The sequence below is a fragment of the Zootoca vivipara genome, chromosome 5, assembly GCF_965207765.1.
Source record: "Zootoca vivipara chromosome 5, rZooViv2.hap1.1, whole genome shotgun sequence".
Taxonomy (NCBI): Eukaryota; Metazoa; Chordata; class Lepidosauria; order Squamata; family Lacertidae; genus Zootoca; species Zootoca vivipara.
The window spans coordinates 95,004,507-95,146,927 of record NC_142588.1 but is presented as its reverse complement, the minus strand read 5'-3'; the positions used below and the strand labels follow the sequence as shown (position 1 = coordinate 95,146,927).

At 48.9% G+C, this 142,421-nt stretch overlaps 2 protein-coding genes across 7 annotated transcripts; both read left to right on the top strand.

Annotated features, from left to right (window-relative positions):
* The first annotated feature begins 68,983 nt into the window (after positions 1–68,983).
* On the top strand, positions 68,984–87,656 carry OSTN (osteocrin). 5 transcript variants are annotated; one of them, XM_035134080.3, is made up of 5 exons: positions 68,984–69,122; positions 79,801–79,899; positions 82,424–82,635; positions 84,418–84,497; positions 86,113–87,656. In XM_035134080.3, the coding sequence occupies exons 2-5, from the start codon at positions 79,801–79,803 to the stop codon at positions 86,223–86,225; spliced, it is 504 nt and encodes a 167-aa protein (XP_034989971.1). In that variant the 5' UTR covers positions 68,984–69,122; the 3' UTR covers positions 86,226–87,656. The 5 variants fall into 5 exon arrangements, with proteins under 5 accessions (XP_034989971.1, XP_088525485.1, XP_088525487.1 ...); XM_088669359.1 differs by having other exon boundaries at positions 82,421–82,635; XM_088669361.1 differs by lacking the exon at positions 68,984–69,122 and adding an exon at positions 73,892–74,095 and having other exon boundaries at positions 82,421–82,635.
* A 9,366-nt stretch (positions 87,657–97,022) lies between these two features.
* On the top strand, positions 97,023–141,970 carry CCDC50 (coiled-coil domain containing 50). Of its 2 annotated transcripts, XM_035133032.3 has the most exons (12): positions 97,023–97,462; positions 112,814–112,876; positions 113,149–113,278; positions 115,008–115,098; positions 116,787–116,904; positions 120,200–120,997; positions 124,453–124,571; positions 127,838–127,882; positions 130,716–130,820; positions 131,873–131,952; positions 132,654–132,754; positions 135,245–141,970. In XM_035133032.3, the coding sequence occupies exons 1-12, from the start codon at positions 97,414–97,416 to the stop codon at positions 135,262–135,264; spliced, it is 1,719 nt and encodes a 572-aa protein (XP_034988923.2). In that variant the 5' UTR covers positions 97,023–97,413; the 3' UTR covers positions 135,265–141,970. The 2 variants fall into 2 exon arrangements, with proteins under 2 accessions (XP_034988923.2, XP_034988924.2); XM_035133033.3 differs by lacking the exon at positions 132,654–132,754.
* The last annotated feature ends 451 nt before the right edge of the window (positions 141,971–142,421 follow it).

The following is a 142,421-nucleotide window of genomic DNA, read 5'->3' as shown; positions in this document are numbered from 1 at the left end:
GAACCTTTTTCTACTCTGAAGGTGATAGAAGGGTCCTTTGAGATTTTCAGAATTGCCATGCTTCTAATGTCAGGGAAATGCTTCTGCGTGGATTCTGTTCACTTCAGCTTGGCTCCTTCGGGAGAATGTCCTGGTGTAGCCGACCCTGTTTCTCGGGAGACCTGCCTGCTTCCCACCTGCTCAAGTACCTAAGAACATAAGAAGAGTCGGTTGGATCAGGCCAATGGGCCATGCAGTCCAGCATCATGCTATCACAGTGGTCAACCAGATGTTTGTGGGATTTGAGCACAAGGGCAACTCTCCAGTCCCGCAATTACCAGCTACTAGTATTCAGAAACATTGCTGCCTCTAACTGTGGAAGCAGAGCAGAGCCATCCTGGCTAGTTGTCATGGATAGCCTTCTGTCAAAGACTGACTGGATGCCAAGAAGTGGTGAGAGGCACCACCAAGGGAACCCCCGGGGAAGGAGGCTCAGAGCCAGGGGGCTGGTGGTGGAACAACAATGTGTGGTCAGAGGGAGAAGAGGGAGCAGACTGGGAGAGGGACATGTTGAAAGCTGAAGGGGCAACAGGGTTTAGTGGGCAGGAAGAGGTTGTGGCAGAGATCAGTCGAGAATCAGAGGCAGAAGCGGAGGCTGGAGAGGACGAAGAGTCAGAGTGAAGGCCTGCTCCTAAAGAAGCCAGGGCGGTCTCCCTCTCCTGCTGTGACCAGCTTCCCTCATCCCAGTCACCCAGAACATGAAGAGGGATGAAAAGGGTGGAGCAAAGAGAGACAAGACGAAGGAGTCTCAAGTTGTTGGGGAAGGACCTGGGGTCTTAGAGCATGGTGGGAAGGCAGAGACCTTCAGTCCTCACAACTGCTTCACTGCATCAAGACCTCACTAGGCCTGAGATATTTGGGTTTTTTTTAATAAAGACTTAACTTCACTGACACCGACTCCTAACAGCCTCTCCTTCATAATAGGTTTATCTTCCATGGCATAAGATCCTGCTGAATCAGGCCAATGGCTTATCCAGTCGAGCATCCTTTCTCACAGGGACCAGCCAGATACCTGTGGGGAATCTGCAAGCAGGATTCAAGCACAATACTTCTCTCCCTTCTTGTGGTTTTCAACGACGAGTATTCGGGTGCCTCACTTTACCCCATGAGTAGAGCCGCCTCATCTGTAGTCCAAGGCCAGCTGGCTTTGTGTAAGGATATTGTGTCATAGGAGGGTGACCAAGATGTCGAGGGGTCTGGAAACCAAGCCTGATGAGGAACGGTTGAAGGATCTGGATATATTTATCCTCCAAAAGAGGAGAGTGAGAGGGGATATGAGAGCCATCTTCAAAAATTTGAAGGGCTGTCACATGGAAGATGGAGCAAGCTTGTTTTCTGTTATTCCAGGCAGAACCGGAACCAGTGGATTAAATTAACAAGAAAGGAGATTCTAACTAAACATTAGGAAGAACTTTCTGGTGGTAAGAGCTGTTCGACAGTGGAATGAACTCTCTCTGAACGTGGCGGACTCTGCATCACTGAAGGATACTATGCAGACGTTGGCTGGCCATCTGCCAGGGATGCTTTAGTTGTGATTCCTGTGTTGCAGGGGGGTGGGATGGATGATCCTTGGGGTTCCTTCCAACCCTACAATTCTATGATTTCAAGCCTCGCCCCCTCTCATTAACTGTTCCCCAAACCCTCAGACCCCCACCCCTTCAGTCTACCACGTTCCTCTCGCCCCCATTGCACAGAGAGCCCGGAGACATCTGTGCCGCAGCTTGCGGGGTGCAATTTCAGGTGGGCCATGTGTTCTTCTTGGAGCCCCCCGTCTCATTTCGGTCCCCGCTGTTGGTGAGGCCAATTAGAGGAAGGGAAGCGGGCTGTGGGCCGCGTGCCGCCCGTAACCGCAAGGACTTAGCGGCCTCAAATCTCTGTTATTACCAAGCTGTTCCTGCCAGCGGCACGCCGCCACCAAACAAAAAGGGGTAGATTAGGATCAATCGGTCCTCCCCGAAAGCCTGCCGCTGGGGCTTTCAGGCACACCCTCCTGACCAAAACTTTCCCCCTCCACCTCCGCCTGAACACCTAGAGCCCACTCCCAGCTAACAAGGTGGCTGCCGAGCCAGCTTCAGCCCCAGAACCATATGCTCTCAATTAAGTTAACTTCCCACTTTTGTCGCCAGAGGCTGCCCCTGCCAGAGCAGCGACAGTCCCCGAGGGTATTTGGGGTGGGGGGGTGGGCTGATCCAATTGACGCCACCAGCCAGCCCTGAGCCCTCCCCTCCACCCAGACAGGGCATATTCCATTCCAGCTGTGGCATTGTCGGGCGAATTACCTTTATCCTCAATTTAAAAAGCCAGCGTGAAATCGAAGGGGGCCAAAGGAGGGGAGAATAAAGGACGTGAACAGGAGGAGGAGGAGGAGGAGGAGGAGGAGGAGGAGGAGAGGCAGCGTGTGGGGAAAGCATTGGTGGGCCAATGCAGAGGGAGACTGGCGTGTGAAACTCAGCTGGGCCTAACTTGGCTCCGGCGAGCTTTCGGAGATTGACAGCCAAGCCCTCGCTCAGCCTTTCAGTGCTGCGGCTCAAGGTCTCCTGTTACTCAGCTAGGTGGGGATGGATGGCATGATTGTTTGGGGGGGGGGGGCTTGTCAAGCCTGTGTTCAGGGAACCTTTCAATTGCCAGGCAATGAGACGTCCTGAGTGCCAGGGGCAACAGAGGGCAGAGGTGGGCTGCAGGGCAACGCTGCAGAGCACTGCTCTGTTCTCCCTTGGTATGTCCCCATTTGGAATATTGTGTCCAGTACTGGGCACCACAAGTCTAAGACGGATGTTGACAAGCTGGAAATTGTGCCACTAGGATTATCAAGGGCCTGGAAACGAAGCCTGATGAGGAACGGTTGAAGGAGCTGGGTATGTTTACCCTGAAGAAGAGGAGCCTGAGAAGGGATATGAGACCCCTCTTCAAATATCTGCAGGGCTGTCCCAGGGAAGAGAGAGCAAGTGGGTCGCCTGCTGGTTCAGAGGGCAGGTCCCAAACCAATGGATTCGAATTTCATCAGGTATTGTTGAGCTGTGATTCCTGGAGGTTGGGCTTGATGGCCTTTGGGATCCCTTCCAACTCTCCCGTTCTGTGATACATTCTAAACACACAATTCCAGAGGGTTCTATATACGCACATCTCTCCATCTAGGCAGGCAAGAGGCCATACCGTCCGCCGAGGACATATTTTGCTCGGGTAAATGCACTCATGGAACAGGGTCGCCAGGTGGCAGCAGGTAGCCTGAAGAAAGTCCTGAGGGCCAAATATAGAGGTCCAGGGGCCACATCCAAGCCTCTGGCCTGAGGTCCCCCACCTCTGATAAAGTACACATGAGAGAAGGGACTTGTTTACTCAGCACAGAGTTAAACTGTGGAACTCCCTTCCACAGGAGGAACTGATACGGCTTTAAAAGAGAAGGAGACAAATTCATAGAGGAGGAGGAGGAAACTATCAGTGGCTACAATCCAGGATGGCTCTGCTCTGCCTCCATCGTTGGAGGCAGCAATGCTTCTGAACATCAGTTGCTGGAAGTCACAAGAGGGAAGAGCGTTCGAATCCTGCTTGTGGGCTTCCCAGAAGAGACATCTGGTTGACCGCTATGATAAGAGGCTCCTACATTTAGTTGGGCTGTTGGCCTGATCCAGCAGGCTCTTATGTTCTTTCATTCTGCCTTAGAGAAGCAGTTCTATTTAATGTGTCCCTATGAATACCACGTCAGGGAAAATATTGAGCCATCAGCAGATTATAGCAATATATTATATGTCGGGTGAGGAGAAGCCAAAAAAAAAAAAGTTTCCTTGTGATGATTAAATCTTTAAGGCAGGATTAGGAAGTTTTAAGGCAGATTTAATTAAATGGCGCAGGATGCCGAGGTTCATTTCATACCCCACTGGTGCGGAAGGGCTCTTTGGGTAATGGGTTTCTAGTGTTAAAAGGGGAATAGATTCTCTTCCATAAGAATAAAGGCAGGCCCTCAGCCGCTCAGCCTGACAGCCTCCATCTGCAAACAAACGATTGGTAACCTGATCAAGGGGCTCTGAGAGCCAGCTCATTCATCCGGCCCCATTCAGTGGTCCGGAGGCCTGTCGGAGAGATTCCCTGCTCAACGAAGCATCAGTTGAGGCAGCCACTGAAGCAGGAGGAGGCAGCCTGAGCAGGTCAGGCTCCTCCTGCTCAACTCTGGCAGAGGATGGTCCTCTTCTGCCTCCTGCTTCTGGCAAACCCCATCCCTGCCACACCGGTCCTGCTCTGGCATCTGTCAGAGGGAAAGGCCTGGTGCCTGGAGTTAGAACAAGCAAACTGTGCCACCTTCCGGCCTCTTGAATTGCTGCAAAGTCTTGTCCATTTTTACAATAAGCTTCAGGGTTGACACAGGGGTGTGGGGAGGAACATCTGATAGGAAGCAGGGCAGCTGCTCCCTTTGGGGTGTGGCACTGACCGCAAGCTTCAGCTGACTGAGGTTTCTGTTTTCCACCAAATTCATAAATGCATAAAGGGGAAACTTCAGGAAATGGCTACGGTATGTTGTGCTGTGGGTTGGTTTTTTTTCCTTACAGCAGAGATCGATCCATGTATGGTGTGAAGAAGATGAATATGCCTCTCTCTCTCTCTCTCTCTCTCTCTCTCTCTCTCTCTCTCTCTCTCTCTCTCTCTCTCTCTCTCTCTCTCTCTCATATAATCCTGGTACCCAGTGAGGGTCATCCAATGGAACTCAACAGTGTGGAATTCAGGACAGACAAAGTATGATGCCCATCTTCAAATATCTCAAGGGCTGTCACGTGGAAGAGGGGACAAGTTCGTTTTCTCCTGCTCCAGAGGGTAGGACTCGAACCCATGACATCAAGTTACAAGAAAGTAAATTACAACTAAACACATGGAAGAACTTTCTGACAATAAGAGCTGTTCAACCTTGGAGTGGTCTCCCTCTGGAGTTGGTGGGCTCTCCCACCTTGGAAGCTTTTCAGCACAGATTGAATGTCCATCTGCCATGGATGTTTTAGCTGAGGTTCCTGCTTTGCAGGGGGTTGGACTAGATGAGTCTTGGGCTCCCTCCTCCAATTCTATACTTCTATGATTCTATTTGTCCATACGGCACATAAACCATGGAATTGGCTCCACCAGGAGCGTTGGCCTGTTGTCTTTGTCCATAGAGTTTTCTTGGCAGGGATACTGGAGTGGCTTGCCAATTCCTTCTCCAGGTGGATCACATTTGGTCAAAACATAACTTCTCTAAGTTATTTAAGCCCCTTCGCCACGACAAGGCAGTGATCCATGAAGGGTGAATTATGGTGCTGGAGGAGACTCTTGAGAGTCCCATGGACTGCAAGAAGATCAAACCTATCCATTCTTAAGGAAATCAGCCCTGAGTGCTCACTGGAAGGACAGATCGTGAAGCTGAGGCTCCAATACTTTGGCCACCTCATGAGAAGAGAAGACTCCCTGGAAAAGACCCTGATGTTGGGGAAGATTGAGGGCACTAGGAGAAGGGGACGACAGAGGACGAGATGGTTGGACAGTGTTCTCGAAGCTACCAACATGAGTCTGACCAAACTGCGGGAGGCAGTGGAAGACAGGAGTGCCTGGCGTGCTCTGGTCCATGGGGTCACGAAGAGTCGGACACGACTAAACGACTAAACAACAACAACAGGAGCGTTGGCAACCAATTCAAAGGGATTTCAAAAAGGAGGTTCGGTCATTTCGTGGAGGATAAGGCGATCAATGGTTGCCAGCCTCCACTGTGACAGGTAACATGCCCCTGAATACCAGTTGCTAGGAATCACCATTGAGGAAAGCACACTTGTGCTCAGATTCTGTTCATAGCTGCCAAGTTTTCCCTTTTCTTGCGAGGAAGCCTATTCAGCATGAGGGAATTTCCCTTTAAAAAAGGGAGAACTTGGCAGCTATGATTCTGTTTGCGGGCATCCCATTCCGGTATCTATTTGGCCAATGCGAGAACAGGAGAAGCTTGTAATATCCAATTTGGAGGCAACAAGGCTGCCATGCTTCTGAACACAATTTACCAGAAACCACAGGAAGGGAGAGGCTCCAGTAGGCAGGTCCTGTTTGCAGGATTCCCAAATTGGGGCTTCTGGTTGGCCACCGTTTGAAGAGGATGCTGGACAGGATAGGCCCTTGGCCTGATCCAGCAGGCTCTTCTTCTGTTCCTATGTACTCTAGGTCCCTGTCCTTAGTTCAAATTTTCCACATCATGGATTCACTCAGATCATCCACAATTCTCCGTCTGAAATCCTTGACGCTTCTCTAGAGAACTACAGTTCCCAGGACCCGCTGGGGGAGAGAGAAGAATAGCTGTGCCTTTGGCGTGGACGGACGCCTCAAGAGGCATTGGCCAAGGAGACTCCCTTCAGAATTAATTGCATCGCAGCGTGTGCAATCTGCAACGGCCTTTACAAGTTTTGGCCAGCTCAGTTTGAGCCAGAATTTTGATCCACGTCCAGTTCTCCAATCTGGGGCTTTCGTTTCACCCTAAGCAGAGACCCTCCAACAGAGGGTAGTGCTTTTGTTTCAGCAGTTTCTGGATGAAGACAAATCAAGATGGAAGGAATGTGCCACTTTTGAAACGACTCTCCTGGGTTCTGGCACTATCGCCGCTTTGCCCCAGAGAGGGCCCTTCTCTGTTCCTCTTTCTCTCCATTTTAAACACAACACTGGGACCCCTATTTGTGGGGTGGCTCCCAGCCCTGGGCCAGATGCACCATGCTCCCTTCCCCAAGTCCTTATCTCCTGCAGCTGAATGGGAGAGCTAAGGTGTTGGCAAACACCAGCTATATCCTACCAATTATCATTAGCAAATTGTCGAAAACAGAGCAGGCCTACCAGGCAGTTAGGGGGGCCCCGAGCCATGGAAACATATTAGAAAGGGCTGTTTGTGTGTGCGTCGGGCAAATTTGTTTGGTTTCAAGAATGCAAACGGCCCCAGCCAGGCTTGGCAATCGCTGCAATGCAGCCTTGGATAAATATGATGGATAAAAGGTTGCTCAGGACCTCTCCCCCCCGCCCCACAGGGAGCTGCGGACTGGAATCTGCCAACCTGGAGGGAGCCCATCCCGTCGCCCAAGACGGAGCCTCAGCCTCTCGTCTCTCTCCAAAACTTGCCATGGGACAACCTCGAGGCCTGGATTCCGCAGGGGCGTGTGTGAGAGAGAATCAGGTCAATTCACACAACCCCTGAGCATTTTTGTCTGCGGTTGCTGAGGTGTATAGAAAGAAAGCATCCTCGTTGGAGGTTTTCAAGGAGAGGTCGGGGGGCCACCTGCCAGGGATTCTTTAGCTGTGGTTCTGGGTTGCAGGGGGTTGAGCTAGATGACCCTAGGACCCCCTTCCAACTCCATGATTCTATGAAAGGAGATGATGATAATGATAATTTATAATAATAATTTATTATTTATAGCCCGCCCATCTGGCTGGGCTTCCCCAGACACTCTGGGCAGCTTCCAACAAAAGATTAAAATTACATTAAAACATAAGACATTAAAAACTTCCCTAAACAGGGCTGCCTTCAGATGACTTCTAAATGTCAGATAGTTGTTTATTTCCTTGACATCTGATGGGAGGGTGTTCCACAGGGCAGGCACCACCACCGAGAAGGCCTCTGCCTGGTTCCCCGTAACCTCACTTCTTGCAGTGAGGGAACCACCAGAAGGTGGACCAAGGCCGTTTAGGGCTTTGAAGGTCAGCACCAACACTTTGAATTGTGCTCGGAAACATACTGGGAGCCAATGTAGATCTTTCAAGACCGGTGTTATGTGGTCTCGGCGGCCGCTCCCAGTCACCAGTCTAGCTGCCGCATTCTGGATTAGTTGTAGTCACCTTCAAAGGTAGCCCCACGTAGAGCGCATTGCAGTAGTCCAAGCGAGAGATAACTAGAGCATGCACCACTCTGACGAGACAGTCTGCAGGCAGGGAGGGTCTCATCCTGTGTACCAGATGGAGCTGGTAGACAGCTGCCCTGGACACAGAATTGACCTGCGCCTCCATGGACAGCTGTGAGTCCAAAATGACTCCCAGGCTGCGCACCTGGTCCTTCAGGGGCACAGTTACCCCATTCAGGACCAGGGAGTCCTCCACTCCTGCCCGCCTCCTGTCCCCCATGAACAGTACTTCTGTCTTGTCAGGATTCAACCCCAATCTGTTAGCCGCCATCCATCCTCCAACGGCCTCCAGGCACTCACACAGGACCTTCACTGGTTCTGATTTAAAAGAGAGGTAGAGCTGGATGGTATCTGCATACTGATGGTGGGTTCTCCATCCCTGGAGGTTTTCAAGCAGAGGTTGGGTGGCCATCTGTCATGGATGCTTTAGCTGAGATTCCTGCATTGCAGGGGGTTGGACTAGATGCTTCCGGGGTCCCTTTAACTTTTCAATTCTATGAGTCTAAGAGTCACAAGAACCCACCCACCCACCCTTCAGCCCAGTTATGCCATTCTAGGAAAACTGAGTTCCTGGAAGTGGGCTCTCAATTTTATTTTAATTACATAACATTTATACACTTCTTGATTGTTTTTTGGTTTTATTTTTGCCCTGACCTCAAAGCTGTTTATAATGCAATAAAACTTTCATTAAAACAACTCTTTTAAACATTCAAAAAATGAAATCAGCAATCAGGTGAAAACAGATTAAAACCTACACCCACATTCTACACGCCTAGAAAGGCTTGCCTAAAGCAAAATGTTTCGGGCAGGTGCTGAAAAGAGAACAACGAAGACTTCTGCCTAGTGTCAATAGGCAGGGAGTTCCAAAGGCAGGTACTGTCACACTAAAAGACTGGATTCTTCCAAATGTAGAACAAGAATTACATGACACCTGTAACAGGGCTAGTTCTGCAGACTGAAGCTGTTAAGTGGCCATTTATGGGTCAAGAGTGTTGCAAAACCTGTTTTTTTGCATTGTGCTTAGAGATCTGTCAATTTCAGTTTCTCTCAGTTTCTCCTTTTTTCTATCTTAAGGCCAGTTCTATGGAATTTTTTTTTGTATGCCCAATAGACACTTTTTCTTTTTGCAAAACAGTTCCCCCAATCGAGTGCATTTTTGTGCAATATTTCCACTAATCTATGCAGTTTTTCCCACATTACTTGGCTGGAAAAGTACACTGCAAAATTCAGAGAAGTGCAAATTTCGAAATTTGTGTTTCAGGTAAAACTTCCTGACGGCAAGAACCATTTGACGGTGGTCCCTTGGAAGATCGTGGACTTCCTCTTCCATGGAAGTTTTTGAGCAGATGTTGCATAGACACCTGTCAGTGATTTAGCTGTGATTCCTGCATTGCAGAGGGTTGGACTAGATGGCCCTTGGGGAACCCTTTCCATTCTACAGTTCTATGATTCTACGATTCCCTGGCCTCATCAGTGTCCCACCCCTGTTACTGGACCCCCAGTGAGGATCCTGGGCCTCCCTTCCCCAACAATGCCCACGTCCTCCAAACACATCATATCACATTTCCGACAGCTGGAAGAGCGAAAATCCTGCCCCACAACCCCAAGGAAACCTCCACCAGACACACGTGAATGCCCCGGGCACCAATCCTGCCTGTTTATTTTTCCAATCAACAGTGAGGTATTTCAGCCAACGATCGAACCAGCGGACGGAGAGCTGAAGGATCTCCACCGGCAGCAGGCTGTTTATTTGGCCAGGCCTGGCAAGGCTTGGCGAATTCTCCCACGAAGGCCTCTCTTTAAAGGCACCACAAGACGGGTTTTGTCCTGCTTCCCTTTCAGGCTGGCTCTTAATTGCTCCGCTAATATACAGTTTGGTATGAATGTGGAAATGCAAGTGATAGTCTGGGCCCGGGATTTGCATGAGCCGGTTCTCCTTCCCTCCGCTGCGGCTTCACACACACACACACACGCACACACACACACTTTCCCTTGGGCTTTGCTGCAAGCCCAGCTGGGCCTCTTTTGGGGGGATTCGTCTCCGAGGCTTCGGGGCTTCAGATGCTACACGTGAGGTGGCTACGGAGAGCCAGGATTTGGCAACAACAGCTTAACTGAACTGCAAAGGTCTGGGAAACAGGCTGCCCTTTCGCCACGGGGTTCTGGCTCCTGCCAGTCAAGGAGGGCACGAAAGGAGGACCCCTGGAGACCCTTTTGCTGCCCCTGGGAAGCTCTTAATGGCATCTGAGATCTAATGCCAGGCAAGCAGACGGGACAGGCTCTGGTGAGCATCCATCATTATCTCTCTCTCCAGGGTTCAAGGGAAGCTGAAATTCTCTCTCTCTATATATATAGTTTTCATTAAGTCTCCCAAGATATTTCAAATATCTGAAATATTTTGAAATATTTTGAAAGCTGAAATTCTCAACACACTGAGGGGGTCACTGCCTGCCTTGCCAAGGTTTGACCCAATGAAGGAGAAAAGGGATTCTTTGCCATTATTAGGATGGACTAGCATGGGTGTACCCAGCATGGGGCAGGGGGGTGCAGCTGCCCCCCCTAGAAGACCAAATCTCAGGCCCGACTAGGGAAGCAAATACCCTGCGCAGGCGCCCCGCTTGTTGACACGGGGGGGGGAGGAAATGCTGCTGGTGCCGCGGCTCCTCGGCGGCAGCTCCTCCTCTCAGCCCGTCCTGCCTACATTTGCACCGATTCCCGCCCACTAAAGCCTTCGCGCCTCCCAATGGAAAGCGCTGCCGGGCGGCAACCTCTCCTGCCTAAGAGTTCTGCTGGGCTGGCAAGCGAAGGAGACGCGGCTCCCTGCATTGCTTGCAGCTGCTGCTGCGCTCTGCCTCCCGGTAGGCTGCACTGCGATCGTCGGCGCCGTGGGCTGGGAATCGCCCCCTTCCCCCCTCCGCACCCCCTACCCCCCCTGAGTTAGGAGTTGCTACTGAGACTCCTCCTGGGCCGGGAGAGGAAGTGCACCGACAGGAGCCAGTTCAGCCTCGGTGGGCAGAAGCCCGCAAAGGAGGAGTGGGGGGCGGCACCCAAAGGCGGTGGTTGTGGCTGCTGCAAGGAAGCTGCATGGGGGCGTTTGCACCGGATTGCCGGCGGCAGGAATAGCCCAGCGGAAGTGACCCTTCCTCGCCGCCCCCACCCCCGGCAATAGGAAAGGAGCTGCCTTGGGGGGCGGCACAGCTCTCCGCTCCCCCTGCGTGCATTGCCCTCTCAGGACATTGGCTGCTGTTTCCTTCTTTGCAATGCGCCCCCCCCCCAGCCGCTCTCTCTTGCTGCCCATGCCGAGAGGAGCGTTGAGGGCGGGGGAGCTGCTGCCGCCGCTGTAAGGTCGCAGCTGGGGGGGGCTCGCCTGCGCTGCGCCACCCCACCTTTCCCATCTTTTGCTCCCTTGCGATGGGGAGGCGGCAGTGGCAGCTTCTTCTTTGAGGGTCTCAGCTTGGCGGGGGGTCCCCAGTATCCTCGCAGGCCACGGGGGGGTGGCCCCCCAGGACTAGCAGACCTCTGAGCTCCTTCCCCATCACAGATATATAGGGTGGGAACTGGCAAGACTTCGGGGGGACCTGGAGGAGAGAAAGCAGGGCCCAAAGGGTTTTTTCCGGGGGGTGGCTAGCCGTAAATGGATGGGAGCGGTGTTTTCAGAGCAGGGCCGTCTTAAGCATACCTGGTGCCGTGGTGTGACGGATCCCTCTGGTGCCCCCACCCGCCCCGTTTCCCGGCGCGGCGAGCCCTGCACAACCCAGCCTGGACATAGGGCCGGCCCAGGGCCAGGGGGTGCTGCCCGCCCCCTGTTGTGACGCCCCTGCGGCGGCGGAGGCAGCCCCAGGCCCGCACGCCTCCGGAAAGCAGCCTGAAGCCGCTGAACAGCTGAGAGGCGGGTCTGGGGCAGCCTCCGCCGCGCCTCTCAGCGGGCGCAGTAGTGCCCCTGGTGGCCTGGAGCCCCGCGCCACCGGACCCGGGCCTAGAGACGGCCCTGCTTCAGAGCAGGGGGATTTCGTGTGAGAGAGTTTAGGGGGTTCATTTAGAGGGGCCCTGTAGCCCCGCCCACATTCCCACTTCGTGGCTCCTTCCCTCCCGTGCCTTGGCTCCGCCCCTGAACGACCATGGCTCCCCCCCCCCCAGTTTTGATCCTGGGTACGCCCCTGTGGACTAGTAGCCACTGACAGCCCTCTCCCTCCCTCTCTCTGAGTTTGCCTCATCTTCCTCTAACGCATACCCTCTGACATTTTCCTGTTGAAAATAGGGACGTCCTATTCTATACTACTGCTAAGAATAATTTTATTATTTATACCCCGCCCATCTGGCTTGGTTTCCCCAGCCACTCTGGGCGGCTTCCATCATATATAAAAACATAAAGGTAAAGGGACCCCTGACCATTAGGTCCAGTCATGACCGACTCTGGGGTTGCGGTGCTCATCGCGCGTTATTGGCCGAGGGAAAAACGCAATAAAACATTAAACTTTTTTTTAAAAAAAAAACAAACTTCCCTACACAGGGCTGCCTTCAGGTGTCTTCTAAAGGTTGTATAGTTACTTATCTCCTTGGCTCGAGAGTCACATAACTACACACCCTTCAACATTTCTCTGATGAAAATTGGGACATGCCAATTTGAGCTATCTGATGGGGCTGGGGGCAAAGTTAGAATCATAGAATCATAGAGTTGGAAGAGACCACAAGGGCCATCCAGTCCAACCCCCTGCCAAGCAGGAAACATCATCAAAGCATTCTTGACATATGCCTGTCAAGCCTCTGCTTGTTGTTGTTTAGTCGTTTAGTCGTGTCCGACTCTTCGTGACCCCATGGACCAGAGCACACCAGGCACTCCTGTCTTGCACTGCCTCCCGCAGTTTGGTCAAACTCATGTTCGTAGCTTCGAGAACACTGTCCAACCATCTCGTCCTCTGTCGTCCCCTTCTCCTTGTGCCCTCAATCTTTCCCAACATCAGGGTCTTTCCCAGGGAGTCTTCTCTTCTCATGAGGTGGCCAAAGTATTGGAGCCTCAGCTTCATGATCTGTCCTTCCAGTGAGCACTCAGGGCTGATTTCCTTCAGAAGGGAAAGCCTCTGCTTAAAGACCTCCAAAGAAGGAGAATCCACCACACTCCTTGGGAGCAAAGTCCACTGCCGAACAGCTCTTACTGTCAGGAGTTGTTGAGCTCTTTCTAGTTTTGCCCAAAGTTGTTGAGCTTTTCTTTTTTTTAATTTACCAAAATCTACACTTCTGACAAGGAAAATCCTGGACATTTAAGCGATTTCTGCCAGGGCACTGTTACTGGTGGCCAGATCTCGGCATATGGAAACCTTATAAGCGAACATTCCCGGATCAAATCAGAAACTGGGATGGGTGGGGGAAATGGGGACACTTGGAGGGTTTGTTAAAGCCACCCAAGTTGGTGGTCATAACTACCAGTACCTCTTGTGGAAGTGAGTTCCACAGTTTAACTCTGCACTACGTGAAAAGGGAACACCATTGGGGCAAAGGAATGTGGGTTCACACACACAGACACACACACACCCGTGCCAGAGGTATATTTTCAACCCTCACGGGCAGGAGTTCAGCATTGTAGCATCTCTCTTCTCTCACCCGCATCCACGCACACATGCACACCCACACATTTTGGTGACTCCCTGGCAGTGCCCCAGACGGGGCCCGAAGTGAGCCCTTGTACTCGATTAGTTTAATCCCCCCTTGGAGGCTCCGATGGGCGGAGGGGGCGGGAGGAGGCAAGGCTGTGCCAAGGTTTATTTTGTCCACAAGTTCGCTCTGAATAGTCAAGAGCAGAAGAAAACGGGGAATGAAGAGCGAGAGGGGGCTGAAAGTGAATCTCGGCCGGGAAATTTCCTTCCCTGAGTTCATCGGGCTGGAGGTGGTCCAAGCCCCGGGGGCAGCTCTCGCCTGAGAAGGGAAGGCGAGAGAGAGGAATGATGATGAGGAATCGCCAGTGAAAGGGCCTCGGAAGGAGGGGGGGGGGAACCACCAGGATATGGATGGATATGGCAAGGGAGAAAAGGACATGGCCGGCTCCATTGTGGAGCCGGCATTCATCCCTGGACAGGCCTCGGACAGGCTGCCAAGACGAAGGGGCAGTCAGGACAAGCCTCCCGTCACCCCTGGAGCCTTGCCTCGGTGCAGGGGGCAAAACCGTCTCCTTGAAAGGCGCGTCCCCCCCTCTGGGGGCCTCTTCTCGGGTGACCCTTTTTCTCCCCAGCCGCTACCGGGGTCCCTCGTGCCATTCATGGCGCCTGGTTCACAGATGCGCTTCTGTTAACTGTGCCATCCCTCACCCTCTCTCCGGTTCTCCTCCGCCTCCCCAAACACCCTCCTTGCGAGGACTTGAGCAGTTGAACATGCCTCTCTCTCCAACCCTTGGGCAGCAGTTTCTACAGCTTCTCCTCGGTCTCCAACAACTGAGGGCGAAGGGGCGCAATGCCCTTCTCCGGTAATGGTCACGGGGTCATGGGGCACCACAAAGGAGCATCAGTCAAGCCACAGCCACCTTCTGGCCAAGATGAGTTTTCATTTCGTTTCGTTTCATCTCACTTATTAGACTTCTTAGCTGCTTGTCACCCAAAGGTCTCCAAGCGACTTGCAGCAAAAAAGAACTATATATAATACATTGATATTTCATATACTGTATAGTAAAATAACATCTTGGGGGGGGGGAGACACACTAGCCATATAAATAGTAGTGAACAACATTAACAATACCCAAGTAATAAACAAAGCAATACTCTAACCCACTAATGAACAAATACAGTAGGTTCTCAAACTTAATCTTTTCCGGAAGTCCGTTCCAAAACGAAGGCATGCTTTCCCATAGAAAGTAATGCAAAATGGATTAATCCATTCCAGACTCTTAAAAACAAGCCCTAAAACAGCAATTTAACATGAATTTTACTATCTAACGAGATCATTGATCCATAAAATGAAAGCAATAATCAATGTGTTGTTGTTGTTGTTGTTTAGTCGTTTAGTCGTGTCCGACTCTTCATGACCCCATGGACCAGAGCACGCCAGGCACTCCTGTCTTCCACTGCCTCCCACAGTACATAATCAATGTACTGTACTATACATAATTCCACAGTACATAATCAATGTACCGTACTGTACTATAAAATAATTAAGACAGTATTGTAGATGATTAAAATTATCATCCACACAGTCACAAAAAGAAATTAACCGAAAAAGCCTCAAAAACAAAAACGCAAAATAAATAGCAAAACCAAAAGAGCCAAACTTAATCCATTCTGGAAGTCCGTTTGACTTACAAAATGTTCAAAAACCAAGGTGCAGCTTCTGACTGGTGCAGGCGCCCCGGAAACAATAGCCGACAGCCGCATTGGACATTCGGCTTCCAAAAAACGTTCGAAAACCAGAACACTTACTTCCGAGTTTTCGGCGTTTGGAAACCAAAGTACCACTGTAAACGAAATCTCAACCTCTCCCTAGTCCAAAAATCTTTCACGTTGGAACCAACACTTTCTTCCCATTTAACCTCCCTGCTCCACCCAGAAGTCTGGTGTCAAGACCAGCCTTTGTAAATCCAGGGGGGGGGGTCGGTCGGTTCCAGTGTCCTCTAGGGATTGCTCCACCATATTCCCTCTATCTCCAGGGGGAAGCAGCTGCAAAGCAAAGCAAGAAGATAACAGCAAAAAAAATTACCTGCTGTGCAGTTGACTGAGCTACTGCTCCTCTCCGGCTGCTGGTGGGGATGCAGAATGGAGGCATGCTTGCCTGGGCATTTATCCTCCCACCTGGTGGGAACTATAGAGTTGGAAGGGGGTCCCCCAGGGGCCATCTAGCTCAACCCCCTGCAACAACCCCCTTAACAACTTGGGATTAGTTTGCCCGTGAGATCGCCTTACACCCCCCCCCATGTGACGACCCAACTGCTTTGATCAGCAGAAGTGGCACTGCTACAGGTGCCATATAAGACCCGCTCTGCATTTGTAAGAACTCACTAGTTTAATGTGGCCGAACCTACACTTTTGACAGCCCTTCAGTTACTTAAAGATGGCTCTCATTTCCCTTCTCTTTTCCTAGCTAAGCTTCCTCAACTCCCTCAGCCGTTCCTCATCAGGCTTGCTTTTGACAGCATAGGCACCTGGACTCAGAATGCTGCAGCACGATTGCTGGCAGGAGTGAGGCCTTGCCAGCATAAAAGACCTGTGCTCTTCCATGGACAATGGAGCCAGCTTGCTTTCTCCTGCTCTGGAGGTTAGTGTGGGATGTAATCCACTGAGAGCAGTCAAGTACAGCATTCCTTGTTTTCCTAGAGTGGACATGCAAGGGGATATTTGGTCCAGCTAGTCGAAACTTCCTGTTCCTCGTGGCTGAAGCATCCTTCCTTTTGCATGTGACTAGAGGTGGGTGAAAACTCCAGACAGGAGTGCCTGGCGTGCTGTGGTCCATGGGGTCGCGAAGAGTCAGACACGACTAAACGACTAAACAACAACAAAAGAGGTGGGTGTGACTTTTCCAGACCTGGTCAAAGGCCAAGGCACGCTGCCACTCTCTCTCTCTCTTTTCCATCTTCCTTTAGTCCTGAGAACTTCCCGGACTGCTAACGGCAGTCATTAGGTCAACCCCCATATGGGGTAAACCTGTATTTACACTTTTGTAACTTTAAGCCTTTGTCACGGTCCGGTCGGCGGGCGAGTGAAGCCCTGACTGAGGACGTCAGGACCAGAGGCAAGATGGTGATGTAGAAGCAGGAACAGGTGCAGGGCTGAGGGTCCAGCAGCAGGCAGTCGCAGGGTCAAGGAGCAAGGCAGAGGTGAAGGTCTGGGAGTCAAGGAGTAAGGCGTCGGCAAGGCAAAGGTCCAAAGGTCGAGGATCAAGGCGTCGGCAAGGCGAGGGTCCAAGGAGCAAGAGGCCAGAGGCAACCAGGCAGGGATAGCGTTGCTGTGGCAAAGAGCTGGAGGGAAATGCTGAGCTTTTATCCGTCCCAGCTCCTGCCACCAGGTGCAGTGAGGTATCAAGTGGCCTCACCTGAGTGACCACTCCTTGCTCTCCAGCACAAGCTGAGGTCTTCACCTGTGTGGCCACTCCTTGCTTCTCCAGCACAAGCTGAGGCAGGCCCCAGTCCTGCAAAGCACTACAGGCCCCAGTGCCGGACTCCTGCCCATACTCCTGACAGCCTTAAGCCTGCCTTCAGGGATCACACTGTCCTCTGCCTGATCATGAGTAAGCTTTCTTTTTGGTACTGTATTTTTCGCTCCATAAGACACACTTTCCCCCTCCTTAAAAGGAAGGAGAAATGTCTGTGTGTCTTATGGAGCAAAGGCCCACTCGCAACAGCAGGCTTGGTAGCCCTCCGGGGGGGGGGGCAGCGGCCCGAAATCTCCACATAGAGATTTCTCAGGAGACAGATAAGGTGGTCACGTATGTGGCAGCAAAATCGGCATCTGGTTTTATTGCAGGTTCTGGTACCAGTGTCCATGTTCAGCCTGCTTGCTGTATTATTGTGGGTGAGGAGTTGTTTAAGATCGGGTGGCTGTCGGTAAGGGATGAAAGGTCTTCCTCCCTTGTTTAAGATCCATTTTTAACCTGAACCCTCCTGAATTGGTGCTGCAGGAGCACCATCTTGTGGAAAAGAAGAAGAAAAGCCTTCTTATTTGAAAAACAAATACGTTTTGGGTTGACTCAGCAGCTGAGGCGCTCAGGAGACGAACACATGCTCCATCGTGGCTTTGAATGTTCTTGGGATGTCTGCTCTTCTGGTGTTCTTGAAAACCCCAATCCGTTGCTTTTGGATTCCATCAAATGAGAGAAACCTTTCCCTCTATGGAAAGCAATTGTTGTGGGAATGTTCAGGGATGCAGGAGAGGATATATTGTTTGATTATATCCTTTTCAACTTGTGTTAACAAGTTCTATAATTTAGCAGAGTAACATCCCCCTTTTTAAACTTGCACAGCGGATGCGTTTGCTCAGGCTTGCTAAAGCCTCTCAAATACGTTTTCCTTTTGGTAATTTCCCATTTAGTCCTTCATAAAAGAAATAGACACGGCACAGTCTTCTAGAAAAGTATAAAAAGAGTTTACTCACACATTCTGTTCACAAATGGATCCCAGAAGGCAGACTTAAATTAGAAAAGTTAGAAAAACCTGGAAAGTGCCCCATAAGGAAACAGTCCCTTTGTCCTCTCTTGGCTGGAAGCCAAGAGAGCATCTTAGGCTAAGCAGATGTTGTTTCTCCGACGAATGTGGTCAGAGAGAGAGAGAGAGAGAGATGACTGGCCAGCCCTGCTCTTTTGTTACCTGGGCAGGTGAGGCCACGCCCACCTCTAGACACATGCAGAGGAAGTCTATACCAGCCTAGGAGAAACAGGAAGTTCCAACTGGACATCCCCTTTTATGTCCACTCTAGGGATGTTGTACAGTGGTACCCCGCAAGATGAATGCCTTGCACAATGAAAAACCGCAAAACGAAAGCGTTTTGCGATTTTTTGGACGATTCGCAAAACAAAGCTGTCTATGGCCATGCTTCACAAGACGAAGCAGCCTCGCGAGGGGAAGGGAAGCCGCCGCCGCCACCACTTACCTTTAGAACTCTGCCGGTGACGTCCACGGCCGCCGCTTCTGCCTCCTGTGGCGGCGCGTTTGCTCATGGCGGCCTCTGGGCTCGCCAGGCGGCCCTTGGCGGGAACAGCGGCAGCGCCTGAAGGAGCGGAGCCTGTGGCGGGAGGAGAACCCTCAGCTCCAGCCTTGCTTTCTCCCATCTCTGTAAATGGCGGGTGAGTCGGCACCTTTTTTTTTTTTGCGCTTCTTTTTCCCCCATAGGAACGCCTGAATTAAATTTCAATGCATTCCTATGGGAAACCGCGCTTCGCAAGACAAAATTATCGCAACACGAAACGACTCGTGGAACGAATTAATTTCGTCTTGCGAGGTACCACTGTAATTGACTTCTCTTGTGTTTCCCATCCTGGTGTCAAATTAGCACTGGAACAAGTAAATGTTCTGATCTAACTTGCAGCAAAGCTGGATCTAGGGGACTGTGCAGCACTTCTGGGGTGCAGCAGGGGGTGCTAGAACTATGGCTCTCAACAGAAGGCAAGAGTAGAGGGGCACTGAAATTTGGGGTGCCAAGGTCCGCTCCTGCTTGCAGGGTTGGTGTTATTTCCTTCCATACTTCACTTTTTGGCACATGGGAATTCAAGGCCGCTAGAAAAATAACAAAATATACTAATAGATAGATAGGGTTGATAGAAATGGTAAATAGATATGGCAGATAAATATACAGATAAATATACTTCTTCAGATACACTAGAAACAGAAGAAGTATCTGAAGAAGTGTGCATGCACACGAAAGCTCATACCAAAATATAAACTTAGTTGGTCTTTAAGGTGCTACTGAAGGAATTTTTTTATTTTGCTTCGACTCAGACCAACACGGCTACCTACCTGTAACTAGAGTTATCAACAGTATCATGCTTATGAAATCCAACAGACCTTGAAACAAATAATAAAGCAATTTTCAAATTAAAAAATCTGCATTTTTCAACCACAATACGGCCGGAAGAAGCCATTTTAAAACCACTAAAAGCCGTTAAAAGCTAATTAAAAATGGCCCGTTCCGTCCTGCCTTTGTTTTTCTCCCCTTTCCATTTTTTGGGATTCAGATGCCTGGCTCCATACACTTTCTATGGAAAGCCACAACACTTTTTCAAGAAGTTAATCCAGCAGTTCCCGCCACCTGCCAGTAGGAGGCGAAGTGTAGCAGGGCGACATCAGCATTGAGAATTGGTCTGTGGTGTCATAAGGGCAGAAGGGCACAAGGGCCTTGGAGCTGGATGAGGCAAAAGGGGCTTGTCTAGCCCAGTGTCTTGTTCTCAGAGGCCAATCAGATGCCTCAATCAGATGCCTGCAAGAAGGGCCAAAGTCCAACAGCAAATTTTCCCACTTGCTACTCTCAACAACTGCCATTCAGGGCATCGTAGGCATGGAATCATAAAATTATAGAAGAGTTGGAAGGGACACCCAAAGGTCCTCTAGTCCAACCCCCTGAGGTGCAGGAATCAGAGTGTCTCTCATACTGTCTGAACTCTGACACTTAATGGACCAGGGGCAGGCAAAAGTCTCCACTGAGGATCACAAATACTGTACTTAACCTGAGGTACCACTGTATCCTAATGTTACCACAGGGTCTGCTGACCTCCAATCCAACGAAAGAAAACTAGGTAACCCCAGGAATCTCTCAGCACTCTGAGATCGGGGTGGCTTGTAACAATGGACTCAGCTGCACGGCTGCAAATAAAACGCTTTAAATGTGTTGTAAAGTGCAGTATGGAAATGCAACACTAGATGGCGAAAGTGAGCTATGCAAAATTCAATGTGTTTTTCAAAAAGTTTTTAAAAAGAGCATTTTCAAAGTGTTTTTTTATAAGTGTGTAGATTCCACCAGTTTATACCTTCAGTTGCAAAATAAAATAAAGGAAGTTTGTTTTTCAATCTGTCATCTTCTATTCCATCCTGCTACTCTTAATCTTCTAAAATATGACACCTTAAACTAAATAATGTGCCTGGCGTGCTCTGGTCCATGGGGTCACGAAGAGTCGGACATGACTAAACGACTAAACAACAAACTAAATAATTCACCTTATTCCATAATGTTGTTAGACATTGCTTAATTGATAACACCTTTGCATATATATTTTTCCTAATAATCAGTTTAAAGACTACTTCCTAATGAATAGATTGGACACCATCCACAGTCAGGGGCAATCTGTTCTCTGCATCCCTTGCTCCCCACAGACATTGGGGGTGCTTGAGATCCTGCAAAATTACCTTCCAGTTTTGGACCGGCCTTCAAGGTAAGAGATAAAACATACAGGCAAGAACTCAGACATCTCCCTGTTCCCCTGGCAACTTGAAAACAACACAGACAACAGAGCTGAACTGTGTTAACATTCTTGAGGATGAGCAGACAGATACGACTGAAGCTGAAACAGAGGGGCTCTCCAGAAATGGCCCCATAAATCTTTTTCCCCATGTAGACATGATTGCCAGAGAGCCAGATGTGCTCCAGGGGCAAGGAAAGTCTGACCAGTCTAGCCTCCCCCAATATTTTGGACTGCAACTCCCATCAGTTGGCCGGGGCTGGTGGAAGTTATAACTGACACCTGGGAGGGGCAAGCTGGGGATTCCTGAGCCAATCCTGCAAAACCTGTTGGAGCCAAGTCAGGAAGCTCATCAATGATGTTGTTATCATAATGCCGCTGTGCAAATCTATGGTGCGGCTGCATCTGGAATCCTGACCGCCTCACCTCAACAAGCAGGGCCGGCTCTAGTTAGAGTCCCGGTGGCGCGGGGGGGCGGGGGCGCCGGAGCGTTCTCCACCCCTCAGCGCCAGGGCGCGCAACCTGCTCGAGACTGCCCTGTCAACAAGGATACAGTATTGCAGAATTGGAAAAGGTTCGGAAAAGGGCCACCGAAATCATAGAATCATAGAGTTGGAAGAGACCACAAGGGCCATCCAGTCCAACCCCCTGCCAAGCAGGAAACACCATCAAAGCATTCTTGACATATGCCTGTCAAGCCTCTACTTAAAGACCTCCAAAGATGGAGACTCCACCACACTCCTTGGTAGCAAATTCCACTGCCGAACAGCTCTTACTGTCAGGAAGTTCTTCCTAATGTTTAGGTGGAATCTTCTTTCTTGTAGCTTGAATCCATTGCTCCGTGTCCGCTTCTCTGGAGCAGCAGAAAACAACCTTTCTCCCTCCTCTATATGACATCCTTTTATATATTTGAACATGGCTATCATATCACCCCTTAACGTTCTCTTCTCCAGGCTAAACATACCCAGCTCCCTAAGCCGTTCCTCATAAGGCATCGTTTCCAGGCCTTTGACCATTTTGGTTGCCCTCTTCTGGACACGTTCCAGCTTGTCAGTATCCTTCTTGAACTGTGGTGCCCAGAAGTGGACACCGTATTCCAGGTGAGGAAATGATCAAGGGGATGGAGCAAATCACCAATGAGGAAAGGCTGAAACATTTGGGATTCTTTTAGTTCAGATGAAACACGATAGAAGCTCATAGAATTGTGCATTGCACGGAGGAAGTAGGCAAAGTTTTTCTCTCTCCTAACACTAGAGCTTGTGGACATCTGAAGATGCTGAGTGTTGGACGATTCAGGGCGGATAAGAGAAAACAGTTTTTCACACAGTTAAACGGTGGGACTCAGTCCCACATGAGGCAGTGACGCCCCTCCCCCTCCCCCCCGGATGGCTTTGAAAGGGAATCGGCCAAATCCATGGAGGGGAGAGCCATTGCTGTCTACTAGCCAGGATGGCTGTTCTCGGCCTGCACGGTCAGAGGCAACAATGGCTCTGAATGTCAGTTGCTGGAGACCCCAGAAGGGGAGAGGCCTCTTGTGCTCGAAACTTGCTTGGGGGTTTCCCATAATGTGGGATGTGATCCATGAGAAGCAGCCGAGTACAACATTCCTTGAAATGCTAGAGAAGACATGCGAGGGAATGTTTGGTCCAGCCAGTCGAAACTTCCTGTTCCTCCTGGCCTGGAGCATCCTTCCCTAGCATGTGGCAGAAGGTGGGCATGACCTTACCTGTCCAGGTAACAAAAGGACAAGTCACGCAGCACACCTCCCTCTTTTTTGACTTCCTTCTTCATTTGACCAACTTTTAGCTAGGACTGCTCTGCTAGCTCTCAGCTAGCAGAAGCACTGGGATTATTCCCCCATATGGGGTAGATCCACATTACATATTTGTAACTAAGACTGCCTTCAGGAATCCAGCTGTGAACTGATGTGAGTAAAATTATTTTATTGACTTTGAATAAGATTGTCACGTCTTTATTTTTTTAAGAGGGATTCAAGGGAACTTACTAGGAACGCACAATTCCATCTGAGACAGGCTGAATTGTATAATAGTGAGAGGCTCACACGAGCCTGCAACCAGCTATCTGCTGTGCATGTAAAAAGGGGGGATGTAACTCTGGTAAGTAAAGGATCTTGCTAGCGCAAGTTAGGAAGGATATTAATAAAGAATATATCCTCTCCTGCCACCCTGAACATTCCCACACATAATTGGCAACTATTCTGCCACTGCGTGAATAGGATGCTGGACTAAAAAGGCAACTGCAATATTCCTCTTATGCCTGTTTGCTTCCCTCTTTGTTGCTGGCTCCCACCGCACAAGTCGGGCTCCAAAAGGCACCCTGCCTTATTTCATGCAGAAAGAGCAGGGGGCGATTCAGACGGCGCTCACAACCATCTGTCTGGCTTCCTGGAATGCCAGCTCTTTTCGCCACTCTTCAGGAACTCGCTGCACCCTCTGCCAGCACGTGAGGCAAGCTTTTCTTGGTGATACGAATATCACCGCTTCTCCATGAGGTTAATTTAATTTCCTTTCTCGTCCTTTCCCTTTCCTCAGCACAGATTTCCCCTTGAAAGCCGAGATGCCAAGACTGGAAGTCTCGCTTCCTTCCTACCCATCCTGCAGGCACACACCTGAAGTTCTCATTACGCTGAAACCAAAAGCAAGTTAAGGCTCACAGCCGGTGTGGATGCAGGGACTGCCAAATGGCTCACAGCCTTCTTGGTAACACACTTGTGGTTATTTAGCATTATTTAATTCACCGTATTCGCCTGCTGTTTCCTTCAAGGAACTCAAAGTGGCCTCCGTGGCTAAAAGGGTGGAATATTTACATCTTGCAAAACTAACAGGGAGAGTAAGAGGAAGCACTGTTCAAAAAAGAGAATAAAGAATGGTTAATCTTAAAGAATATATTTAAAACTGTATGGACAATGCAAATCTCCGAGCAGATTCAGACTAAATCTTGTGAATAGAGGGAAGATACGGTAAAATATGTATGGGAAAACAAAAGGAATGTGGAAGAATTACTGCAACATGCGTATTGAGTTCAGATTGATAACACAGCATTGAGAGGAAAGTAGGGAGTCGAATGTGTGTAATGTGATGTCCAATGTAAGGTACGAGGGCAGGTAGTGTATGAAATGTATGTACTGTGTATTGTGTCATATTTGTTGAGTTTTATGTTATTAATGTGTGATAATAATAAAGATTACGATAAAAAACATAACAAAATAGCCTCCATGGTTCTTCCCCCCTCCTCCCCCTCGAATTAATCCCCACAACAACAACCCTGTGAGGTAGGCTAGGCTGAGAGGCAGGGACTGGCCCCCAAGTTCACTCAGGGAGCTTCATGGTCAAACCCTGGTCTCCCAGATCCTAGACTGACCCTCTAACCCAGGGGTCAGCAAGGTTTACCTTGCCTGGGCCGGTTCACTCCAGCAGAAATCCCTCCATAGGCCGGAGGGATTTATACACCGCGCCAGTTTATACAGCACGTGGGGACTCACCGAGCAAGCAGCTTGGTTCGGGGGTGGCTCATGGGCCGGTTAAACGGGCCGCTTGTGGCCCATGGGCCTTAGGTTGCCTACCCCTGCTCTAACCCCTTGACCACACTGCCTCGCAATAAGAGTCCTGCAGCTGATTGAGGCCAAAAGTCCAGGGTTGCCCAACATCTTTCTCTCACCATGGCCAACCAGATGCCCCCAAGGGAAACCCACCATCAGGATTCGAACACAAGACACCCTCACCACCTGCAATCCCCGGCAAGTGATATCCAGAAGCATTTGCGCCTCTGACAGCAGAGGCGGAGCAGAGCCATCCTGGCTGGTACGCCATCAATAGTCCTCTCCTCCTCCTTGAATATGTCTAGTCCTCTTTTGAAGCCGTCCAAGTTGGCGACCATCACTGCCTCGTGGCAGTGAGTTCCCTAGATTGACTGTGCACTGTGAAGACCCAAACAAGACTCCCTGAATGCGCTGCAAAAAGGATACCAGATATTTACAGGGGAAATGTAATATTATAAACGAACCCACGTGCTCGCCAATTGCATGCGTGCATCCCATCCTGCAGCTCAGTTGTTTTTGGATCTGTTGATAATGTTTGCTTAGTTTGGATATCTGTAACAGAATAATATGGAAAAAAAACATGAAAACTGAATTTTGAAAACCCTAACAATGCACAGTGTGGCAAAGTACAACATTTCTGTTTGAATCTTACTGGCATTTAATTACTCTTTAACAAATTTTATGAGAAGAGCTTGCTGGACTTGTAACACCTTGTTTTTATAAGTGCATATGACAAGCTAAACTGTTTTTAATATTGTGTTTTAATCTTGTAACCCAAACTGGGACCTTAGGGTGAAGGTTGGGTAATAAACCTAGGAAGCCCACAGGCAGAATTTGAAGGCAACGGCCCTCTCCTCCAGCTGTTGCAAACAACTGGTCACCCTCGAACTCCTCCTGCCCCCAGAAGCAGGCTCCGTCTCGATGGAGAATTGTTCCCTGCGCTTCTTCCCGATCTCCAAGCGGCAGGCCCCAGCCTTGGGTTCTTCTGACCGAGGTAAAATACACAGAGGTCTCAAACAAAAGGAACACCGCGAAAGATAAACAGCGGCTAAGTAGCAATCTTGGCCTCTGCGGCGCAGCCCTGGTTATGTAATGGAGCCTCCCGGGTGCCAAAACCAAAATGCACACGGAGGAGAACTCTGCCCCAGGGACAAGTGGGGAAGTGCAGGATGGTCCCGGGCACCGATTCAGCAGCACATGGTCTTCTGGATGGAGCCAACCGGGCGGAGGGGGTGGAGGAGGGGCACTTGCCCAGGCAAGTGGAGCAGAGGAGACGAGGGCAGAATGTGCCCCCGTGATGCAGCCATGTACCTCTTTCAATGAAGCAGCAAATCTCTCAGTGCATAGGACAGAAGCATGCCTTGCTGCACCCCAATTCCCATAGCAGTGCGAGATTCCAGGGGTTTCGGCCGTTTACCCAGCATTCGCCTTTTCTTCTGGAAATGAGGCTCAGTGGAGATTGTGGTGTCTTTAGGATACATGGCTGTTTATGTGGGAATGTTGTGGATAGTAGGAGAGGATAAGGTAAAGGTAAAGGGACCCTTGACCATTAGGTCCAGTCGTGACCGACTCTGGGGTTGCGCGCTCATCTCGCATTATTGGCCGAGGGAGCCGGCGTATAGTTTCCAGGTCATGTGGCCAGCATGACAAAGCCACTTCTGGTGAACCAGAGCAGCACATGGAAATGCCGTTTACCTTCCCGCTGTAGCGGTTCCTATTTATCTACTTGCATTTTGACGTGCTTTCGAACTGCTAGGTTGGCAGGAGCTGGGACCGAGCAACGGGAGCTCATCCCGTCGTGGGGATTCGAACCGCCAACCTTCTGATCGGTAAGCCCTAGGCTCAGTGGTTTAACCCACAGAGCCACCTGGAGGATTGTTGTTGTTGTTGTTTAGTCGTTTAGTCGTGTCCGACTCTTCGTGACCCCATGGACCATAGCACGCCAGGCACTCCTGTCTTCCACTGCCTCCCGCAGTTTGGTCAAACTCATGTTTGTAGCTTCGAGAACACTGTCCAGCCATCTTGTCCTCTGTCGTCCCCTTCTCCTAGTGCCCTCCATCTTTCCCAACAGCAGGGTCTTTTCTAAGGATTCTTCTCTTCTCATGAGGTGGCCAAAGTCTTGGAGCCTCAGCTTCAGGATCTGTCCTTCCAGTGAGCACTCAGGGCTGATTTCCTTAAGAATGGATAGGTTTGATCTTCTTGCAGTCCATGGGACTCTCAAAAGTCTCCTCCAGCACCATAATAAAAAAGCATCAATTCTTCGGCGATCAGCCTTCTTTATGGTCCAGCTCTCACTTTCATACATCACTACACCTGGAGGATATATTGGTTAAATATTACCCTTCCTCACTCACGCTAGTGAGTCAAGGAGCAGAGCACATTCCCCTATATACCGCAGGAAGCTAGTTTGCAGATTCGTTTGAATGTCTTTAGTCAAGCGATCCAGTCTGGCCTGCACAGGTTGGATTACGCCTGGTTAAGTTTACTTACTGTGAGGGACGAGGGATACAGGGAAGTCCCTCCCATCTTAAGTTCCAGCCCATCCCCAAGCGCGGGAGAGAGTAAGGAGAGCTCTGCCTCCAGCGGAGAGTCAGGAAGTGGTGTCCGAGGCTCAGGCAAGGTTGTGGAGCCCAGGCCGCAGGTGGGACAGGAAGTTGGACGCACAGGGGGGAGGCCAATTCCCCCAACTCCCGAATTGCGACGCAAACGTAGGGGGAAGAGGTTGGGTCTGCCAAAGCTGTGGTGCTGGAAGAAAACGCGCCAATCGCCATTCGGGAGTTCAGACACCTCACCTTAAGGATGCATTTTTACTGCTCTGAACACTGTAAATAATCAGCACTTAATAAAAACCTTAAAAGACCATGCTGGAGTCGTTACTCTAGAGTAGCCATACCAGGCCCTCTGACAGCAACTCCCGAATCTTTTTTTTTGGCTACTTTGGAGTGCAGCGATGAGCGCTCAAGAGGCTGAGCATTGGAGGCTGGAGGCCGAAGCAGCGAAGCAGGAGCTGCAGAACCTCACAGCGCACGCACAGCAGCAATTGCATGCCGCTCAGGAGGAAGCGCGAGGGGCGCAGGAGGAGCTGAACAAGCTGGTGGACCAGGTGAGGACAAAAGAGGAGACTGAGAAACAGCTAAGGGTGATGGTTTTGGACCTACAGAAGAAGTTGGAAGAGGAGAAAGCCGCTAGAGGTGGGGGGGTGCCCCAGCCGCAGCTAGTCCAAGTGAGAAGGGGACAGAGCCTAATCACCAAGTTTAGCGGCGACCCTAGGGAGTACCTAGGATTCGAGACAGAAATAAATTATGCGCTGGAATTGCATGCAGCAGAATTCCCAGATGACGCGCACAGAGTCTCCTTTATCATAGAGCATTTGACGGGGGCCGCCCGAGAATGGGTAAGACCGCTCATCGCGCAAAAAAATCCTTGCATGAAGAACGCAAAATTATTTCTAGAAGCTTTAAAAATAATGTACGCTAGTGACAGTGAAATGGAGGCCACTAAAGAGGAGCTTCATAACTTAACACAAGGAAAATCGACAGTTAGGGACTACTGGGCGAGATTCACCATGCTGGTGCACAAACTGGGGTGGGATCTGCAAAGTGAGCCAGTGAAATCAGCCTTCTACATGGGTTTGCACGCAGACGTTAAGGATGAGCTGGCAAGAGGTCCCAAACCGCGAACTATGGATGAGTTAAGCAAAGCGGCGCTAGCGGTGGGGGTGAGACAGGAATCCAGATGGAATGACAAACAAGCGACGCGCGCAGCAAAACCCTGGTTCCCACGCTCCCAGGACAGACCACATCACCAAACCCCACCCCAGGGCCCGCCCCCACACCCGCCCAGGCCAAGCCCAGAGCCGGAACCGATGGAGATTGGAGGAGCGCGCGCGCGGGCTTTTCAAACCCCGGCGGCGCCAAGACGCAAGGAGGGAAGAGGCGGGAATTGCTTTCTCTGCAACTCCCCCCGGCATCGCGTCAGAGACTGCCCTCATCGCAGAGAGTGGCAAGGAAAGGCGGGAACGGTTGTACCTTCCCCAGCTGACGCAGCACCACAGCAGGGAAACGAGACAGCCTGGCTGCAGGAGACAAGGGGGAGCGGCCAGGCACAGTCAGCAGACAACAGCCCCCGCCCGCCCACCCGCACAGAGAGGAGCACAGCCAGCCCACCCCTCCCAGAGCAGGAGTGGTTCTAGAAGTCACGCTCACGCTCCCAAATGGCTATCCCCTGACAGTCCTCGCCTTAATTGACAGTGGTGCCTCAGCCAACTTCTTCTCGAGAAACTTTGCGGAAGAGCACCAGATCCAACTTCTGCAGCTGGATTTTCCCCTGCACGTGGCCACCATTGACGGCAGAGAGCTGCTGGGAGGGGCCATCACGCATCAAACCCCCCCCATGAGAATGACGGTGGGAAGGCACTCAGAGACACTGGCTTTCAACGTCACAACCATCTCAGACCCCCCCATCGTCTTGGGCATGAGCTGGCTGACGCGCCACGACCCCTCCATAAGTTGGCACCAGAGATGCATCACTTTTGGATCGGACTTTTGTCTGGAACATTGCATGCAGCACCAACCAGGGGAGGGGCCTCCGATAGCCACGGTGGCCACCATGCACGTCAAGGGGGGTGAGGCAATACCCAAGCCGTACTGGGACCTGCAGGAGGTCTTCAGCGAAGCGGAGTCCGACCACCTACCCCCACACAGGCCTTTTGACTGCCAGATCAACCTGGTGCCAGGGGCAACTATACCCCCAGCCAAGCTGTACGCCATGTCAGACCAGGAACTGGAGGATCTGCGCGCTTTCATCGACAAGAACCTCAAGCGGGGGTTCATCAGAGAAAGCAAGGCAGCAGGGGGCAGCCCGGTCTTCTGGGTGGACAAGAAAGACACGCAACAGCGCCGTCTGGTGGTGGATTTTAGACGGCTGAATTCGGTGACAGAGCCAGTGGCTTTCCCCATGCCCAGAGTGGATGATCTCCTGACAGCGGCACGCAGGGGCAAGATCTTCACCAAGCTCGACCTAAGAGGGGCGTACAACTTGATTAGGATCCGGGAGGGTGATGAATGGAAAACCACGATGTTCACGCCTCTGGGCTCTTTTGAATATCTGGTGATGCCCTTCGGGTTGCAAGGGGGCTCCGCATGCTTCCAGGCCTTCATGCACCACGTCCTGGGGTCCCTCCTCTTCAAGAACTGCTTGGTCTTTCTGGATGACATCCTTATCTACTCCAATGACCCAGTGCAGCATGTGAAGGATGTCAGGGAGGTGTTGCAGCGCCTGAAGGACAACCACCTGTATGTGAAGCTGGAGAAGTGCAAGTTTCACACCAAAGAAGTGGACTTCCTAGGCTACAAGCTGTCAGACAAGGGGCTGGCGATGGACAAGGACAAGGTGCAGGCCATCCTGGACTGGCACAGCCCCAGGACGCGCAAAGATGCCCAACGCCTACTAGGCTTCGCGAACTTCTACAGGAAGTTCATCAAGAACTTCTCTCGCGTCACGGCTCCTATCACCGACTGCCTGAGAGGCAAGCAGAAGTTCCGGTGGACACCAGAGGCGCAAGCAGCGTTCGAAAGCCTCAAGAGGGTATTCGCTTCAGATCAGCACCTGTTCCACGTGGTGCAGGATGCGCCCCTACGCCTGGAGACAGATGCTTCGGACAAGGCTCTGGGAGCGATTCTGTTGCAACTGGACGCCAACAGAGAGTGGAGACCCTGTGCCTTCTTCTCCAGGAAGCTGACCCAGCCGGAACGCAACTACACAGTGTTTGACAGGGAACTTCTCGCGATCCACGCTGCGTTCCAGCACTGGCGACACTTCCTGGTGGGCGCCAAGCACCCCATCCAGGTGTGCACAGACCACAAGAACCTGGAGTTCTGGAGAACTGCCAGGGTGCTCAACCAGCGGCAGATACGGTGGGCAGAGTTCTTCTCGAACTTCAACTTCTCCATCCACTACATCCCGGGAGAGCAGAATGTCAGGGCGGATGCCCTCTCCCGCAAGCCAGAGTACATGGAGGAGGAGTTGCCACCGGCACCCAGGCATATTTTCCCCCCATCAGCATGGTCCTGCGGAGCAGCAGTGGTGAGCGAGGCAGAACTCACAGCACTGACAGCAGCTGATGAATTTGCCACCCGCATCTTCAGAGAACTGAGAGGGGGGGGGAGCAGGCCAAAGACTTTGAGGAAAGGAGGGGTTTGCTTTTTTACAAGGGAGCCCTGTACCTGCCAACCAAACAGCTGAGAGGTAAGGCCCTCAAGCAGATGCACGACAACCCAACGGCGGGTCATTTTGGAAGGGACAAAACCACTCACCTAGTCATGAGACACTTCTGGTGGCCAGGGGTGCGGGAGGATGTTCGGGATTATGTAAGGGGATGTGACACCTGCCAGCGAGCAAAGGTGGTCAGAGCGCCACCAGCTGGTTTGCTGGAGCCCTTAGCCACACCGCACAGGCCGTGGGAAGTAGTGTCCATGGACTTCATCACAGACCTGCCGTCGTCCAGGGGCAAGACCGCAGTATTGGTGGTGGTGGACCTCATGTCCAAAATGTGCCATTTTATACCGTGTGCCAGGGCGGTCTCGGCAGAAGAGACGGCCAAACTGTTTGTTGACCACGTATTCAGACTGCATGGATTGCCTTTAAGGGTTATTTCGGATCGTGGCCGCCAATTTGTTTCCAGGTTCTGGCGGCGGCTCATGAACCTCCTGCAGGTGGAGGTCAGCTTGTCGACGGCTAGGCACCCGCAAACCAATGGACAGGCGGAGCGGGTCAACGCCATTCTGCAGCAGTACCTGAGATGTTACGTCAGCCAGAGGCAAACGGACTGGGTGGATCGCCTGCCACTGGCAGAATTTGCCTACAACAATGCGGTGCACGTCTCCACAGGGGTGTCGCCCTTTAAGGCCAACTACGGGCGCGACCTCAGATCTTTCCCGGAGAGGGAGGGGGAGGAGGAGGAAGAGGGCCCACAGGCAGAGGATTGGGCAGAGGACCTGGAGACGGTGCACCAGCAGCTCAGAGAACACTTGGAGAGGGCCAAGGAAGCGTACAAGAAGGGGGCAGATCGCCACAGGCGACCGGGAGAGGTCATCAGGGTGGGGGACAAGGTTTGGTTATCCTCGGAAGGTCTTCCCACCAGGGGGCGATGCAAGAAGTTAGCACCCAGGAAGCTGGGCCCCTTCACGGTCACGCAACAGGTCAACCCGGTAGCCTTCAGGCTAGCACTGCCGGAGGACATGAGAGTGCACCCAGTGTTTCATAGATCGCTGCTGTCGCCGTACAGGGAAAGTACCAGGTTCAGGGACAGCGATCAGCCTCCAGAGGGAGGGGGGGAGACGGGAGACGCCCGACAGCTCAATGAGGCAACTGAGATTTTAGACTCAAGGAGAGGGGTGAGAGGACTGGAGTACCTGATAGCATGGGAGGACACTCCGCCGTCCCACAATGAGTGGATACCGGCCACAGAAGTACCTGAGGAATTTTTAGTGGAAGAGTTCCACGCCCTGTTCCCCCACAGGCCCAAGCCCTGGCACATGGAAAGGGAGGGAGAGGGGGAGGGGCAGGAGGAAGGGATAGCAGGCAGCAGCTCTCCATGGAGATGGGAAGCGGAATTTGAGGACACGGAAGAAGAGGTGTGGGTTTCACCGAGGTCAACGACGTCAGAGGCAGGAGAGGACTGGCAGAACATTTTTACTCCCACCAGCTCTGACGCCACTGACTTCTTGGGATTCCCGTCTTCTCAGGGGGAAGGAGAAAGATTGCAGGATTGGGGGGAAATTTTTACACCCACAGGCTCGGATGCCACAGACTTCTTGGGGTTTCACTCGTCCCCAGCAAGCGGAGAGCCACTAGGAAGGGGGGGAGAGGAGCCTGGGAGGGGGATGGATGTGAGGGACGAGGGATACAGGGAAGTCCCTCCCATCTTAAGTTCCAGCCCATCCCCAAGCGCGGGAGAGAGTAAGGAGAGCTCTGCCTCCAGCGGAGAGTCAGGAAGTGGTGTCCGAGGCTCAGGCAAGGTTGTGGAGCCCAGGCCGCAGGTGGGACAGGAAGTTGGACGCACAGGGGGGAGGCCAATTCCCCCAACTCCCGAATTGCGACGCAAACGTAGGGGGAAGAGGTTGGGTCTGCCAAAGCTGTGGTGCTGGAAGAAAACGCGCCAATCGCCATTCGGGAGTTCAGACACCTCACCTTAAGGATGCATTTTTACTGCTCTGAACACTGTAAATAATCAGCACTTAATAAAAACCTTAAAAGACCATGCTGGAGTCGTTACTCTAGAGTAGCCATACCAGGCCCTCTGACACTTACATTCAGTGGCATTGCAAGGGGGCGGGGGGGCGGTGCGCCCCAGGTCCCATGTCGGGGGTGTGTGACAAGGAGGCACCCTGTGGAGTGCTCGTCCCCCACCCCCAGGCACGGCAGTGCGAGCAGCCATTGCACCACCGCAGTTGCAGGTGGCGGATCCTCCGTTTGCAACTGCAGCCGCGAGCAGAGGATCCCACCAACATCTGTATGGCACAAAAGCGGTGCGGGCGGCAAACCGCTATGCGCAACACATGCACAGTGTCTCATGCATGCGCTGTATGTAGCGACGCCACAAATGCACTGTATAAAGCAGTTTGTCACCGGCACCGCTCAAACGCCATACAGACGGCGGTGGGATCCTTCCGCTACCGCTGCAGCCGCAAGCAGAGGATCCTGCCACCATCCGTACGGCGCTTGAGCAGCACTGGTGGAAAACCTCTAGGTACAGTACGGTGCATGCGTCATACGTAGCAACCCCACGCATGCGCAGCCGGTGGTTTGCCCCACCCCGTGTGTCAGTTAGCCTTCATTCGCCCCTGCTTACATTCAGTTCACATTATGATCCCTGAATTACAGAGAAAGGTGTGGATTTATCCCATATGGGGATTGATCTCATGTGCAGTCCAAGAAGGGAAGAAGAAGTAAAGAGAGCAGGGCATCAGGAGTCAAAGGGAGTCAAAGAGAGAAAGATGCCTGTGTGACTAAAACATTTGTGGGGTCTGCCAGGGTCACACCCACCTGGCCACATGCAGGGGGAGGATGCCCCAGAACAGGTGGAACAGGAAGTTATATTGGCTGGAGTAACAGCCCTTTGTCGGTGTCTACTCTGGGGAAACAAGGAATGTTGTATTTGACTGCTCTAAGAATTGCATCTCACTTTCTACATATACAGTGGTACCTCTGGATATGCACACCTCTGGTTGCATATCCTTCGGGTTATGCACGCGGCAAACCTGGAAGTATTTTTCCGGGTTTCGCCACGCGCACGTGCAAAGAAGCGCTCACCGTGCCGTGTGCATGCGCAGAATAGGCACCTCCAGATACGCACACCTTGGGATCTGACTGGAGCTCTGGAACGGATGCTGTGTGCAAATGGAGGGACCACTGTATGTACAACCTGAGCCTGCAATGGACGGCTTCACAGCATAAACACTCCAAAGGTTTGGGCTTCTCCCAGGGCCACCGCAGCCTTGGATTTAAGGAATTGCTCATTACCCCCAGGCTACAGGCTCATCCAGGAAACTAGTCCTGGCTTATAGCTCTTGACACATGTTGATTCCAGAGGGTTAAAAGCGTCTAGCACACAGCTCAAATGCATGCATGGGTCTGGCACAGATTAAACACTCTAAGCCTTCAAGAAATTCTAACACTAACTCAATCCGCCGTCTAGGGTGTCTTGCTCCCACCAACTCATAACACTGTATTAAGCAAATATTTACATCGTTTTCAAAACCATGGTTGACTAATGTAGTGCCGGGAGGCTTGCACAATGTTTTACAGAGCTGGATGAGTTCCAAGATGGCAACCCAAATGATCAAAGGGACAAAGTGAAGTTATTCTTCCTCTCTCATGACTTTAGCACTCGGGGCATTCAATGAAGTTGAATATTGGAAGACTCAGGATAGATAAAAAGAAGGAGTTATTCATGCAGTGTAACTATGGAACTCCCTGCCACAGGAGGAAGGGATAGCCATCAACTTGGATAAAACAAATTCATGGAGGAGAGCATCAAGGGAAGTCATAGCACCACTCTAGTCTGCCTTGGTCAGACCCCACATGGAGTCCTGTGTCCAGTTCTGGGCTCCTCAGCTTCTGAAGAATACTGGAAGATGCACAGGAGGGCAACCGAGATGACAAACGGGTTGGAAACCAAACCTTATGAGGAACAGTTGAAGGAGTTTGGTCTGTTCAGCTTGGAGAAGAAAAGAGAAAAGTGAGAAGTTATATGATTGTTGTTGTTTAGTCGTTTAGTCGTGTCCGACTCTTTGTGACCCCATGGACCAGAGCACGCCAGGCACTCTTGTCTTCCACTGCCTCCCGCAGTTTGGTCAGACTCATGTCGGTAGATTCAAGAACACTGTCCAACCATCTCGTCCTCTGTTGTCCCCTTCTCCTTGTGCCCTCCATCTTTCCCAACACCAGGGTCTTTTCCAGGGAGTCTTCTCTTCTCATGAGGTGGCCAAAGTCTTGGAGCCTCAGCTTCAGGATCTGTCCTTCCAGTGAGCACTCAGGGCTGATTTCCTTCATAATGGATAGGTTTGATCTTCTTGCAGTCCATGGGACTCTCAGGAGTCTCCTCCAGTTATATGATAGCCATCTTCAAATATGTGAAGGGCTGTCACATGGAAGATGCAAAAGTTGAGGTTGCTGAACGGGCTCTTGGCCTGGGGAGTTGCTGTTTTTTATATCATCGTTTTAGTCCTGTTGTGATTTATGTGGAAATTTTTCAGTTTTTTAATATGTTTTTTTAATGTTTTGCTCACTGTTTATGACTACTTTTGTTGTAGTTATGTGGTTCCCCCCCCCCCATTTTGTGAGCCGCCTTGAGCATGGTTTGAATGGTGGAAAGGCAGCCTACAAATAAAATGATGTCTGTGAAAGATGGAGACAGCTTGCTTTCTGCTGCTTCAGAGGGGAGGATTTGAACCAATGCATTCAAATGAAAAGAAAGGAGATTCCAACTAAGCGCCAGGAATAACTTTCTGATGGCAAGGGCTGTTCAACAGTGGAACAGACTCCCTTCAAAAGTGGCAGACTCTCCTTCCTTGGCGGTTTCGAAGCAGAGGTAGCCATCTGTCATGTATTCTTCAGCTGTGATGCCTACATTGCAAGGGGTTGGACTAGATGAGCCTCGGGGGTCCCTTCAAACTCTTCCATGATTCTCTGACAGTTCACCTCCCCTCTCATTGGAATATGGGTGAACTGACCTTGCAGACGTTTGTGCAAGGGGGCCAGTTGTATCAATGTTCCAAGGTTGAGCATGGCATTTTTTTCTCTCTTTTTTTAGAGTGCTGTGCCTTTGCACTGTCCAGAGAGAGCCAGAAGGGGAAAGGGGGGAAGTTACGACAAGAAGCAGTTCTGAACTTCACCCACCCAGCTGGCAAATCACAAAGAACCGAAATTATCTCTGGCCGTCCTCCATCCCTGAATCTCTGATGGTTCTGAGGCCCCACCGCAAAGGATAGTCAGGGCTTTCTCCCTCCCTTTTTAATGAGCTATTTGAAGAAAAAACTGCTATCATCTGGAGCTGGGAAGATGTGAAGGGTGCTCAGGGGAGCAATTCAGCTGACGTGATTCTGCCTGGGCAATTGAAAAATAAAACTCTCCTCCTGCTCTGTGCCCAGAATGGCTGGCGTGGGATCAGGTCAATTGTCTGGTTCGACACAGGAGGTCGGTTGGTCTGGGCCCCTGAGAGCTCTCAGTGGGTCACCAAGGGAAAGGAATTAGGGGCCTCTGCCATGGGGCCCAGCTTAGCTGTGATTCCTGCCTTGCAGGGGGTTGGACTAGATGACCCTTGGTGTCCCTTCCATCTCTCCAGTTCTGTGATTCTAAGGCAGCCTTTTTTCTGACTCTTTGGGGTTGTAGATCAAAATATCTGGATGGTGCCAGGTTGTCAGAGGCTGAAGTAAGGAATCTGAGTAACCCCCAAAGGAGGAGGAGGAGGAGAAAACTCCAGAGTCACTGGCCTGCTCGTGGAAAGAACATGCAAAAGTCATCATCCTGGGCCCAGTATACCTGAAGGAACATCTCCACCCCCATCGTCCAACCTGGACACAGGTCCAGCTCCAAGGGCCCTCTGGTGGTTCCCTCCCTGCAAGAAGTGAAGCCACAGGGAACCAGGCAGAGGGTCTTCTCGGTGGTGGCGCCCGCCCTGTGGAATGCCCTTCCATCAGATGTCAAGGACATAAACAACTATCTGACTTTTAGAAGACATCTGAAGGCAGCCCTGTTTATGCATGTTTTTAATGTTTGATGTTCTATTGTGCTTTTAATATTCTGTTGGGAGCCGCCCAGAGCGGCTGGGGAAACCCAGCCAGATGGGCAGGGTATAAATAATATGTTGTTGTTGTTGTTGTTGTTGTTGTTGTTGTTGTTGTTGTTGTTGTTGTTGTTGTTGTTCCTGGGTCATCTGAAAGGCTCTCTGTCTCTGGACAACATCTGGGGCAGGTCCACTGTACAGCTCCAGCAGCAGCAGAGCTGAGCCAGGCAATCCAATTTTCCTTATTCTTTCGCTTTGTTGTTTCAAGGTCCTGTTGAGGTTTCCTGCCAGACCAAAATGATCTTTTCATTATATATATATATATATATATATATATATATATATATATATTGGCTCCCATCGAAACCGCTCGTCCATCCAGCATCCATAAAACCCCTAATAACTATTATAAAGCTTATGTCCCTGGCGCTTCCCAAACCTATAAATATTGTATTGAAATAGGATCCTTGTCTTCACCACACACACAAACCCCGGCACAGATCCCTCGCCCATTAGCTGCAGTGTGTTTGTGTGTGTGTGTGTGTGTGTGTGTGTGTGTGTGAGAGAGAGAGAGAGAGAGAGAGAGAGAGAGAGAGAGAGAGAGAGAAATCTCTGACTGTACCTGAACACTATTTCATCTGCGATATTTATGAGTAACTTCCTTTGCTTTATTTTAATTGTTAAAGAAAAGAAAGTTGAAGATCTGGATCCTTATTCACCCTTAAAAATATTAGAAGAGACCTGCAGGATCAATGGCTCATCTAGTCCGGACTCCTGTAAAATATATTGTTATAAAAGCTCATCAAGCAGCCAGAAACTTGACAAAGCAAATGTTTTTGTCTGCTCTCTCGAAGCTATAAAGAATTGCTCCGTGACAGATGTCTCTGCGAAGGGGATTCTTTGGCTGTGTTGGGGTTATGGAAACTCGTGGCTGGCATCATGCAAAGCTGCACGAGTTTGGATTATCTTGGATTTTGCTTTAAAAAATTGCGAAACACTTTTGGGTGTCCAGGTCCTCTGGGGAAAAGTCCTGAGGAAGGGCTGTCTTCCCATGTTAAGATGACCTGTATCCTCTTTTATTAAAGCATTAGAAAGAACTTCCTGACAGTAAGAGCTGTTCGGCAGTGGAATTTGCTACCAAGGAGTGTGGAGGAGTCTCCTTCTTTGGGGGTCTTTAAGCAGAGGCTTGACAGGCATATGTCAAGAATGCTTTGATGGTGTTTCCTGCTCGGCAGGGGGTTGGACTGGATGGCCCTTGTGGTCTCTTCCAACTCTACAATTCTATGATTCTATGAAAGCAAAAACAAAGCATTTTATCCTTCGAAGATTCTGCGTCAAAAATTTCAACTTGATATTCTCTTCAGTATCCCCCCTCCCCCCAGGAATAAACTTACTGATACTGGAATGCCCTTATACGAAATGATCATCTGGGTGGAGGGGCTCCCCAGGAGGAAAGGGTGCAGCGCTCGGCACTTTTTAACTTAGAGAAAAGACGAAGAAAAGGGGACAAGAAATGTATAAGGTTATGCATAATGCAGAGAAAGCGAATAAATAGGGGAAAGCATTTCTCCCTCTCTTCTGACACTAGAACTCATGTTGGAAGACCCAAGACAGAGGAAAGAAAGTCCTTCTTTGCACAGTGCAGGTTATGCATAATGCAGAGAAAGCGAATAAACTGCGGAACTCCTTCCCACAGGATGGCCGCCAACCTGGATTGCTTTAAAAGAGGATGAGACGAATTCATAGAGGGGGAGAGGGCTATTGGTGGCTAATAGCTATGATGGCACCGTGGGCAGAGGAAGCAACAGATCCAAATACCAGGAGGGGAGAGTTGCTCTTGCGCTCGGATCCTGCTTGTGGGTTAGACTGCTGTGAGAACAGGATGCTGTGGTAAATGGGCCATTGCCCTGATCCAGCAAGCTCTTCTTACTTTCTTAGGACTAGTTATTGGGCACACATGTTGAAAGAAGTGTTATAAGAAAAAACTGCCCTTATTCCCTTATGGGGTACCCAAGAGCCCGTATAGAATCTTTATGTAGGTTCTCTATCAGTGGGAGAAAATAACAGAGGTCAACCAGAGAATATTGAGAAGCAAAGCGGCTAGTAAGCCTGATCTTTATGGAATTGTTGCAACAGGGTCCTCATCCCCACCCCCACAGGAGGGAGGAGGAACCCAGAACAATGGTGCGGAAGCCCTTATATAGACTTTTTAAATTGCCCACCCTGTAGCTCAAGACCACCCCCTAAGACATCATACCTACATCCCAGAAAGAGGTGGTCCCTAGCAGAAATTTGAGAGTGTTGCTTCTCTCCTGTCTGCCAGGATACCTGATAAGGCCTTATCTGATTGCCTTTTCTGAGTAGCCTGGCCATTCCTTGGAGATGGTAAATCCTTGGTTCCTGAATCTCTTACCCATATTGAGAGTGTGCTCAGCCTAACAGACCCTTGTACATGTTTGCCTTGTACACTCATGAACATTTATATATGACCTTAGAATTCCTGTAACAGAAGCAACACATTGTAGGCCAGCAAGTGTCAAGACAGGGTGAAGGCAATAGTGCAGTCATAGAATCATAGAATTGTAGGGTCGGAAGGGACCCCAAGAGTCATGTAGTCCAGCCCTTCAATGCAAGAATCTCAACTAGGTTGTTTTTTTTTAAAAAAATGTTTTTTATTTATTTCGAACTTTAAAACCATACAGAGAAATCATGAATCCTCATTTACAAGTAGTAGAGAAACAAAGAATAGAGAGAGAAGGGAGAGGGTGTTGAGGCAAAAACACAACATATCCTGCTCTATAGACAAATTATCTCCTCTAAATAAAAATTACAAAGAGGGGAAGAAAACACAAGAAGAAGAAAAAAAAGAAGAAAGAAAAAAGGGAAGGGAAGAGAGAAATACAAAAAAGAAAAAAGAAAAAATCTGTACATATAAAGTAAAACACAAACGATAACAACGGTCTTCCAATCATATCCTATGCAATCTGTATTAGTCCATCTTATTATACACAGAAAGTTCACCTCTAATTTTTCTCCTTTTATTTCCCAACAGGTTCAGAACCCATCTGCCTTCATGATCTTATTACTTTACTCGTTAATATATAATTGTCAAAAATCTTCCATTCCTTTTTCATTTTTTGCTTTGTTTGACCTCTAATTCGCCCAGTGACTCTGGCTAGCTGTGAACATTCCTTCATTAAAATTTGCCAGTCTGTTACGTTGGGTGTATTGCAAGAATCTCAACTAGGTCGTACAGGACAGGTGGTGACTCAAAGCCTAGGTAATTTCAAACTGGGTTTGCAATGTGAAGATTTGTCCAACAACAGGGAAGATGCCAGTGCATGAAGGATGTACTCAAAGAGGAATATAGAAAAGTCTCTTCATTTCAGGCAATTACGGTAATCTCTTTTTCGGGGGGGGGGGGGAATACGTGGAGGAATTAACTGGGCTGTTAGTTACTCCAGCCTTATGAGCAACTCTCCATCCCATGCAATATTATTTATTTGCTTAGAAGACAATTGACCCCTGGATTTGCATATGAATGGATTAAAAGACACCCATATGAGCAACAGCGGAGATTCCACCAGCCACAGACACGTGGGCAATGAGACGCACGGCACCCACGAGGCCCCAGAAGGCAAGGTGTGGTTTTCCTCTCTGCCCTGTGGGCACTGCTTCTCTGAGAGGCACATTTGCCACCGTCCCAAACCACTCTGGCCTCCTCTGGACATGATGCAATCCTAATGGCGCCCTAGAAATGAGTCATGCGAAAAAGGGTTCCCCGGCTCACGCTCTGAGAGGTGTGAAGTTTCTTTTCCTCCCTCCAGGGCTCCCTCGGACAAATTAAAGTGCTTTGCCAAGTTAGATTGTTTACCACTTGGGCCTATAAAAGGGTAGAGGGAGGGAGCACACACACAGAGAGAGCTTCCAGGCCTCATTTCCTAGAATATGTCACCCATGGTTTAAAATAAACATGCAGTGGGTACGAGGTGCCAAAGCTTCTCTCCCGCCTCCCTTCCAGGCACACACACAACTTCGCTCCTGGAGTCATGGCAGCCTGACAAACAGCTACTCAAACTTTGGGGGGGGGGACCCAAAAACAGGGACCCATGTGGTGCTGTGGTTAAACCACTGAGCCTAGGGCTTGCTGATCAGAAGGTCGGTGGTTCGAATCCCTGTGACGGGGTGAGCTCCCGTTGCTCAGTCCCAGCTCCTGCCAACCTAAAATTTCTGTATTTTAGAATTTCTGTTTTGTTGGAAGCCGCCCAGAGTGGCTTGGGGAACCCGGTCAGATGGGCGGGGTATAAATAATAAATTATTATTATTATTATTATAGCAGTTCGAAAGCACGTCAAAGTGCAAGTAGATAAATAGGAACCGCTACAGCGGGAAGGTAAACAGCATTTCCGTGCGCTGCTCTGGTTTGCCAGAAGCGGCTTTGTCATGCTAGCCACATGACCTGGAAGCTGTCTGGCTCCCACAGCCTAAAGAGCGAGATGAGTGCCGCAACCCCAGAATCGGACACGACTGGACCTAATGGTCAGGGGTCCCTTTACCTTTACCTTTATCTCTAAAAAGATAAAACAGGAAGAAGACATAGAAGCCTAAACCAAGCCCAAGCCCTGTAGGCAGTGCCAAAGGTCCCAATTCCTTTTGAAATCCAGTGGGTGGGGAGCATGAAGCTGGTCTTCCAGGAGTTATCTGACAAACCTCTTCCCTCTCTATTCACTTCCAGGCAGTCCTTTTCTCATTTAGACCGGCATGTGAACTGATATGATAGAACTGTAGAACTGTAGAGTTCGAAGGGACCCCCAAAGGACATCTACTCCAACTCACTGCAATGAAGGAATCTCAACTGAAGCATCTTTGACAGAGGACCATCCAACCTCTGCTTAAAGATCTCCAACAAAGGAGAGTCCACAGACCCAAGAGAGACTGTTGAACAGCTCTTACTGTCAGAAAGTTCTTCCTAATCTTTAGTCGGAATCTCCTTCCTTGTAACTTGAATCCACTGGTTCAAGTCCTACCCTCTGGAGAACTTCCTGACAGTAAGAGCTGTTCGGCAGTGGAATTTGCTGCCAAGGAGTGTGGTGGAGTCTCCTTCTTTGGAGGTCTTTAAGGACAGGCATATGTCAAGAATGCTTGACAGGCATATGTCAAGAATGCTTTGATGGTACTTCCTGCTTGGCAGGGGGTTGGACTGGATGGCCCTTGTGGTCTCTTCCAACTCTTCTATGATTCTATGATTCTATGGAGCAGGAGAAATCAAGTTTGCTCCATCTTCCGCGTGACAGCCCTTTGGATATCTGATGACGGCTGCCCTATCAACTCTCAGTCTTCTCCTTCCCAAGCGATATCTATGTTTGTATCTCTCTGTGCGAAATTGTTATATGCGTGTTTCTATGGGGGGAAAGGTTTTAACGGGGCGGTGCTTATTTTCCCCCCCCCTTTGTTAGCATGGTATGTATTTTTGTGTTTTTATCTCGTAAGCCGCCCTGCGATCCTCGGATGACGGGCGGTAGAGGAATGCAATAAGTAACAACGGCAATAATAAATCGCTTTGAGATGTTTCATAGGAGACAAAGCCGAGTACAGTGGAACCTCGGTTTATGAACACCTCGGTTTATGAATTTTCGGTTTATGAACGCTGCAGACCCATCTGGAACGGATTAATTCATTTTCCATTACTTTCAATGGGAAAGTTTGCTTCAGTTTATGAACGCTTCAGTTTATGAACAGACTTCCGGAACCAATTACACCGATGCTTCAGTTTATGAACGCTTCAGTTTAAGTACTCCGCGGACCCGTCTGGAACGGATTAATCCACTTTCCATTACTTTCAATGGGAAAGTTTGCTTCAGTTTATGAACGCTTACTCCGCAGACCGTCTGGAACGGATTAATTCACTTTCCATTATTTTCAATGGGAAAGTTCGCTTCAGTTTATGAACAGACTTCCGGAACCAATTGTGTTCATAAACCGAGGTACCACTGTAACTAAATAAATCAGCTTGTAAGATCAGCAACACCCTGATGAATGAACAGCAATTCCTGGTGTTGTTTACCGAAAGCAGGATCCAGCCCTGCCCCTGCCCCGCAGAGGCCTTTCTCTTGGGATCCAGTTCTGCTGCACCTGAGAAGATGGAAATGAAGCCAGGCTTTTGAGTCTCTCGTTCGCCTCCCCCCACTGCAAATAAAAAATAAGAGAGCAGTTCCGTTTTCCAAGAGGCAATGTGCTCACATTACAAGGCGTTGGAAAGGCCAGATCATTTCATTAGCGGCTGCGAACAGAGTGCCCGGGAAAGCAATTACTGTGGCAGAAAGGTGGAAAATGAAGGTAAGCGCTCATCTAAGCCGTCAACCCACCAGGAGAAGCCGAACATCTCCTCTGACCGCAGAATAGGTCTTTTTGCGCTCCGGTGCTAGGCAGCCTGTTTCCTCCTCCTCCAGCAGCCCCAGGCGAAGGCTGCGCAGGATCCTGCAACACGAGAAAAAATGAGGGCCGCATGGAACTGCCATCAGGAAGCCCATCAACACCAGCCCCACTACCATGGCAAGCCGCCAGGCCCTGTGCAGGACCACCAGATCTTGAGAAGGGAAAGCAGCCAAGGAGGAGGCACAAGCACACACTTCGGAGGGTTTTACCCCAAGCCCTAAACTCAGGGCACCTTCTCCTGCCCCAAATTCACAACACAGTATGGGATGCAGCAGCAACAATAGGCTAATGCTATTCTAGGTTGTGTCAACAAGTCTAGTGTCCAGATCAAGGGAAGTAAAAGGACCACTCAGTTCTACAGTGGTGCCTCGCAAGACGAATTTAATTCGTTTCATGAGTCAATTCATTTTGCGAAAAATTTGTCTTGCGAATCGCAGTTTCCCATATGAATGCATTGAAATTTCTTTTTTTGCCCATAGGAACGCATTAATTAAATTTGAATGCATTCCTATTGGAAACCGTGATTCGCAGGACGAATTTTTCGCAAAACGAATTTTTCGCAAAACGAATTTGTCTTGCGAGTCACCATCAGATCGCAAGACGCATTCGTCCTGCAAAAAATTCGTCTTGCAGGGCGTTCGTCTTGTGAGGTACCGCTGTACCTTGGTTAGGTAAAAGGTAAAAGTTAAAGGACCCCTGGATGGTTAAGTCCACTGCTCATCTTTCAGGCCAAGGAAGCCAGCATTTGTCCACAGACAGCTTTCCAGGTCATGTGGCCAGCATGACTAAACCGCTACTGGTGGTGCACGGAGGACTGTAACGAGTGCCAGAGTGCACAGAAATGCCGTTTACCTTCCCGCCACAGTAGTACCTATTTATCTACTTGTGCTGGCATGCTTTTGAACTGCTAGGTTGGCAGGAGCTGGGGCAGAGCAATGAGAGCTCACCCCATTGCGGGGATTCGAACTACTGACCTTCTGATCAGCAAGCCCAAGAGGCTCAGTGGTTTAGACCACAGTGCCACCCGTGTCCCTATTACCGTGGTCAAACCACACCTGGAATACTGTGTCCAATTCTGGGCAACACAGTTTAAGAGGGATGTTGACAAGCTAGAACATGTGCTGAGGAGGGCAACCAAGATCATCAAGGATCTGGAAATCAAGCCTTATGAGGAACAGTTGAAGGAGTTGGGGGTGTTTAGTCTAGATAGGGTGAGTCATAGAACTGTGGAGCTGGAAGGTACATCCAAGAGTCATCTAGTCGAACCCTAAAGAATCCCTGACTGATCCTGGCCATGGAAACTCTGTTTAAACACCTCCAAGGAATGAGAATCCATCACCTTCTAAGGGAGACCATTCCACTGTCAAATAGCTCCTGCCATCAGAAAGCTCTTTCTGAGAGGAGTTACAATAGTCAAGTTCAAGTATCTCAAGGACTGTCTCATGGAAGATGGAGAAAACTTACTTGCTTTCTCCTGCTCTGGAGGGTAGGACCAGAACCAACAGCTTCAAGTTACAAGAAAGGAGATCCCAGCTTCTACAATCAAGTGGTGTGTAGATTTTATCAAACAAATAATACGCAAACTGCAGCAAGCCATAAAATATTGCAAAATATTGTATTCATTCAAGCCTTTCCCCTGCCTAAGGGCAACCGCACACATCTCTGACTTGGATTAGAAGCTGTGACCTCCGTTTGCTTTAATTGCTTCCCCTGTGGTTTCAAAGTGAAGGGTGGAGGAAAACCTAATGCCCGCAATATTTTGATTAAGGGGTCGACTCATTTGAGCTTTGCAACCTCTCCACACAGAGGCAGGCAGAAGGTGACCCAGCTTCCTTTCTCCTCCTGTGAAATGGCAGGAGAAAGTCATTATGTCTAAGAGGCACCTCTTTGGTGGCAGATAAATATAGCCGCCTGATCACCAAACTTGGAGCCGGAGGAAAAGGTTAGGCGCATTTCAGCGCCTCGAGCCGGGCTAGACAACAGCCGGGCGTGGGAGGTGGTTGGGGTGATGCCCTAGAGAAATGTAAACACCCAGGGTGGAGGGACCTTGTTTGGGGTGGGCCTTGGCGATATAATTAGGAATAATTTAGCAAAGGGCGATCTCAGCTCCGCTCGAGGAAAAAAGTCCTAATGGGGAGACTGCTGGCAGCTGAAGATAAGAGTCACCCAAGGAGAGTGGTGGAAGACCTTTGGGCTATGAGTCACTTTGAGCTGGATTTGGGCAAACAGTAGGAAACTTGCCACTGGAAAGGCCATTGGCAAGCAGGAAAGGTTGCCTTGACGCCCACAATTATCGCTCAGGAAATGACCGTCTGCCCACCAAGCCCTGCTCTGCTGCCATCATCAAGACACCTTCGGCTTCCTGCGACGAAGTATCTAAATTTCTCCATTTGCTCCTTCCTGCAAGGTTTGCATGAAGGCATGGACGGCGTCTCTCCTGATGACATTTGCAGATCACACACTACGCACACACACGCACACACACACACACACACACACCGTGCATTCCCAGAACAGATCCTGCAGCTTCCTTCGTGTTGCTCGACACCAGCAAAGAGGCATCTTTATCGGAAAGTTGTCAGAGGCAACCTCTTGCAAAGTCACAGGCGACTGAGCTTGATACCTCATAATGCCAAGAAAAGCAACGATTAAAAGGCAGCATGATGGGTGCCAAGCTGGGATGCGGTTTCTCTCCACATTTTGCTCTGTGGGCTGACCTTTTTGCTCTCTCTGGACCTTGCATTAATTGGATTTACAGCTGGAGTTCACAACAAGACACCCAGTTTTGATCACGGATCAGTTTAGCCTCTCTCCCTCGGAGGAAGCTTTGTTCCCCTCTAGAGAGTATCAAACTGCAACCGCTTCTCTAATTGTTTCCCTTACACTGGTGGACGTTCCAGATTTTTAAGGACAATTCAGATTCTGTATATGCACGCACCTACTAGAGCACTAGAACATAATGTAAGAGGATCTTCTGCTGGATCAGACCAATGGACCACCTAGTCCAAAACCCTGTTCTTCCAGTGGCTGAACAGTAGCCTGTGGGAAACCAGCAAGCAGGATTCGACTACTCTCCCCTCCGGTGGTTTTCAGCATATTGACTTTGAGTGAAATCTCTCATTCACTCATCTTACTTTTCCATGAACTCTCTTAGAATCACAGAACTGTTGAGCTGGAAGAGACCTCCAAGGGTCATCCAGTCCAGCCCCCTGCAATGCAGGAATCACAGCTGGAGAATCCCTGGCGGATGGCCACCCAACCTCTGCGAAAAATAATAAAAATCTCGTCCTGCACAGTTCACTTGGTTGGAGCGTGTTGCTGATAAGGCCAAGGTTGCATGTTTGATCCCTGTATGGGGCAGTTGCGTATTCGATTTGGACTAGATGGTCCTTGGGGTCCCTTCCAACTCTATGATTTTATGAATCCTTTGGGGAAAGAAAAAATCTCCAAGGAAGGAGAATCCATCACCTTCTAAGGGAGCCTGTTCCACTGTCAAACCGCTCTTCCCATCAGAAACGTCTTCCTAATGTTGGGTTGGAATATCCTCTCTTGCAATTTGAATCCATGGTTCTCCTAACCCCCATGAAGTTCTAGTATTATGGGAGAAGGGGGGGCAGGAATATATATGCCTTAGATTAGTCGTGGCGAACCTATGGCATGCGTGCCAGAGGGGACACTCAGAGCCCTTTCTGTGGGCACACACACCATTGATCTCCACCCTCCTCCTGCTTGCTTGCAAGGAGCAGGATCGGGCAGCTCAGCTGGGGAGCGTGAAGCCTCCAGTCCACTTCTGAGAGATCCCGGCCTCCACTCCTGCTTGCAGGCAAGTAGGAGTGGGATCAGGATGTGGATGGCGCTGTGAATTAAACCACAGAGCCTAGGGCTTGCCAAACAGAAGGTTGGCGGTTCGAATCCCTGCAATGGGGTGAGCTCCTGTTGTTCGGTCCCAGCTCTTGCCCACCTAGCAGCAGGGGCGGAGCTAAGGGGTGTAGGGGGTGGTCCGCCCGGGTTCCACCATGGGGAGGTGACTGTCGGCGCCCCACCCAGCGGGATGTTGTGCATGCGTACAACGTAGAGAGGATTGCACCCCCTGCGACTTCAAAACGAAGCCTAAGCGGAGCGTCCAGGCTCCAGGCAGATAGCCCACTGGTGCAGCGGACGCGCTGCACCAGTGGGCTATCTGCCTGGAGCCTGGACACTCCGTTTAGGCTCCGTTTAGAAGCCGGGGGGCGTGATCCCCCTCTACGTAGCATGCATGCGTCATTACGTAGCGACGCTCCCCCCCCCCCCCGGGTGCATGGCAATTTGCCGCCCTGGGTGTTAGAATCATAGAATCATAGAGTTGGAAGAGACCACAAGGGCCATCCAGTCCAACCCCCTGCCAAGCAGGAAACACCATCAAAGCATTCCTGACAGATGGCTGTCAAGCCTCTGCTTAAAGACCTCCAAAGAAGGAGACTCCACCACACTCCTTGGCAGCAAATTCCACTGCCGAACAGCTCTTACTGTCAGGAAGTTCTTCCTAATGTTTAGGTGGAATTTTCTTTCTTGTAGTTTGAATCCGTTGCTCCGTGTCCGCTTCTCTGGAGCAGCAGAAAACAACCTTTCTCCCGCCTCTATATGACATCCTTTTATATATTTGAACATGGTTATCATATCACCCCTTAACCTTCTCTTCTCCAGGCTAAACATACCCAGCTCCCTAAGCCGTTCCTCATAAGGCATCGTTTCCAGGCCTTTGACCATTTTGGTTGCCCTCTTCTGGACATGTTCCAGCTTATCAGTATCCTTCTTGAACTGTGGTGCCCAGAACTGGACCCAGTACTCCAGGTGAGGTCTGACCAGAGCAGAATACAGTGGTACTATTACTTCCCTTGATCTAGATGCTATACTCCTATTGATGCAGCCCAGAATTGCATTGGCTTTTTTAGCTGCTCCATCACACTGCTGACTCATGTCAAGTTTGTGGTCTACCAAGACTCCTAGATCCTTTTCACATGTACTGCTCTCAAGCCAGGTGTCTCCCATCCTGTATTTGTGCCTTTCATTTTTTTTCCCCCAAGTGTAGTACTTTACATTTCTCCTTGTTAAAATTCATCTTGTTTGCTTTGGCCCAGTTGTCTAATCTGTTAAGGTCATTCTGAAGTGTGATCCTGTCCTCTGGGGTGTTAGCCACCCCTCCCAATTTGGTGTCATCTGCAAACTTGCTCAGGATGCCCTCAAGCCCATCATCCAAGTCATTGATAAAGATGTTGAACAAGACTGGGCCCAAGACAGAACCCTGTGGCACCCCATTAGTCACTACTCTCCAGGATGAGGAGGAGCCATTGATGAGCACCCTTTGGGTTCGGTCAGTAAGCCAGTTACAAATCCACTGAATGGTAGCATTGTCTAGCCCACATTTTACCAGCTTCTTTACAAGAATATCATGGGGCACCTTGTCAAAGGCCTTGCTGAAATCAAGATAGGCTACATCCACAGTGTTCCCTTCATCTACCAGGCTTGTAATTCTGTCAAAAAATGAGATCAGATTAGTCTGACATGACTTATTTTTCAGGAACCCATGCTGACTTTTAGTGATCACAGAGTTTCTTTCTAGGTGCTCACAGACTGTTTGCTTAATGATCTGCTCTAGAATCTTTCCTGGTATTGATGTCAGGCTGACTGGGCGGTAATTGTTTGGGTCCTCTCTTTTCCCCTTTTTGAAAATAGGGACAACATTTGCCCTCCTCCAGTCTGCTGGAACTTCGCCTGCTCTCCAGGAATTTTCAAAGATTATTGCCAGTGGTTCTGAAATCACCTCTGCCAGTTCTTTTAATACTCTTGGATGTAGTTCATCTGGCCCTGGAGACTTGAATACATCTAAACTAGCCAAGTATTCTTGTACTACCTCCTTACTTATTCTTACTTATTCCCAGAAACACAGCCCGGTGTTGCGGCGGCTCGCTATGCCGCTGCCTAGCAGTTCGGAAGCACGTCAAAGTGCAAGTAGATAAATAGGTACCACTCCGGCAGGAAGGTAAAGGGCGTTTCTGTGCACTGCTCTGGTTCACCAGAAGCAGCTTATTCATGCTGGCCACCATGACCCAGAAGCTGTCTGCGGACAAACGCTGGCTCCCTCGGCCTATAGAGCGAGATATGGTTAGGGGTACTTTTACCTTTACCTTTACCATTAGGAGTGGGATCAGGCAGCTCAGCTGAGGAGTGCCTGGCTGCCTTCAGGTGTTGCAGGGGATCTGATGCAGAGGTGGGGGGGCTCCTTTAAACTTCTCCCTTGAAGGAGTGCAGCTGTGAACCCCTCAATGGAAAGTGTGACGGAGCCTGCACCTCCCCAGCTGAGCAGCCCCGATCCAGCTCCTGTTCCTGTGCGCCTCCAGAGCTGGAGGAGGGGGCGGTTGCTGTTGTGGCTGCGGTGGTGGAGAGACACAATACTGGACAGTGGCAAGTGCCTGTTCGCTTGCTGTCCAGCCCGCCTTCCCTCCCTCTGAAAATGGAAGTGTGGCACTCGAAACGGAAGTTATACTCAGAACAGAGGAATTTCTGCTTCTGAAAAAAGATCGAAAACCAGAGCACTCAGGTTCCAAGTACTGTATTTCCAGAATTGTTGTTGTTGTTTAGTTGTTTAGTTGTGTCCGACTCTTCGTGACCCCATGGACCAGAACACACCAGGCACTCCTGTCTTCCACTGCCTCCCGCAGTTTGGTCAAACTCATGTTCGTAGCTTCGAGAACACTGTCCAGCCATCTCGTCCTCTGTCGTCCCCTTCTCCTAGTGCCTTCCATCTTTCCCAACATCAGGGTCTTTTCCAGGGAGTCTTCTCTTCTCATGAGGTGGCCAAAGTCTTGGAGCCTCAGCTTCACGATCTGTCCTTCCAGTGAGCACTCAGGGCTGATTTCCTTAAGAATGGATAGGTTTGATCTTCTTGCAGTCCATGGGACTCTCAAGAGTCTCCTCCAGCACCATAATTCAAAAGTATCATTTCCAGAACTAAGCTGTTCGAAAACCGAGGTACCACTGTATTGCTCCACTCTGTCTCCACATGGATGAGCCAACCTCCCCTTCTAAACTAAAACCTCGGCATTCAAGTTCAATTGCCATGTTGGGACTTTGTGATAAATTAGTGTGTTTTGGGTTGCAGTTTGGGCACTCGATCTCTAGAAGGTTTGCCATCACTGCCTTAGATGAATCTAGACTTGATCCATCTCCTTCCTTTTTGTTATATGCAAGACCGTTGCTCTGGACACCTACCCACCACCACACCTACCTCCTGAGCTTGTCTTCACCTCCCTGTTTTCTTGTGATCACTACAATGAGCAGAGGGAGCTGTTTCAAGCTGCCAAGCAAAGTCCGAGAAGATACCCAGAAAGAGGATTTTGGCATCTTGCCCACCCAGCCTGCGTCATCTTCCTGGAATGATTCAAGACATAAGAGAGAGAAAACAGGGCAAACATTTTGTGTCTGGAAATGAACAGGTGGTTCTGATAATAGCTCCCTTTTTCTGTTATTTATATGTGAACGATATCAGCTTAAGTCTTCATGTCCGTAAACAGAAAGATGATGCATAGATCTATCTGACTTCTGGGGCAATTGTTGTCGGTTACGACTTGGTGAAAATTTAATTGAGTTTGCAAAAGATAAGAATGTAAAATGGGACGTCACAGAATTGATGATTCATTTTTGCCATGACTGTATACTGCAATTTACCAAATAACACACACACACACACACACACACACACACACACACACACACACACATATATCCTGCCCTGGTGGAGTTAATGCAACCTAAATTTTATGTGTTGCTATTCTTATTTTCTAGCAAATAAGGCAGTTTAATCAATTACACACATACAAAAAAGCACTATAGGAAAATAACAAAGGAGAGAAACAATAATTTAAGATACTTTAAACTTATAAAAGAGATGATCAATTTTGGCAGTGGAAAAGGAGGAAAGAGGTCAGGGTCGGAGAAATCAAAATGCACAAATAAAGATATTTATGCTCTGTTTCAAGGGCAAAGTCACACGACGGGTGGTTTCAAAATGCAAGAGAAACCAGACACTTTCATTATTGTGGGGGGGGGGGCTTTTCATTTCATATATTAATGGCAGTCAGGGGAGAGAACAATTATCCATTCAAGGACTGATATAGCTGTCATAACGACAACATTAAATAGCATTGCGGTGTCAGCTTGATGGTCGTCTTTTTCATCTCCACAATGACGGACAAACGAAACTTCTGATCACTCCAAGTTGCACAATGAAACAAAACTGACAAGTGTAAGTTTTATTAATTGACTTGTGAGGATGAGGGAGGTGGGGGGGAATACAAGAAGCTACTTTTCTTTTGTTATGTCTTGCTTATTGTTTTCATTTTTAGCATTATAAAATTATTTTAAGAGAGAAAGAGAGAGAGAGTAGAGAGGAAATCTCTGCTGGAGGATTCAGGGCAGAGTAAGCAAAGTACTTCTCCATGCAGTGCATAGTTAAACTATGGAACTCACTGCTGCAGGAGGCAGCGATGACCACCAATCCAGCGGAATATCAAAGAGAATTGGACAAATTCATGGAGGAGGAGAAGGCTATTGATGACCAGGCCTTACCGCCACAGGGGCAGCGATGTTTCTGAAGACTAGATACTGGAAACCGCAAGAGGAGAGGGTTCTTCTTGTGCTCGGATCCTGCTTGTGGGCTCCTTGCCATAGGGGTACCTGGTTGGCACCTGGATTAGATGGGGCGTTAGGCAGATCCAGCAGGCACTTCTTATGTCCCTGTGAGGCCAGGGTAAGAGAAAATGAAAAGGCACAAATAAAAGGTATGTGGACTTTGTGTCAAGGGACAAGTCAAAGGGTTCGCAGAAGGGTTGAATTTGAAATGCGAGAGGAAGGCACTGATGAATGACTGCTTAAGAAAGGAAGCTGGTGATAAGGGAGACCTCCAACCGAAACCCAAGACCAGCCCACCGATGAGGCAAGGGGAGGCGACCAGCTAAGGCAACAGGATCCACCAGAGCAACAGATCTGGCCTCCAAGGTCCCACTGCCCTCCCCTCTTCTTCCCAAAATAGATCTTCTCTCTTGTTCCCAATGTAGGTCTTTATTCCCCCTTTGCACCTGATGTTGGTCTTCACTTGCCCCTTCTCCCCTGTTGGGTGGAGAGCATCTTTTTAAAAAATTGTAGTATAAACACTAACAACTGGGAAACACTGGCCTGCGAGCGCTCCAGTTGGAGAACAGCCTTGACCAAAGGTGTCATGGACTTTGAAGACGCTCGATCTCAGGACGCAAGGGAGAAACGTGCTAAGAGGAAGCCACGTTTGGCAAATCCACACCGGGATCAACTCCCACCCAAGGAAACCAATGTCGCCACTATGGAATAATAATAATAATAATAATAATAATAATAATAATAATAATAATAATAATAATAATAATTTTTTATTTATACCCCGCCTATCTGGCTGAGTCTCCCCAGCCACTCTGGGTGGCTTCCAATTGAATATTAAAACAATACAGCATTAAATATTAAAAGCTTCCCTAAACAGGGCTGCCTTCAGATGTGGAAGGACGTATGGATCCAGAATTGGCCTCCACAGTCACTTACGGACCCATTGTTAAAACCATGTTCATGGAAGACAATCTTACTCTGCTACGAGGGATCGCCAAAGAAAGAAGAAGAAGAAGAAGAAGAAGAAGAAGAAGAAGAAGAAGAAGAAGAAGAAGAAGAAGAAGAAGAAGAGGAAGGAGGAGGAGGAGGAGGAGGAGGAGGAGGAAGAGGAGGAGGAGGAGGAGGAGGAGGAAGAAGAAGAAGAAGAAGAAGAAGAAGAAGAAGAAGAAGAAGAAGAAGAAGAAGAAGAAGAAGAAGAGGAGGAGGAGGAGGAGGAGGAGGAGGAGGAGGAGGAGGAGGAGGAGGAAGAAGAAGAAGAAGAAGAAGAAGAAGAAGAAGAAGAAGAAGAAGAAGAAGAAGAAGAAGAAGAAGAACAACAACAACAACAACAACAACAACAACAACAACTTCCCAAAAGGCACCACCAGTCAGAGAGCAGAAAACCAGGGGCCTGACATTTCACTGGGTCCCTGAGGCTTCCTTTCTGCAATGATAAACTCGAATAGATTCTTGCTGCAGTGTTGGGCGATGGATCAGCAACAAGCCCAGCTATTATTAGGGTGCCATCCCAAACCACCAGCATGAGGCCATACCTTCCAGTCCTCACCTGGCTCACAAAAGCAGACTTTTTAATTAAAATGTCCCTATTTCAATCATCAACACTCTTCCTCTTTATTGGGTTTCACACCTTGTGAAAACTGCGGGTCATTGTTTTTTGCAGCACATAAACAAGTCGCACTAGAGCTTGCCCTCCTTCCCCAGATGCACTTGGGGGGCCCTCACAAAAGTCGCCCAAGGACTTCACATCAATTTGCAGCAGAGCTGTTGCCCCGAAGCTCCAAAAGTTGGTTCTTTCCGCACCTATTAAATTAATGGATGCCATCCCTCCGGGCCCTTTGCCTTGCAAAAACAGAGATATTTGGTAGCACTGCGATGCCTTTATTGCAAGATTGATGCGCTTCCAGATGAAGCTGAGTGGAGTTATTTGATTAAATGCAGATGTTGCTTCTCCAACGTCATGTCATGGCACCCACCAGCTAGCTCCGTACGTGCTTATCGGGAAGAATCCTGTGGTTAAGAGCATCTTAGCTCCTGCGTGTCTCTCTCGACGAGGCCCTGCAGCCAGAACTCTGGTTTTTATTTAGATCCACTGGCTTGAATTCAAGCTCCATTCTGTCAGCATTGCCCTTGAGCTGCTTGTTGCAAGATGCGCTGCAGCGGAGAGATGGCACTGAAAGACGACAGGTGAACTTGTGGAAATGTTCAGGCAGGAGAGGATATATTGTTTCTTAATATCCTTCCGAACTTTCGCTACGGTAGCAAGTTCCTTTATGTAGCAGAGTTACATTCCCCCTTTTTATATGCACAGCAGATAGCTGGTTGCAGGCTCGTGTGAGCCTCTCACTATTATACAATTCAGTCCGTCTCAGATTGAATTGTACATTCCTGGTTAAATAATAATAATAATAATAATAATAATAATAATAATAATAATAATAAATTATTTATACCCCACCCATCTGGCTGGGTTCCCCCAGCCACTCTGGGCTGCTTCCAACAAAATATTAAAATACAAGGTTCCATGATCACTGCAGATGGTGACAGCAGTCACAAAATTAAAAGACGCCTGCTTCTTGGGAGAAAAGCAATGCAAACCTAGACAGCATCTTACTTCTGCTTCATTGACTATGCAAAAGCCTTTGACTGTGTCGACCACAGCAAACTATGGCAAGTTCTTAAAGAAATGGGAGTGCCTGATCACCTCATCTGTCTCCTGAGAAATCTCTATGTGGGACAAGAAGCTACAGTTAGAACTGGATATGGAACAACTGATTGGTTCAAAATTGGGAAAGGAGTACGACAAGGTTGTATATTGTCTCCCTGCTTATTTAACTTATATGCAGAATTCATCATGCGAAAGGCTGGACTAGATGAATCCCAAGCCGGAATTAAGATTGCCGGAAGAAATATCAACAACCTCAGATATGCAGATGACACAACCTTGATGGCAGAAAGTGAGGAGGAATTAAAGAACCTTTTAATGAGGGTGAAAGAGGAGAGCGCAAAATATGGTCTGAAGCTCAACATCAAAAAAACCAAGATCATGGCCACTGGTCCCATCACCTCCTGGCAAATAGAAGGGGAAGAAATGGAGGCAGTGAGAGATTTTACTTTCTTGGGCTCCTTGATCACTGCAGATGGTGACAGCAGTCACGAAATTAAAAGACGCCTGCTTCTTGGGAGAAAAGCAATGACAAACCTAGACAGCATCTTAAAAAGCAGAGACATCACCTTGCCGACAAAGGTCCGTATAGTTAAAGCTATGGTTTTCCCAGTAGTGATGTATGGAAGTGAGAGCTGGACCATAAAGAAGGCTGGTGGCCTAAGAATTGATGCTTTTAAATTATGGTGCTGGAGGAGACTCTTGAGAGTCCCATGGACTGCAAGAAGATCAAACCTATCCATTCTTAAGGAAATCAGCCCTGAGTGCTCCCTGGAAGGACAGATCGTGAAGCTCAGGCTCCAATACTTTGGCCACCTCATGAGAAGAGAAGAATCCTTGGAAAAGACCCTGATGTTGGGAAAGATGGAGGGCACAAGGAGAAGGGGACGACAGAGGACAAGATGGTTGGACAGTGTTCTCGAAGCTACGAACATGAGTTTGACCAAATTGCGGGAGGCAGTGCAAGACAGGAGTGCCTGGCGTGCTATGGTCCATGGGGTCACGAAGAGTCGGACACGACTAAACGACTAAACAACAAAGACAGCATCTTAAAAAGCAGAGACATCACCTTGCCGACAAAGGTCCGTATAGTTAAAGCTATGGTTTTCCCAGTCGTGATGTATGGAAGTGAGAGCTGGACCATAAAGAAGGCTGGTGGCCTAAGAATTGATGCTTTTAAATTATGGTGCTGGAGGAGACTCTTGAGAGTCCCATGGACTGCAAGAAGATCAAACCTATCCAGTCTTAAGGAATTCAGCCCTGAGTGCTCACTGGAAGGACAGATCCTGAAGCTGAGGCTCCAATACTTTGGCCACCTCATGAGAAGAGAAGACTCATTGGAAAAGACCCTGATGTTGGGAAAGATGGAGGGCACAAGGAGAAGGGGACGACAGAGGATGAGATGGTTGGACAGTGTTTTCAAAGCTACGAACATGAGCCTGACCAAACTGCAGGAGGCAGTGGAAGACAGGAGTGCCTGGCGTGCTATGGTCCATGGGGTCACGAAGAGTCGGACACAACTAAACAACTAAACAACAACAACAAAAGTCCTTCAGATATTAAAGGCTTCCCTATACAGGTTCCCTTGAATCCCTCTTAAAAGAACAAAGACACCACAATCTTATTCATAAGCAATAAAAAGAAAGTTTACTCACAATAAGGCAGAGCACAGTGTGATCCCTGAAGACAGTCTTTAGCCTTAAAGTTTCAAACATAAACAAACAGGTTTACCCCACAAGGGAGATTTACCTAGTGACTGCAGGCTAGTAGTTCAGCAGTCCGCAGGACGAAAGGAAGATGGAAAAGAGAGAGAGGTGTGCTGCGTAACTCGTCCTTTTGCTACCTGGACAGGTAAGGTCACGCCCACCTTCCATCACATGCAAAAGGAAGGCTGCTCCAGCCAGGAGGAAGAGGAAGTTTCGACTGGCTGGACCAAATATTCCCATGCGTGTCTTCTCTAGCATTACAAGGAATGTTGTACTTGACTGCTCCCAGTGGGTTACATCCCACAGAACTCAGGTATGTTGGCAGTCCCAACGGAAAGCAACGGGGCAGAGCTGGCCCTCCCATGAGGCTGGGCAAGTGGCTGTCTCGGGCAGCACTCCCCCCAAGGGGTGTCACTATGCTTCCACCGCCCTGCTCTGCCGCTGGTCTCCCCGGCCTCGAGGGGCAGAGAAGGATCAGCAACAAAGCTCAGGGGAACACCTCTCTTCCTTCCACGCTGGCGCGAGGGGAGGCATTCCACAACCCAGGCATTCCACATCGTGGAGGTGGTAGTGGATGTTTCGCCTCAGGTGCCTAAACACCTCCGGCAGCCCCTGTCTAGTTGTTTTATTGGTACACTAGCAGCATCAGGTTTATTTTTAGAAAAATAAAAGGGGAAAGTGGTCCACGCTAGGGCTTATCCATATTTACCCTTTGCTCTGCTCTTTCCAGGAGCAAGTCTTCACTTAAAAGTTGTGTGTCCAAGCACTCCCCACCCCCGCCGCCCCACAGCTTGCCCTGCGAAACCCAACTCTGTAAGAGCCACAAACATGAATTCAGGTTTTCCGTGGGTGGCCGTTTGCTCTCATTTCGTGCTAAGGAGCAGGGAGCCCGGGTTGTGCCTCGAAATCACAGAGGGAAGGGAAGGATAAGCCCATAGTCCATTTATTAAAATATCGCATTTCCTGCAAATGCATCAGTGCATTTTCTTCAAACAGTATTCTGATTTTCTTGAAATGGTATATTCCGCTATCACTTCCTTGAGCGCTAGGGCCTTCAGCACTCAAGTGACCCGCAAATCAGTCTTTGCATCGTAGGCAGTGTGAGGAAGAATGAGAGTCAGCAAAGATGTGGGGGAGAGGCAGAAAGAAAGTGAGAGAAAAGAGAGAGAGAGAGAGAGAGAGAGAGAGAGAGAGAGAGAGAGAGAGAGAGAGAGAGAGAGAGAGAGAGAGAGAGAGAGAGAGAGAATTTCCCCAACACAGACCCTTTTGTCAAACCCCTTCATTTGTGCTGCCTGAAAGCTTCCCGTCACCTGAAATAAACTCTCGCACTCAGCCCATCCCGGCCAAACCTGGCTAAGCAGCCAGAGGCAGGTTGGCCAAAGGCAGGAGAAATAAATGCCTTTGCGATGGAACACATCGTTTACCCTTCAAGTAATTGGCCAGGCGGATGAGGGAGCATGGAGGCTTGTGGCGCTCAGCTGCCAAGCTGAAAGATAGGCGGTTGTGAGAAACAGCCTCTTCGCTGACCTCAGGGCTTTCACTGAGTCAGGAGGAGGAGACACCTTCTGGGCAGGATCCAGCCCTCATCCTCTGTGCATCTGCTCACGCCCTGCTCATCCAAGGGAGTTTCCCTTCTTCTTTTCACTGGGGAGGAGGGCAGATGCACACAGACAGAGGGCTGCTGAGATTGAGACTGCAGCCCTTAGTAACACCCCCCTCCTTCAAGAGCAGTGGCTCCATTTTGTATCTTCTTCTTCTTCTTCTTCTTCTTCTTCTTCTTCTTCTTCTTCTTCTTCTTCTTCTTCTTCTTCTTCTTCTTCCGCTTCCTCTAGATTTCCTCATTGATAACAAACACTGAATTATTTTGAACTAGCGACAAGCAAACCAAAAAATATTGTGATTTCCAGTTTGCGAGTTTGGACCAGTCACACTAAGGTTCAGGTGAAGCCACGCCAAAGTGACGTTTCTGTATGCCGTACGGTTGCCCATCCCTGCAGGAAAGTTGCCTGTGGGTTAGCAATAGCTGGCCCCATTGTAGGGACCCTTCCAGGTGACTGGAAGGAGAGAGGGAGATGGGATGAGGAACAGGATAGTCCCTGGAGTTCTGATGGCAAGCTCCCCTCTTTTTCCTCCAAATGGCCCTAAAAGGATAGCTGAAGGATTGTATGTCCTCATACAAGACAGGGCCTTCTCGGTAATGGCTGCTCCCAGGCAACTTTGGAACTCCCTCCCTGGGGAAACCAGACTGGCTCCCTCCTTGCTGTCCATCCACTGGCAGATGAAGACTTCCTTGTTCCAACAGGCTTTGGAGTGCTGACTGTATTTTAAGGAAAGGGTTAGTGCTGTGATGTTTTTATTGCAATGATCTGTATGTTTCAATAGACTTCATTCAGCAGATAGATAGATAGATAGATAGATAGATAGATAGATAGATAGATAGATATAGATATAGATAGATAGATGATAGATAGATAGATAGATAGATAGATAGATAGATAGATAGATAGATAGATAGATAGATAGATGATAGATAGATATAGATATTGTGCTCTTTCTGGTGTAGTTTGTCCAACTTTGGTCCCTACTGTGCTCTCAGCTCTCACCTGTGGCTCCTGGAAGCTTTCAGCATACGACAGGGGCCACACCGTGGGAAATGGCTTTGACTAGCCAGCTAAACCAGGTGAGAATGGGCCTCAAACCCTCCATGAGTTAGGGGCTTTCCTTGCATGCAAAGACGGGCTCTGCTGGATGAAGCGAAGCAGATGAGACCAAGAGTGGGTCCAATGGTCAAGAAGGCGGTTTCTGCCTTTGCCATAGAGGGAAGTGAGGGGTAGATGGGGCTCGTCCACCTGGGAAGGGAGCCCGACTTGAAGAAGGGGAACTCTCATCCTAAACCTCTGCTGCTTTGCAGTATATCTTCAGGAGAAGAAAAAGCTAAGGAGTGAATTCTACACCTCGTATGCCTCCTTCCGGCAACTCCTGCAGCCAAGCTGCTGCCAAATGTCTTCCTCTACTTTCCTTTGGACCACGTCAGCAAGGGGGGTTTTGTTGTCTGGGCAGCCCAGGACCTCCACACACCCTGCCCAGGCTTGCGCCCCAGGGAGGCCACTTTGGTGCTGTTAACACAGCAGCATGTCTTCACCCCTGGAGACGCACTCCATTGTTTCTCAAGACTGATGGATGCCAACAGCAGCAGCAGCAGCAATTGTTTTTTAATGAATGCTTTCCCTCACCTCTGTTTTTTTAATTGTTTCTGCTTTAGCTGTGCAAGCCACCTTGAGTCCCTGTCAGGGGGAAAGCTGTGATGCAAATGAATAAACTAATAATTGGTCATAATGATGAGAATAATAAAAGGTCCTCTCCCCCACTCACTCCATCTCTAACCTGCTCCTTATTCTGGGCACAAAGTGGCCTCCCTTGCAGATTCTTCCAAGAAATCCTCTGATGTGCTTAGTCCACATTTGGGCTTGGAACACGAGAGACAAAAATAAAAAATATATAAAACTGCAAAGGCGTTTCTCAGATAACCCTGTATTTATTTTGGTCGCATGAGGCTTGGACACAGATCTGAACTGGGGCTGGACCGTGGCGCTGCCCTCAAAAGGCGTTTGTCAGCAGACTGCGCAATCAAAATGCTGGCAAGGGCGAAACGACTGGGCTGGGCCCTCTGGCCAGAGTTTGGGTTTCAAATCTCACTCGCCATTTGGATATGAGAGCGTTTCCTCAGAACTGTTGAGGTGCCTGTGCAGTGCTTGGGGGAAATGGGTCGCTGGAGGAGAGGAAGGACGCTGAGAGCAAGCAAAAAAAGGGGGCGCTGGGTTTGAACAACCTCTGCCCAGGGCCGGATTTAGGTTTGATGAGGCCCTCAGCTCCGGAAGGTAATGGGGCCATTTAAATGTCCAGCTGTCCTTTGTCAACAACAAATGGTCACTGTTTTTTTGTGTTGAAGAGATGCTATATGGTAATTGATGGACCTGATGGGTATCTAAAGCCATTTGCACATGTCGCCGTGCAACCAGTCCATGCAGAATGTAGGCACCCTATATATAGAAAGGAGCAAACCAGGGATATTTGAGGGAGGAGGCTAGCAGGCGGGGCCCATGACTTACATCAGAGGAGCCTACACAACACAAAACACTGTTGCTGGATGTAGGTTTTATTGTATTTGTTTTTATCTTATATTTTGGAAATGTACATCCAGTTGTTTTTTTCCTTCAATTTTTTTTTGGGGGGGGGCAAGAGAGTGGGGACCTAAGCTATAGCTTGTTTAGCTTATACATAAATCCAGAGATTTGACCCCTAGTGCAGGACCCTTGGAACATAAGAACCTAAGCAGAGCCTGCTGGATCAGGCCAATGGCCCATCTAGGCACAGAATCATGGAACTGGAGAGTTGGAAGGGAATCCCAAGGGTCCTCTAGTCCAACTCCCTGCAGTGCAGGAATCTCAGCTAGAGCATCCCTGACAGGCAGCCAACCTTTGCTTAGAAACCTCAAAAGAAGGGAGTCCACAACCTCCCGAGGGAGACTGTTCCACTGTTGAACATCCTGTTCTCACAGTAATTTTACTTGTTGCCTGTGCGAATCCCACAAGCAGGATCCGAGCACAAGAATACTCTCTCCTTCTGCAGTTTCCAGAAACTGGTACCCGGAAGCCTTGCTGCCTCCAACTGTGGAGAGCAGAGCTTCTTCTTCTTCTTCTTCTTCTTCTTCTTCTTCTTCTTCTTCTTCTTCTTCTTCTTCTTCTTCTTCTTCTTCTTCTGCAATCACTCGTAGCCGAGGAAGATTGTGTTCCACAAACACTGTTTTAACAATAAGTCCGTAAGTGACTGTGGAGGCCAATTCTGGATCCACACGTACTTCCACAGTGGAGACATTGGTTTCCAGGCAGGAGTTGATCACGATGTGGACTTGCCAAGCGTGCCTTCCTCTTAGCACGTTTCTCCCTTGCGTCCTGAGTTCGAGTGTCTTCAAAGCCCATGACACCTTTGGTAAAGGCTCTTCTCCAACTGGAGCGCTCACAGGCCAGTATTTCCCAATTGTTGGTCTTTATACTACATTTTTAAAATTTGCCTTGAGACAGTCTTTAAACTTCTTTTGTTGACCACCAGCATTACGCTTTCCATTTTTAAGTAAGGAATAGAGTAGTAGCCATCAACTGCCCTCTTCCAAAGCCATGCAGGTTAGTGGCCACCACTGCCCCCTGCAGGATGCTGTGTGCTGATGCATGACAATGCCTTTTCTTTTAGCTGTCCTGAATCTTCCAATGTTCAGCTTCATTGGGTGCCCATGAGTTCTGAGAGAGGGGAGAAAATGACCCTCTGTCCACTTTCTCCATGCCAAACGAGATCTGACAAACTTCTAATTTTATAAACTTTCATTCAACTTCTGTGGAAATGATGGCAGAGCCCCAAATAGACGCAGCAGCAGCCAATTGGATGAAATAGGGAAATATCATAGTATTGTAGAGTTAGAAGGGTTCCGAGGGTCATCTAGTCCAACCCCCAGCAATACAAGAATCGCAACATATTGTCTTCAACAGTGGAAACAGAACATATCACAGCGGACCTCACGCTCCTTGAATTTGTCTAATCCTCTTTGTCTACATCTACATCTACTTTTAAAAAAACAAACAAACCATATTATAAACCTAATATTCATCATTATTACCTGTTCCAAGCCAGAAGTATTTGGCTGGATGAGAATTAAAGTGTGCCTAGGGAATATCTATTGAGTGACTGACATGATCTTTGGCAATTGTCCTTGACCCAGGGGGAAAGGTTGCCCCTTCTCAACGCCATCCTCAGTGTGCTGCTCATGACCATTGGAAAAACAGCTTCTGAAGCAAAACCTTATTCCCAAAGCATCCCAGCTTATGAAAAATTGTTTTCTGGGAATCTGGGATTGCTTTGGATGAGTTTTTTGGGGGAGGGGGTGGTGTTGCACAGGGCGGGGGGAGCAGAAAAACTTGACGTCTCCAATGCAATCCAGACAGGGCAGCTCAACGTAAATCTATTTTTAATTCCCCATTTCTGTCGCCGCAAAAGAGCCGACGGCTGGGAGGCTGAGCTCCCGTAGCCTGCAATTGCACTGATTACTGTATAGGTAATGCTACCCAGGAATGTAACTTAAGCAGAGGGGCAAAATCCGGAGGTCTGCCCCTTTTCCCCCTGGAGGGAAAGCAAGCGCTTGGAACCCAAACTGTGAGATCAGCAGCCGAGGGCCAGGCGAGGCTCCCGCAAACACCTCCTTCCACTTATCTCCAATATATATATAGTACCCACGGATGCCTTTCAACTGTTATCCACTTTGGCCTCATAGGTTTGGCAGCGGAGGCCACCGTGGCAGAAAGCATCAGGGGGGGCAGATTTGGCGCGGCAGCCCCTGGAGCTGACTCTGCAAGGATGCTGCCCGTCTCAAAATGCTGAGCGTTGCAGTTGGAGAGAACAGCCCTGCGGCCTTGGCTGGGTGATGGAGGGGAGAGGGTGGGGCTGGGGTTGGGCCCTTGTGTGACCGTGGGGACCTCCTGGTGGGTCATTCTTACTCCGCCACGCTTCCCTGATTGTAGAAAGGGGTACAAGAATCCTACCTTGCAGGGTTGGTTTTGATTAGATGACAACACATGAAATAGGCTCTTCTGGGCTGGCGTTGCTGACTTTTCTGTTTCTTGTGGGAGTATTCTGCAACATGTCGTTGATGAAATGATAGATCATTGGTGATGGATTTACAGTGGACCAACCACACACAATTCCACTTTATTAGCTGTTGTGCTTAAAATATGGGTTGGCAAACTAAGGTCCGCGGGCCAGATCAGGCCCAATTGCCTTCTGGGAATTGCTGTGTGGATTGCCAATGTGTGGATCGCCAACACGTACGTTCTTTCCCTCTCCCTCACACGGCAGCGCTTTTCTCCTCAGAGATGGAGCAATCTTGCCCCACGCCGGGCACCGGCGATGCCAGGAGTCGGCTCACCTGCCTGCCCGCCTCAACAGGGCAGCGCTGTGAAGGGGGCGTGTGACATCAGCTGCCAGCTGCTGTTACGTTTTCCTCCTGCTCCTCCTTCCTCTCCCTCAGTCCGCTCTTCCTTCTCCATGCCCCTTTTCCGCACCGCTTCCTCACACGCTTTCTTCATCGCCACCTGCCTGCCTGCCTGCCTGCCTCCCTCCCTCCTTCATTCCTCCCATGGCATTCAGGCAGGTTATTGCAGTGGCCGTGGCCACCACTTGCAGGTTGGCGGGCGGCTCTGTCTTCTTCTCTGCGGTGCCTCTCGGGAGGCAGCAGCAGCAGCAGGTGGAGGGTAAAAGCTCCGGCCATGCCCCAGTTCCCCTACCTCCATCCGCGGCTCCTCCGCCAGGGCTACTGCTTCTGTCTTTGCCGGCCAACACAGCCTCCTACCCTGCTATGGCACCTGGCTGGCTGGAGAAGCCCAACTGCGGCTATTGGGGCGACAACTGGGACAGGTAAAGCGAAACATCTTCAGGCCTTTTTGCGGGCGGGGGAAATCATTCATATTTTTTGCAAAACATAGTCCAACCACCCACAAGGTCCGAGGGACAGTGGACCGGCCTCCTGCTGAAAAAGTTTGCTGACCCCTGGCTTAGAACATAGGAAGAGCTTGCTGGATGAGGCCAATGGACAGGGCCGGCTCTAAGGCAAGGCTGGGTGGCGCAATGCGCCAGGGCACCGGGCCGCCAGGGGGGGCACCGTGCTGCTGTGCCTGCGGCAGCCACACTACATGCGGCATCCACCAGACAGCCGCGCTGGGAAACGGGGCGGGGGGGGGGGGCGCCAGAGGGATCTTCACACCAGGGCGCCAGATACACTTAAGGCGGCCCTGCCAATGGACCATTTAGTCCAGCATCCTGTTCTCACTGTGGCCGGCCCACAAGCAGGATCTGAGCGCAGGATCCCTATAGTTTCCTGATGTTCTTCAAGCAGGTCTCTGGTAGCCAAAGACGTTCTGCTCGTGTTCAAGGAAACAAGAGTAAAAATTCCCTTCTCTGCTCAAATTTAACCAGGGAGTTTCATGGCAATAATTTGAATCAAGATCCCTCGCAGCATCCATTATTGTCCACTACAGCGCTCCCAATTTGGCCTCACTAGAGATGCATTAACTGCCAGGAGCATTGGCAAGATGTGAGCACATAATTCAGGTGAATGGCATTTGTGGAGGGTGAATGGGACAGTGGCATTCCCTGGACCTTTAATGTAGTGCCCATAGAATTGGCTAGAGAAACTGTTGCCTTTTATTATTAATACATAGCATTCGTACAGTGTTTCTCCAGGGTTCAAAGTGCTGCACAGGAATTAATTCCGGCACTGTGCTATTATCACCTGCCTTGTAACTGAGGAGGCTGAGAGAAAGAGAGACAAGGCAATCTGATGCGTGTCTGCGCTAAAGTAAAGAAAGGACTCTTTCGTGCAGTGCAGAGGTTTTCAACCCATGTGCCGTGGCACCCGGGGGTCCCTTGACTGCTGGTCAGCAGGGCCGGATTGAGGTTTGATGAGGCTCTAAGCTACTAAAGGTAATGGGGCCCTTTATATGTCCAGCTGTCCTTTGTCCATAACAATGTGTCGCTGTTTTTTTTTGTGTTGAATATATGCTATATGGTCATTGATGGACCTCATAGGTATCTCAAGCCATGCAACCAGTCCATGCAGAACGTAGGCACCCTATATATAGAAAGGAGCAAACCAGGGATATTTGAGGGAAGAGGCTAGCAGGCGGGGCCCATGACTTACATCCTAGGAGCCTACACAACACAAAACACTGTTGCTGGATGTAGGTTTTATTGTATTTGTTTTTTATCTTATATTTTGGAAATGTACATTCAGGGTTTTTTCCCTTTAAATTTCTTTTGGGCCCCCAAGAGAGTGGGGCCCTAAGCTAGAGCTTGTTTAGCTTATATGTAAATCCGGCACTGCTGGCCAGGGGTGTCGCGGGCAATCCTGTCCTCTGCCCTCTTTCCTTCCCTCTGGTGCCCTCTCGCATCTCTGCCTCCCACAGCTTTTCAGAGCAGCAGCCCTGGCTATAAGCTCCGCAGGTGAATGGTGCCTCCGGGGCTGGCCAGGGGGTGCTTCCAAGTCCCCTGTCGGGCAGTGTGAGGAGTCACCTCTCTTTGGGGCTGGGTGGGGGGGCAGCTCAGAGAATGGGGGGTGGCAGCAGCGGCTGTCTAGAGGACTCCCAAGAAGAGGGGAAAGGAAGCTGAGGGCACACTCCGCAAGGCGTGAGAGGCTGCCAGCTCTGCAGGCCAGGGGGGAGCTAACTGGGCTCACTCCCACAGGACTCACTCCCACAGGAGGCAATCATGGCCAACAACCTAGATGGTGGCCTACGATATACTCATAGAATCATAGAGTTGGAAGAGACCACAAGGGCAATCCAGTCCAACCCCCTGCCAAGCAGGAAACACCATCAAAGCATTCCTGTCAAGCCTCCGCTTAAAGACCTCCAAAGAAGGAGACTCCACCACACTCCTTGGCAGCAAATTCCACTGCCAAACAGCTCTTACTGTCAGGAAGTTCTTCCTAATGTTTAGGTGGAATCTTCTTTCTTGATTCACTACTCCAAAAGGGAAACATGCAAGAGCACTCCCCTCCTGTGTTTTCCAGTTTTATTTTATTTTATTTTATTGATTTGTATTATTTTATCTTATTGATTTGCCCTTCACTGCCAAGCAAACCCAGGGCAGGTCACAACATTCACTACTTTTTTTTAATCGCTGCAAGATAAAGACCAGAATTATTCAGTTCTGCATTCCTTTGCTTCTTGACTCCGTCTCCACCCTTTATGCCTTAATTCTCCAATTCATGGGCTCTCTCTGTGTTTCCGTGTCCCGACGTACTGCCATTAAAATTTCTTTAAAGTGCGAGGGTGTCATGTTGGGGAAGGCTTGGCATTTAAGTTGTGTGGGGATGGTCCAATTATCTCTGGGCCCAGGGCTGTAAAAACGGCTACACAATAAAAGATAACTTCGAAAAACACCGTTACGCCCAGATGAGTCACACACAGTGGAAATGCCATCCCAGAGCTACCAAATATATACCTTGATCTTTAAGAAAAGGTCCCTCACCATTATAGTCTCCTATTTTGACTATTATTATTTTACTTGCAGTAAGTGTGTCACAATCTCCATCTTGTTCCTTTAAAAAAAAAAAAATCCTCCTTAGAGTGGTTTGCTCACATATACAGTGTCCTCCCTCAAAGACCTGGCAACCGAACCCTGTGTTGTGGGTGGGTACGATTGGATAGCCACAACAACCTATTGGTAGGTCCCTTGATGCTGGGTTAATCAGGCCAATGGGACGCTAGCCAAACCGATCAAGGGACCTATATATGCCCATGCACGTGACTCAGAGCTTCCTCTTTGGGTCAGTGCATTGGAAGACCCACCCACCTCTCCCTACTTTTAGGGCTTGCGCGCTTGACCTTGCTATGCCGTCGTCTGTCGCCTGTCATTGGGACAGGGGCACGGCAGGAATTTTCCCCACTTGGCTGATTGGCTGGTGCCATTTGGGTTTCACCTGCCGCATAGCAAATCATCACAACTTGTAAGGTTGCGGATAGGCTCTGGTTCAGGTGATAGGGATGGGGGAACGCTCTCACCATCCCTATGTGAAGGGTATTCCATTAAAGGAATCCAGGGACTCATGGTTGGTCTTCCCTGTGAGGGGTTGTGCCCAGAGCCTGAGTCCAGAGGACATCTGGGTGGAGGTCTAGAAGGGTGCCTGCTTGCCACTGTCCCAGGTGTTCATCCGAGGCTGACCTATGGTAGTGCCCTGGGTCAGCGCTACCTGCAACGGTGCAGGGAGCTAGTCGAACCAGAGCCTATGCAACCACTGATGTAATCAATAAAGTTGTGGCCTAAATTCTGCCAAAAACCAAACCAAAAATTTGAGTCTTGTCTAAATTTATTTATAGGGTGAGGTTTAAAGGTCTAAACAGGCAGCTATTTCACAGCTGAAATAAAAGTTTGAACCAAGGAAAACTCTGGTCCTAAACCTCTGCTGCCTTGTGGGTTTTCCTCAGGAGAAGAAAAGCCTAAGGAGTAAAGCCTACACCATTCTGGAGTCCCTAAGGCGGTTGGATGGCGCCTTGCATGCCTCCTTCCAGCAACTCCTGCAGCCAAGCTAGTGTCAAACATCTTGCTCTGCTTTCCTTTGGACCAAACAAGTTTCAAGCGATGGTGCAGTGCAGACCTGCTTTAAAAAGAGCCTCTGGGGTATTTGAAAATGTTCACTCTGATCTGCCATAGGAAGAACATAGGAAGAACCAGCTGGATCAGGCCTGGGGTCCGTAAAGTCCAGCATCCTGTTCTCACAGCGATCAAACAACCCAAGGAATCTGGATAGACTGCCACTGAACCAGGAGGTTCTATAAAAACTTAAGAGCCTGGCTGCTGGATCAGGCCAACAGGGGCTCATCTAATCCTGTTCTCACAGTGTCAACAAGCTGACTCAACGGGAAACCTGCAAGCAGGATTGGAGCGGAAGAACCTTTCCGCCTCTTGTGCTTTTCCAGCAACTGGTTTTCAGAAGCCTTGCTGCCCCAAGATGTGGAGGCAGAGCAGAGCCATCCTAGCTAGTAGCCATCAATAGCCCTCTCCGTCTCCATGAATTTGCCTCATCCTCTTTTAAAGCCATCCAGGTTGGGGGTCATCCATTTTGGTTTGATGAGGCCCTCAGCTCCTGAAGGTAATGGGGACCTTTATATGTCCAGCTGTCCTCTGTCAACAACAAATTGTCGCTCTGTGTGTGTGTGTGTTGAATATATGCTATATGGTCATTGATGGACCTAATAGGCATCTCAAGCCATTTGCACATAACAAAATATGTATTTTATCAAAGTAATTGTTGAACTGAAATACAATTAAGAAGAAGTATATTAATAGTGGATCAATGGTCTCATTCAATTCAAGTTAAATTTCAATTCAAATTCAAGTTAAATTTCTGTTTTAGAGGTTGTTTTTAGAAGGCTAGAACGGATTAATCCGTTTTGCATTACGGTACTTTTTATGGGAAAGCACGCCTTGGTTTCGGAACACTTCTGGAACAGATTAAGTTTGAGAACCAAGGTACCACTGTATATAGAAATGAGAAAACCAGTGATATTTTAGGGATCAGGCTAGCAGGCGGGACCCATGACTTACATCATAGGAGCCTACACAACACAAACCCCTGTTGCTGGATGTAGGTTTTATTTTATTTGTTTTTTTATCTTATATTTTGGAAATGTACACCCAAGTGTTTTTTTCCTTTAATTTTTTTTAGGGCCCCTAAGAGAGTGGGGCCCTAAGTTAGAGCTTATTTATCTTATACATAAATCTGGCCTTGGGGCCATCTCTGTCTCCTGCAGGAGGGAGTTCCATAGTTTAACTATGCAATACATGAAAAAGTCTTTTCTTTTACCTGTCCTGAATCTTCCAACCTTCAGCTTCATTGAATGGTTCACAAGTTCCAATGTTAGGAGAGAACAAGGAAAACATTTTCCTATCCCCTTTCTCCATGCATTGCGCCATCTGATAAACTTCTGTAAAAGCTCTGGGCTCAGAACACTTGCTTTCTCTTGGGATTTAAGCCTTTTTTCTACCCGGATTAAGATCAACAAGGAAGATAATTTTTGTGGCCCTCACCCAACTTGCGGGATTCCCAGAAGAGGCGTCCGGGAGCTGGGCTTTGTCGGGAAGAGACGGACCCTCCACCCCATCTGATCCAGCCCACCCAGTTCTCATTTCTCGATAATCTAATTGCCCTGATCGGAGCAATAAATTAAAGGGAGAAATGAGCATGTGGAGAAGGGAGGGAGACCAAGAGAGAAGGGGGGGGGATTTGAGACGAGGAGCAGTGGAAAATCTTGAGAAATGATGTAAGAGAGAGCAGAGGCAGGGATTGGAGTGGAGGAGCTCCATCCGAGACTATAAAAACTCAGAGAGAAAAGTGAACATCAGAGATAAGTGAAGAGGAACCAGCTTGGAAGGTCCAGGGTTTTCTTTCGAAATTTTGAAGGACTGATTTTCCACGCCTCCTCCAGGCAAGGTGAGTGAGCAGAGGCCATCTCTCTGTGTGTGTCTTGCTTTCCTTACAACCATTTGCTTCCATCCTAGCACTGCTGTTCTTGAAAAGTTCTGCTCAGAACCAGCAAGAATATGCAAAGTCTGCAGAGGGTGACGGGGAGGGGGGGCTCCCTTACCTGCATGCTGTGTGTCTCACTGCAATTCTCAAACGGAGCTGAAATGGACCCAAATTATCCCAGCGTGTCAAATGGCACCTTCTGGTGTTCTGGAAGGGGCTGTTTGCACTGTTCTTAGAGCTGTCTGAATGCAGGGAACGGCAGATCGTATTACTTTTATTTCTTATTTATTTTTTAAAAATGCCTTTGTTCAGCTGATTTTAAAAATACAGTGTGGGCAGTGTGGTGTAGTGGTTAGAGTGTTAGACTAGGACCTTGGAGACCAGGGTTTGAATCCCCACTCAGCTATGAAACTCCTCGGTGACTTTGGGCGAGTCATCGCCTTCTCTCCGCCTAACTTCCCTCGCAGGGGAAGAAGCACCTGCCGCTCTTTGGAGGAAAAGGTGGCATATAAATGCAATAACTAATAAAATAACTTCACAACATGATGCCCCTAAAAAAAAAAAACCCAGAGAAGTGAGTTGACTCAACAACTTGGTTGCTGTGCTATTAAAAATAACAATAATGGTGTTCTTCTGCTTGCAGAATGGACCAGAAGTGAGAATTTAGCGTTTAGGGAAAGGAGAATTTTCTTAGCCAATAAAGTCATTCCCACCCCTTTGATTCATTCTCCGGTGAACTTAGAGGAGAAAGCAGCCTTCGAAAAGTTAGCTCAGAATAAGTTCCCACACTAAAAAACTGGAGGGGGTGTACCACACCTGGACTCAGGTGTTTCGAACACAGACCTGGATGAAAGTAACACAACAAACACTCAGCCCATGTGTGACAGTCTTTGCTCATGTCCATTGCTCATTATTCTTAGAATCATAGAATTGTTAGAGTTGGAAGAGACCCCGGGGGTCATCTAGTCCAACCCCCTGCAATGCAGGAATCTCAACTAAACCATCAATGACAAGTGGCCATCCAACCTCTGCGTAAAAACCTCCAAGGGAGGAGATTCCAGCACCTCTTGTGGGAGTCTGTTCCACTGTATTTTACTCTCAGAAAGCACTCCCTACGTTTAGTTTGAATCTCCTTTCTTGACATTTGAATCCACCGGTTCGGGTCTTGCCCTCTGGAACAGGAGCACAAAGCAAACTTGCTCATCTTCCAGCCCTTCGGATATTTGAAGGTGGCTATCGGATCTCCCCCTCTGTCTTCTCTCCTCTTTGAACTGCCAAGGGTAAGAAAACCGACCAAGGGGCGGGCTTCTTAACACCTGGGGTGCTCTGTAGGAAAGAAGTCGGTCTTGCAGATATTTAGGGCCCCGAGTAATGTAGAGATTCAAGCACTAATTTGAGCACCTTGAATTGGTCTGAGAAATTAACCGGCAGCCAATGAGAGTTATATATGGCTTCAGGAAGTCCCCTTGGCTAGCAGTCATTACATTCTGGACCAGCTGAAGGTTCTGAACTGTCTTCAAGGACAGCCCCACTGTGTTGCAGTAGTCCATGGGTAGGCAAACTAAGGCCCGGGGGGGGGCGGATTCGGCCCAATCGCCTTCTCAATCTGGCCCGCAACAGTGTGTTTTTACATGAGTAAGAATGTGTCCTTTTATTTAAAATGCATCTCTGGGTTATTTGTGGGGCATAGGAATTCGTTCATTTTTTATTTTACCTTTTTTTCAAAATATAGTCTGCCCCCCCCCACAAGGTCTGAGGGACAGTGGACCGGCCCCCTGCTGAAAAAGTTTACTGACCCCTACAGTAGTTCATTCCAAAGGTTGCTAGAGCACAATGGACAAGTCGTCTCTGTCCAAAGGGGGGTGTAGCTGGCAGCTTTTGGAAGCAGCACTTCTGAGCATGTAAGACAAGCCTGCTGGATCAGGCCAGTGGCCCATCTAGTCCAGCATCCTGTTCTCAAGTGCCTCTATTGGGAAACCCACAAGATTTGCCCACAAGAGCCTTCTCCCCAATCCTGTGGTCTCAAGTAACTGGCACTAAGAAGCATCTCTGCCTCCACATGCGAAGGGCAGAGCGTAGCCATCCTGGCTAGTAGCCACTGATAGCCGTGGAAATGTTCTAATCCTCTTTTAAAACCATCTCCGTTGGTGGTCATCACTATCTCCTGTGGGAGTGAGTTCCACAGTTTAACTCTGCCTCGTGAAGAAATCCTTTCTTTTCTCTGCCTCAGACCTTACAACATTCAGCTTCACTGGGTGTCCCCTTAGTCTGAAGGGGACCCCAATAAGGCTGTTGAAACTGGAGGGTGGCCTGGGAGTTCAGGGGGCTGGACTAGATGACCCCTGGGTACCCTTACGACCCTTACGATTCTATGTCTAATCCTGCTGTATTGGCTACCTTTTACCCCTGTAGCAGCTGCTCCTCTCTCTTGGCCTCTGATCCAGCCACCACAATCTCCCAAACACAGCCACACTTTAATGGACCTAATCTTGATTTTAAGAGCCAATGGCTAAATATAGTATAAATAAATACGGAAGCAAGCAAAGTCAAATATAACCTTGCGCCACCCCTGTTTCAGAAGAGGACTTTTGCCAAGATGTGCCCACAGCCTCGTGTGAGCCCCGAAGTGTTGACACCCGGATTCGTTTTTTGAGTAGATCCTAGCTATTTTTGTTCAAATAGGAATTTTTGTCTCCCTGAATACTTAGCCTTGTGTGATGATGTTTCCCTTTCTGATCCTGTTCGATATCTCTGGCTGCTGTTGGCTCAGCTCGCCGTCCAAGCTGAATGTCGGAAGAAGCAGGACAGGTAAAAGACAGGGCTTCTTCGCGTAGTGCATAGTTAAACTGCGGAACTCACTCCCGCAGGAGGCAGTGACAGCCACCAGAGTGGATGCATTTAAAAGAGGACCGGGCAAATTCATGGAGGAGCAGGGAGCTATTGATGGCTACTAGAATCATAGAATCATAGAGTTGGAAGAGACCACAAGGGCCATCCAGTCCAACCCCCTGCCAAGCAGGAAACACCATCAAAGCATTCTTGACATATGCCTGTCAAGCCTCTGCTTAAAGACCTCCAAAGAAGGAGACTCCACCACACTCCTTGGTAGCAAATTCCACTGCCGAACAGCTCTTACTGTCAGGAAGTTCTTCCTAATGTTTAGGTGGAATCTTCTTTCTTGTAGTTTGAATCCATTGCTCCATGTCCGCTTCTCTGGAGCAGCAGAAAACAATCTTTCTCCCTCCTCTATATGACATCCTTTTATATATTTGAACATGGCTATCATATCACCCCTTAACCTTCTCTTCTCCAGGCTAAACATACCCAGCTCCCTAAGCCGTTCCTCATAAGGCATTGTTTTCAGGCCTTTGACCATTTTGGTTGCCCTCTTCTGGACACGTTCCAGTTTGTCTGTATCCTTCTTGAACTGTGGTGCCCAGAACTGGACACAGTACTCCAGGTGAGGTCTGACCAAAGCAGAATACAGTGGTACTATTACTTCCCTTGATCTAGATGCTATACTCCTATTGATGCAGCCCAGAATTGCATTGGCCTTTTTAGCTGCTGCATCACACTGCTGACTCATGTCAAGTTTGTGGTCTAGCAAGACTCCTAGGTCCTTTTCACATGTACTGCTCTCAAGCCAGGTGTCACCCATCCTGTATTTGTGCCTTTCATTTTTTTTGCCAACAAGTGTTGTACTTTACATTTCTCCTTGTTAAAATTCATCTTGTTTGCTTTGGCCCAGTTGTCTAATCTGTTAAGGTCATTTTGAAGTGTGATCCTGTCCTCTGGAAACCACAGGAAGGAAGAGTCTTGCTCTTGTGTTCGAATCCTGCTTTGGGGTTTCTTACTGGGGCACCTGGTCGGCCGCTGTGAGAAGAGAATGCTGCACTATGTGGGCCACTGGCCTGATCCAGCAGGCTTTTCTTATGTTCCTATCTTTTCTTTCCCGTCTTATTCCTTCCTGAATGATCCCAACCAGTCAGGATTCACTGCAAGACCTAGCCAATTAGGGCTGACCACACAGTGATATCGCCAAGGACAAGCAAAGGCAATTCTAACACACACACAAAAAGGGAACTTTTCCCCCCAGGGCTGCTGGAAAATTGCCCAAAAGTCACAGCTTCTAAGAAAAACAACCACCTCGGGTTGCTTTGGCTCATTTCCAGCGTTAACGAAAGGAAGCGTGTTTTCTCAAGTCTCTGACATCCTGACACGGAGTTTAAGTAAATGATTGATGGTGCCCATTATCTGGCGGCATCAACCGCTTGCGTTGAGATGCCTTTTCTCGGAAGCCCTCAGGATCAAAGCATTATTTTTTTAAAAAAATAAAATAGCAAACTGCTTGTGGCTCATCTTTCGCCTGGGATATAAGAGCAGAATTGCCCTTTTCATGTCAACGCAACTGTTATTATTCCTTCCCTGTTGGCTTTTGCTACAGCAACCGGCCAACTCCTTTTTTGAGATAAACAAGGCACCCACCAGGAATTTCAGAAGTTACCAAAATGCTGAAATTCGTGCCATCTCAGAGTTCCTGTCATTAACACCTACCGACCCTCGAGTTCAAGAAAGTGGATGGAAATGCAGTGGGGCTGATAGTTCAGTTCTAAGTTCATTACATGTCCATGAAGTAGATGGTGAATAATAATAATAAAAATTAATAATAATAATAATAATAATAATAATAATAATAATAATAATAGCATTTGTATCCCTCTATTTTCTCCAAGGAGCTCAAGGTGGCTTAACAGATCTCCCCTTCCTCATTTAACCCACACAACAACTCTTGTGAAGGAGCTTAGGCTAAGAGGCAGTGACTGGCCCAAGGTCACTCACCGAGCTTCAGGGCCAAGAATGGATTTGAACCCAGGTCCCCTGAGTCCTAGCCTGACGCTCTAACCAAGTACACCCCCTGGATCTTCTTGGAGAAAAAGGTAGGATGTAAATGCAATCAATCATAATAAAAATAATACCAAGGAAAATAACGACTTCACAGCACTCTGAAGCAGCACAGTCATGCCTTGGAAATCAAATGGAATCCATTCTGGACGTCCATTCGACTTCCAAAACATTTGAAAACCAAACCATGGCTTCTGATTGGCTGCAGGAAGCTCCTGCAGCCAATCGGAAGCCACGTCGGACGTTTAGCTTCCAAAAATAGTTTTCAAACTGGAACACTCACTTCCGGATTTGCAGCGTTTGGGAGGCAAAATGTTCAAGAACTAAGCTGTTCGAAAACCAAGGTACGGCTGTAATGTGAGCCCACTGCGAGTGCTTTTCCCAATAGAAGGAAAGGAGGAAGAAATCTCTCTTTTTCACTTGGCCAAAGAAAGCCAGGTTGGCATCGCCCTGGTTCTTCGGAGGAGGAGAGAGGGGCAACTTTAGTCTGTGGTGATTGAGTGGGCCCAGGATGGTCTTAGAATCATAGAATCATTGGTCTGGAGGGGACCCCAAGGGTCATCCAGTCCAACCCCCAGCAATGCAGGAATCACAGCTAAAGCATCCATGACAGATGGCCATCCAACCTCTGTTCAAAAGCCTCCAAGGAAGGAGAATCCATCACTTTCCGAGAGAGCCTGTTCCAATGTCAGGCGTATTTTACTTTCAGAAAGCAAACTTTACTCTCCTTGGTTGTTATTGGAATGCAATGGTTGGGGTCCTCCCCTCTGGAGCAGCAGAATACAAGCTTGCTCCAACTTCCAGGTCAGATATCATCATCATCATCATCATCATCATCATCGCTTTTTATTTGCATACCGCCTTTCTATCTTACAATACTCTAGGCGGTTTACAAGCTGAAGAAACAAAGGATGTACACCTTATAACAATCTAATGCAATACAAAGTATGATAATAAAACATAGCTTTAAGATAATCAATCTGCATCAAATAAAGTAACATTCAACAATCACTAGAATAGTATAGAATAATAATATCAGCATATAAAAATTAAACAGAAACCCACTCTTAACAATTACAATAAATAATTTTGAAACTACAATCAATAAAACAATGGCAAGCCACAGGGCATAAAATAATACAATGCAAATTGAGAAGCAGAGACTGGAGGGTGGGGCAAGGCAAGTGGAAGAAGGCTTAGCCTGATGGAGTCTCTTCATAGAATCACAGAACCGTCAAGTTGGAAGGGATCCCCCAAGAGCAGGGGTCAGCAAACTTTTTCAGCAGGGGTCCGGTCCACTGTCCCTCAGACCTTGTGGAGGGCTGGACTATATTTTTTTGGGGGGGGGGAATGAATGAATTCCTACTCCCCACAAATAACCCAGAGATGCCTGGAGAAGAGAAGGTTAAGGGGTGATATGATAGCCATGTTCAAATATATAAAAGGATGTCATATAGAGGAGGGTGAAAGGTTGTTTTCTGCTGCTCCAGAGAAGCGGACACGGAGCAATGGATTCAAACTACAAGAAAGAAGATTCCACCTAAACATTAGGAAGAACTTCCTGACAGTAAGAGCTGTTCAACACTGGAATTTGCTGCCAAGGAGTGTGATGGAGTCTCCTTCTTTGGAGGTCTTTAAGCAGAGGCTTGACAGGCATATGTCAAGAATGCTTTGATGGTGTTTCCTCCTTGGCAGGGGGTTGGACTGGATGGCCCTTGTGGTCTCTTCCAACTCTATGATTCTATGATTCTATGCATTTTAAATAAAAGCACACATTCTGCTCATGATGATTCCCCGACCATCCGCGGACCGGATTGAGAAGGCGATTGGGCCTGATCCAGCCCCCGGGCCTTAGTTTGCCTACCCATGCCCAAGAGGCATCTAGTTCAACCCCCTGCCACGCAGGAATCGCAGCTAAAGGACCCCTGGCAGATGGCCACGCAAACTCTGCTTCTCAAAATGAGGACAGACCATCCCATAATAAAGATAGAAGAAGGTTCTGTCAAGGGAAAGACTGGCTGCCCACCTCTGATGCAGCCTGGCAAAGAAGTCTCCCCAAAGTCTAGTGCTGCAGGAGAGCCAATTTCAGTGGGTAACGTGCTAGATAGGCTCGTGTTTCAGTTTAGCACACCTGGACCTGCACAGGATACCGTTTGGTCAAGCAGTGTTGCCTAGTGGCTAGAGGGCTAGACTAGGAGCCGAGAGAAGAGGGTTCAAATCATCCACTGAGCCACAAAGCCCACTGGGTCACTATCTCTCAGCCTAGCCTACTTCACAGGGTTGTTGGCGGGATAAAATAATGAGGGGCAGAAATGCCTCCCGCCACCTTGTGCTCTTTGGAGAAAATGTAAGATATAGATCTAAGGATGGGTGGGTAGACTTTTGGCACCTGTTCTTGTGTGCAGCTGACCCTGGACTATAAGACTACAAGGTCACCTCCAGACTGTCAATAATTTGCAGGGTTTCCAGCAGCTACTGCTACTGAGAAGCATTGCTGCCATCCCTCCTGTGGCAGGGAGTTCCACACTTTAACAATGTGTGCAACCAGCTAGTTGCAGGGCAAGGCTGAAGACCCCTGGCAACCTGTGGGCAGAGCTGGGCTGTTTACCTTCCCCACTTCTTCCACTTCCAGAGTTGCCTGAATTGTGTTGAAGTCTAGATGCCTTTTGCACTTTCAGGACCTCTCTGTTTATTTTGATTAGCGTACAGGGGCTTATTTTTAGCTCGCCGGGATGAATGAACAGCAGTGCAGATGTTTCGCTGTGAAAAAAAAACAGTGTGTATTTAACCTTGCCATTTATTTTTACGTTCCCCGCCCCCACTTCCGTATGCAGATAATCAGGATGTGGGTTCCCTGAACAGCGATAGGCTGCAGTTTCTCAGTTTGGCGGTGCAGAAACCTGCATAAAAATTCAAAGGACACAAGACCCTGTTTTATACTGAGTCAGACTGTCCTGCCAACCAGCTGAGTGTTGCCTGCACTTATCTGCGCTCCCAGCCTCACTGGGAGATCTGTCAGGGATTCATAGAATCATCAAATTATACAGTTGGAAGGGACCCTAAGGGTCATCTAGTCCAACCCCCTGCAACGCAGGATTGCAAAGCAGATACTCTGTTGCTGAGATGTGCCCTTTCGCCAGGGGTCATAGAGAAAGGCAAAGAAGAACCTAAGGAGAGCCTGCAGGATGAGGCCAATGGCAGATCCGGTACTGCATTACCAAAAGGGAGATTAAGACTAAAGATTTTCTGACGGTAAGAGCCATTCAACAGACTCCCTTGGGAGGTGGTGGACTCTCCTTCCTTGGAGTTTTTTAAGCAGAGGTCGACTTGCCATCTGTCATGGATGCTTTAGTTGAGATTCCTGCATTGGAGGGGGTGGACTAGAGGACCCTTGGGGGTCCCTTCCATCTCCATGATTCTGTGATCCTGTTCTCACAGTGACAAAGCAGATTCCTGTGAGAAACCCACGAGCAGGATCCAAGCATGAGAGCAACACTCTCCTGTGGTTTCCAACCAGTGCTGGATTTTCGTATAAACTAAGCAAGCTATAGCTTAGGGCCCCACTCTCTTGGAGGGGGGGGGGAATATACTTCTTCTTAATTGTATTTCAGATCAACAATTACTTGGATAAAATACATACTGTATTTTGTTATGGGCAAATGGCTTTAGATACCTTTTAGGTCCATCAATGACCATATAGCATATATTCAACACAAAAAGCAGCAACAATTTGTTGTGGACAAAGGACAGCTGGACATACAGTGAGGGAAAAAGGTATTTGATCCCCTGCTAAATTTGCCTGTTTAGAATAATGCTTCTAATCTCAGCTCGTTACATACAGTGACGATACCAGGTAGCCTGGCATCTGGCTGGTTGATAGGGGATCAAATACTTATTTCACTCATTATAATGCACATCAATCTCTGACATTTTGTCTTCTGGGTTTCTGGGGGTTTTTTTCCCCTGTTGTTATTCTGTCTCTCGCAGCTATAATAAACCTACCATTAAAATTATGGACTGGTCTTTTCCTCGTCAGGGGGCAAATGGGCTAATTTAGCAGGGGATCAAATACTGGATTCAATGGATTCAAACTTCAAGAAAGAAGATTCCACCTAAACATTAGGAAGAACTTCCTGACAGTAAGAGCTGTTCGGCAGTGGAATTTGCTGCCAAGGAGTGTGGTGGGGTCGCCTTCTTTGGAGGTCTTTAAGCAGAGGCTTGACAGGCATATGTCAGGAATGCTTTGATGGTGTTTCCTGCTTGGCAGCGGGTTGGACTGGATGGCCCTGGTGGTCTCTTCCAACTCTATGATTCTATGATTCTACTTTCCCCGCTCACTGTATAAAGGGCCCCATTACTTTCAGAAGCTTAGGGCCCCATCAAACCTCAATCTGGCCCTGTTTCCAGCAACTGAAATTCAGAAGCCTTGCTGCCTCCGACTGTAAACAACCGGAGTCTGATTCCCCATCAGCCTCTACAACATGGGTGGGCCAGAAGACCGGGATGCCAGCCGTGGTTCTCTGGTCAAATTTCTAGGATGCCATAACTCTTGAAAAGATTCCTGCCAGAGCACCTTGACTGAGAAGTTCCAAGATCCTCGCCCCCCCATATTTTGTTACCCCTGAATGGGATGGAGAAACTGCAGGGGTGGTTTTGGGCCACACCTTAGAGATGTCTCAGCATCTAGGAATATTTTCTGAGTGTGTATGGTAGCTTCGTAACATTTACAGAGGGATATCTAAAGCGGGGGTCACCAAACTTACTGTGCTTTGGGCCGGTGCCTGCAGGACTGATCGCGCAGAGGGTGGGGGAGCGTATGGGAGCCCATACGCGTGCGCACACACTATTTATGCCGCACTTCCGGGTCGCAGGAGCACCGGAAATAGCTTGTGCGCATACGCACAGGCCTCCTCCGACCCGAAAGCGCACCGGAAATGATGCTTGCGCATGCGCACGCGCACGGGCTGTTTCCAGTGCTGTGCCTCACCAGTAAGAGCAGGCGGCAGGGGTCACTGCGGGCCGGATAAATGAGTCCTTCGGGCCGTATCCGGTCCCTGGGCCATAGTTTGGGGATCCCTGATCTAAAGCTTTTATTGGCAGAGAGAAGACTCTTTCTCCAAGGCTGAATTTTCATAGTATCATCAAATTGTAGAGTTGGAAGGGAACTCCAAGAGTCATCTAGCCCAACCCATGGCAAGGCAGGGATCTCAGCTAGAGCATCCATGACAGATGGCCATCCAACCTCTGCTTAAGCACCGCCAATGAAGGAGAGTCCCCCACCTTTCCAGGGGGTCTCTTCCCACCAGAAAATTATTCCTAACCTTTAGTTGCTCTCTCCTTTCCCTTCTTTAATTTCTGCAAAGCTCGTCTCTTTGATGCCAGCTGAAGACCATTTTATGCACCCAGGCATTTTAAACAGCTTGGATTTTCTAAAGTTATAATCTCTGCTTCTTCCGTTACCATTTTTGGTTTACCATATTGTTAGCTTATTCCCCCGCTTCCGCCACACGAAAGGAGAAATTTCCATTTCATTGGTATTGCATTTTAAAATATTTGTGGACTTTCTTCTATTGATGGTTGCACACACCTGAGAACGGACCATACTGAGTTGCTGTGCAAGTGTAGCTGATAATGCCTGAGTCAATAAATAAGCATCTTGAACTTTCCCCTGCTTGGAGTGGGCACCCAGCTATGTGGGACGAGACCGGGCAAAGGACTGTGGCGCTGCTTTCTTTTGCAGATGCTGCGTTGCCAGCGAGCAGCTGGGTACCTCGTCTTGGCCGTCACCCTCTTCCAGTGGCAATCCAGGACACCTTTCCAGGTAGCAGCATTGCAAGAGGTAAGTGGTGATCCCAAACAAGGCCCAGTTGTTTCTGGCAAGCCCAAATTTCTGCACTGGAGATGGTCTCCTAGAACTGAGATTTCTTATTTCAAAGCGCCCTCAAGCGGTCAGAGTTAAAATATCTCCCCCTCTCCCTCTCTCTCTCTTTTTAAATGCTCTTAAAAGCAGTTTGAAAAGACCATAAAGAAGAGTTTTACTGCCATCAAACCTCCTCCTTTCTCAGGTCTAGACTAAAGGCAAGGACAATTAAAAGGGGCTTTAAAAGAGGACCAGGCAAATTCCCGGAGGAGGAGAAGGTATCAATAGCTCAGGTAGTGCCAGGTCAGCACTAAAATCATAAGTCTCCGATGCCAGTGAAGTTACCTCTTTATTCAACTAAACCCAATACAGCTCAGGTCCACAAAACCCTTATATTTATTAAAATATTTGCAGATTGATCAATATAGATCACTGTAATTCCAGCCAGTAAAGAATTACCTATGTCCATTTTCTCTAATACCTTAATAAAAAAAATGACCCCGTTTTTCAGGGACCCCGTTGATGGAATCTTTCGAGGAGTTGGAGATGGCGTTTATAAGTGGTCCATGTTTGAGCCTTGCTGTAGCTTGAGATGGCCACAAGAGGGAGCACACCCCCAGCGAAAGCGCTCTGCCAATGAGCTTTGCTCTGTGGAAACCCAGCGAAAGCCACAATCGCAAATGCGTTCCAATTCCAATAGTCACTTGTGAGATTCTGGTTCTTTTAGGGCCCTGCAAAAGAAACAGAGGTCTTGCGCATGCTGGATCCTAGCATTGTACCAGGTGGGCCTCATTGCACTAGTTCTAATGCTTATAAAAGAAGAGGCTGGTGGATCAGGGTAATAAATGTCCATTTTCTCTAATACCTTAATAAAAAAAATGGCCAAGAAATATTATCAAAGGCTTTCTCCACATCTAAAAATATTAATGCCGCCTGTTTTTCATTTCTCACTTCCAAATATCTATTAAGTTAATTACATTTCTTATATTGTCCTTCATTTGTTGGCCTGGTAAGAACTCAGCTTGGTCTCTGTGGACGGACTCAGTCAGTGTCTTTTTTAGTCTGTTAGCTATAATTCTAGCAAATCGTTTATGATCACAGTTCAATAAAGAAATACTAGGTCTGCAATTTTTTGTCTTTGTTAAGTCACCATCTTGCTTAGGGATCAGGGTAATAAATGCCATCCTTCCATGACGTGGGAATTACTCCAGTCACCAAAATTCTATTCATGGTGTCCTTAATTGGTTCAATAAGTGCATCCTGGAACATTTTATAATAAATTGTCGTAAGTCCATCTGGCCCCAGTGCTTTTCACATCTTCATTCAATAATAATAATAACAACAACAACAACAACAACAACAAACAAACAAACAAACATCAAACAACAACAACAACAACAACAACAACAACAACAACAATAATACATTATTTATACCCCGCCCATCTGGCTGGGTTTCCCCAGCCACTCTGGGTGGCTTCCAACAGAAAAATAAAACACCATCTATTAAACATTAAAAGCCTCCCTAAACAGGACTGCCTTCAGATGTCTTCTAAAAATCTGGTAGTTGTTTTTCTCTTTGACATCTGATGGGATGTCATCTATTTATAGCCATTTGTAATTCCGATATTGATATGGGTGCATTCAGGCTTAGCCAATTTTCTTTGGGTACTTGGGGTAGATTACAGTGGGGGAGGAAGGGAAAGGAGATTGTTAGCTGCTTTGAGACTCCTTAAGGGAAGTGAAGGCGGGATATCAAGTCCAAACTCCTCCTCCTCCTCCTCCTCCTACTCCTCCTCTTCTTCTTCTTCTTCACCCTCCCAGTAGGTCTTGCCCCAATGACATGGTTGCAAGGACTGAAGGTCCTTGCCTTCCCACCCCTCTCTAAGGCTCCTCCAATCTGGGTTTTCCCCACTCAGTCTCGAACGGCATCTGTGCACAACTAACCTCTGTTCTGCTCTTTTCATTTCTCTACATGTTCTTGGAAACCAGCGGGGAGGGGAGCTGGTTACAGCAGGAGGGGGGACCTCCCTGGCTCCTTTAGCATCCTGCCTCATGGCTGCCTCTGGCCTGGCTCCTCTCCAGCCTCTGCTTCTGCCTCTGATTCTGGACTGCCCTCTGCCACAGCCTCTTCCTGCTCACTTAGACCTGTTACCTCTTCAGCTTCACCTCCTCCTCCCTGTCTTCTCTCTCTGACCACTCATTGTCGGCCCACCACATGTCCCCGGCTCTTCATGTGCTTTGCCATACAGCATTCAGAAAAAGCTGCGCAGGCAGTAAAACTTAGCTTAGTTTTTTAAAATGGTGAAAATTCCTGGTATAGGTACACAAGAGGGGTTGGCAAGAGAACGTTTTTTGGCAGATGCCAAAAATAGAACAGTTAAGGTACCTACCTGACATCAATAGGCAGGGAGTTCCAAAGTGTAGACTCAGTTAATGATATTGATAATTATAGTAATCAATAAATAATTGGTGAAAGATCAGTCTTTTCTCCTTTGCAGCAGCCTTTGGCTCCTTCCTCTCCCCTGGGTCGCCTGTCTCTGTCTGGCCAGGAGAAGCCAGCTGCCGACCTGGTCGCAAAGCTTCTCCTCTTTGACGAGCTGGTGTCCCTCGAAAATGATGTCATCGAGACAAAAAAGAAGCGGAGTTTCTCGGGGTTTGGCTCCCCTCTCGACAGGCTTTCGGCCGGATCCCTGGACCTGAAAGCCAAGCAGAGGTGAGCTGTGAGAAAGAGCTGGATCTCAAAGAGCAGAATCATGGAACTGCAGAAGAGACCAAAATGTTGCTTTCTATGCACAGGAAGAACTCTGCACATGCTTAAATGCACTCCCTCATGGATGCTGGTAGTTTTGTAAGCAAGAATGTGTGTACAACAAAGGACTCATCCACACCTCCATTTGCTCTGCTGCTTCCCCCCAGGAATCCTATGGTTTAGTGTTGAATTGGAACAAATGGCAATCATGTTTTTTGCGGACTGCTGTTTGTTCCAATTTAGTGCTAAAGAGCGGGTTTTGGTGGGTGGGAGGAGAAGCAGGGCAAAGCCAAAGCCACTGTGCCTAGAAAGCATGGGACTAGTGGGAAGCAGCTCAGACCCGTGTTTTCCAGGCAGGGAACGAGCAGAAGGGGACTTGCAATGCTAAAACTAATTTGCAATAATTTGCACCGTGCACTTCTGCACCATACATAAATTAATTTGCATCGTACTCAAAATACAAATGGAGGCAGTGATTTGTCAAAGGAAACAGAAAGCTTTCCATCAGCCTTCCCCAACCTGGTGCCCCCTTGAGCTGTTTTGAACTACGGATCTCATCAGCCCCAATAAGCAAGATTGAGCCTTGCTGTTCTTCTTTGGCGATCCCTTGTAGCTGAATAAGATTTGCCTTGAGACAGTCTTTAAACCTCTTTTGTTGACCACCAGCATGACACTTTCCATTTTTAAGTTTGGAATAGAGTAGTTGCTTTGGAAGACGATAATCAGGCATCCGCACAACATGACCAGTCCAACGAAGTTGATGTTGAAGAATCATTGCTTCAACACTGGTGATCTTTGCTTCTTCCAGTACACTGATATTAGTTCGCCTGTCTTCCCAAGTGAAGTGTACAATTTTTCAGAGACCCCGTTGATGGAATCTTTCGAGGAGTTGGAGATGGCGGTTATAAGTGGTCCATGTTTGAGCCTTGCTGTAGCTTGAGATGGCCACAAGAGGGAGCACACCCCCAGCGAAAGCGCTCTGCCAATGAGCTTTGCTCTTTGGAAACCCAGCGAAAGCCACAATCGCAAATGCGTTCCAATTCCAATAGTCACTTGTGAGACTCTGGTTCTTTTAGGGCCCTGCAAAAGAAACAGAGGTCTTGCGCATGCTGGATCTTAGCATTGTACCAGGTGGGCCTCATTGCACTACAGTAGTTCTAATGCTTATAAGGCCTCAAGAAGAGGCTGGTGGATCAGGCCCATGGCCCATCTGGTCTAGCCTCCTATTCTCACAGGGGCCAGACAGGGCCCACAATGAGAAACCTGCAAGCAGGATTCGAACACAAGAGCAACACTCTCCCCTCCTGTGGCTTCCAGCAACTGGCATTCAGAACATCGCTGCCTCCAGGTGTCAAGGCAGAGAAGAGCCAGACTGGCTAAGAGCCATCAATAGTTTTAAAAGAATAAATTCATGGCCGGGAGGGATATCTAGGTTACTGGCCATCACTGCTTCCTGCAGAAGTGAGTTCCAGGGTTCAGCTATGCTCTGAGTAAAGAAGGACTTTCTTTTCTCTGCCCTAAACCTTCCAACGTTCGGCTTCGCCGGGTGTTCATGAGTTCCTAGTACCTACCGTGAGGGAGAAAACCATTCTCTATTCTCTTCCCCCAGGCCATTTTATAAGCATCTGTACACAGAACTCGTCTCAGGCCCCTGACTGTTTTAGTGCAGGGCTTGTCTGGCTGGGGCTGGTGGGAGGGGTAAACATCTGGATGGCATATCCCAATTCATTGCATCTCATTACACAGGAAAGTTGTGGAAATTCCAAAGAGGCGGTTTGGAATCCCCCTCGACCGGATCGGAGTGAACCGTCTGAGCAACACCCGAGGTTAGCAGATGTGGGTAAGATAAAAGCGGACTTGTAGGGCCTGTTTCTATCTTGGCTGCAGCCTATTATTATTATTATTATTATTATTATTATTATTATTATTATCCCACCCATCTGACTGGATTGCCCCAGCCACTCTGGGCTGCTTCCAATAGAATAGGCAGCTTCCAGGGGGGTGGAAAATTATGAAGTATGAAGGAGCTAGGTATCTGTTTCTTCCCCGCCTCCTTCAAATGAGCCAAGAGTGTGATGCAGCAACAAAAAAGGCGAATGCAATTCTAGGCTGCATCCACAGAAGTCTAGTGTCCAAATCAAGGGACGTCATAGTCCCACTCTGTTCTGCCTTGGTCAGACCACGCCTGGAGTGCTGGGTCCAGTCAGTGGCGGATTTGGGGCTTTCGGATTTCAGCGGCACCCTTTGCGACACCAAAATTCAGCTCCCCGCCCCCCCGCTGCTGCCACCTCTTGCCTTCACCCTCTCAAGTCAGTGCCCCAAATCCGCCTCTGGCCCAATTCTGGGCACTACAGTTTAAGAAGGCTATTGACAAGCTGGAGAGTAGGTAGGGGAGGGTGACCAAGATGATCGAGAATCTAGAAACCAAGGAACAGTTGGGGGAGCTGGGTATTGATATCAGGCCTATGCCTGGCATCAAGAGGCAGGGAGTTCCAAAGTGCATGACAATACCCAGGTGTGCTGCCTTGCCCCCGTTCCACATGGACTCATAGAACCTCGGGGGCTGCCCACCCCTTCATTGAAAATTTGTGGGTGCCTGGGCCCCCATGGCCCTGCCTAGATGGAACCTACAACAATGTCCATGCCAGGCATCATTTTATAAACCTTTATCATTTCACCTCTTCCTGGTGTGAGGAATGCAGGAGGCACTTGGGCAAATGGTTGTAGCAAATATTACACGTTCCTGTGGGGTAGCTTTTGCAACCCTGGCGCCCTCCTAGTGGGCAAAAGGGTGCTTTAGCGCCTAGGGCCTGGCAAGGGGGGAGGCTCTCACACACCTTCCCTTCTTTGCCCTGGGGAGGGGACTCATAGAATCATAGAAGTGTAGAGTTGGAGGGGACCCCAAGTGTCATCTAGTCCAACCCCCTGCGATGCGGGAATCTCAGCTAAAGCATCCATGACAGATGGCCATCCATATTGCAGGGCACACCCACAGCCAAGAGGGGGCCTCAAACTTCCTTATTCCAGCTTGAAAAGCTCTAACTAGGAGGGCTTTACAATGGGGACATCTTGGTTGACCCCCATGAGAACAGAATGGTGGACCAGATGTGCCTTGGGCCTGATGAGAGCATCAGAAGAGCCTGGCTGGATCAGGCCCATCATCCAACCAGTCCAGGATCCTGTTCTCAGCAGTGGTCGACCTGGGCACCAGAGCCCTCTTTGAGTATTTTTGGTTTCTCGCAAGGGGACAATGACAATAAAGACAATAAAGATATCTTATCTTATTATCTTATCTTATCTTATCTTATCTTATCTTATCTCTTCTTGCCTCTTGTGGCTTCCAGCAACAGCTGTTCAAGCTGTTCAGAAGCTCTTTGATCCAACTACAAGGCTCCTCTTATGGGTTTCTTCCCCCCCTCCCCCATGATTTTTCCCCTACAGGTTTGCCCGCCCTTGTGGACGCCCTCCTCAGAACATCTCCCACTGCAAAAGGCACTTCCGCGAGTCCCACCACCACGCCCAGTGACTTTGCAATTCAGAAACAGGCCTCTTAAAAGAAAAAACAGAAGAAACATGCCTCCAGTTCTCGTTATAGCAGGATCTGCCCACTAGGCCAGACTTCCTTCCAGCTGACGCTCTGCTCTCCTGAATAAGGGAACAGAAAGTGTTTTGGTTTTTTTGTCTGCGTGTTTGTTTATATGTATATAACAATTTCATCTGCATGCCACTTTTTTTATTAAAAAATAACGACTTTGGGGAGTCTGTCAACCTAATAAGGGCTATTAGAATGCTGTGCAGCAAAATAGCAAGGTGGTGTTGTTGACTCTCGAGCAGCATTAATAAGTGACGCTTCTTATTTCCACACAAACACACACACACACACACACACACACACACACACAAATCCCCTTTTCACCTGGTTCCTGGTTCTCCATCTCAGGTCAGCTCAGGACCTCTGCTAAATTTAGCACCCATCCCCATCATTACGATCCGAGTGCAACTTCTTGGCTGGCATTTCCTACCTAAAGTTCTCCCCTTCTGGGTCCTGCTGATGGGGATTTTCTCATGTGGAGCCAGCCAAAAATGCTTCTGAGCAGCAATGGCAGGCCATCACGTGAAGAGGAGCCTGCTGGATCAGGCCAAGAGCTCCTTGAGTCCAGCATTGTCTTCTCCCAGGGGCCAACCAGATGCCTGTGGGGAACCTGCAAGCAGGATCTGACCCCAAGAGCCCTCTCTCCTCCTGCGGTTTGCAGCAGCTGGTACCCAGATGCCTTCAATAGCTCTCTCCTCCCCCATGAATTCATCTCATCCTATTTTAAATTGATCCAAGTTGGTGACCATATCACTGCCTCGTGGGGGAGAGAGAAACTGCCCCCACAGCAAGTCCTGCAGCCTCTCTCGCTGGCTCTCAGCCATGTTCTCATTCTCCGCTTCCCCTCCCCTCTCCTTAGAATCATAGAATTGTAGCGTTGGGAGGGGGACCCACCCGGTCATCTAGTCCAACCCCCTGCAGTGCAGGAATCGCAGATAACTCACTCCTTAAAGCTGCCTTATGTGGGCACACAGACCATCACTGATTCTTCCAACTCTGAAGGGTCTCTTTTGGTTCGACGCTGGAGACTGAAGCTTGGGGCCTTCTGCATGCAGAGCAGGTGTCCTGTGACTCTTCTTTCCAAATGGTGGCATAATGCCGCACCAGTTTCCTCAGCTTAGAAGTATTGCTTCCTGAAACATCGTATTTTCTCTTGGTCTGCCTTCATTATTTTAACCACTGAAATCTTACATGTTACAAATGGAAAAAGAAACTGGGTGTTTGGGGAACGATAATTCTCTGTCCTTGTTACTGAGTCTCTCTCTCTCTCCCTCTCTCTACGAGAATAGCTCTATATTTTCCTGACTTATGTGCTTGGAGATGGTCCTTGTTCTAGAGCGATGGAAGAGCTGGATAAACTCCGTCATGTTGAAATAAAGTATAATGTGTCATATGTGGCTGGCTATCCTTCTTCCTTCTCCATATTAGCTATGTTTATAACACAACATCACTTAGGACAGGGGTGTCCAAACTTTTTTCAACGAGGGCCAGATTGGATGAAGTGAACATGCATGAGGGCTGAACATTTGAAGAGAAGAGTTTGGATTTGATATCCCGCTTTATCACTACCCGAAGGAGTCTCAAAGCGGCTAACAATCTCCTTTCCCCTCCTCCCCCAGAACAAACACTCTGTGAGGTGAGTGAGGCCGAGAGACTTCAAAGAAGGGTGACTAGCCCAAGGTCACCCAGCAGCTGCAGGTGGAGGAGCAGAGACACGAACCCGGTTCCCCAGATTACGAGTCTACTGCTCTTAACCGCTACACCACACTGGCTCTCATTTTGCCTGGCATTATTTGATTGTTCCCCCAAAGTGGTTGACCTTTCCCCCCCTTTTTTTAGGATTGAAGTTCTTGAGCATTTTTTAGGATTGTTCCCCCAATGTTGTTGAGCTTTTTTTTTAGGACAGTGCAGGGTCTCCACAATCCTTGCGAAATGCCTTTTGGAATAGCAAAAACTATTTCAAAGAGCGGAAACCACGGGCAGGAGTGAGAGAGGAACAACGGGTGGCTCCTGTGCAGCAAGAGCAGTGGCGCCCAAGCGGCCAATCACGCAGCGCCAGCGCCGGAGACGCAACAATCACAGCCTGACCTGCCTGCCTCTAACCTTCCTTGGCGGAGCGTTGGAGAGCGAGCAGAGCAGCAGGCAGGTGCTCGGGGGCCACAACAGATTGATTCTTCCAAATTGCCTGTGGGACCGGTTTAAACCAGGCCCCGGGCCACAAGTAATAATAATAATAATACTGTAATAATAATTTATAATTTATACCCTGCCCATCTGTCTGGGTTTCCCCAGCCACTCTGGGCAGCTTCCAACAGAAAAATAAAATAAAATAATTGATTAAACATTAAAAGCATCCCCTGGGCCGGACTTTGGACATGCCTGACTTAGGACAACAGTCCTGGGAGGGAAGGCAACAATTCAGCAAAGCAAAGGGTCCAGCTGTTAGGATTCCTGCTCCGTGTTTGCAGTCATGAGATTGTTGTCTATCACATGACGGGGTGTGTTTTCATTCCACAGTGTGGGAAGTGATGGAGACCGGCTGTTTGTGTTACTGTGTTCCGCATGGGCGTAGGCAGGGGGGCAGGAGGGGGCAATTGCCCCCCCTAGAAGCAAAAGGCTGAGCGGGGGGAATCATCTAGTCCAGGCATGTCCAACAGGTAGATCCTTGGACGTCTGCGGTAGATCACTGGTAGATCACTTGCTCCCCCCAAAGAAGCTGAACAACTGTGGCTGCCCTTAAAAAAAGCTCAACATCTTTGCCCTGCACCCCTAAAATGACCTGAACCACAAAAAACAGGGCTTTCCTTCCTTTAAAAAAAAGCTCAACGTCGCTTTCTTCCCTAAAGAAGCTCTTTTACAAATTTTATGTGAACCCCCCAAAACAGGGCTTTCCTTCTTTAAAAAAAAGCTCCACAACTTTGACCTGAACCCCAAAAAGGGGGTAGATCACTGCCACTTTTTAAACTCTGTGAGTAGATCGCAGTCTCTTGGAAGTTGGCCACCCCTGATTCTAGTCTGTTCAATCCAATGCCTAAGCCAATACCACTCACATGCTGTAAGCAATAAAGTTGTGGCCTTTTCGCACCCATTAACTTAAATACATTGTGTCCTTGTGTCTTTATTTCCTCAAGTAGGTGGCGGGTTCTCGAGTCACAAGCAGGGTTCAAGCACAAGAGCATCTTCTCCCCTCTTGCAGTTTCCAGCCACTAGTACCCAGAAGCATTTCAGCAGCCACTGGTCGCCTTCTCTTCCGTGAATTTCTCCAGTCGTCTTTCACAACCATCTGTTTGCGTGGCTGTCGCTGCCTCTTGCAGGAGCAGCTTCCCGTAGCTGAACAGGGCTCCGCATCTTGAGAACAGATGTTCCAAGCTCCTTGCATGGGGAGCGTTTTGCAGGACACCCGCCACTCGCATCATAATATGGCTCCAGGAGTTGTGGCGCAACAGAAGAATTAGAAAAAAAGAAGAATTAGGGAGGGGGAGAGAGAAGAACGCCTGGCATTGCAACCTTTCTTTGGGTTTCATTCTGCCTTCAAGGTGGGCCAGGGAATCAAGTCTCAGGGGCGGTCCTGAGAGATTAAAGAAAATGCTCGTGGTTCGCCACAAAACCTATGGAGAATAGTTGATCTTGGGAGCCATCGAGAGGGGAAATCATTCTGAGGTGTCCCAGCTGGTTGTCTTCCACAACCACACACACAACACAATACAACAAAACACAGTCAGAAGATGGAGGCTTCCCCTCCAGCTGGATCTGTGTCTCTTTCCTTCTGGGTGACATCTTCAGGAGGCCTTTGATGGTTCAGCAGAGCCGGGAGCTACACTCCAAGAATTATTGCCTGAGTAAAATTCAAAGTTCTCCAGGCTCTCTGGAACATGAGAAGACCAACTCTCCCCTCCTGTGGTTTCCAACCACTGGGTTTCAGGAGCATGGCTGCCTCCGACTGTGGAGGAAGAGAAGAGACCATAGATGTTTTGGATGCCAGCTTCCTTCCGCCCCAGCCAGGACAGTTCTCATTCAAAACATCTGGAGGGCACCAGGTTGGCAAAGGTTGCCACAGATCACACTAGAATTCAGATGACAAAGCACTTGACAGATATGACCGACTGATTTTGTGACAATGTTGCTCAAGATGATTCTCAAATGAAGTAGTATCTTTAAATATCCTTTATTTTTATGACCATGGCAAAAACAACCACCCTCAAATCCCAATAAATCACCTTCAAAAACTGATTTAGCTTTTATTCACTCCCACATCTCTGGTGGCACCCAGTTCCATAGGATGCTATTTTCTTAGCCTCTGACTTTAAACTGCATGTATTTCACTTTGCCAGGGGATGCTCCTCCAACCCAATCTCTTTAGATCTGGCATCGCTGTGCTCAGCTGCTGTGCTCAAACATGTAATCTGAACTGCATGGCACTTGTGGGCTGCCAATATCTCCCTAACCCCCGGTGCCATCCTAGCTAATTTGCCATAGTGATTTCCCCCCAACTTATAAAAGGAGGTGACAATAATCTGCCAAAGGTAATAAAGCAGGCATCTGTGTGAAGCCAGCCAAGAGCCCATTGATTGGTTTTGAAATGTATCACAGCGAAACAGAATACTCTTTATCATTAGAAAGGCTGGAGAGCAGCTCTCAAATGACAAAGGCTTGACTGTTCGGAGCAGAAACAAAAGAAAACAGACAACACTTTGGCTGATTGTAATCTGACCGAGGTGCATTTCGGAAACGGTGAACACGGTTTAACACCCCTGCCAATGTTGAGAGTGGATATTCCCATCATGCCCTTCTGTGTGAACTTCTCTGGAATAGCTGGCAGAAACCTTAGCCCCAACCAACACAGAGAATGTAGAACTCAGATATCTGCTCTGAAATTCAGGTTCTGATACATTTTGGAAGCTGTGAGGTTTCACATCCATAAATGGTCATTTGCACCTTTGATAGCTAGGCTGTTTCTGAGAAATTTCAGGGCCCTCTGTATTGTTCCAGGCCATCCCAACCTCTGTGAGATGAGACGCGCCAGTAAGCCCAATAGGAAAGACGGCTCTGTAGGTAAGCCACTGGCCTGTTCCAGCAAGCTCTTCCTATGCTCTGCCCTCTTCTAAGAGTCAAGCTGTTTCCCTGCTTCTGAGGCATTTAAAGACTTTTGAACATGTTGGTGTTAATAAACTAGGAGAGATTCCAAAGGAAGAAACAGCCCAGTTAGAAAGCGAGATCTCTAAAGAAGAAATTCTTGAGGCCATAAAACAAGGTAAGAATGGAAAAGCCCCTGGACCAGATGGTCTGCCAATGAGATGCTATAAGAAAATGTGTGAACAGATAGTAGGACACATTAAGGATGTAATGAACAACATAATGGCTTTGGGACAAATACCAAGGTCATGGGAAGAGGCCTTTATCACCCTGATCCCAAAACAAGGCACAGATCTAACCAATGTCAAAAACTATAGACCTATGTCCTTGTTGAACGAGGACTACAAGCTGTTCGCAAAAATACTGGCCCAGAGGTTGAAAAGCACCCATAATAAACAAATTCATACAGACCAGGCAGGATTTTGCCAGGCCGTCAACTGAAAGATAACATGAGAAATATAATCAACATACTACAGGCATCCCCAAACTTCGGCCCTCCAGATGTTTTGGACTACAATTCCCATCATCCCTGACCACTGGTCCTCTTAGCTAGGGATCATGGGAGTTGCAGGCCAAAACATCTGGAGGGCCGCAGTTTGGGGAGCGCCCACTGTGTATCCATTCCTGTAATACCTATTAAAAATGCTTCTGGTTTTTTAACAAAGGTTATTGTTAACATTTTTTATAACCTTACATTGCCAACACTTCTTTACATTTCCAACACTTCTTTTCTTTTCTTTTATACATTTTTGCTAATTTAACTGGTGTTAATTACCATCTGTACATCATTTTTATATAATTCTCTTTAAGTGCAGTACAGGCCGTAAATTTCATATCATTTCCCCATAATCTTTCCCAATCTGTCATCTGAATGTTATGTTCCACATCTCCAGCATTTATCCTATTCAGTCTTATACATCTTAGCAAGCCTACTCAGAGTTAAATACCATCTGTGAATCATTTTCAGGTAGTTCTCCTTCAAAGAATAACATGCTGTAAATTTAAAGTCACTTTTCCAGAATTTCCCCCAATAGTTAGCTGATTTCTAACTTTGTATAGTTTTGCTTGTATGATTTTATGCAGAACTGGGTTTTTTTAAAAACAAAACAAAACAAAAAACCGAACGGTGGTATATATATAGATTTGAGTTCTGGAGCTTCCCACTCCCTTTCCTTCAATTCATGAAATTGAATTAAATTAATTCATGAGTTTCCTGCACTGCAAGTGACTTGGGGTCGCTCCCAACTCTACAATTCTATCATTCTTTGAAATTAGTAAATATATCCCTACCCCGGCCCCCCCAAAAGGCAACTCACGAGTCCGTGTGAAATGCAACAGGCAAGGCGTCAACCAAACCTCCCTAGATCTCTTAGTAAGCAAATGAGCAACATGCACGACAATATTAGCACTTTGTATGCAGAAAATGGCAAAGATGGATCTATTCTGAGTAACATGGGGATGTTGAGCTGCAGAAGCCATGGCTGTAAGAGGTAGCAAGTTACAATTAAGATGCATTGGAATTTAGAGACTCAATTTTGAAGAGGCTTGAGAACGAGGTATAAAAATTTGGCCTGCATGAGGAATAAACATTGTCCGACCTTTAATTTAAAAATAATGATGTTTAACTTGACAAGGCATCCTGACTGATAATTAAAGTGAAGGAAAGACCCCAAACAGATTCTGGCTATTTGGTCAGAATCATAGAATGATAGAGTCAGAAGGGACCCCCAAGGGCCATCTAGCTCAACCCCCTAAAATGCAGGAATCTCAGCTCCAACATGCATGTTCCTTAGGGATGTTGCTTTGAAAGCTTAGCCCTGCAGAGAGACTTCCCCCGCTTAACCTGCCTGCCTGCAATTGAGCAGAAACCCACATAAAGGCTGCATGACTCTCTTCTTGTGACCTGGCAAAAGCTTGCCTCCCACAAGCCTGCGAATTCAGCTCCTTGGGGAAATGAATTTTGAGAAGGCCTGCGCAGGCCTGGAGGAGGAAGAGATATAAAATCATAGAACTGTAGAGTCGGAAGAGACCCAATGGTCATCTGGTCCAACCCCCTGCCATGCCGGTTTCTCAGCTAAAGCATCTCTGACCAGCGCGGTCTTTAGCATATGCGCTGCCGGGGTGCAAAGATCCGCGCAGCGATCTCAAATTTAGTTTAGCCCCCAAATTAACTTTTATTATGCTTATGTCAGACACCACACTTAAGCCTTGTTTACGAAAGAAGGGAGGGAAACGAAACAAACTTTTTTATTTGCTCATTTCTTTACAATACACTTATACTTAAGTATGCAACACCACCACACTAAAACTTATAAGTATTGGTTAGGCACCAACTCAGGAGAAACATCAGTCGTGTCAAAGGTGTCGCCGACTCACCACGCTGCCTCAAAGCATCTCAATACAATACGTAACATAATATTTTGATGTACGAGTTAATGTCGTGTGCACAGCGCCATTGAGAATGACAAGCGCCGCTGCTGGCGCACCACATCTTTGGTAAATGAGTGCACAAAGTCGAAAGTCCTTTAGTGAAAGAGTAGGTATACATTTCGGTAATACCTAGGTATATACGTATTTTGTTTTTCTAGCTTGATCAAAATTATTTATTATTTCATAACAGGTAGATAGTTAAGAGCTTAGGCGGCTTCAGTGGCGGGCGCTGGGCGCCCCCCCAGAAATCAGCGCCTGGGTGCCCCACACCCCTTGCACCCCTGTCCCTGATCGATGGCCATCCAACCTCTGCTTAGAAACCTCCAAGGAAGGAGAGTCCGCCACCTTGGATGGTAGCTCTGGGATGGTAGCTCTGGGAGAGAATCCTGCCTGTAACCCTGGACAACTGCTGCCCACCTGTGGCCAATACTGAGGCAGGTGACCCAAATTTCTAACTCACAAGTTTTTCCTCCTCCAGGTTTTTCTCCCTGTCATACGACTAGAACGGGGGACACCAACGCAGCCAAATGTTGGGAGATTCAGGGCAGATCAAAGAAAGGACACTTTCATACGGCGCAGAGTTAAACTGTGGAACTCCCTCCCACAAGATGAAATGAAGGCCACCAACCAGGATGGCTTAAAAAGAGGAATACCACTGTATTCTGCTCTGGTCAGACCTCACCTGGAGTACTGTGTCCAGTTCTGGGCACCACAGTTCAAGAAGGATACTGATAAGTTGGAACGTGTCCAGAAGAGGGCAACCAAAATGGTCAAAGGCCTGGAAATGATGCCTTATGAGGAACGGCTTAGGGAGCTGGGTATGTTTAGCCTGGAGAAGAGAAGGGTAAGGGGTGATATGATAGCCATGTTCAAATATATAAAAGGATGTCATATGGAGGAGGGAGAAAGGTTGTTTTCTGCTGCTCCAGAGAAGCGGACACGGAGCAATGGATTAAAACTTCAAGAAAGAAGATTCCACCTAAACATTAAGAAGAACTTCCGGACAGTAAGAGCTGTTTGGCAGTGGAATTTGCTGCCAAGGAGTGTGGTGGAGTCTCCTTCTTTGGAGGTCTTTAAGCAGAGGCTTGACAGGCATATGTCAGGAATGCTTTGATGGTGTTTCCTGCTTGGCAGGGGGTTGGACTGGATGGCCCTTGTGGTCTCTTCCAACTCTATGATTCTATGATTCTATGATTCTATGATTCTAGGTAAAGGTAAAGGGACCCCTGACCATTAGGTCCAGTCGTGACCGACTCTGGGGTTGCGCGCTCATCTCGCATTATTGGCCGAGGGAGCCGGCGTATAGCTTCCAGGTCATGTGGCCAGCATGAGAAAGCCGCTTCTGGCAAACCAGAGCAGCACATGGAAACGCCGTTTACCTTCCCGCTGTAGCGGTTCCTATTTATCTACTTGCATTTTAATGTGCTTTCGAACTGCTAGGTTGGCAGGAGCTGGGACCAAGCAACGGGAGCTCACCCCGTCACAGGGATTCGAACCGCCGACCTTCTGATCAGCAAGCCCTAGGCTCAGTGGTTTAACCACAGCGCCACCTGGGTCCCTTCTATGATTCTAGGAGAGGGCTATTAGCCAGCCTGGCTCTGCCTCCACAGTTGGAGGCAGCAGCGGTGCTTCTGAATCCCAGGTGCTGAAAACTATGGGAGGGGAGGGTGGTCCTGTGTTCGGATCCTGCATGCTGGTTTCCTTTTGGGGCATCTGGTTGGCCCCTGTGAGAACAGGATGCTGGACTAGCAGGCAGCCATTGGCCTGATCCATCAGTTCTTCTCTCTTTTGCTGTTTCCTCCTCAGGGTCTGTTCCTTTTTGGGCTCCAGGGTAGGGAGAAGATGCCTTTTGGCAGGAAGGTGTCAGGTTGTGTGAAACAGCCCCACATTTTTACTTCCGTTGCAGCCCAGGGCTATTATTATAAGGCCAGCAAGTTGTGGCCAACGCAGACGGAGAACCTGCCATCTCAACTCCTTAAGAGCAGCCCCAGAAACCACAAAAAGCCTCCTCCTGTCATTTGGCAAACCACCTAATCATGCCCTTGGCTTGGCTTATTATGGGGTTACCAGGATAGCAGAGGACGGAGGGAGAGGAGCTCCGTTTCCCAATGCTCTCTTCACATACGGCTCCAAGTCTTTTCCCAGGTGGGATTACGAAGTTGGTTGGGTAGGTGGGGAAACCTCTGGGAAGGAGGGAGGGAGGGCATCCCCACGACAGCCAGCGCCACCAGCCTGGAGAGCTTTGAAAGAGGGCAAATTCATGGAGGAGGAGAGGGCTATGGGTGGCTCCTAGCCAGGGTTGCTCTGCCCTGCCTCCCCTGCTTTTGAATCCCAGTTGCTGGAAACAGCAGGAGGGCAGAGAGCGTCCCTCTCTCTCTTTCTTTGATAAACTTATTTGGTTTTCCAAATTAATTTTTTACAATCACATATTCAACATACCGGTACATCATAAAAACAAGATTCCAAAGAAACTTCTGGACTTCCCTCCTTCACTTTCTGGGTCCTATTGTTAATCATTTCCTCCTGCATCTTTTATAAAAATCTTTTACATCTCCATTATATCCAAAATTCACCATTAAACTACCAAGTGTTATTCCAATCCTACTAATGATTTTAACTGTTTACAATGATTTTTGAAATACAATAAATTTTGGTCACACGCACCCCCTGACCCTGCAGTGTGGGTGCTGAGCCCCCACAACAAAATTTTTATGGGTGCTCAGGCACCCAGAGAACCCCTATAGCTGGCGCCCTTGCCACTGGGGCATCTAGTTGGCCACAGTGGGAACAGGATGCTGGAATAGATGGGGGCATGGGAATCTATGGGGGGGGCAGAACACCAGCTAGTTATTTTTAATGATTTATTGGATAGCAACCCCCCCCCCCAAAGGATATCAGGAGGTGATTGTTGTGGGGGAGACCTTCAGAGCTGAAACAGGTGTGCCACTTTGGACTGGAGATGCAAAGAAACGCCCCTTCCCCAGGGATCAGAGTGCAAATCTTGCGGCGCGCACTGAAGCGGCTGAGAAAACGCACGGGCGGTTTTTTGGAAGAAAAAGAAAAAGAAAAACAACCCACAATAATGGAAGCTCTCAAACTACACTTCCCAGAATTCCGCGGGGAAGGCTGAGCAGGAGGAGGCGGAGAAAGGGAAAGTGGCGCTACCCACTTTCTTCGGGTTCAAGCGTTGCTTTTTTCTTTCTTTTTTGCAACCTTTGCAGCGGAGCCGAGGAGATCCGAGGAGGTTGCGCGCGCGCGGACGGGCTGCTGGCTCCCCCGAAGCTCCTGGGCGGGGAGAGTCGGAGGCCACGATCCCCACCGCCGGGCTTCCCCCGGGCTTGCCTGGGAGTAAGCCGCCCCTTCCAGAGAGCGGGCAGGGCGCGAGCGGGGGCGCGCAGGACACCTCCTCCCCCCCCCGAAGGGAAAAAAAAGCTCCGGCGTCTTGCTGCCGGGGGATCGGGCCCTCCGGCTTGCGCAGCGAGGCGGCGGAGGGCCGGGTGGGGGGCTCGGCCCCTTCCCCGGCGGGGGCGGCGGCCAAAGCAGCTGGGGGGGGGCGCCGGGAAGAGGATCCGCCGCCCGAAGCCAACATGGCTGAGATCAGCATCGACCAGTCCAAGCTGCCGGGAGTCAAGGAAGGTAGGCGGGGAAGAAGGGGCGGCCGGGGGGGGGGAGACCCCTTGGCAAGACCCGGGGGGGGGTCGTTGGGGCGGAAGGGAGACCCTTTTGCGAGACGGGGGGGGGAGAGGGAGAGGAGACCCATTTGCCAGACACCGGGAATTGAGGGGGGGGGTCCGAGGGAAGGAAGGGGACACCCTTGGAAGACTTGGGGAGGGGGCGTTGGGTGGGAGGGAGACTCTTTTGCAAGAGACCGGGGGGTGGGGTCCGAGGGAAGGAAGGAGACCTTTCTGCAAGACGGGGGGGGGCGATGGGGAGAAAGGAGACCCTTTTGCGAGACTTGGGGAGGGGTCGTTGGGTCTCCCCCTTCTGCGAGATGGGAGGGGTGCGTGAGAGGGAGACTTTTGCAAAACGGGGGGCGGCGGCGTGGGGGAGACCCTTTTGCGACCCTCGAAGATGGGGAGGGAGGGAGCCCCCTTTGCGAGACTGGGGCGAGGGGAGGGAGGTCTCTTTGCAAGACCCTGGGCGGGGCGGGAGCGAGGAGACCCCTTTGCGAGACTCGGGGGGGGGCGTTTCCTTTTGGGGGGGCGGCCGAGAATGCCTGCGGCGCGAAGGTGCCTTTGGGTGGCCTCCGCGGCGCCCCCTTTACGGAGTCTCGGCCGGGGGCGGATCCGGATCTCGGGGGTCTAATCCTTTCTCCCTTCTGCGGGGGAGGCGCTGGGGGGGGGGGTTCTACCGCCGGTGGGTCTCTCTGCAGGATGCACCCCCGTAGAGCAGAAGGCCTGGAGGGCCGGATCGGGGCTCTGGCGGGCCGGGTCTGCCTGGCGCCGCGCCCCGTGGCGAAAGGCGGGGAACACGGGGAGCCCCTTTCACACGTGCCACGGATCTCCCGGGCAGTTGGAGACCTGGGAAGCTGCCCCCGATTTGGGTCGCTCTAGTCCTGTGCTGCCTGCTCTGGCCGGCAGCAGCGGCTCTCTCCGGAGCTCCCTCCACCCCAGCCCTGCCGCCAGAGGCTGGGGTGCCCTGGCCCCCCAAATAAAGCCAGATTCTAGTCCTCATGAATCTGGACAAAGGGTTGATCTGTGTAGGAAGCTGCTTTCCCCTGGCCTGTTTTGGGTGCCCTTGGGGCATTCAACCCGGCACCTCCTTCTGCATGCCAAGCAGCTGCTGTAACCGCTGAGCTGGGTGTGCCTGGGGGGTAAAGGGCAGAAGGCCCCACTGACCCCCTGCCGCCCCCAAGCTGCTACTGTTCTCCATGCAGGGATTTTTCTGCGTTCGTTTCTGCCCATAAGGCCCACTTCCTTTGTGCCTCGGGGCAGAAGGGAAGAGCCCTTCCACTCCACTCCAGACAAAAAGGGGCGGGGGACAAAAGAATGGTAGAATCGTATAATTAGAAGGGGTCCAAAGGGTCCTCTAGTCCACCCCCTGCAGAGGATGCGTCTTTTAAAACTGGACTTGACCTCAGATTCAACCCCCCCCCCATTGTTATTGCATTTATATCCCAGTCTTTTTTTCCTCCAAGGAGCTCTGGGTGACATAATAATAATACTAATAATAATAATAAATAATAATACATGGTTCTCTCCCTCCTCATTTAATTGCTGCACAACAACCCTGTGAGGTAGGTCAGGCTGAGAGACGGTGACTGGCCCAAGCTCTCCCAGTGAGCTTCATGGCCAGTGGGGATTTGAACCCTGGTCCTAGTCCAACGCTCTAACCACTACACCACACTCTGGCTCTTTAAGTACTTGATATTTTTTTAAAAAAAATAAACTTGTGTCGATCTCTCAAATTAATTGTAGCACATTTTTATTGATAAAAACATATCTGACTAATCTTTCAGACCTTGCAGCTGTGCTTTTAGCTTCTTTTTGGCTTTTATAGTTTATCCTTTTATTCTCTGCGTTATCCTCCCTTTTTTGCGAGCTGCCTCTTCGCTTTGGGTTGGGAAATAGGGTTTAAATGCAGCGGTTTGTTTTTTTAAGGTGTGTGGCTTTTTTCTATCACGGAATCATAAAATTGTAGAGCTGGCAGGGATCCCCAGGGGTCATCCATCCCACCCCCTGCAAAACAGGAAATGTTGGAGCCTATCTCCTGGCTCGGGTGAGCCGCCCTCTGTGCTACTTCTGGCCTGGGGCTGTCACAGAGGAGCAAAGACAGGCTTTTCTACTCTTCCAAATACTCTGGGATGGGATGTGTGTTATTCTTTATTATTATCATTTATTAAATAATATATATACCGCCCTGCACCTGGAAGCAGGAGTCGGCAATGCGGTGTTTGTGGGCACAACCTCCCCCCCCCCCCGTGCCCACAGATCCTTTGACCCACAACCCCCTTTAACACCCTGCTTGCTCAAGAAATAAGGGTAGTTATTTTTTCTCCCTTGAACAGGAACAAAGGGCTAAAGGAGGAGGCTGGAAAAAATGACCCTCTTTTCAGGTCCATGTGCGGAGATTCTACCCAGATCTCTTGGGAAAGTGAAGCGTTTGTGTTCTCTCTGCGCCTCTTTCTCTGCTTGGGAGAGCTGATCCCGAGGAGAGATTAGGGAAGGATCCAGGGGGGTGGCACCCTCAGCCGGTGCTCCAAAACCCAGATGCGCCCACAGCCCCCCACCCCAAGTTGGCCACTCCTGTTGCAAGGAAGCATATACCCAGGACCCCGTGATGTAGGTTGGCCGCACTGCCGTGCCAGAGCTTAGTGTTAGAAATTAGCCGGGTGCCAGGTGTGTTTTGCTACTGGAACGGGTCCAGCTGCGACTACGGCGACATATCTGGGCACCAGGTTGGCGACCACAGTTTAAAAAACCTCTGCCTTCGACCGTAGTTAATACCATTTCCACTGTGTGTCTCGCCTTCTTGCACGCTGGGATGAGTGAATTGTTGCAAGAGCAAGCTACAGTTAGGCGATGAGATCGTAGGATCATGGAATTGCAGGATTTTAGCGTCGGGAGGGACCCCCCAGGGTCAGCTAGTCCAACCCCCTAGCGAACAGACATTCCGTTGTGGCGACTGAGAGCTAGATTTAAGGTGCCGGTTGGTATCTAGCTTATATATCTTGAGTTTCTAACATGGCTCAGAAATGAGCCCTGCCGAGTTGCCCTGGCTTTACTCCAAGGTAAACGTGGGCAGGATCGCAGCCTTTACCAAATCAAGCTCAAATTATGATCCAAGAGGGACATTTTCTCTCCCCACCCCAAGCACCTGGCACTGTTATTTCAGTTTGTGCGAACTGGTGAAATGAGGTGCTTTGTTGGTGATCACTGTAGAAATGAATGTGCATTGATGAGTTCCGGTTAATTGCTTTGGAGTTCAAGGTTGGGGCAGAGTCTCTGGCATAAATTTTGTTGCCCCAGGACAAATGGACTCGACCCTTTTGTGGGTGACGAGGGCTGAATTTGTGGTGGATGTTGCGGAGAGTTTTCTAATGTCCATTTCTAATGTCCCACAAAGGGGTTTTCCGCCCGGCAGACCCTGCTGTGGCTCAATCCTTGATGCGACTCACTTTCACGTGGCACATTTTTCAAATAAGAACATCGGAGGTCCCTGTTGGATTGGGCCAATGGCCCAAACATCTAGTCCAGCTCTTGCAATGGCCGACCAGATGCCTCAAAGGGAAACCCGCAAGCAGGATTTGAACTCAAGAACAACTCTCCAGCAAGTGGCATTCAGAAGCATTGCTGCCTGTAACCCTGGAGGCAGAGCAGTCCTCTTTTAAAGGCTTCCAAGTTGGTGGCCATCACTGCCTCCTGCGGGAGGGAGTTCCACAGATCAACGAAATTTGCCAGGTGCATTTTGCACCTGCCTATGGGCCATTTGTAACCAAGTGAAGATGCCCCTGATGTGTCCATGGATCTGGGCTCTCCGGACACACTAGCAACACATCCTGCTTTGCCTTTTGAGTGGCAATTTGAAGGATGGAAGTTAGTGGGGATGGTAAGTTTAATGACTCATGGGAGCTCATTTTTTGATGACAAACATGCCTGGTAATAGTAATAGTAATAATAATAATAATAATAATAATAATAATAATAATTTGCCAGGCAATGTGTTCTGGTTTCATGCACCTTCGTTTGTAACGGTTTCGGCCCAATAAATAAAAATAATGGTGTTCATAGAATTGTAACGTTACTTGGAAGGGACCCCCGAGGGTCATCTAGTCCAACCCCCTGCAAGGCAGGATTCTCAGCTAAAGCATCCAAGATAGATGGCCACCCAAGCTCTGCCTAAAAGCCTCCAAGAAAGGAGAGTCTGCCACCTCTCAAGGGAGACTGCTAGGTTCCCACGCAGTTGGTGTTGCTGGGGAGCAGGGACCAAAACAGTGAGCAGCGACTGAAGAAATCCCTGGTTGAAATACCACGTCACCGTGAGCGCATCTGGTGGCCATAAAGGCAAGTCAGTTTCAGGTCTCCATCCCTCCCGCCATAGCCGCAATATGGCGGCAACCCTGCTGGCCTGCACTGCAGGGTTGTTGTGGATGAATGGGAAGGTGGCCTTTAAATGCTTTGAGCCCCCTGCAGATTTCTGTATTATTTTTTCCACTTGTTTGTAATAGCTTTTATACGGGTTTATTATGTGGATGCAGGTAATTTTATTCTGAACCCTCTCAAAAAATCTGGTCCATGCAATTTGCATGGGGAACTGGAGAAAGCCTAGAGATTCTACTAGAAGGGAAATGAAAGTGTTTGCTCTGCATGGTCAAATGGAGTCCCTGTTGCCCTTTTTGGTTTGCAAGACAGACCACTTCTCTGGGTCTTCCTTTTCAGCCCCACCAAACTCTCTGGCAGTTGGGATAGCTCAGTCTGTAGAGCACGAGAAAAATTAAACTCAGGGTCGTGGGTTCTAGCCCCATGTTGGGCAAAAGATTCCTGCATTGCAGGGGGTTGGACTGGATGACCCTTGGGGTCCCTTCCAACTCTACAATCCTATGATTCTATGAAATACGCCCTAGATGAGGAAGTTGAAGTAAACGGTGTGCATCCCTTGTGGCAGTTGTGGATGTTGTTGATTAATAGAAAGAACTGAGGATCTGGGTTAAAAAACGACTCTTTGTTCTTGAAAGGTTAGTTTTTAACTCCAGACAAATATTCTAACTGCAGCCTCATCCCTATTTACTCAGAAGTATCCTGTGCTGTTTGTGTTGGGGCTAGGTTAAGTGTGGGCTGGAGGGGGGCAGCCTCCCTCCAGAGCAATCTTCTATATTAAAATAACTTCTCAAAAGGAAGCCTCGTTGTTTTCCAGCTTGAAAAGAAGATTGGACAAATTCGTGGAGGGAGAGAGGGCTACGAATGGCTGCTGGCCACAATGGCAGCAATGCTTCTAAATGCCAGTTGCTGGAAACAGCAGGGAGGGAAGAGGGCTCTTGTGTTCGAATCCTGCAAGAGCAGAGTGCTGGACTAGGTGGGCCATTGGCCTGATCCAAGCAGGCTTTTGTTGCACCCCGGGAACAGAATTGCAACCTTCATTTTGCTTGCGGACCAAGAGGAGAGTTAGGCCTTTTGTTTGCAATTTTCCTCCCCACAGCCAGCCTCCTGAAAGAGACTTGAAGCCTCCGGATTTTCTTTTCAGGCCAGAGATTGCAGGAGGGGGGGGGCTTGCCTATTATCCTCTGGTGCTTCTCTTTCAAAGGCCGGCTGTTGTCTGCCCTGAAAGCGGGGAGGGGGCTTGCGCAGAGGGACCCCTGGGACTCCCCCAGGGAGCGTGCAGAGCTCAGGCCGCTCCTTGATCTTAACCTCCTGTACATCACTATCCTGCCTTGCTACAAAGAACCAGGGACTCCCTTTCATGCTGCGATGATCGAGAGAGATGTCTTCTCGCTGTTGCTGAGCTGTGGGAAAAGGGCCAAGGGGCGGGGCGGGTTGCCTTTGAAGGTGGGATGGGGAGAGGGAGGCAGGATGGATTTCCCCACTGCTGGGGGGCGGCGGCTGGCGGCTTGGATTTCCACCTGCACAAAAATGGCATTTGAGGTGCCCGTATGTTAAAGCCAAAGTGTGTAAAGGGAAGCATCTCAGCTGAGATCTTTTTTAAAAAAACAGGAGAAAGGATAGGGTTAGGCTAAAATAATGCGTGGCATGCAATAAGTGGACACACAAAGTTTTTCTCCCCTTGGCCTGACATTAGCACTTGTGGACATTCGGTTGAAGCTGAATATCAGCATATTCAGGACAAGCAACGAGAAGCCCTTCTTTATGCATCACATTGTTAAACTGTGGAACTCCCTCCTGCGGGAGGCAGCGATGGGCTCCAAGCTAGAGGGTTTTTGAAGGAGGGTTAGATCCGCGGAGGAGGGGGCTTTCGATGGCTACTGCGGCTGTTACTCTGCCTCCACAATCAGAGGCAGAAGTGCTTCTGAAGACCAGATGCTGGAAACTAAGGGGGCGGGTGAGAGGGCTCTTGCGTTCGAATCCTGCTTGCAGGTTTGCCCCAGGGCATCTGCTTGATTGCTGCAAGAACAGGATGCTGGACTAGAGGGGCCATTGGCCTGATCCAGCAGACTCTTCTTACGTTCTTATATTAAGGGTGAATGTCCCCAATGGGGGAAATGCAAGAGCAATTCAGAATTCACTGTATTGCAGCATTCAGCTCAGAAAGAGAGTAGATTTCTCTCTCTCTCTCTCTCTCTCTCTCTCACACACACACACACACACACACATGAGCTCTAGAAACTCCCTTTCTCCTCCTGCCAGAACACTTTCCCAGATCTCCCTTAGTTATTTACCTAGCCACTCCCAGCAGCAGAAGTTCGGTATTGGTGAAACTGCCTTTGCAATTGCGAGAGGAAGAGAGAGCGAACCAGGAAAGGGCACTTTCCCTGGACGGAGGTTTGCACACAGGTGGTGCTTCTGCATTTTGCAGCAGCTGTGTGAATGGGTGCATGTGCTGCCTGGCCAGCTGGCCTGCTGCTGGTCCCCTTCTTTGCTTTCTCTCGAACCCGCTTCCTGCTCAAAAGCACCTGCAGTAAAACTCAGCCAGGGCAACAGCTCACCAAGCGCCCAGAAGCTGGCTAGGGCTGCTTTTAAAAGTGGTGGTTCTGGGGGAGGCTTCCACAAAGCCACCGCTTTTTGCAATTTAGTGATGGTCAGTCGTCTCAGGATTGGGTTCCATTGAGGGCAAGCAAAGCTGATGTAGGCAGCTCGGGCAAAGACATTTAACACAAGAGGGCAGATGAATCTCAGCTGGAGTTGTGATCAAAGTTTCGCTTCCATCGAAGCGAGTTTGGGGGTTCTCTGCAGCGAGATGCTCTCAAAGTTTTGCTCATTCCTGAATTCTTGGCCCTGGATCAAGCCCGTGTCTTTGCCTCGCTTTAATCAGTGGTTCTCAAAGTGGGTGGTACCATCCCCCTAGGGAGGGCAGTGGGGTTACCTGGGAGGGTGCTAAGAGGCATGGGGCAGCAAGGGGGCACTGGAGGTGCAAATGGCATAGCAGACCTAGAAAAACCGTTACCACTGCATCAAGTTTGTCGATTTTGTTGAATTAAACTGAATAGCTTGAATTGGACTTGGAATAAATGTGCCATGAATTGTTACTGTTCTGAATAATATATTGTGTTATTACTTTCCTTAGTGGGTTGTGCAAACCACTATTTTGAATTGTGCTTTTTATAGGATCAAGAGGGCTGAATTTTTGAACTTATGGAAAACTCTCCTCCAGAATAGCAACTGCCTTGTGCCATTTTTATGGGGCTGGGGGAAGTGACTGGCTCAGGTGTTCTCATGGATTGAAATTGTGCGTTTGTTTCGCAAAAAATATGCACTAGTTGATTGTAGGAAAAAAGCAGTTTACAGAAAGATAAAAGGAAGAAAAATATATCGAGAGAGATTTTCAGCATCGGTTTGAAACGTAACAGAAAGTTTAAATGCTAAATCCATACCAACTTTCTAAGCACCTGGTTTTTAGCAGGCGCTGAAGAGAGTACCATAAATGCAGCTGCCTGCTTGGTATCAAGGGGCAGGGAGTTCCAAAGTGCACAAAAAAACCAGCTGAGTTTCTACAAACCGAGACAGTGCATGAAACCTCTGCAAGGCGAAAAGGCAGTGCAACCTGGGCTGTGGGTCTGGCCGTCTTGGGGACGGAGGGGGCCGCATCTGTTGACACGTCAAGAGCCATTGAATCGGAGCGTGGAGAACGGGGCACCGTCGCCAGGGCAACCTGCACACGCTGGCTGCGGCCAATCCTGGCCGATTGTCTGTGGCGCGGCGCCAGCCCTCTTTCCCTGCCTTTGGGTAAAGGTCACTCAAGTCATTCTTAATGGGGCTGAAAGACGGGGCAGCGACTGCTGCCTTTGGTTGGGTTATTGTTGTGTTTGCTCGTTCTTCTTAGCCGTCCTTTGGCTGGGAGGTCTGTGACGTCTGCCAGAGCACGAAGACCTCCTTTGTCCAGGCTCTTGAAGATGGCATGGGGTGGGGGGTTCGCCCGGGGGCGGGCGGGCAGGGAAAGCAAGCTCCCTCCCCCAGCCGTTTGCAAGCTTGCATTGCCGTTCCCTCTTTGCTTCATGCTCAGAAACTTCCCCACCCGCAAAGGATTGCCAAACCTTGGAAGACCTTTAATCTCCATTATCTGGACGGCTGGTATTTGAGGCTTTGGCAAAGCGCCCTTCTTGGGTGCGCTGAAATACAGGGCCAGATTTAGGTCTGATGCGTCCCTAAGCTCCTGAAGGTCATGGGGCCCTTGATACGTCCAGCTGTCCTTTGTCAACAACAAATGGTCGCTGTTTTTTGTGTTGAATAGATGCTAGATGGTCATTGATGGACCTCATAGGTATCTCAAGCCATTTGCACATGCAGAATGTAGGCACCCTATATATAGAAAGGAGCAAACCAGGGATATTTGAGGGAGTAGGCTAGCAGGCGGGGCCCATGACTTACATCATAGGAGCCCACACAACACAAAACACTGTTTCTGCATGTAGCTTTTATTTGATTTGTTGTTTATCTTATATTTTGGAAATGTACATCCAGGTTGTTTTTCCTTTAATTTTTTTTGGGGCCCCCAAGAGAGTGGGGCCCTCAGCTAGAGCTTGTTTAGCTTATACATAAATCTGGCACTATGTCTATATGGTATGGTTTTATTTCTCATACAAATATTGCGGCACATGGGAGCTCAGCTTCCTGCATGGCAGAGGGTTGGACTAGATGGCCCCTGGGGGCCCCCTTCCAACTCTGCTATTCTTTGGCAGAGCAGTACTGAACCTGGGACTTTTCCGAAACATAGCCCACCCTGAACTTCTTTTTTCCATCCCATTCTCTTTGCTTTCGATGCTCCCAATTGTTCTCAGCCAGCTGAGGATTTAGCGGCCGGCTCTCTCCCGAATCCCAAAAAGGGGCCACCAAGCAACTCAAGGATGTTCCTGACCACTCCTTTTAAAAAATGCTATTGATTTTTCAACAGGCGTAAGAAAAAGAGGTCAGAAAAGGCCAATCTCTAGGCGGGCTGTCTCTGAATCAAGTGACTCAGTTTCTCAATATTTCTTCTTTTAAGTTCTCAAACCTCTTAACCCGGCTCAAGGTTGTCATCTGAACTAGCCAGATGTTTACTTGAGAATCGATCACAGTCAGTCCATCCTTTGGAAAACAAGTCTTGCCCCCAAATGGCAACTAGACATTCCGTTTTGGCAACTGCAACCTTGCTTTAAGGAGCCACTGGGCCCCCAGCTTTGTATATCTGAGTTTCTATCCCTGGCCACAGCTAGCTGGGTTTCATGGAGGAGAAGACACTCAATGGCTGCTAGGCAGGGTGGCTGTGCTCTGCCGCCACAGCTGGAAACTGCAGGAGGGGAGAGGGGGTCTCCGGTTCAAATCCTGCTTGAGGATTTCCCACTGAGTCATCACTTTGGCCACTGGGAGAACAGGATGCTGGCTCCCCTTATGGCCTTGGGTTATGGCAACTTTCCGCAACCTGGGATGGCCAGGAGCACCTGGAACGCACCAAGTTGGGGTGCGTGATTTGGGATAAAGATGTTTCAGGGGCTCCTCCACAACATCCTGTGGTCCGTTGCTGGAATGTTGGTGCCTGTTTCTAAGCGCTCCTCTGTTTTGAAGAACTGGAGCTTAAAATTAACAGGCATTTCCTGCAGGCACATTTTTTCCTTTTGGTAAATATCCAGACCGGAGTCAAGCCGAGAGCCTTGAGCCGCACATTCCCTTCACCGAGTGAAGCCACAAATCCATGACTCTTGTTTTTGCTTTGGCTGTTCCCAGAAAGCACCCCAGGTCCCTGTATTCCCTGCATTTCATCTCCCGCAAGGTTTATTCTTTTCTGGGCCTGCCAATAACATGTTTTGTTGAGGCAAGCCCTGCGTTGTTTCACCTCTTTTTAGCTACTGTTGATTTTAGTGATCTTTGGAGTGTTTTTACGCCCCTCTTTTTGTCATGATGAGTATTTAAATATTTTGCTTTCCATTTTTGTGAATGGCTGGGAGGTTTTCTCGCATTCAAGCCTGTGTTTCAGGGGGTTGGGCTGGATGACCCTCGGGGTCCCTTCCAGCTGTTCTTCTTCAGTCACACCAGAGGGGACAAGGAGCCACTGGCAACCCTCTCCCCTCCACGGTCTTTTAATCTAGCCAAGCCTAGTCTCCAAATATGCCGACTCTGGGAGGTGGCTGGGAAGCACTGTGGCCGACCCGACTTTCTAGACTGCTTCCAAGAGTGCATCTGGAAATGAAATCAGCGCACATCTGATACCCTAGTTTTCAAGTTGCAAAAGTGGCTTTAAAAATGGACGAAGGAGTAAAGAGCACGTTTTGCTGAATTGGCATTATAAAAGGATGGTTTCCACATCACTGTTAAAACTTAAGACCCAGACGACTGAAAGGCAACATGATAGAAGTAGATAGAGGAAAAATTTCCTCATGCTCTCCTGACACCATAACTGACACCATACCTTGTAGACATCTAACGGAGCTGAATGTTGGGACATATTTTCAAAAAAGGACTTCTTCATGCAGCACGGTTAATCTACGGAACTCCCTCCCGCAGGAGGCAGGGATGGCCACCAACTTGGATGGCTTGAAAAGAGGATGAGACAAATTTGTGGGGAAGGCGAGGGCTACCAGGAAGAATGACTCTGGCCTGCCCTCCAAAAGCTGGAGGTAGTGATGCTTCTGAATCCCAGTTGCCAGGAATGGCAAGGCAGGAGAGTGTTGGTCTGGTGCTCAAATCCTGATGGCTGGTTTCCCACAGGCGTCTGGTTGTGAGAACAGGACGCTGGCCTGGACGGGTCCCTCCTCCCCCTTCCCCAAAAGCAACAAACAGTCCCTGGTGCCTCCTTGCACATCCTTCTGCGCTGCTTCTCCCCAGGGAGGGAGGAGCGTAAGCAGCCAAGGAAGGGGCGTGTGCAGGGAAGAGGAGGACAAAAGGCCTGGAAGGGCATGAGAGAAGGCAAAGGGCAGGAGGAGAAAGAAAAAGCTGCAGCTCTCTCTCCTTCCTGCCTCTTGCCTGCCTGTCACCCCACAGGCCTTTTTCTCCTTAAAGATGTGCGAGGGGGCTTCTCGGAGATCCGCACTTTGCAAAGTTCATGCCAGCTCTTGATAGCAGCTGCCAAGGGGGTGGGGGGGGTGGGCTCTGCACTGCCGCTGTGAAGCAGGAATAGGGAAGGCATCCGATTAGGCAAAATAACAGCCCTTGCCCTTGCATCACAGGAGAGATCTGTAGCCGGGGCTATAAATTCTCTGCCCAGACACGCCTCTGTGCCGTTCTTCATCAAGCATCAGTTTGCAGATTTCCTGCAGGCTCTGTCTCCCAGTGCACAGATTCTCCTGTTGTTTGTGCATCCTTTGCCTGTTGATCTTGTTGCCGCAAAAGGCTGTAGCTCAGAGGGGGACCATCTACATTGCAGGCAGAACGTCCCAGATTCAGATCCCAGGAGCCTCTTCAGGCAGAGAAACCCGGGAAGAACGGTTGCTGGTCAGAATAGAAAATAATGAACTGGACAGACATAAGAGGAGACGGTTGGATCAGGCCAGTGGTTCACCTAGTCTGGCATCCTGTTCTCACAGTGGCCAGCCTTATGGGAAACCCACAAACAGGGTTCGGGCACAACAGCAATTCTCTCCCCTCCTGCAGTTTCCAGCAAAGAGTACTCAGAAACATCACGGCCTCCGGGGTTCGAAATTAGCAGGGCGCCAGGTGCATTTTGCGCCTAAAGGTTCTCCATTTGTGAGCACCTCCAAAAGTCTGGGTGCACCTGGCTGGCACTTGAGGATTAATGAAATCTATGTGATTTGAAGCCTCAAAGTATATGTCAAGGATAGGTAATATGTTAAGGAGTTTAACAATGAAGAGTAGAGTGTTTTGAAAACTGAAGTGTGGTACAGCGGTACCTCGGTTCTCGAACGCAATCCGTTCCGGAAGACTGTTCGAGTTCCGAAACGTTCGAAATCCGAGGTGCAAAGGGCTGCCTGCAAATTCAGTGGAGAAAATTGAGAAACACGCAGCGGAAGCCGTTCAACTTCCGAGGTGCGTTTGAAAGGGGAAGCATTTACTGGATTTTTTGGTGTTCGGGTTCCAAAACGTTCGTCAATGAAGACGTTCGAGAACCGAGGTACCACTGTGCCAATATTTTTATTGTCAAAACCAAATTAAACATGTATTAACGATTTCTGCTAAAAGTGTGTCACTCATGTGAATTGGAGATTAAATCACGCTCATCAAAATAATAAATAAAAGGTTTGCTGACAAACCCCCCAAGTGATGGCGACTAGACATTCTGTTTTGCCACTCACAACTTCAGGTCTCAGGAGCCATTTGGCTCCTAGCTTTACTATCCCAGTTTCTTTCTTTCCCCCCCTTTTCCCTTTTAAAATGCTTTATTGAACTTTAAAAAGAAAACGATCCCAGTTTCTAACACTGTCTGCCTCCGACTGTGGAGGTAGAGCATAGTCGTCAGTATCCCTCTCCGCCTCCATGAATTTGTCTTTTGAAGCCATCCAGTTGCTGGTCATCACCGTCTCCTGTGGGAGGGAGTTCCACAGTTTAACTGCATGAATCTTCCAACGCCCGGTTTCATTAGACGTCAGCCTGTTCTAGTGTTAGGAGACAAGGTTGAAAAAGTTTTCGTTCTCCACTTTCTCCAGACCATTTGGAGACTCTCGCAGATCCTGTTCTGGTGCTTTAATTTTTAAGGGACAATTACAGACATCCTAGGACGTAAGCCCCAAAGCCAATGTCTGGAAGCTGCCCGTCTGGTCACCAGATCCAGGATTGCAAAAATGTGGGCAACTTCCTTTTGGTGCGCCATCGCTGGTGTGGCGTTTCATTCAAGCTGTTCCTTCTCTTGGCCTCCTGTGTGTTTGTTTTCATTTTATTTTCAAAATACGGGGGGGGGGGGAACCCAGTGGAACGCTTCTCTTTGAAGCTGCGTGAGGCATCGGATCCCCTGGGGTGCCTTTTCTTCTTTTTTTGATAACAATTTATTAATTTTCAAAAAAGATAACATCAAAAGTAAGCATAAAAACAACAATATGTAATGAAAAAGGGGGAAAACCCCATCATAATCAAAAAAATTAAACCATAATTTTTGCTTGACTTCCCTCCCCTCCCCCTCTTGGTTTCATACTTGTTCACGCACGTCCTTATAACCTTATAATCTTAATAATCCAATTTTTAAACCTTGTTCATCTTAATACAAGTGAGTTTTAACCTGGTTTGCCTTTTCAAAACTGCCCATGGACAGAAGGCAGTCTACAAAATCTGAGGGGGACATTTAAAATCACAGAATTGCAGAGTTGGAAGGGGTCCCCAAGGGTCATCTAGTCCAACCCCCTGCAGTGCTGGAATCACAGCTAAATAACCCCTGACAATTGGCCACCCAACCTCTGCTTTAAACCCTCCAAGCAAGGGGAGGCCACCACTGTCTGAGGGCCTTTCTACTACTGCTGGACAGCTCTTACCCTCAGAAAGTCCTTCCTGGTGTTTAGCCAGAATCTCCTTTCTTATAACTTACAGATTCATAGAATCGTAGATTTTGAAGGGACCCCAGAGGTCATCTAGTCCAACCTCCTGCAATCCCAATCAACCAACTTGAAGCTATGGGTTCGAGTCCTACCCTCCGGAGCAGGAGAAAACAAGCTTGCTCCCTCTTCCATGGGACAGCCCTTGAGATATTTGAAGATGGCTATCGTATCTCCTCTCAGCCTCCTCTTTTCCAGGCTAAACATCCCTAGCTCCCTCAACCGTTCCTCATCTGGCCTCCCCTGCACACCTTCCAGCTTGCCGATACCCTTCTTAAACTGCGACACTTTTTGGTGGTGGTTCCGTTTTCAAGAGATGAGCCTTGGTCTAAATATGTGCCAAGGGCAAATCGGTGCTCCTTTTGCTTAGATTTCAGTCACTCAAGAATCAACTTTTGCCCCTGGTTCCTCGAAATGGCTCTGCATGTTCCGCTTTGCGACTTCCTTGCGGTGTTTGTGGGAAGTGGAGATTTGTGCATTGCAAGGGGACACTGCCTGTTCCCTCTTTCTGCAGTTCCTACTTCCTTGTGTCTTGGTTTTTTGTGTTTTTTTGAATAAATTTTTATTAGGTTTTACAATTTAATATTCAACACATTTGACGCATAAAAAACAAACAAAAAACAGCGAAATTCCCCCCACCCCGTGACTTCCCTCAACTTCCCCTTCTGGTTCTTTAAATATATGCTACTTTTGCTTAATTTTATCTTACTTTCTATGATTTTTATTTTTTTGCTAAACGCTCTTATATTGTTATCATTTTTATACCAAATTTTCTTTCAAATTACACCTTACACTTAATTAATTTCCATATTGTTGTTTCTTAACCGTGAGCTTATTTTCTTAATTGTAAACATTTACTCAAACCCTACTTGTGAATCCAATTCTTTACACTGTTTCTGTAGCTACAGCATAAATGCTTCCCAGTCTTTTTAAAAGTCTCTATTGCCATTGTCTCCGTAAGTTTCGCCATTTCTGCGTATTCCATAAGTTTAACTTGCCGTTCTTCCTTCGCTGGTATCTTATCGTCCTTCCATTTTTAGGGCTAGTAATACCCTAGCCACTTTTATGGCAGACGTAATTGAATTCTTCCGCTCTTTTGGCAATTCCTGTCCTATAACACCTAGCAAGAAAGCTTCTGGCTTTTTAAGAAAAGTTATCTTAAACATCTTCTTCAGTTTATTATAAATCATTTCCCAATAGTTTTTGATTACTTTGCAGCTCCACCACCTATGATAAAACCTTCTAACTCTTTACATTTCCAGCACTTACTAGAGTTTGTTGTGTACAGTTTTGTAAGTCTAACAGGAGTCATAGACCATTGTCTTCCTTGTGCCTTTGGAAGACGTTCTGGGCTCTGGGACGATAACCGAGGCTTCGGTCAGAAGGGTTGGCCTCCTCCCTCACTTTCTCCGTTCTCTCTTTTCTTTCAGTGTGCCGAGATTTTGCCGTCCTCGAGGATCACACTCTGGCCCACAGCCTGCAAGAACAGGAAAGTACGTCTTGCCTGGCGGGTGAAGCTGGGTTCCGCAATGTGCATTTAACTGTTACCGTTCTGAATGTCCTCGTGTTTTGGTCTTCCTTGGTGGGCCACGCAGACTGCTTTTCTGGGGTGCGGTTGGGGGCACAAGGTGTGGAAACCACAAGGATTTCCTCCACCCTTCGGAAGGGGCTAGCAAGAGAGTGGGGTCCCCCTTGGGCCGCAGCCAAGAGGGTGTTTTGGTCCCGCAGCCGAATTAAATATGCCCGATCCTGTGCCCTCTTGCAGTTGAGCATCATTTGGCAACCAATGTGCAGCGCAACCGCCTGGTGCAGTATGACTTGCAGATGGCCAAGCAGCTGCAGGAAGAGGAGGACCGCAAGGCCCGAGCCCGGATCCAGGAGCGGCACAAAGACCTGTGAGTGTGCGGGATGGGGGGGGGCGTCTTGCCTCTGGGCTGCCCCCTCCCTGGTTTAGCTGGGCAGAACCAAGCGGGGCCCGTTGCTCTGCCTCCACTCGCTCCCCACTGCCCCGAAAACTCTGCCGCAGTTCGGCTTTCCCAACCTGGTGCCCTCCAGACTGCAATTCCCATCTGTGCCTATTTAGTTCAGAGAAAAGGGGTGACATGATAGAAGTTTATAAAAGCATTTATGTCACAGATAAAGAGGATAGTTAACACTAGAACTTGTGGACATAGAATTGTGGAGTTTGCAGAGATGCCAACGGTCATCTAGATCAAGGCCCCCCAAACTTGGGTCTCCAGCTGTTTTGGACTACAACTCCCATCATCCACTGCTTCTATGTAGGGATGATGGGAGTTGTAGTCCAAAAACAGTTGGAGAGCCAAATTTGGGGGATCCTGATCCAGTCCAACCCCCTGCAACATAGAAATCTCATCTGAATGAGAAGATTCCACCTAAACATTAGGAAGAACTTCCTGACAGTAAGAGCTGTTCGGCAGTGGAATTTGCTGCCAAGGAGTGTGGTGGAGTCTCCTTCTTTGGAGGTCTTTAAGCAGAGGCTTGACAGGCATATGTCAAGAATGCTTTGATGGTGTTTCCTGCTTGGCAGGGGGTTGGACTGGATGGCCCTTGTGGTCTCTTCCAACTCTATGATTCTATGAATCTCTTCTTGTGAAAGTTAACGTTTGACAATTCAGGGCAGGGAAGAGAAAGTCCTTCACGCAGCACGTAGTTAAACTGTGGAACTCCCTTCTACAGGAATCAGGGATGGCCACCAACTTGGATGGCTTTAAAAGAGGATTAGATGAATTCCTGGAGGAGGAGAGGGTTATCGATGGCTACTAGCCAGTGATGCTTCTGAAAGAGGTTCACATAAAGTGAAATGATCTCTCTAACTCGGCCTTCCCCAACCTGGTGCTCTTCAGGCATTGCATGGGGCAGGGGTGCTGATGGGCACAACAGAAGAAGCGCTTCCTGGATCTGGCCAACAGCCCCTCCAGTCCAGCCTCTGTTCTCACAGCAGCCAACCAGATGTTTGTGGTGGACCAGCAAACAGGATTCGAACACAAGAGCAATACTCCTGCCTCCTGGGGATTCCAGCAACTCGAATTCAGAAGCATCGCTGCCTCCAACTCCACTCCATAGTTTAACTATAAGCCAAAACAGTGTTTCGCGACGTTTTTCCGACCGTGGCCCCCTTCCAACCTTGTTTCCTTCCTATTTTGTCCATAGATAGAACAGGTTTTATTTACAGTCAAACCTCGGTTGTCGAACGTAATCCGTTCTAGAAGCCTGTTCGACTTCCGAAATGTTAGACAACCGAGGCACGGCTTCCGATGGGTTGCAACCGAGGTTTGACTGTATCATTTTGGTATAAATTGTATTATTTCACTTGTGCCCCCCTTAGAATATCCTGGGGGCCCAGGAGGCCATATGACCCCTGGCTGAGAAACACTGCGCTAAGGGTTCAAAAGTTGCACTGGAAGAAAAAGTTGCATGAGTTGTTTTTTTCCGTTTATGTTTTGAGAGTGTTCCCCGTCTTGGTCGCTCATCTCTCATTGTGAAGCTGGGGTCCTGGGTTGCATTTTCTCCCTGCCTCCCCCCCCCTCTATTCTCTCTTCCCACGGATGCCCGCCCCTAACCCCTCTCCCCCTCTGCCACCCCCTCCCCTTTGTCTCTTCCCAGGGAAAGGCAGGACTGCGAGATAGCTCAGGAAATTCAAGTCAAGCTAGTCATTGAAGCAGAACAGCGGCGTCGGCAGGAAGAAGACGATGAGGTCAGCCCTTTGGTGTGGTGGGCAGGGAGGAAAGCGATTGATCTCGGGCCAAATCTCACGTCTTTAAAGGAAGGGGGGGAGAACCATCACCAGAACACAGAACTTGATTTTTGACTTGTAGCCATGCATGCCGAAAGCAAGGCTGCCAGAAACATGCCCCCAGTAACAAATATTTCTAGGTGCAGGGAGAGTTAGGGGTGCATTAAGCTGCGTTGGCAACAGCAGGAACCAGCAAATCGAAAGCAAATTTCATTTTATTGCAGAGTTGGAGGGGATCTAAAGGGTCATTGAGTCCAACCCTCCCTCTCAAGGTTTCAGATGCTCCTGGGAAGTCCGATCAACAACTCCTTGTTTCTTGTTACATTGCGTTAGCGATTCTTTATATGCTGCCTTTCAGCTAAAAAATCCCCCAAGAATAAACAGATGCAATAATGCAAACAATAGAAATTCAAAGCACTTCAATGGTAACACGTGTGTAGGAACTAGCTTATTTTTAGTTGCTATTTTGTCAGAATTGTTTTATCACATAAAGGTAAAGGGACCCCTGACCGACTCTGGGGTTGTGGCGCTCATCTCGCTCTATAGGCCGAGGGAGCCAGCGTTTGTCCGCAGACAACTTCCAGGTCGTGTGGCCAGCATGACTAAGCCACTTCTGGGGAACCAGATTGGCGCACCAGAAATGCCGTTTGCCTTCCCGCCAGAGCGGTACCTATTTATCTACTTGCACTTGATGCGCTTTCGAACTGCTAGGTTGGCAGGAGCTGGGACCGAGCAACGGGAGCTCACCCCGTCACATGGATTTGAACCGCCGACCTTCTGATCGGCAAGCCCTAGGCTCTGTGGTTTAGACCACAGCGCCACCCGCGTCCCTGTTTTATCACTTATAAAGGCCTTATTGATTTGTTAATCATTTGATAAGTCCCATGCTGCAGTTGTGGTGTCTAACTTATTGTTTTAGTTGTAGGTTTGTTAATAGAGCTTTATAGATTGCAGTTATTTTGCTGCCGATTTGTTAAAAATATATATAGTATTATTTACACTTCACTCGCCACGTTCTGCTGTGTTACTGTTATCCGATGTGTGTAATCTGCTTTGGGGTTTGTTTGATTGAAAAGCGGCGTTAGAAATAGAATCCACCCGTCCCTTAAAAGCCAAACACACCCGTGCTCCGTTCCAAAAAGACAAAATAATAATAATGATGATGATTTATATCCCGCCCATCTGGGCAGCTCCCACAGAATATTAAAAACACGATAAAAGATCAAACATTAAAAACTTCCCCAAACAGGGCTGCCTTCAGATGTCAGATAGTTGCTTATTTCCTTGACATCTGATGGGAGGGCATTCCACAGGGCGGGCGCCACCACTGAGAAGGCCCTCTGCCTGGTTCCCTGTAACTTGGCTTCTCACAGGGAGGGAACCGCCAGAAGGCCCTTGGAGTTGGACCTCAGTGTCCGGGCAGAACGATGGGGGTGGAGACGCTTCTTCAGGTCTTCTGGACTGAGGCCGTTTAAGGTTTTAAAGGTCAGCACCAACACTTTGAATTGGGCTTGAAAACGTCCTGTGAGCCAATGTAGGTCTTTCAGGACCAGTGTTCTATGGTCCCGGCGGCCACTCCCAGCCACCAAAGAACTGGCAAGAACGTTATCTGCGAAAATGCCAGGGTTTGACATCTCTCCTTTCTTTAGGACATTGCTCGGATCCTGCAGCAGAAGGAACTCCAGGAGGAGAAGCGCCGAAAGAAGCCCCACCCAGAGCCCTTGCAGAAGAGCACCTACGATGAGGGATACTACCCGGAAAGCAGAGGTAAGCGGGGCGTCCCGGGGGGGCTCTAGAACCAGGTGGTTTTGGGGTCCTCTGCGCAGACCCAGAAGGCTCTGCATTGCATCTTCGCCTTCTGGCCTTCCAGCCCGGGAGGTTTCGTGTCTGCTTGCGGGTCGCAGCAGATGCCAGAGTTGCTTCTGCCAGGTCTGAACGACTCTCTGAACTCTGCCGAGTTTCCGAAACCTCCGTTGTGCCTGTGGACCTGCTGTTGCTGCTGCCGGGGCTTCACTTTTGGTTTAGCACAGAGATGCTCCCTCCCTTTTCTCCCCTCCTCTTTCTGAGCTGAGCTTTGCTTTGAGAAGCACAGGGGGTCATCTTGGGGGCTGAGGGATATGCTGCAGGTGGGATGTGGGGCCCTCGCGCAGCCCCCAACCCCGCCGCTGTGGGGGTTCAAACCATAAGGGGGAGCCCCTCATAGCGTGGAGTTGGAAGGGACCCCCAAGGGTCCTCTAGCCTAACCCCACCCCACAACGCAGACCTTGGCACTGATGCTGCCCTGGCGAGGGGTGTTCTCCCACTTTTTTCTGGGAAAGCGCTGGAGGTTTCTGGCGTGACAAAAAATGAATCCTTGTTGGAGGAGGACGGATGCAATGAGAGCCGGACGGATCCTGAATCGGGGACGCTTGCGGGACTGCCTTTCTGATCACTGTCAAATGTGTAATCTCTGGAAAGATTATTGCTTCAGACAAGAAATTGCAGAGGCTTCTCTCTTCCGAAATGCTTTGCGATCAAATGCGCCGTGACCTGGAGGATTTCCATGGGCACCAAATTGCCGATTTGCTTTCTGGTTGCTGGTGGCGGTGCCTCTGCCTTGCCCTCGTTTGCACATCTGCACAAACCTCTTTTTCTTCAGCTTGCATGTGTCGGGAAAGCAGAAGGTTCTTGTCTCTTTCTGCTTGTTGATGCTCAAAAAACTAAGAGGAGCCTGCTGGATCAGGCCAGAGGGAGCCCCTCTTGTCCAGCATCCTGTTCTCACTGTGGCTAGTCAGATACAACAATGCAATGGGAGCACAAGAGTGATCTCTCCTCCTCCGTGAATTTCTCTCATCCTCTTTTATGGCCATCACTGCCTCCTGCAGGAGGGAATCCTAGAATTGCAGAGTTGGGCGTAGGGCCGGGCGATATCTGGTTTTCAACATCGCAACAGATCACCAGCTAAACATCGCAATGTATTGATACGTCACAACGACTGGAATAAGGATGGAGCTGTGCAGACGCATCGTCTGGCTTCACGGTTTTTCCTGCATCGTGAATTTTGCCGACGCCTGCTCTTGTGATTTGCAGCCCCCTTCACAAGACGGGGGAGAGATGAGCTGGCCGAGGTAATGGGCTGCAGGAATCGAGAGGAGCCTTGGCAGGCCTGACGGTTTTTCTCACATTGCGATTTTTGCATTGCACAAAATCAGGAAACTGATATCACAATACACTGGTACCTTGGTTCTCAAACTTAACCCATTCCGGAAGTCTGTTCCAAAACCAAAGCGTTCCAAAACCAAGGCACGCTTTCCCATAGAAAGTAATGCAAATTGGATTAATCCGTTCCAAACTTTTAGAACAACTCTTAAAACAGCAATTTAATATGAATTTTACTATCTAACGAGACCATTGATCCATAAAACGAAAGTGATAAACATTGTTGCAGCCACACAATCAATCCATCAGTAGCTGAACTGGGTTCCACACAGTTACAAAAACAAAACGAAAGAGCTGCAAAAATAAAATGCAAAATAAATAGCAAACACAAACAGTGTAACGCTCAAAATGGTAGTGTGGCACTCAGAACGGAACACTTCCTTCTGGGTTTGCAGTGTTTGGGTTCCAAGTTGTTTGAGTACCAAGGCGTTTGAGAACCAAGGTACCCTTGTATGGGCTTCAAACCAGTTTTGGATGATATATCAATATATTGCCCAGCCCTGTTGGGTGGGATCCCATAGTTTGTGGTGGGTTTTCCCACCCAAGTGGAGGAAGAAGGGCAAACACCCCCCCTCCTATTTTCTCTAGATCTGTGCTTATTCTTAACAAGGCAGTTTTACCCCTCCAAATATTCCTCTGGCAGAAGCATCTTTTGCATGCAAACTAATAATGCTTCCTAGAGTGGACTCAAAATATCACATTGGCCTGCTAACCCAATATGTCCACCTTTGGCTTGCGTCGCCGGTCCTGAAAGACCTACATTGGCTCCCAGTACGTTTCCGAGCACAGTTCAAAGTGTTGGTGCTGACATTGAAAGCCCTAAACGGCCTTGGTCCAGTATACCTGAAGGAGCGTTTCCACCCCCATCGTTCTGCCCGGACACTGAGGTCCAGCACCGAGGGCCTTCTGGCGGTTACAGTGAACCAGGCAGAGGGCCTTCTCGGTGGTGGCACCCACCCTGTGGAACGCCCTCCCACCAGAGGTCAACGAGAATAACAATTACCAAACCTTTAGAAGGCATCTGAAGGCAGCCCTGTTTAGGGAGGCTTTTAGGTTTTAATAGATTATTTTATTTCATTTTTCTGTTGGAAGCCGCCCAGAGTGGCTGCGAAACCCAGCCAGATGGGCGGGGTACAAATAATAAATTATTATTATTATTATTATTATTTATTATCACCGACCTCTCCCGCCACCGGAGATGGAGATCCCTTTAGCAGGAGTCGCTGGAGACTGAGCCTGTGAGCAGGGCTTGAATGATGGCCCCTCTCCCTGGGGAAGGGGGCCTGGGGTGCCCTTTGAGCTGCTGTGGAGGCCCGGTCGTGAGCCAGAAAGGGCGGCGGGGAGCCTGGTTTTCACCTGCTGCTTTCCAGCATGCTGGGCAGCCCCCAAACACCACCCCTCTCAGAGATCCAGAGCCCCGACTCGCGGGAAGAGACTGCAGCTCAGGGTTAGAGCAGTTGTGTCTCCACCTGAAAGCAAATGGAACCATGAAATGGCAGAGTTGGAAGAGCCCTACTTGTCCCCGCAAAGCAAGAGGCAGTGGGTGACGTGGAAGACCCCCCTCTCTGCTTGAGATCTTGCCAGTCAGAGTAAACAGTATGGGGCTTAGTGGACCAACGATCTGACTCTGTGACAGGCAGCTTCCAATTCCCCCTCTACTGCATTAGCTTTGCTTCCAATTCTGCATGCTTTTCCTCACCCGCCTCTGAGCCTCCTGGCCTTTCCTTTCCTTTCCTTTGCTGCTGCTGCTGCTCCTTCTGATGCCTCCCCCTCCCCGTTTGCATGCCATTACGTGGGCCGTTAACCCGTTTGTCACTAACCCATCTCCCTTGTTTGTCTCACCCCCACCCCACCCCTTGCTCAGACCACTCGTGCGGGAGCCCCCGGGAGCAGGCTAGGCCTCGCCGAGCCCAGAGCGGCGAGAGGGAGCCCCAGAGGCTGAGGGAACCCCGACGGGCCCCCCCTCTATTTTCCGAGGGGCTGGACTTGGAAGTCCTGGGGAGCTCCTCGGAAGCGAGGCAGGCTGGAGGCGGCCGGAGGGACGGCAGGGAGAGGCAGGACAGGAAACGGGGCGGCCGGGAGAGGCCTCAGAAGCCTCCTTCGGACATGGAGGAGGAAAGCCGCCGGGATGGAGACCGCCGGGAAAGGAAGCCATCCAGCCAGGAAAGACATTGGCGGCCCTCTTCGCTCGCGCTGGACGGGGAGGTCGAGCCCCCTGCAGGTAGCGGCATGGGGTGGAGAGAAAGGAGGCCAGGGAGCCGAGAGGGTCGCCGCAGGACACCCCCTCTTCTCCTGGACTGGGAAGACGAAAGGGTGCGCCTAGACAGCGGTGGCAGACCCCGTAAGCCCCGAGAGAGGCGGTCCCCTTGCTCAGAGAGGTCCCCGCGGCCAACACACCTGAGCGCCGACAGGGAGGAAAGGCACCGGCTCGGCCACAGCTGTTCCCCAGACCCGGGTCGCCAGAGGCGACCACCACGCGAGGGCCGGGAGTCGCCCAAGCCCCCCTCCCGTGACCCCAAGCTGCAGGACCCGGAAGCACCAGCGCCCCGGAGAGGCGGCAGGAGGGACGGAGAAAGAGAACATCGCAACAGGGCAAGCGCCTTGCCCTCCTCGCACTGCGGGGAGGACGTGGGAGCCGATGCCCGGCACCGTAAGGATCCAGGTAACAAGGCGTCTGCGGTGGGGCACTGATTTCTGGTGAAGGCATCCCTGCAAAATCTCTCTTCCTCTGGTTCTGTTGGAATTTAATTCAGTTAAATTTACGCAAGCTTGCTTCTAATTTTAGACTATTGCTGTTTTAACTTTTCCAAAGTTTATTGCTGTTGGTTGGTGATGTTATGACTTTCATCTTCTTTTTTGTAAACTGCTCTGAGATGCCGTTTGCTTGTTTTTTTAACCATCTCGCAGTGTGTACATTTTGCGAAATAAATAAAACGGTTCCTGCTTAGGCATACACCGGGTAGAGAATCCCAGCATCGTTTGCCTGAAAGTCTCTAGCTTCAGGTAGGAACACGTTCAGTGCAAATTAGGAGTGCGGCTTCCATTTCTGTGGGTTGGTTTTTTAAAAAAACAAACCACCAGAGTCTAATTCTGGTCCTGTTAGTAATGTTCTGTATATTTCATATGTCCTGGAGAACTGTCAGATTCCAACTGAAGGAACCTTCCGTCATTCGGATATATATATATATAATTTTTTTGGGACTCCTCTCTGTTTGGCTTTCCTGGTTTATTTTCCCTCTAAGCTGAAACGGAGGGCAGTCTTGAGCCTGAAAACAAAGGCCGTTCTGTCAGACTGGGACAGAAGATGCAATAGGCCTAATTTTTCCACACAGGAGGAAAAAATTAGGCGTTCTTGGCTTCCATGCCGACGCCAGATTTGCTGCAGGCCAAGCGCTAACAGATTGCAAACGAACTTAGAACGGTTATACTTAGGAAAATCGTATTCCTGCCGTGATGCTTTTCCTGGTTGCCCAGGGACATTTTAATCGGCCGCTATATCTTGAAAACGGCTCTGCTTTGGAAGGTTTTGCAACATTAGCACCAAGGAGTTTTCTGCTGCCTAATGCCCCCTCTCCTCCTCCTCCTCCTCCTCCTCTGTTGCTCTTCCATCATGTGTATTGTGTTGAAACTCAGACAGCTGCTTCCCAAATGATAAAAACACACAGGCCCTTGCCCAAAGCAGCTGGCGGTCGTGAAATGGCACGGAATCGAAGACTCGGAGCCTGCCCCTCACAGCAAAATAATGCCGGTTTTCCAAGTAATACTTTGGAGCAGGCATGGAAGCAGTATTGTCCTTTTGGCGGCTGTTATGCTGGGATCCTGTTCAGCATTGCAAGGGATCGTGGAGCCAGTAAGCTGGAAGTTCGTAAAAGAATTCATGGCATGGAGAAGCTGGGCGGAGAAAGCTTTTTCTTCCTCCCTGCAATGGATGTGCAAGTTGGCCATTAAAAATATTTTTTAAATCCTCAGAATAGGCTTGGTGGCAATGCTTAGCCGCCTTCTTCAGCCTTCCAGCTGCGTTGAAAGGGTTTGATTGGAGTTGCAATCTGAACATCTGGAGGGCACCAGGTTGGGGAAGGCTATGACTTGTGCAGGGCTTTCCTGAATACCCAGCTTCTCTCTGTATTTGCTGGAACAATGACCCTGCAAGGTAGGTTGGCAAAAAGAACAACAAAATGTCAGGCATTTAACACTTCCTACGCAGGGCTGCCTTCAGATGTCTTCTAAAAGTCAAATAGTTGCTTATTTCCTTGACATCTGACGGGAGGGAGTTCTACAGGGCAGCCAATATTTCCACAGGGTGGATACTCTTCTGGCCCCCATGTTGGCAGGTGCGTGGCGGGGGGACTGATCTTTGCAATTTTCCACACAAACAACACGCACGCTGTTTCAGTGATACTTCCCATTTCGGTTTTGCGGTGTTTGCCGTGGCTGAAAATAGCTCCGGTCTATCTGTGAGCAGATGCTCGCTTCCTCTTCCTGCTGCTGCTAATCATAGCTGGCTCCCTGTTGCGACCCAAGACTTTGCCAAGGCTGTGTGGGAGGAGCGCGGAAGCCCCGTTCGTCGAGTTACTTTCCGGGGGGGACTTATTTAACCGAGGCAAGTCTGTGCAGTCCTTCTGCACCCCAGATGCTTCTGGAGGTTGGAGCGAACCCCTCCATCCTGCCTGGACCATTTTTAAAATTATCTTCCACCCCAGGCACTTGCAGCCTGAGAGCATTAGAGCGTCTGTGGCCCATCCTGTTTTCACAGTAACTGACCAGATGCTACCAAGGGAAACCCGGAAACAGGATCTGAGCGCGAGAGCCCTCTCTCCCTTCTTGCCTTTTCTAGCAGCTGAGATTCAGTGCTGCTTCCGACTGTGGAAGCAGGTCAGAGCCATCGTAGCTAGGAGCTCTTCATAGCCCTCTCCTCCGTGAATTTGTCTCAAGGGGTGAGGAGAGACTCCAAAGTGCACAGAAGACCCCCTGGCTGCCCCACATGTTTTGAGTACTATAACTTTGTGGTGGGCGACTTGCAATTGTGTACATGCAATCCTAGAATTGGGACCACAAAGGCCATTTAGTCCAACCCCAGGCAATGCAGGACTCTCTTGCCCAGCATGGGCCTTGAACCCATGACCCTGAGATTAAGAGTCTCATGCTCTACCAAGTGAGCTATCTGGAAGCTTCTCAACTGGGCAGAAAGTCACCCAGGAAGTAGCCTCCTGCTGAGTCAGGCTGGCCTATGCAGTTCAGTATTGTCAACACAGGCAGGTAGCCATTGCTCTCCTGGGAACAACAAACAACAACAACAACTTTATTATTTATACCCTGCCCATCTGGCCGGGTTTCCCCAGCCACTGTGGGTGACTTCCAACAAAAGATTAAAAATACAATAAAACGTCAGACATTCAAAACCTCCCAATACAAGGCTGCCTTCAGATGTCTTCTAAAAGTCAGGTGGATGTTTATTTCTTTGGCATCTGATGGGAGGGCGTTCCACGGGGCAGGCGCCACCACCGAGAAGGCCCTGTGCCTGGTTCCCTGTAACCTCGCTTCTCGCAGGGAGGGAACTGCCCAAAGGCCCTCGGAGCTGGACCTCAGTGTCCGGGCTGAACGATGGGGTTGGAGACGCTCCTTCAAGGATACTGGGCCTTTGAGGCCGGTTTTAGGCCAGAGGTGCTTCCAGCCTTTCCTGGAGATGCCATTGGAGCCTTCTGCATGCAAGGCATGGGCTCTGCCGCTGAGATCACGGCCCTTCCCTGACTTCTGGACCACCAGGGTGGGATGGCGTAGGACAGCTACGGAGGAGGTGTGTTCCACGGAGAGATTTGCAGGTGGGCAAGGCCTCTGCCTGCATCCCTGGGGAGAAATGCTCTGAACTGGAATAGATGGACCAACATCAAGCAGTCATTGTGTTTGTCTTCTAGGGCTCTGCGCAGCCCCTTTTTGCAGCCTCCGGCCCCCCAAAGCAGGAAAGGACACACAGAACACCAGCAGATCCACGCAGCCTGCGTAATTCGCGTTACCTTGGTGCAGAACGTCTTTTTAATTTGCGTGGGTGGCTCCGAATTTAACTGGCACATTATTACTTCTCCTTCTGTGAATGAGAAATGTGGCTTCTCGTCTTTTAAGGAACGAAAACGCGGGGGGCGAAAGATGCCACTTACCACAAAGGCCGCCCGGCAGATCCCCAGGACCAGGAGCTCTACGATGCAGAGATCGCCCGGAAGCTGCAGGAGGAGGAGCTGTTGGTGAGTGGGAAGGATCCCAGAGACACAGAGAGAGTGTTTGTGGGGGGGGGGGTGTAAGGGACTCTGAGTTGGGAGCCCTGAGCAGCATTCAGTAGCAACAAGCAGTGCTGGGTACCATGAAGTGTTTCACTGTCATGCAGAAGCAACAAAAGCAAAGGCTCTTCTGTGATAAGAATAATATTGGAGAAAACTGGGTATTGAAACTTGCTTAATCTAAATCATATATCCCAGTTTTACAGCGGCCCTTTAAAGTACGCTTCATGCAGAGTATACGCAGTCAGAAGTTGACCTGGCTAAGAAAACACCACCAAGAGTGTAGGGTACTATTTCCCTTATATGAAACCCCTTACTAGCTGCACACTTGTAAAAGTATGCAGATGAAAATACAAACGGTTGGGTTTCTTTAACTGAAAAACAAACTGACTCTAAGGAGACTTTAAACTAAAGATAAATGCTTTCTCTCTTAGCAACATTCCAACCTTCAACCCATTCCAAACCTCCCACAAACTCCCACATAACTCCCATTAAACTACCCCAGAATTAACAGCAAACTAGCTCTATAACTAAGCAACTCTCATACTAAGATTCAACTGGGAATCTCTTAAACTGAGAACAACTGAGAGAGTGATCTACTTAGAGATGAATCAAACTGAAAGATCTAACTAAGAGATACAGAAGGCTTTCTGGCAGAGTCTTATATACAAGAAGCAGAGCCCACGCCTGTGAGCAATTAACAGAAACACCGGCACCTGTTTCTCTTAAACAGACAGTATTTACATTAGACCGGCTCTAAAGTAACTTGACTATTCAAAAAATCCAACATCTTCTAGGTTGCATCAGCAGAGGTCTAGTGTCCAGGTCAAGGGAAGTCAGAGTCCCACTCTATTCTGCCTTGGTCAGACCACATTTAGGGTCCTGTGTCCAGTTCTGGGCACCACAATTCAAGAAGGATGTTGACAAGCTGGAAGGTGGGCAGAGGAGGGCTACCAAGATGATCAAGGTTCTGGAAACCAAGCCTGATGATGAATGGTTGAAGGAGTTGGGTATGTTTAGCCTGGAAAGGAGAAGGCTCCAGAAATGATACGATTGTTGTTGTCATTTAGTCGTGTCCGACTCTTCGTGACCCCATGGACCATAGCACGCCAGGCACTCCTGTCTTCCACTGCCTCCCGCAGTTTGGTCAAACTCATGTTCGTAGCTTCAAGAACACTGTCCAACCATCTCGTCCTCTGTCGTCCCCTTCTCCTTGTGCCCTCCATCTTTCCTAACACCAGGTCTTTTCCAGGGAGTCTTCTCTTCTCATGAGGTGGCAAAAGTCTTGGAGCCTCAGCTTCAGGATCTGTCCTTCCAGGGAGCACTCAGGGCTGATTCCCTTCAGAATGGATAGGTTTGATCTTCTTGCAGTCCATGGGACTCTCAAGAGTCTCCTCCAGCACCACAACCTTCTTCAAATATCTAAGCAGCTTGCACATGGAAGGTGGAGCAAGTTTGTTTCCTGCTGCTCTGGAGGGTAATCAGAGGGTTCACATGACAAGGAAGGAGACCGTGTGGGTCACCTAGTCCAACCCCTGCAATGCCAGACTCACAGATAACAGTAGAAATTGGAGTTCTTGGTAAAGTCCAGAAGTAAACGAAAAGTTGCAAGAACTCGGGCCAGAAAGGATAATTTCAAAAAATATTCACAAAGTTTTATTCAGGATAACTTCCAGTAAATATCAACATCAGGACAAGGCCCTGTTTCGATGATTCTTCATCAGCTGGAATGTAAAAGTTAACATAAATGTTTGTAATGAGAAATTATTCAACTCTTAAGATATAAAGTTTTAACACATAAAAAGGACAGAGACTGTATTCAAATAAACATTACTGATATATCTTTGAGTGACCAACCTAACTTCAACCTTATAGTCTGCTTTCTAAATAAAGATTTAAACTGCTTGTAGCGTACAAAAGGCTTGTCTAAACTTAAATAAGAAATCCTCTTACAAAATATAACAATCCTTGTTACAGGAATACTTGTAGTTTTCTACAAACAGAGTTATAATACTAGTAAAAACAAAGGTAGCTTACCGAGGTTTCTTAGGTCTAAGTGTACCAAGTATGTTTGCTTTGCTAACTCAAATTGTTTGCAGCACTTAAATGATAGAGGAAACGAGGTTGCAGCAAAATTAAAGAGACAGTATAGCATTTAGGACTACAAGTGTTGAGATAATTTAAAGGCATATGGACATAACTAGGTTCAATGTTGTTACAAAGTACAAATTCGATTATAGGAATGATGTGAAGTCTAAACTATTGTTCAAGCCCCCTGGATGTAAAGTGTTGAAAAGATGAATAAATTTGGACTCCTGTTGGAGAAGGAGTCTGTCAATGTTCATACGTTGAAAGCGGGTTTGCGGCAATGTCCAGATTACAAAGAATGAGAAGTCATCTTCTGTATGTTTGTGTTGAGTATAGTGTTCAACTAGTGGCGCCTCCAAAATGTGATTACGGATTCTGGAGCGGTGTTCACTTATTCTAAGTTTGATGGGTCTAGAGCATTTTCCAATGTACATTTTTTGGCAAGGGCAGATCCATGCATATATGTGTTACAGTTGCTAAAATGTTTGATGGTGAACTTAAACTTGGAGTGTTGATCAAAGAACTCCTTTACCTGTAAGGAATATTTGCATACATTGCATCTACCACATTTGAAGTGACCTCGGGGAAAATCTTCTCTCGTTGTAGTTTTTGGAAGTATATCTGATTTCACCAAAAGATCTTTAAACGATTGTGTCTTTTTAAGTCCGAAAAGAGGTGGTTTTTGACATCCAGGAATGTTGGACAGTAAATGCCAGTGTTTGTAGATGATGGCTTTAATCTCCGGTGTGCGGGATGTGTACTGTAAAGTGGAAATGATGCGACTATTATTCATCTTGTCTGGACGTGATTTGAATAAATCTTGCCTGTTTATCTTTTCCGTTCTTCTTAACGCTTCACTCAGTCTTTTCTGTGAGTATCCACGTTGGACAAGGGAAGCAGTCATCTTCCTAGCAGAGAAGTCAAAGTCTTGGTGTAATGACGAGTTTCTTTTTAGTCGTAAATATTGGCCGTACGGAAGGTTCTTGATTAAATGGGGATAAACCATCCCTGACTGGCCAAATTCTGTTGAGAAACCTCCAGTAAGTCCTAAACGGTTTCAGCTGGAAAGAATCCCAGCTAACCAACCATGCCTAGGTTGCTTGTCTTACAAAAAGTCTTTGCTTTTCCTCTTGTCTCCTCTTTAGGCCAGCCACGTGGACAAGAGAGCCGCGCAGGTCGCCCAGGACGAGGTAGGCATTTGCATATGCAAATAAGGGAATGGGGAGTGTCTGCCTTTGGAGCTGAGGAACCAACTGGCTTTCTGAGATCTTTGCTTCTTAGTGGAGCTACGACTCCAGACTCTTTCCAGCTGATCCCCCTCCTTTCCCCCCCCCTTTGTGTTCAAGCTCAGGCTTGCAAATATCTCTGTGTATGGAGCCTGCCAAAAGCTCTTCCCTTTCCTTCCTGCCATTGGCTGCCTCTCTGCACCCCCCCCCCCAAGAAGCTGGCCTCGCTTAGAGCCAGACCCAAACCCCTCCTTCCCCCATGCAGGGAAGGGATCCTGGCAGACCCCTCCTGTGTTGTCGTGGTGCTAGGATACTGTTTCTTGACCTGCCACCTTTCAGCCAAAAAGGCTCCCAGGAGTAAATATGCGTGCAGATACAAAACGATACGAATGATGAGAATTGAACAGTTATGCAAAAGCGAGCAGTGAAAGAGATTATTATTTATTTATTTATACCCTGCCCATCTGGCTGGGTTTCCCCGGCCACTCTGGGCGGCTTCCAACAAATATCAAAATACATTAAAATATCACAGATTAAAAACTTCCCTAAACAGGGCTGCCTTTCGGTGTTTTCTAAATGTCAGGTAGTTGTTTATCTCCTTGACCTCCGATGGAAGGGCATTCCACAGGGCGGGTGCCACTACTGAGAAGGCCCTCTGCCTGGTTCCCTATAGCTTTGCTTCTCGCAATGAGGGAACCACCAGAAGGCCCTCGGCACTGGATCTCAGTGTCCGGGCAGAACGATGGGGGTGGAGACGCTCCTTCAGGTATACCGGACCGAGGCCGTTTAGGGCTTTAAAGGTCAGCACCAACACTTTGAATTGTGCTCAGAAACGTACTGGGAGCCAATGCACGTCTTTCAGGACCGGTGTTATGTGGTCTCGGCAGCCGCTCCCGGTCACCAGTCTAGCTGCCGCATTCTTGATTAATTGCAGTTTCCGGGTCACCTTCAAAGGCAGCCCCACGTAGAGCACATTGCAGTAGTCCAAGTGGGAGATAACTAGAGCATGCACCACTCCGGTGAGACAGTCTGCGGGCAGGTAGGGTCTCAGCCTGCATACCAGGTGGAGCTGATAGACAGCCGCCCTGGACACAGAATTAACCTGTGCCTCCATGGACAGCTGTGAGTCCAAAATGATGAAAGCATTTCAACAGTATTAAAAAAAAACACCTGAATGCACCATGCTGCTGCCAAAAGGTGAAGAACATTCCCCGCAAAAAATGTGAAGATGAGAATGTTGGAGCCACGTCTTTGCCTTACGAGGGTCTCTGGCAGGGGGAGAAGGGCAAGGCAGGTGGAAAAGCGGGGAGCCTTTGATGAAGGCCTGCAGCCTTCCATGTAGCTTCGCCGCTCCCCAAGAGACTTCATTTTGGGGGTGCGGGGAAGACAGCCTATTTTCCTGCATGCTGGAGAGGCGCCCGGGAGAGTTTTCTGGCCGAGGGAAAGTGCATGGAGGGGAGAGTGGTGGGGCGGATGCAAGTCTAGGGCCGGGTGGGGAAGCACAGCCCTAAAAACGCACCTGGCTGCAATCAACGCATCAGAAAGACGTGGGTCTTCTCCGTGCTCCAATTGCCAGGACGGTGAATCCCTGCTTACTACTTTTGGTCTCAGTTTGGACCCATTTTTTGGGGGGCAACTTGCATGTAAACAGGGGGTCCCTGTCCCGCTCCCCCAAGCAGTTCAGATTCTAGACCAGGGGTCGGCAAGGTTTACTGGCCATGGGCCGGATCAGTCCCACAGAGATCGGAAATCGCTTCTGCGCATGCCCAGATGCCGAAAATTGTGCCTGCGCGGAAGCGATTTTTGGCATCTGGACATGTGCAGATGCAATTTCCGGCATCTGCGCATGCGCAGACGCAGTTTCTGGTGCCGCTCAGCAGGTCCCCGCTCCGCGCTGTGTTGGTTCAGCGCAGCGGGCGGGGGACTCGCTGAGCGGGCGGCTCAGTTTGGGAGAGGTTCATGGGTCGGCAAAACGGTCTTCGTGGGCCACATCTGGCCCATGGGCCACCTGTTGCCGACCCCTGTCCTAGACCCCTTTGAGCACAAATGTGTTGCTTTCAGCTAGCCAGTCAGGGGAGAAGGGGGTGACCTACGGACGTGGTTGGAGTCCTGCTCTTGCATCACCCTCACACCCCGAGGCCAACGCTGCAACTTGTCCCCAGGTGTGGGAGGCCGGCCGTGTTTGCGGCTGAAGGACTGGCCTCTGTTCTTTTCAGAGGCTGCAGCAGTTGCCCATTCGAGTTGTGCCCTGTAGCCACATGTACTTAAACTGTGGAACTCGCTGCCACAGGGGGCGGCGACGGCCCCTCAGATGGCTTTGAAAGACAAATTCACGGCGGGTAAAGAGGCCAACGTGCTCTGCCTCCACGAGTGCTTCTGAGTGCCAGTTGTTGGAAACGGTTGAATCATACAGTTGGAAGTCACTCCGAGGGTCATCTAGTCCAACCCCCTGCAATGCAGGATTCTAAATTGAAGCATCTTTGACGAAAGGTTTTCTGCAGGAGGGGAGAGTGCAGTGGTGCTCAGGTCCTGCTTGTGGGGTTTCCTTGTGGGCATCTGGTCGGCCTCTGTGAGAAGGAGCCCAGCTGCCTGGCCTCTTCTTAGTTCCTTGTGATTCCTAAATGGAGCCTCCATGGGCAAAGCCAGCCTACCTTAATCACGGTGGAGAACAAGAGTGGGAGAAGGCTCTTCCACTCACATCTTGCTGGAGGGTTTTGGCTGGTCTAGATGGGCCCCTCTTGGGCTTGATCCAGCTGCTGAGCTCCTTGTAACGTTCTTATCCTGCTGTTTCTGCTAGGAAATAGCTCGCCTGTTGCTGGCGGAGGAGAAGAAGGCTTACAAGAAAGCCAAAGAACGGGAAAAGTCTTCTCTGGAGAAGAAGAGGCAGGAGCCAGACCGGAAGGTGGGTCTTGGGTCTTGAGTTGGCTTTGTCTCTCTGTGCCGGGCGAAACTCTGACGTTGATTGATTTAATCTGCCCAGGGCGACCCAAAGCAACTTACAACCACACCAAGAGACAAAAAAAAACCCCTGCACAGGTACATTGAAACCAAGAGGAAAGAGAAATCCGTCAAAAGCATCCTGAAGGCCAGGGGAATTACAGCGGTACTTTGGTTCTCAAGGTTAATCCGTTCCGGAGGTCCGTTCCAAAAACAAAGCGTTCCAAAACCAAGGCGTGCTTTCCCATAGAAAGTAATGCAAAACGGATTAATCCGTTCCAGACTTTTAAAAACAACCCCTAAAGCAGCAATTTAACACAAATTTTACTATCTAACGAGACCATTGATCCATAAAAATGAAAGCAATAAACAACGTACTGCAGTCGCACAATCAATCAATCAGTAGCTGAACTGGGTTCTACACCGTCACAAAAATGAAACAAAAAGAGCCACAAAAACACAAAATAAATAGCAAAAACAGACAGACCTCAGCGTAACACTCAAATTGGAAGTGTAACACTCAAAACGGAGCATGTTCAGCTTCCGGAAAAAGTTTGCAAACCGGAACACTGACTTCCGGGTTTGCAGTGTTTGGGTTCCAAGTTTGTTTGTTTTTTGTTTTTAAGAGGGAAAATATCTGTTTATTGAAACTTTATAAAAATTTAAAATATCCATATAAACTCCAATTATAGAATTTGCAAAGGTAACACTTCAACTACAAAAATATACCTTTTGTCTATGTCAAGTGGATTACTTATAAAATTGGAATTGCTTTAAGAAGTCACTGTCAGGTTTACAAATTCAGTGTTTGGGTTCCAGGTTGTTTGAGTACCAAGGTGTTTGAGAAGCAAGGGACCACTGCAGCCTGGTCCTCTTTAAAAGGCACCCCAGTTGGTGGCCCTCGCTGGCTCATGGGGCAGGGAATTCCACAGGTTGACTCTGCGCCACGTGAAGAAGGACTTTATTTTGTTGTGTTTCAGTCTGAGCTGACCGTCCTTCTCTCTCTCCTCTCCCCAGCACGACACACACGAACTGGTGCGCCCGAGGTCAAGGGAAGGTCACGAAGGTCACCGGTCCAGAAGCGACAAGCCAACGAGGTGAGAGGGATCCCCGATCCAGGGGTTGAGCCTCTGCATCTCTTTAAGGGGTTGGGCATTGCAGTTCTGTGATTCAATTATCCATCTCCCTGCACATAGAAAACTAGTATGTCGGGTAGAAGGGAGTCCCTGGCACCTAGTTTCTAAGTGCAGGGAGGAAGGTCAAGGTAGCTGAGATTCTACCTGCAGTGCACATCAGATGGCAGGTAGCTCATCTCAGCAAAAACTTGTCCTGCTTCCCTCTCAAGCTGTGCCACCAGATTGCCAGCCCTTTGGCTCACAATATTGTGTCGTGCGCAACCGCTAGCTCTTTGTTGGCATCGGGTGAATGTTTCGCAGTGGGTGCAGAGTGCTTAGGAAACCTTTCTGTGCGTGGGGTTATGTCCCATTTTACAGATGGAGGGACTGAGGCTGAAATTGATTTTTAACAGTCCTGTTTGTTTCATAAAGTTTCCACGCCACTTGATTGTAAAGGGCGGGGGGGGAGAGCAGAGACCCTCAAAGCAGTTTAGAAAGAGAATAAATCAGTAAGATAACCCAAAAACAAGTATTTAAACCACTAAAAAGTGGATGGGAGGGGGAGAACCATCTGTAAGCGGACCCTTTGGGGGAAAGGCTTTGTAGCGTCAACCGTCGGGGGGGGGGGAACAGGTTGGCCAGTGGGTCCTTTTTCCAATCCTTTTTTCCAAACTCTTTCCCAGGCCTCCCCCTCCGCCCTCCGAGGATCTCGACCTTCTTTGTAACCTTACAAGCCAGCATAACTTGGCACATCAAACACCCAGACCAGAGCCTTCTCATAAAGGTGAGGGGGGGGGGCAGCGTCCCCACCAACTCAATGGAATAATGGCACTCATGTTCGGTCTCCAACTTGCTTATTTCGGGGGTGCTATTGGCCCATCTAGATTTAACATCTGATAGCCTTTCAAATGTGTTGTGGGGGTGGGGGGCTGAGGGTGATTAATTTGTTTCTCTCCTTGTTTTTATTATGTATTTTTTTAGGGGGGGGGGTTCTTGTAAGTTTATGCTGTGAACCGCCCTGAGATCTACAGATGAAGTGCAGTGTTGTTGTTGTTTAGTCGTGTCCGACTCTTCGTGACCCCATGGACCAGAGCACGCCAGGCACTCCTGTCTTGCACTGCCTCCCGCAGTTTGGTCAAACTCACGTTCGTAGCTTCGAGAACACTGTCCAACCATCTCGTCCTCTGTCGTCCCCTTCTCCTTGTGCCCTCCATCTTTCCCAACATCAGGGTCTTTTCCAAGGAGTCTTCTCTTCTCATGAGGTGGCCAAAGTATTGGAGCCTCAGCTTCAGGATCTGCCCTTCCAGTGAGCACTCAGGGCTGATTTCCTGAAGAATGGATAGGTTTGATCTTCTTGCAGTCCATGGGACTCACAAGAGTCTCCTCCAGCAGTAGACAAATGTAATTAATCAAAATAATAGGTCAGCGTCCTGTGGCCAACCTGATGCCCTAATGGGAAACCAGGGAGCAGAGCAGAAACAAAGGAGGACACTCCTCCTGGGGCAACCCAGGCAGATTATTATTATTATTATTATCATTATTATTATTATTATTATATTCTTTATTTATTTATAGCAACTGGAATCCAGATGCATTGCTGGCTTTTGACTGTAATACTGTGATGTTGAATTCCTTGCTTTATACTTGATGTTGCAAACGTACTTCTAAAATTTGCAGAATACAGAGCATTCTTAGGCTTTTGATCCAGTCTGGGAATCTGCCAACCATATTGCTGCTACAACATAATAGCAAGGCATACTCAACATCATTCCACATTGTTCTGTGAACCGCCCTGAGACCACCAGGTGTAGGGCGGTATAATAATAGTAATAATAATAGTAATAATACTAATAATCCTGACTAGTAGTCTTCAATAGCCCTCTCCTCCTCCATGAATCTGCCCAATCCTCTTTTAAAGCCACCCAAGTAGGTGGCCATCCCTGGCAACTCCAGTGGGAGGGAGTTCCACAGTCTATCTGCCTGAAGAAGCACTTTATTTTCTCTGTCCTGAATCGCCCCGCTTCCTTGGATACCCACGAGTTCCAGAGCGATATGAGAGGGGGGAGAAAACCTTTTCTCTGTCCGTTTTCTCCCAGCCCGGCCTGTTTACCTAAATGCCTATTGTTTTGCCTCTCGCTCTGCTTTTCTCCGAGCTGAAAAGTCCCAAACGCTGCGGCTTTTCTTCAGCTGGAGTCTCTCCATCCCCTTGGCCTTTGGGCTGCCCTTTTCTGAACCTTTCCCGGCTCAGCAATGTTTTTTTTTGGGGGGGGGGATGAAGTGACCAGAACTGCATGCGGTCAGAAATGGTGGAGATAACTAAAAGTCTGCGCTGATGGAAATGTTGATCTTTCTCAAGGGAGAGACAACCAGAGTCTCCTCCCCACAACCCCCCCCCCCAAAAAAACCGGGCAGATCTCTTCATCACAAGCCAGAGTGAAGGGCCGCTGCAACACCAGCAGTTCCTCTCTCCCTCTTCCCCAGGACAGGGATTCATCTCACTCAGCATTGTCCACTCTGACTGACAGCAGCTCCCCAAGAGTTTGGCTCTACTGGGTGAAAGCAGCTGTTGAACTCCAGGATCTTCAGAGCCTGAGCTCAGCCTCCGAGCTGCATCCCTTCCCCGTAACCTTTGCAGCTTTCCCAAGGAATAAGCCACAGCTGTTTCCTTTAGTCAGGGGTTTTGCGGAGAGGCACAGAGGTCCCGCTGCAAAATTAAAAGTGTCGGCCTCTCGAGAAAGCCACTGCCATGGGCCATCTCACCCAGAAGCAGGAAAGGGAGATGGGGTTCGAACCAGCCCTGTGTGTTTGTGTGGCAGGCAGGCTTGTGAGCTACCAGTTGTAGTTCCCTCATTGTGTTTCATGCACATGTAGGGAGGGGACACACACACACACACAAGCAGGCAGCTGTGGAAAGTCTGTGGTCTTTTAAACAGGAAGGACAGGCAGAAAGGCCCGATTTAAACTTGCCGATCCGCTAACCTAATTTATTTATAGAAATAGTCACATACTGCTGTTTCATATAGATATCAAAGCAGTTGAATACAAAGGTACAGAAGAAGCTATGCAAAAAGTTAAAAACAGACGCCAGTTAACTTAGATGTAAGGCGTTTTAAGAACCTCAACATGTTCTTGCGTTCTTTTTTAAAACATGTTGATGTACGGCACCAAAATAATAGCATCTTTGTTTTCCACAAGAGCTGAAAAGTTTGTTGCTCTTCCCAAGACAGCAAGGGGAGTGAAAGCAACTGAATATTTCTCTTTCTTTCATTTGCAGGTTACCACTATAAGCAGTAGGACGAACGAGGCAATATTTTTTTTGCTGATACTGACTCTCTTCTGTAGCAAACTTTGCTGGAATCCTTCCTGGAGATCTCCTGGGTTCCTTCCAGCCTCCCAGGATCTCCCGGGGGACGACCTCCTTCCTGAGCATCGCAGACATCGTCCACAAACAGTGCCTCTTCTTCAGTCCTTGTCGATCTCCCTCCGGTCTCCTGGGCAGGGCAGTTAAATCTTGCTTTCGTGGGGTACCTTTTTCACAGCCCATCTCGCCCGTTGCGCATTTCGGATTTGGGATCTCGTAGCACCATCTTCCAGCCGCCGCTATCCCAACGAGGATCTCGTGGGCCTGGGAAGAGGGCAGCCAAAACAAGCCTAGGATCGTAGGGCTGGGAGGGATCCTCAAAGGTCATCCAGCCCAACCCGCTGCAATGCAGGAACCACAGCTTTAAAAAATCCCTGACGGAGGCCTGTCCAACCTCTGCTTAGAAACCTCCCATAAAGGAAAGCTCACCGCCTTCATGATAAAAGGAAAAGCTATGGTGTTTGGGGCTGTTTCTTTCAATGGGGGAAAGGTGGGGTGGAAATGCCCGCTGCTTTGCAGAGACAGTGGGGCAGAGAGGTTTTCCCCTCCCTCTCTCATAATTCTAGAGCCCAGACGCCTCTGACTGAAATTCGGGAGATTTCAGGGCAGGCAAAGAGGAAGCAATTACAGTGGTACCTTGGTTCTTGAACTCAATCCGTTCTGGAAGTCCATTCAACTTCCAAAACGTTCGAAAACCAAGGCATGGCTTCGGATTGGCCCCGGAAACAATGCCGACAGCCGAAACGGACATTCAGCTCCCAAAAACCGTCCGCTAACCAGAACACTTACTTCCGGGTTTGCGGCGTTCAGGAGCCGATTTGTCCGTCAACTCAGCCGTTCGGGAACCAAGGTACCACTGTATTCACACAGCACGTATTTAAAATGCAGCATCCGCTCTCCCCGTATCTAGCGGTGACCACGAACTTAGATGGCTTTCAAAGAGGGGTCGACATAACGTAGGAGATGCTCTGAGCACCATTTGCTGGGAATTGCAGATTTGAAGAGGGCCACAGCACTCCTGGCCGGCTTGCAAGCTACCCATAGGTGCATCTGGCTGGCCAGTGTGAGAAGACGATGCTGGATTTTTTGGGGGGGAGATCCCGTTGGCCTGATCCAGAGGAGATGCTCTTGCACCCTTGTTGCCTCCTGGTAAGGCCGCAATTTGCCAACAAGATGTTCTTTGGCTCTTTCTCTCCCTCCCTTCCTCCTTAGCGTGAATGCAAACAGGAGGCGAAGCAGGAGTCTAGTTAATTCCACCACATGGACTTGAGAAGGTGGTGTTGATGGTCTTTTTAAAAGCCACACCATTGCGATGCTTAAGGCAACTTTACTTGGGCATGGCAAAGATCGAGTCTCCTGGTGTATAAGTTGCAGCATTCCCTCACCTTAACTTCACACATGTGTAGGAATTAAGTCCTACCAGGCTGGCTCCAGGCTGAGTTTTTCCTGCACAAATGTTCTCGACAAATTCTGAATACCCTCATGGGAGATACAACCGCCAAACATACTTTCGGCATTACCCCGTTTCTTCTGAAACGCCTAACACAGGCATAGGCAAACTCGGCCCTCCAGTTGTTTTGGGACTACAATGTCCATCATCCCTGACCACTGGTCCTGTTAGCTAGGGATGATGGGAGTTGTAGTCCCAAAACATCTGGAGGGCCGAGTTTGCCTATGCCTGGCCTAACAGGTTAGCTATTGGCCTTAGATTTACTTTCCTCTTATTTTACAGAAGTTTCAGCCTTCGTGGTTTCATACGTATTTCTGAAACAATGAGGTCTAGGAACTTTAAAAAAAAACTATAGCAGGCTGTTCAGAAGTGCCTTGGGCAGGAGGAGGGGGAGTCTAGGTTGCCCACTTTGCCCTAAGATGCCCCACCTAGAAGCCACTCTCCTACACCCTGGAAAAAACCCTCTAAAGGAATGGCTCTCCTCTCCTTCCCAAACTTGCGTCCCAGCCTAGATTTCACTGCCCTGCCCTCCCCTCCTGAGCTTTTAGGTTTGTTTCCCTTTTTGGTCAGAAAGTGTTAACTCTCTTGCCGCAAATCGACCAACACACACACAGGGACTTTCCGTTCTGTTCTCCATCTCCCACTGTGCCATGTCCAATGGTCTCGTTTTCTTTTTTTAAATATACTGTATGGTTTATTTTTATAACATAGAATAGTTGATGGTTGTTGGTTGGTTGTTTTTAAAACTGATGAAGCTGCCATTTCCCACTTCTCCCATCAAAACCTTGTATTTATTATTGCTCGGCGTTGAACAATGCCATTTCAGGTGCCAAAAGCTTGCCTGTGTTCACACACAACTGGGGGTCTCTCTTCCTCCATCGCTCCGTCTTGTCAGCCTCTCCCATGAAGCATCTTCGTGGGGGCGTCTCTGGTGGGGGCCTTTTCTCTCTTTCCCTTGCGGGGTGAGCAGAGGCCACGAGTCTGTTGATGCTCAGCAAAGGGAAAGAAAACGGAGAGATGCCTAAACCTCTGGATGTTTCCCCCCTTGTTGGACATTGGGATCACGGCAGGGAGAAAGTGTCTTCCTCTTGTCCTCGGTCCCCAGATTACTTGCTGGTGCCCCCACCCCCAAACATGTTGGGAAACTTTGGGGAGGTCCTGTCAAAGACTAGGTTTGGGGGCCCAAGACTTTCTTCTTAAGGGCACGGACATAAACTGAGCTTCAAACACATTTGGGGCCAAGGTTCTTGCAAGGGTGGGTGCAGACAGTGGGGGCCGTTGTGCAGGAAAAAATTTCCTGAGCTTTGCCTCCTTGAATTTGGCGCTGTTCCCTATACTCTGTTCCTTTCAGGGCACGTTGTGCCAGAGTCCTGCCCAGTCGGTTGCTCCAAAATAGTTTTCCCTGGCATGCAGGTGAAACTGGTTTGTCCAAAGGGGTGTTCATCATCCACCACAATGGTTCCCAAACCTTTTGGGACCGCTGCCTCCTTTGTTCCATAAACCCATCCCGGTGCTCTCATACCCTATTAAAAAGCCTTATTCAGAATAATGCTTTGCACTGCCCACTAAAGAAGGTAATAACACATTAAAGTTCAAAACAGTAACAATTGCACATTTATTAAATTCCAAACAAAACTAGTTTAACTAATTTTTTAAAAACCTATTTGAAGGTGGCTCTCCTATCTCCTCTCAGTCTCCTCTTTCCCAGGCTAAACATACCCATTCCTTCAACCATTCTTCATCAGGCTTTGTTTCCAGACCCTTGGTCATCTTGGTCACCTTCCGCTGCACACATTCTAGCTTGTCAATATCCTCCTTAAATTGTGGCGCCCAGAATTGGGCACAGTATTCCAGGTGTTTGTCTTTCCTGCAGCCAATGGGAAGCCGGCCAGCATCGTGGAAGGCGGTCCCTGCTTTGCTCCGCGCCAGTTTAGCGTTGGCACACAGGAGCCGACCGAGCGGGCGGCGGGAGTCCATGGGCTGGTTCAACGACCCCATGGGCCTTAGGTTGTTGACCCCTGTCCTACCCACTCCTGGGAGGAAAGACCTAGAAAGGAAAGTGCCCTTTGCAAAGGCTGCCCCCTTTGCAAATGCCATCCATGGGGCTCCCTGGGCAGATCCCAGGTCTCATTGCCAACGTGAGCTTACCTGGCTGCAGCTTGCAACTAGAGCAGGCACCACTAGGCATGGCTTCCCAGGGAGGCATCCCTTGTAGCATTGGGGCGCTTAGCTGCGATTGTAGGACCTCTGCGCCCATCCCTCAGGGAACTTTGCACACAGCTGTAGAGCTGTAGCTGGGAAGCTGGACCCTTTCATGTTGGGGGTGTCGCTTCCTGGTCTCAGTGGCTGATGCCCCTTAAATATATGTGGAGCACAGTGGGAGGCATTATGGGCACCTGAACCTCAGGAGGAGGCTCCGGCTGCAAAGCGCCTCCTGGCCCCACTTTGGTTGGAGGTGACCCCTACCTTGCACACTTAAAAGCACACACACACACAAACCTGCCACTTACATTACTTAGCCTGAATACAAGAGGCTCCCCCGTTAGCAAGCAGTGCCGCTGCCCGTTCGCTCCCCAGCATTACATGTAGAGCGGCTTGCAGCTTGCCTCTTCTGCAGCTCCCAGGTGGAATCTACACACATACGTATTTAAAAAACCGCTGTGAAAATGCTTTGTTTTAAAAACGCATTGAATTTTGCCTAGCTCTCTCGCCACCTAGTGCCACATTTGTATATTGCACTTTACAACACCTTTGAAGCATTTCATTTGCAGCCGCGTAGCGGAGTCTCCCTGAACAGGGAGTTCTGCCTCGGTGCCTCCTGTGTTTCCGTACTGTAGAACCTGTCCCCAAACTACCTTCTTTGGCAGAGGAATAACCAGCAGCTACTTCTCTTCAGCCGCCATTCTCCAGTGTAGCATGTGGAGGTTTGGCTTTGGAGATTCAAAGCTTGAGCCCAGCCTGTGCTGCCATCCCTTTCCAGGAACTCCAAGGTTGCTTCCACGCTGGGACTTTTTGGCTCGGCTGAGGCTTCCCTTTGCCCCCAGTCAGCTGGAAGAGAAATGGAAAGGGTGGCTTCTCGGCACACTTAAAAGAGCAATACTTTTTCCTCACCTTCAACCGTTGGCAGCCTTGCGCTAAAATAACGCTGCTTTACTCTGCAAAGCCCTGACTACTTCACACAACTATTTAATTTGTTGCTTCCTGCGCCTTCAGGCAGGGTGGATTTTATTACTGGTTTCCCCTTTGCACACTCTTCCAGTGTGGTGTAGTGGTTAAGAGCGGTGGACTCGTAATCTGGGGAACCGGGTTCACTTCCCCGCTCCTCCACATGCAGCTGCTGGGTGACCTTGGGCTAGTCACACTTCTCTGAAGTCTCTCAGCCCCACTCACCTCACAGAGGGTTTGTTGTGGGGGTGGAAGGGAAAGGAGAATGTTAGCCGCTTTGAGACTCCTTCGGGTGGTGATAAAGCGGGATATCAAATCCAAACACCTCCTCCTCCTCCTCCTCCTCCTCCTCCTCCTCCTCCTCCTCCTTTTCTTCTTCCAATGTCAGATGCCAGCCAACCAACCTTTTCAGACTGCAACTGAGCAATTTCACAAAAACTTGAGTGTGCAAAATCTTGGGCCTTTGCCGCTAGGGTAGAAGCAACCTCTTCTAGCATGAGCAGCTAGGCTTTCCTTCTAAATGGCACACTTAACAAGACAACCCCATCTGCAATAATCTGGCTTTGCTTTGTTTTGCCTGTCCTACTTCCCAGGTTTAAAGCTGCTTCCAGCTGGTTTTAGGGAATTCCTTCTAAATGTCTTGTGTTGCCTGCTTTTGGCACCCTGGATTCTGAATGTAAAGGGGGGCACCTCCTGCCCCCCTGAAACTATTGCACCTCTCTCTCTTTCCTAATAGATTTGTAAATTTATTGTTTTCTTTTGTAGCAGGGTTTGAGAAGTCAAATCGGAAATTCCCCTGGGACAGAGGAGGGCAAAATGGAATAATTTGGGAGGTTGTTTAATGCACACTCAGTGTTTTAGAAGACTGTCCAAAGCTGGACGGTTCCTGTGCATCAGGTTTTTGAAGTGCTGATTGCAAAATCTAGATCTCTTCAACAGATTTTGTCAAGGCAGTGAGCTGTCTTCCCGGTTCCCCCACAATTGCTGTGTTTTGCTTGGCAATGTAATGTGTGACCACCATTCGTTTTGAATTAAAATCTTGATACTTCATAAATGTCCAAACCGATGCTGCACAGCGCCCGTAACCCAGAGGCGTGCGAGTACAAGACATCTGGATGTACAACCAGCCATTTTGCCTTTAAAAACTCTTATATTTTCAGCTTGGGTGGGGGAGCCGCCGGAGAGACAATGGCTTGGTGCATCTCTCTCCTCTCTGACCCAATGCCCACTGCTACAATTATTGCTCTTAAATGTAAAATCTGTTTGCGCAGTTGTGGAAGGTGTGATGAGTTTAGGCCAAAGGGAGAAGCCGATGGAGGGTCGTTGCATTGTGTACAGAAACACCCCCACCCCTAAGGCATTTGGGTGGCTTAAGGTCAAGCACAAGGACTTTCTCGAGATTCTGCATGGTCCAAAGTTCATATGTGTGGTGAAGAAACCAGGATGTGCCTAAAACAATGGAACCCGATAAACTGTTTTATGTTTGCCTCTGTACTTCCAGTGCAGATTTCCATGGACTTCCAGGGTTGTCTGAATGAAGCCTTTCCAGTTCAGCCAAGCACTACAGACCTTGGCATTTCTTCCCCATTTCTTTATGCTTTCTTCCTTGCTTTTTTCAGTCGAAAATTATTGTTCTCCTTGGTTTGTCCCACGGGGTGGCTTTCTGCGCAAGGCCCTCGCAGACTCCTGGCCTTTGCTGTCCTCCTTTGCCATTGCACAGGCGATGCAGCGACGTTCTTCCAATCTGTTAGAAGTAGCAAAAGCCAGCTGCGTCGGCCAGCCTTTTCCCAACCTGGCTGCCTTTCAGAATTTTTGCGCTACAGTTTCTGGCAGCCACGCTGGGAGTTGCCGTCCAAAACACCTGGGAGCGCGTCAGGTTGGCGGAAGTTGTGCTGGACTTCATATCTCCACTGTTCTCCTCTGCTGAGAGACTGGAAAGAGCGCTGTCATGCTGGGGCAGGATTCGAGGCTGTGTTTTCCTTTGGAGATGGCAGTGTTGGAATAAATAAAAGGATTGGCATTTATCTGCGGTGTGTGTGCATATGTTGCTGTGGCTCTGTCATGGGCAAGTGGGTCCGTTCACTTTCCACTCTTCAAGAACATGGGAAGGATGTTAACAAATGCCACGCAGCCAAATGGGTCTCTCTCATAGCTGCCAAGTTTTCCCTTTTCTCGCGAGGAAGCCTATTCAGCATAAGGGAAAATCCCTTTAAAAAGGGGATAACTTGGCAGCTATGGTCTCTCTTCCTTAAAGACCCCGCCGAGGGCCTAGAAGCTGCTTTTGGCTCCTGTCCTAGAGAGCATTCAAACATGGGGAACAGAGTGCTTGTTTTCCTTATATTAGAATCATAGAGATGGAAGGGACCCTAGGGGTCATCCAGTCCAACTCCCTGCTATGTAGAAGTCACAGCTGAAGAACCCCTGACATTTGATCATCCAGCCTCTGCTTAAAAAACCTCCAAGGAAGGAGAGTCC

Coding starts and splice junctions, on each gene's coding strand:
- OSTN (XM_088669359.1), top strand. CDS start 79,801: ATGCTGCGTTGCCAGCGAGCAGCTGGGTACCTCGTCTTGGCCGTCACC. Junction 82,636..84,417: donor GACCTGAAAGCCAAGCAGAG/GTGAGCTGTGAG, acceptor CTCATTACACAG/GAAAGTTGTGGAAATTCCAA. Junction 84,498..86,112: donor CCGTCTGAGCAACACCCGAG/GTTAGCAGATGT, acceptor TTTCCCCTACAG/GTTTGCCCGCCCTTGTGGAC.
- CCDC50 (XM_035133032.3), top strand. CDS start 97,414: ATGGCTGAGATCAGCATCGACCAGTCCAAGCTGCCGGGAGTCAAGGAA. Junction 124,572..127,837: donor TGCAGGAGGAGGAGCTGTTG/GTGAGTGGGAAG, acceptor TCTCCTCTTTAG/GCCAGCCACGTGGACAAGAG. Junction 130,821..131,872: donor GGCAGGAGCCAGACCGGAAG/GTGGGTCTTGGG, acceptor TCCTCTCCCCAG/CACGACACACACGAACTGGT.